The 127454-nt window shown below is 38.7% G+C and overlaps 13 protein-coding genes and 1 long non-coding RNA gene across 17 annotated transcripts; 6 read left to right on the forward strand and 8 right to left on the reverse strand.

Moving 5' to 3' along the window:
• Positions 1 to 10000: 10000 nt before the first annotated feature.
• Positions 10001 to 23808, reverse strand: LOC6039341 (putative elongator complex protein 1). The gene is made up of 4 exons (XM_038263008.1): positions 23323 to 23808; positions 20291 to 23260; positions 10207 to 10577; positions 10001 to 10137 (listed from the first exon to the last, which is right to left on the reverse strand). The coding sequence occupies exons 1-4, from the start codon at positions 23712 to 23714 to the stop codon at positions 10073 to 10075; spliced, it is 3798 nt and encodes a 1265-aa protein (XP_038118936.1). The 5' UTR covers positions 23715 to 23808; the 3' UTR covers positions 10001 to 10072.
• A 259-nt stretch (positions 23809 to 24067) lies between these two features.
• On the forward strand, positions 24068 to 24515 carry LOC119769676. The gene is made up of 3 exons (XR_005278481.1): positions 24068 to 24233; positions 24294 to 24363; positions 24426 to 24515. It is a non-coding gene; the product is annotated as an uncharacterized LOC119769676 (long non-coding RNA).
• A 243-nt stretch (positions 24516 to 24758) lies between these two features.
• On the reverse strand, positions 24759 to 26837 carry LOC119768903. Its single transcript, XM_038260688.1, has one exon. It carries the CDS (start codon positions 26835 to 26837, stop codon positions 24759 to 24761), a length of 2079 nt encoding a protein of 692 aa, XP_038116616.1.
• A 3511-nt stretch (positions 26838 to 30348) lies between these two features.
• Positions 30349 to 31916, forward strand: LOC119769899 (polyadenylate-binding protein-like). The gene is made up of 2 exons (XM_038263699.1): positions 30349 to 30559; positions 30695 to 31916. The coding sequence occupies exons 1-2, from the start codon at positions 30358 to 30360 to the stop codon at positions 31891 to 31893; spliced, it is 1401 nt and encodes a 466-aa protein (XP_038119627.1). The 5' UTR covers positions 30349 to 30357; the 3' UTR covers positions 31894 to 31916.
• Positions 31917 to 34505: 2589 nt separating this feature from the next.
• Positions 34506 to 36137, reverse strand: LOC6039311 (polyadenylate-binding protein). Its single transcript, XM_038263547.1, has 2 exons — positions 35891 to 36137; positions 34506 to 35760 (listed from the first exon to the last, which is right to left on the reverse strand). Exons 1-2 carry the CDS (start codon positions 36090 to 36092, stop codon positions 34535 to 34537), a joined length of 1428 nt encoding a protein of 475 aa, XP_038119475.1. The 5' UTR covers positions 36093 to 36137; the 3' UTR covers positions 34506 to 34534.
• A 179-nt stretch (positions 36138 to 36316) lies between these two features.
• On the forward strand, positions 36317 to 37598 carry LOC119769909 (speckle-type POZ protein-like B). Of its 2 annotated transcripts, none has more exons than XM_038263735.1 (2): positions 36317 to 36433; positions 36488 to 37598. In XM_038263735.1, exon 2 carries the CDS (start codon positions 36498 to 36500, stop codon positions 37518 to 37520), a length of 1023 nt encoding a protein of 340 aa, XP_038119663.1. In that variant the 5' UTR covers positions 36317 to 36433; positions 36488 to 36497; the 3' UTR covers positions 37521 to 37598. The 2 variants fall into 2 exon arrangements, with proteins under 2 accessions (XP_038119663.1, XP_038119664.1); XM_038263736.1 differs by having other exon boundaries at positions 36347 to 36389; positions 36464 to 37598.
• Positions 37599 to 41979: 4381 nt separating this feature from the next.
• Positions 41980 to 43268, reverse strand: LOC119768885 (TD and POZ domain-containing protein 2-like). Its single transcript, XM_038260559.1, has 2 exons — positions 43117 to 43268; positions 41980 to 43052 (listed from the first exon to the last, which is right to left on the reverse strand). Exon 2 carries the CDS (start codon positions 42224 to 42226, stop codon positions 42020 to 42022), a length of 207 nt encoding a protein of 68 aa, XP_038116487.1. The 5' UTR covers positions 42227 to 43052; positions 43117 to 43268; the 3' UTR covers positions 41980 to 42019.
• Positions 43269 to 43341: 73 nt separating this feature from the next.
• Positions 43342 to 52208, forward strand: LOC6039312 (polyadenylate-binding protein). The gene is made up of 3 exons (XM_038260558.1): positions 43342 to 43712; positions 44072 to 44929; positions 51766 to 52208. The coding sequence occupies exons 1-3, from the start codon at positions 43499 to 43501 to the stop codon at positions 52089 to 52091; spliced, it is 1398 nt and encodes a 465-aa protein (XP_038116486.1). The 5' UTR covers positions 43342 to 43498; the 3' UTR covers positions 52092 to 52208.
• LOC6039315 (mucin-5AC) lies at positions 52143 to 63909 on the reverse strand. Its single transcript, XM_001848891.2, is given in 4 exon segments — positions 52143 to 53211; positions 60547 to 62780; positions 62783 to 63272; positions 63334 to 63909. Coding segments are annotated over 4 exon segments (3861 nt in total). The 5' UTR covers positions 63651 to 63909; the 3' UTR covers positions 52143 to 52391.
• Positions 63910 to 68224: 4315 nt separating this feature from the next.
• LOC6039316 (vacuolar protein sorting-associated protein 45) lies at positions 68225 to 73938 on the reverse strand. The gene is made up of 3 exons (XM_038263300.1): positions 73685 to 73938; positions 69936 to 70134; positions 68225 to 69877 (listed from the first exon to the last, which is right to left on the reverse strand). The coding sequence occupies exons 1-3, from the start codon at positions 73775 to 73777 to the stop codon at positions 68445 to 68447; spliced, it is 1725 nt and encodes a 574-aa protein (XP_038119228.1). The 5' UTR covers positions 73778 to 73938; the 3' UTR covers positions 68225 to 68444.
• A 53-nt stretch (positions 73939 to 73991) lies between these two features.
• LOC6039313 (nuclear pore complex protein Nup58) lies at positions 73992 to 95657 on the forward strand. The gene is made up of 2 exons (XM_001848893.2): positions 73992 to 75092; positions 95052 to 95657. The coding sequence occupies exons 1-2, from the start codon at positions 74118 to 74120 to the stop codon at positions 95604 to 95606; spliced, it is 1530 nt and encodes a 509-aa protein (XP_001848945.2). The 5' UTR covers positions 73992 to 74117; the 3' UTR covers positions 95607 to 95657.
• Positions 95658 to 95718: 61 nt separating this feature from the next.
• Positions 95719 to 102603, reverse strand: LOC6039342 (metaxin-1 homolog). The gene is made up of 4 exons (XM_001848894.2): positions 102396 to 102603; positions 101913 to 102338; positions 95911 to 96360; positions 95719 to 95848 (listed from the first exon to the last, which is right to left on the reverse strand). Exons 1-4 carry the CDS (start codon positions 102462 to 102464, stop codon positions 95780 to 95782), a joined length of 1014 nt encoding a protein of 337 aa, XP_001848946.2. The 5' UTR covers positions 102465 to 102603; the 3' UTR covers positions 95719 to 95779.
• Positions 102604 to 102654: 51 nt separating this feature from the next.
• On the forward strand, positions 102655 to 104594 carry LOC6039317 (methyl-CpG-binding domain protein 3). 3 transcript variants are annotated; one of them, XM_038263302.1, is made up of 5 exons: positions 102655 to 102910; positions 103130 to 103375; positions 103655 to 103721; positions 103781 to 103921; positions 104009 to 104140. In XM_038263302.1, the coding sequence occupies exons 1-4, from the start codon at positions 102789 to 102791 to the stop codon at positions 103898 to 103900; spliced, it is 555 nt and encodes a 184-aa protein (XP_038119230.1). In that variant the 5' UTR covers positions 102655 to 102788; the 3' UTR covers positions 103901 to 103921; positions 104009 to 104140. The 3 variants fall into 3 exon arrangements, with proteins under 3 accessions (XP_038119230.1, XP_038119229.1, XP_001848947.1); XM_038263301.1 differs by lacking the exon at positions 104009 to 104140 and adding an exon at positions 104164 to 104594 and having other exon boundaries at positions 102670 to 102910; positions 103781 to 103888; XM_001848895.2 differs by lacking the exons at positions 103130 to 103375; positions 104009 to 104140 and adding an exon at positions 104164 to 104594 and having other exon boundaries at positions 102673 to 102910; positions 103781 to 103888.
• Positions 104595 to 104643: 49 nt separating this feature from the next.
• Positions 104644 to 106166, reverse strand: LOC6039318 (3-ketodihydrosphingosine reductase). The gene is made up of 3 exons (XM_001848896.2): positions 105990 to 106166; positions 105651 to 105901; positions 104644 to 105566 (listed from the first exon to the last, which is right to left on the reverse strand). The coding sequence occupies exons 2-3, from the start codon at positions 105865 to 105867 to the stop codon at positions 104782 to 104784; spliced, it is 1002 nt and encodes a 333-aa protein (XP_001848948.2). The 5' UTR covers positions 105868 to 105901; positions 105990 to 106166; the 3' UTR covers positions 104644 to 104781.
• Positions 106167 to 127454: the final 21288 nt, after the last annotated feature.

Genomic DNA, 127454 nt, shown 5'->3' on the forward strand with positions numbered 1-127454 from the left:
TTTGAAAATTTTGAAAATAATGTTTTCGAAAAGATCGAAAAAATTCACAAATGTTGTCAAAGTCAAAACCAGACTAACATTTTAAAAGGGCATAATATGGCATTTTTGCCCCTTTAGAAATGTTAGTTTTGGTTTAAAAAAATTGATAATATTTTTTTCGAAGAGATCGAAAAATTTCACGAATGTTTAATATTTTAACATTGAAAATCGGACCATTAGTTGCTGAGATATCGACATTAGAAAATGGTGTGTTGTTTGGGTGGGACTTAGAAAATATCAATTTTCCTGTTTTGGCAATATCTCAGCAACTAAAGGTCGTATCAACAAAGTTCAAAAGTGCAAAATATAGAGAATTTTCTCAGCTTTTAAAAAATACTTTTTTCAAGAGTGGGCAAACATGTGCACTAATTTAAAAAAAAAACTTCGACTATTTTCAAAAAAGTCACCTAAAAATGGATTTAACTTGAAAACGGTGCACTTTATCAAAATTTCACTAAAGTACTTTTTGATTGCAAATTTGATTCTACATCGAAAAATTAATTTGAAAAAAATTTGCGACCAATTTTCCGATTTTTTGAAAAAATCAGTACTGATTCAAAAATTCATAACTCGCTCAAAGATTTTTTTCACAACCTGGAAATTTCTGAAAAGTTTGATGTCCTCTAAAACATATCAAAAAATAAAAAAAATAAAAATAGTGTTTTTTTTTTTTGCAAATCAAGTTTTAGTGACAAAAAGTTAAATAAAAAAATCACCAAAAAATTTTTTACCGTGTATCATTTTTTTCCAGTGTAGTCCATATCCATACCTACAACTTTGCCGAAGACACCAAATCGATCAAAAAATTCCTTCAAAAGATACAGATTTTTGAATTTTCATACATCATTTTTGTATGGCCAGCTGCCAAATTTGTATGAATAATTATATGGACAAACTAATGATGCAAAATGGCTTCTTTAGGCCTACCGAAGGCATCAAAAAAGTTTCAGTCGGATTAAAAAATAAAAAAAAAATCGAATGACCGAAATCTGAGAGAACTGCTCAGATGGCTTATTTTGACACATGGACAAAGTTTCATTCAAATAAAATAATACAAAAAAAAAATCATTAAAAATATTGCTTAATTGTACAGAATTATTTTATTTTATTTTATTTTTATTTGACCTTTTATGAAATTTTCTGCCATTTTTATAACATTTACATATAACTAATCGAACGAGATTAGCTGAAATTTGATTTCAAAAAGTTTGTAAGCTTATCAACATGCAATAAAAATCTAATAACTGTTATAATTGGTACCCATCCCTAAAAGTCTAATTTTCCACAATTAACCATACATTTAGGGAAAAAATAATGTATTGCACGTGTTTGGCCGAAGGTAAAATTGATTGCATTAATATCTAAAGATTCTCCCCTTTAAGTGAACAAGAGGAAATTGCAGAATTACACACCTTCCCTAACCGATGCTTCCTCCTCTCATTCGGTAAAGTGCTTTTAACTCCCAATTCTGGCGCCACCACCAAACACCACGTGGGCGGATAACGTGCCGCCACCACCCGCCCCCACGGGAAATGCAACTGACCACAGGTTAAAGATAGATTTAAAAGCGTTATCGCAGAACAAAAAAAAACCTCCCCACAGACAAAACGGTTCAATCATAAGTGCCAAAAGCGGACGCCGGGATCGGCTCTAATGGCTTAATTTGACCGCACACCACCGTTTGCTGCTTTAGCCGAGCTCGCAATTGCGCGTTTTAAAAGAGTTAATTAAAAAGTAAGTGAACAGAGAGAGAGAGAGAAAAAAAAGATCTTGTTCAATTTCCAATGCGGTCCCCGTTTTGCCCGTGATCGGGAAAAGCCTGGGAAAAGATCGCACCTACAATATAATTAGTGCTCTTTTCAACACTTTTGGAAATCGATAAAGCAAAAAATTACAACTGCATCTCTCAGCATTATGTTTTAATTGGTTCTGTTTGTGCTGTTGCGCTCCTTAAGAGCCGGTGGCGCACAAGTGTCTACCTTGATGTGTGCGGAGTTGGCAGGTAAAGTGTAGGTATGTTGTTATTGTTTTGTTTTGCGCAAACAGAGAGTAAATTGGAAAACAACGCGATCGAGCGAAGAAAAACAGCAGCCATTTTCCCGTATCGGTTCGGTGTGGAATGTGACTGAAAATGTTTGGATTACGTTTAACTTGATAAATATATAATTTTCTCACTATTTGGTTTCCGCAGTATCTCAGCAACCAGGTCCAATCTTCAATGTTTCTTTAACGACATTTTGGGACATTTTCTGAACCTTTCAAATTTTCGAAATAGTCACTTTATCAAAATTTCTGATTCAACGTTTTGATAGCAGATTCAATTTACATTAAAAGCTGTAGTCAAAAAACTTTTTTTTAGAAGAATTCTCTTGCGTTTTTTTTCCTCTAAAACAAATCAAAACAATTAAAATAAGGATTTTGCAAATTTTTGATTTTGTTACATACACACACAAAAATATTTCCGAATGTTACATCATTTATGATGTAACACTTTTGCACGTCATTAAACATTTAAATTTAAATTCAATTTGATGTAAATTTGTAACATAGGGTAGAGGACCCAGAAATCGCCCACTTTATAGTGGGAATCCTGGAAATTTGTCGAGAAATTAGTGACAATTTATGTTTTTCGGTTCTATTTGTCGTGGAACGTTGATAAACTATTTGATTTTAAGCTTCCACAAGGTTTTTATCATAAACAAGTTTATTTTTGTTAAAATTTTGCGTTTTAATAAAGTGCTCTGAAGTGCCTATTTTCGCCCCCCTAAATCCAATTTTCGCCCACCCTTGGAACCAGTTTTCGTCCACGACAAAAATCAAGAAATCAAATGAAATTATGGCACAAAGCTAAGCAAATATGGTCTCCTATTGATGCACAACATATTCCCGAAGCTCAATTTCATTGATGTGCACATATATTGTCGGAAAATAAATTGAAGGTCATAAAACCCTAGGAGTTTTTTTTAACAGATATCCTACTAATTTTGAGGTTCTCTGTACTCTCATTAAAAATATGACTAAATCAAAATTCCTGGTAGAACTCATGTGTTCCCATTCACCCAAGATAAGGGCACATAGTTACAATTAGCTCCGAGATTAGCTCCATGTTGTTGTTGATTTTATTAGGCGAGCTTTAACCCTATGGGTCATTTGCTCCCGAATTGACTCAATAGAAAACTTTGAATACCTCTTAATAAAAATATTAAAGCACATGTGCTTTTTTGAAGGATATTGTGTAAGTGCTTTTCCATCCTCTGCTTGATTTGTTCTCCTATGTACCAGTAAACTCTTACCACATTTGAAATAGGTGTCCCAAATCTCAGCTTAGGTTAAATTTTGAACAGATGTTTATACCAAAAAACCCTAAGGGACCATCCATAAACCACGTGGACACTTTTTTGGGAATCTGTTACCTCCTCCTCCCCTCGTGGACAATTGTCCATACAAAAAAAACTTTTTTGTATCGATTGTGGACAATCGCCATACATCCCCCCTTCCTGAAGTGTCCACGTGGTTTATAGATGGTCCCTAATGAAAGAAATAAAATAAATTGATTAATTAACTTTTAAAAATAATCTAGAATGTTCCAAATATATTTTCAGGCACATTTCGCTGTGATTAGATTAGTTTTTATGGTAAACGAAAACTGGTTCTAGATAAAATCTGAAAACACAGTACTAGATTTCGCCCTGGGCGAAAATTGGATCGCATGTTTTTCATGACCCCAGAAATCGCCCACTTTATTTTATTAAAATAACCTTTGGTAAACGGTTAAAACAGGTTAATCGATAGACTTTCATGAAGTTCAGACATACAGTTAAGCAGTGAATTACTCATTTATCTTATTTTCGGACAAAATAAGTTGTTTTCCCTCATTAACATTATTACCCGCTGTAGTCGAAATTGACAAAAATATGGCGGCTGTAAGAAGGCTTTTTTTGGCGTGCTTATAAAAACGTGATAAACAATAGCAATTCATTATCAAAGTTTCAATTAGTGCTATAAATGAATGAATATTGAAACCTGCATAAGTAATTCACCCAAAAAATGATATAAGTTTGCTAAATACTGATTAAATCCAGTAAGTGGGCGAAAACTGGAGCAGGGCGAAAACTGGGTCCTCTACCCTATTATACGTAAAAACATGGTTTTACGTGTGATTCAACCGTTTACGTCGAATCTCAAGTTTACATCAACTGAGTTTACATGTGATTCATTTTTTCCGTGTCGAGTAAATTCACATCTTTTTTTCTGTGTATGTTTTTGTAATAATATCCGTGTATCTATTTTTTATGAATAGTTCTCATCAATACCTATGACCAAGGGATATCAGTTAAAAGATCTAAAATCACTCACTCATCGCCGAACGAATATTTGCCGATTGCAGCGCGCCACCATTCGCGAGTGATCACAACTCACTAGCAGCCGGTGCCTTGGGCAATCGCTTCACTTAGCGATACAAATACTTTGCGATTTTCTTTGCCCACTCCGTCTGTCGACCACGGACACTAACGAATGTGTTCAGAGAAGAGAGAATCCAAGACAATACCAGCGTTACGCTCTTTTGGCCTGCACTACCACAGTTTGCCGACAATTTGAATTTGACATTTTTGAAATAACTGTCAAATGTGTCTTTGGCGTTGACTTATCAATAAAATTGCAATATGAGCAACTCTCTACGAAATCGGCCGATTTCGACCATTTTTATTTTTTGTATTTTTTGATTTGACTCAAACTTTGTGGGGGCCTTCCCTATGACCAAATAAGCTATTTTGCGTCATTGGTTCACCCATACAATTCTCCATACAATTTTGACAGCTGTCCATACAAAAATGGTATGTAAATATTCAAACAGTTGTAACTTTTGAGTGAATTTTCTGATCAATTTGGTGTCTTCGGCAAAGTTGTAGGTACACCCAAAGGAAAAATATATCTCAAAATCTGCCACAGTGGATTTGCTGCAGAAAATGTCACATTTTATAACATTTTTTGCAGCAAGCCCGTAAATCATTTTTGCCCGCGTGTAAACATTTCAGCGATCTGCAGTTCTCACCAACACATATAATGCTGGCCCGTTCCCGAGCAACACTCCAAAGAGAAGAATATGTTGGTGCTCTTTCACTCACTTTTCATCAAGCGTCCATGGCGTGGTGGTAGCGTGTCGGATCAATAACCAAGAAGTTGGTGGTTCAATCCTCGTTCTGTAAAGGGTTTTTTTTTTGTGAAATACAACCAAAAAGCCGTCGGTAATGTCGATAATTGTTGGTAACGGGCAAAAATGTCATACCCCTATATCGCAAAAAATGCATGAGGACAGTTTTCATGCAGATTCTGATATACTTTCATGCCGCCATGCATCACAATCATGCGACCGCCGTTTGGGTGTATTGTTGAGGACTTTTGAGAAAAAAATAGGTACACGGAAAAAAAATTGCAGATTTTTTGTCAACTTTTTTTTCACCAAAACTCAATTTCCCAAAATACGTATTTTTTTATTTTCGAGATTTTTTGATATGTTTTAGGGGAAAAAAACCGCAACTTTTGAGCCGTAGAGAAACATTGTCAAAAAATCTGCCGCCAAGTTATGATTTTTTGAAAAAAATAGTAATTTTTGGAAAAAGTCGAAGTTTCGTGCAAAAACAAATATGACATCATTTTTTAATGCAAAATTGAATTTGCAATCGAAAAGTACTTTACAGATTTTTTGATAAAAAGCTCCGTTTTCAAGATATAGCCACCGAAAGTTTGATTTTAGCGAAATATTTGCAGTTTTTCGATTTTTAAAAATAGTGCAAATTTTTTTTCTCAAAAGTCCTCAACAATACCTACAACTTTGCCGAAGACACCAAATTGATCAGAAAATTCACTCAAAATTTACAGCTTTTTAATATTTACATACCATTTTTGTATGGACAGCTGCCAAAATTGTATGGAGACTTGTATGGGTGAACCAATGACGAAAAATAGCTTATTTGGTCATAGGGAAGGCCCCCACAAAGTTTGAGACAAATAAAAAAATATAAATAAAATCCATTTCCGGTTTTGGTAAAGAATTGCTCATATATTTCTGATAACATTGATTTTAAGCAGTTTCAAAAATGATCTAAACAAAGCCGATCGCCGACTATTCTGAGTCAGCTTTGAGCGATGGAGCGCAATCAACCTCTCTGGGCCACTCGCTGTACTAGCCGATTCGAGTGTGAGGGAGAGCAAAAGAGAGAGTATTCAGTAGCGGTTGGTGTGGAAGTGACAAACGGTAGGAATACATCAGAGCAGTTCCGCGTCGCGTTCGATTTCTGCTCGCGAGTGAATAAGTCTTTTTGGAGCAATCAGGACACTTGCCTACAACCTTGCCGAAGATACCAAATCGATCGAAGTTGTTTGGACTGCTGCCAAAATTGTTTGGAGACTTGTATGGGTGAACCAATAGGGGGATGGCGTCGCTATTTTTAGACCACGTTTTCCACTTTTTCGCATCGAAACCGACTACTTTATCGACTTCATTTTGCTGGGCGAGATAGGACGCCGTCTATTTTTAGACGATGACTCAGCACTTTTACACTCTTGCGCTTAAAAAAACCAGGTGGCAGCACGATGTAACGCCACGTCCCTATGACACAACATGGCTACAAAAAAATAAAAACTCACAAAATCGGTCGATTTTGGTAGAGCAATTGCTCAGAAGGATTTTAAAGTTGTGGAATCATATTTGCAATCTAAAAGTATACTTAACAACTTAAAGTTTTTGTCTTTAAAATCATTTTTTTACCTGTACAAGTCATGACCAAGCTTAACCATCTCTAAAAATGATTTTATTTAAACCTCTCCTTGTTATAATATAAGAATTAATATTATTTTGCTATGATAGCAAAGCGACAAATTGATTGAAGTTTTGAGCGTTTTTTTTTTTTTTTTTAAATAGAATCCTTTTTGCAACTCCATTACACAGAAAAAAATGATGGTAATATTTATCAGGAAATTGTGACAGATTTTGTGGCAAAAAACGATTAATTTTACCCCAGAAAATGACGAATTTTTATCAATTTTTGATGAATATTCATCAGGTTCACATTTTTATGTACACAGAAAAAAAAAAGGTTGAATTTTGGAATGTTGAAAATTTGGTTGGTTGAATATTACTCTTTTTTTGAGTGATATTAATCAAAAATTGTGTAAAAATGTAAACCTGATGAATATTCATCAGAAACTGATGAAAATTCACCAATTCCTGATGTAATATTACACATTTTTTTCGCCACAAAATCTGTCACCATTTCCTGATGAATATTACCATAATTTTTTTTCTGTGTAATATTACTCAAAAAAGAGGTAATATTCAACCTACCAAATTTTAAACATTCCAAAATTCAACTTTTTTTTCTGTGTACAGAGCAAAAAAAAAGTTGAATTTTGGAATGTTGAAAATTTAGTTGGTTGAATATTACTCATTTTTTGAGTAATGTTACTCAAAGATGTGTAAAAATGTGAAACTGATGAAAATTCACCAATTCCTGATGTAATATTACACAATTTTTTCGCCACAAAATCTGTCACCATTTCCTGATGAATATTACCATAATTTACTTTCCGGTCATTGTAGAATGTCGAAATCTGGAGCAACTTTTGAAAAGGGCACATAAGCATTTAGACAGCTGCAACCATTTTGCAATTTCCCTGGCAATATGCAACTATTTTACAAAACCCATTGTGTTAAATGGTAGCTGGGGAGAATTGCTATTCACAGAAAAAAAAGTTGAATTTTGAAATGTTGAAAATTTGGTAGGTTGAATACTGGTTGCTGAAAAGTGGTTCGCAAAACGGCCTCAATTTTGAGCTGTCAAAGTGGAACCAATTTACTGTTCGCTAGAAGTAGAGAGTATTGTTATCGATCATTTAAAAAAAAAAGTTTTCTGTTCAGAATGTTTTTTTTGGCTTTTGTGGACCTGACGATAATGTTAAGAAATCTTTACAAAGTTGAAGGCGAGATCGTAATTTTTTAAAATTATGAATTGAAATTGTTTATGGAGTCGATGCGGTTATATCCATCCAGAAGCTATCTTAATCTTGATTTGATTCACACACACACAATTATCCAGCAAAAAATATGAAAAACTAGCCAAAATGAAACACAAACAACTAAACATAAACAGCTCATTTATCAGTAAGGAAAAGTCATGCTTGTGCTTGAACAGCTTCCTAATTTGTAGATGTAAACAAAGTGGGATCATTCGGAAATCACGTTACGCATTCGCTCTATTCATCACCCAGGTTGAATATTATCTCTTTTTTGAGTAATATTACATAAAAAATGTGTAAAAATGTGAACCTGATGAATATTCATCAAAAACTGATAAAAATTCAGCATTTTCTGAGGTAAAACTAATCATTTTTTTTTTTGCCACAAAATCTGTCACCATTTCCTGATGAATTTTACCATCATTTTTTTTCTGTGTTGTTTCTCATTTAGAATTTGGAGAAAAAGTTACCTAAAACTTGAAAAATAGCTAAATAGTTCAAACTGTCAAAATGCTTATCCGCCCTTTTCTCGTGTTGATCCAGAAATGGCATACTTTTCTGCACCAAAAATAACAGAATCAAAAATTATATTTTTTTGCGATCCCGTCGTGAAACTACTTACTTTTCCTGTCATTCTTGAACGACGAAATAGCCTACTTTTCTGTACCAAAAATAACAGAATCGAATAGCAACACTTTTCAAAATAAATGCTGAAAAGTTCTACTTTTCAGCACTCAAATGGGTGCTGACAAGTTGAACTTTTCAGCACTTGTTTCGAAAAGTAACACTTTTCAACATTTTTTGATTTAAACGATTTATTGACAAAATACATGAAAATTTGACATAAAATTTCACTCAGTGTGTGTTTTTTGGAATTGCAAAAATTTTTGTAAAACTTGATTTTTTCAGCACTCTTCGTATTTATCCAACTCGGTGAACCTCGTTGGATAAATGTACGACTCGTACTGAAAAAATCCTCTTTTTGCAACTTGTTGCATAAACTACTATTTTTGCAATACCGCTGTGAAACAGTCAACTTTTCCTATCCTTCTAGAGAAACAAAACGGCCTACTTTTCCCTTATTTTTTTTTTTTTTTGTTTTGAACGATGAATTTACATTAAAGATTGATGTTATTTTGATTTGATCGAATAAATTAATCAAACAAATGTTAAAAATATGTGATTCATGTGATAATCATTTCCTTTATAATTTTATTTTTTTAATTCTATTTATATGCATTTCATAACATCCAACAGTTTGTAATTCGCGAGTGATTAAAAAAAAAACATACGCATCATGCATACTGTGTTCACAACATCAATGTGTAAGTTGCAAACATAACTTATAATTTATGACTTTATTCGACCATCCACCCGGTCGCCCCAAACAGGTGTTTTAATGTTTCGTCGAAAGAATGCAGCGCCACCGCGGGTGCGCCCATTTCGCCATCGCCTTCTCCGTCTATTCTACCTAATTTGCACTATTTTAAATTTGGCCAAGCTGGTAATGGGCAATCCATACCTCAGCCTAACCCACTCGAGTGTGGAAAATTATTAGCTTTATTGGTTCGGTGAGTTGTGTGGAGTAAAGATCTAATTTTGCAAGCAAGTTGGGCAACGGTCCGGCCGTCGTGTTGACTGTCTGTGGTGAGCTTCCTGACTAACTTTCGCTTGAACCAAGTAAACACAAGCCGTAATAGAGGCGAAGCTGACAAAACTCTCTGCAACGTTTTGTGTAACGCGTCGTGTGTGGCTTTTCGAGCGGGCGGGAAGATGATGCAAGTTATAATTATTTGGTTTGGTTGATTGGGGAAGGTTATTAGATGTTGTGTTGATTTTTAATTTAATTAAAGTCTTAATTATTGCACTTACCTTGATCCAAACCGAAGGACAATTCAATCAGTTAAGAAAGGGACGTTCTTTCAGGAATTTAAACTGCACGTTGTACACTTCACTTTAAACTTATTCGTAACTTTTGTAATTATTTCCAATAATCAACAGCTTCAAGGACTTTTTCTTACTTCAGCACTTCAAACTGCCACGATATGCTCTGAATATCTGGCTTGTACCGTTGATAAGGCTCTGTAACAAAAATAAAGAATACCAAATGAGTTCCCAAACTCCAACACCCGCTCAACTCGCATCTCTTACTTATCATCGCGTAGTGCTGCACGTTCTGCACCTGCGTCAAATCCCCCGTCAGCTGCGCCGTCGCTTCCACATCCTGACCACTGCCCGGAACGACCATCTCGGGGATCCAGATCGCGTCCAGCGAGTACCTCACCAGTCCAAACAGCGCCCCATAGTCCCGCTGAACCGCCTTTGCCTCCCCCAGTCGGTCCAGCTCGATGGCCACCTTGCACACGGACCGAATGTGGTGCTGCCGGTCGGGGCCGCAGATTCGAAGGACGAGCACGTGGAGCGCGTCCACCAGGGCAATGTCCTCGAACGGGTTGCCCTGCTTCAGACTGAGCAGCTTGCGCTCGTGCTTGCGGCGGTTCTTGCTCGAGCGGTGGGATTTGCTGGGGGAAAGAGGCGAGAAAGGGAGATTATAGATTTCAGTTTTCAGGGTGACCACTTAGATTTTTAACAAGATTTTAAACGGATTCTAACTAACTAAGAGTAAGTGATAAAACCTTCTTCGCTTCTGTCTCTTTTAAAAAATCATTAAAATAAAATTGAAAAAAAACATCCAATAGAAAAATTTCAACATTAAAAAAAAAACATAAAAAAAATAACAAAAAAAAAACAAAATGACTAAAATAATCAATATGAAAAAAAAATATCAACATTATCAAAATTATCAAAATTATCAAAATTATCAAAATTATCAAAATTATCAAAATTATCAAAATTATCAAAATTATCAAAATTATCAAAATTATCAAAATTATCAAAATTATCAAAATTATCAAAATTATCAAAATTATCAAAATTATCAAAATTATCAAAATTATCAAAATTATCAAAATTATCAAAATTATCAAAATTATCAAAATTATCAAAATTATCAAAATTATCAAAATTATCAAAATTCGCAATTTCGCAATTCGCAATTTTCAGTGTAAGAACGGGCCTTGACCGATCTTATGCACTAGGTTCCCGACGAACACGCACTGCCCTTACACCTACATCTCACCCTTGCTCTGAGTCAGTACGAGCAGCACGCTAGAACACGCTTTGAGTGTTCGTGCCAGGCATGCACACCTTCTTTTCCGGTTACGCATTTTAACTCGGCCGGGGGTGGTACATTAAGTAGGGTTTGATGTAAGTATAAGCGCCTAACCATTTATAGTGTGCCTATCAACTTTCATTAAAGCAAAAACTGTTTTATTTTTAGTTTGAATTCAAAAAACTTATTGTTATTTACGGTGTATTGTTTTCTCCTGAAATCTTCCCTATTGTTGAGTCTGTTTATCTGTTGCTATTTCTTTTGTCGCGGTGTTTTGTTACAATTGTTGGTCCTAAGCATGTTATAAAAGTTTACCAAAAATACAATAGTAATATTTGAGTTAATCCTTTAACCATTCCATGAATTGAGTAAGGGCTCAAACCTCACTTGTTTGAAAAAAAAGGTGAAGTTTGAAAATTAGACAATAGTTAATAAATAGAGATACAAAACAAGCTTAGATTATAGTAATGATAATTTATAGGACAGATAAAGAATTATTCAAATAAATAAATTCGCAATAAAATCAAAAAAGATTAGGCGAATGATAAATAGACTTGATATTACTAGTACATTAAGGAAAAGTTTATTTTAAGGAAAAAAACAAAACAAAGTTTGTTACAGCAATATCAATTGATAGAAAAGAGTAGAAAAGGTTTGAGAGATAAAAGAATCAAAAGTTAGTAAAATTAAAATCAAATGTTGGATATTAAATAGAAGAATCAGTGAAGAATTGGGAATCAGAAGAGCAAAATAAAAATAGGAGATAGGTGGTAGCTGAGAATGAAGAGAAGAGAAGCCCCGTTGTGCGATGTTTCAGGTACATCCACAGCAGTTGACTCAACATACTGCGAATCAAAACAATACCGTCTACAATCACAAATTACTTCCCTTTCCCACATTGTCGCGCCCCTTTCTTTTAGCCGTCTCGACTCTGACCCGCGGTGGTCAAAGGTTTACGATCCGTTTCCACAGGCCACCAGCTAGGTCATCATGAAAACCAAGCCAACGTGGAGGTAAGAAAATAGGACACTCGCAAGGAACCAGAGCTATACTGTTCTGATCAAGATAATTCGGATGATCTAACAGAACTACGGATGTAGTTAGTTGCGCTCCTTCCAGGATGTTCCTTACGTGGACGTCAACCGAAAAGCACGCAACAAGGTCAGTGCCATTGCATGCTCTTAGGTATCAATCCTTGGCCTGCAACTTTGCCGAAGACACCAAATCGATCAAAAAACTCCTTCAAAAGATACAGATTTTTGAATTTTCATACATCATTTTTGTATGGACAGCTGCCGAATTTGTATGGAAAATTATATGGACAAACTAATGATGCAAAATGGCTTCTTTGGGCATACCGAAGGCACCAAAAAAGTTTCAGTCGGATTAAAAAATACAAAAATTAAAATTGAAGAAAAAAGACCGATTTCGTAGAGAATTGCTCAATATGAAAAAAAAATTATAAAAATTATCAAAATTATCAAAATTTTCAAAATTATCAAAATTATCAAAATTATCAAAATTATCAAAATTATCAAAATTACGAAATGACAATTAGATTAAAACGATCAAAATGTTCAAAATTATCAAAAATGACCAAAATTACGAAATTATCAAATTGAACAAAATGATCAAAATGACAAAGATGACAAATCACCAAAATGACCAAAATTGCAAATTGATCAAAATGACAAGATTGACCAGAATGGCCAAAATGATCAAAATTATCAAAATAACAAAACTGACCAAAATGTCAAAAGGCCAAAATGATCAAAACTATCAAAATGATCAAAATGATCAAAATGAACAATATGACCAAAATGATCAAAATGACCAAACCGAACGAAATGACCCAGATGACCAAAATGACCAAAATGACTAAAATGATCAAAATGACCAAAATGAACAACATGATCAAAATGACCAAAATGACAAAAATGAACAAAATGACCAAAATGAACAACATGATCAAAATGACAAAAATGACCAAAATGAACAACAAAATGAACAAAATGACCAAAATGACCAAAGTGACCAAAATGACTAAAATGATCAAAATGACTAAAATGATCAAAATGACCAAAATGAACAAAATGACCAAAATGATCAAAATAATCAAAATGACCAAAATGACCAAAATGACCAAAATGACCAAAATGACCAAATGACCAAAATAACCAAAATGACTAAAATGACCAAAATGAACAAAATGACCAAACCGAACGAAATTATCAAAATGACCAAAATGACCCAAATGACCAAAATGACCAAAATGACCAAAATGACTAAAATGATCAAAATGACCAAAATGAACAAAATGATCAAAATGACCAAAATGAACAAAATGGTCAAAATGACCAAAATGATCAAAATTTTCAAAATGACCAAAATGACTAAAATGATCAAAATGACCTAATGACCAAAATGACCAAAATGACTAAAATGAACAAAATGATCAAAATGATCAAAATGACCAAAACGAACAAAATGGTCAAAATGGTCAAAATGAACAAAATTTTCAAAATGACCAAAATGACTAAAATGATCAAAATGACCAAAATGAACAACATGATCAAAATGACCAAAATGACCAAAATGAACAAAATGACCAAAATAATCAAAATGACCAAAATGACCAAAATGACCAAATGACCAAAATAACCAAAATGACTAAAATGACTAAAATGATCAAAATGACCAAAATGAACAAAATGGTCAAAATGACCAAATGACCAAAATAACCAAAATGACTAAAATGACCAAAATGAACAAAATGACCAAAATAACCAAAATGACTAAAATGAACAAAATGATCAAAATGATCAAAATGACCCAAACGAACAAAATGGTCAAAATGGTCAAAATGACCAAAATGAACAAAATTTTCAAAATGACCAAAATGACTAAAATGATCAAAATGACCTAATGACCAAAATGACCAAAATGACCAAAATGAACAAAATGATCAAAATGACCAAAACGAACAAAATGGTCAAAATGGTCAAAATGACCAAAATGAACAACATGATCAAAATGACCAAAATGACCAAAATGAACAAAATGATCAAAATAATCAAAATGACCAAAATGACCAAAATGACCAAAATGACCAAATGACCAAAATAACCAAAATGACCAAAATGAACAAAATGACCAAAATGACCAAAATGACTAAAATGATCAAAATGACCAAAATAAACAAAATGATCAAAATGACCAAAATGAACAAAATTTTCAAAATGACCAAAATGACTAAAATGATCAAAATGACCTAATGACAAAAATGACCAAAATGACTAAAATGAACAAAATGATCAAAATGATCAAAATGACCAAAACGAACAAAATGGTCAAAATGGTCAAAATGACCAAAATGAACAAAATTTTCAAAATGACCAAAATGACTAAAATGATCAAAATGACCAAAATGAACAACATGATCAAAATGACCAAAATGACCAAAATGAACAACAAAATTAACAAAATGACCTTATGACCAAACTGACCAAAATGACTAAAATGAACAAAATGACCAAAATGACCAAAATGATCAAAATGACCAAAATGACCAAAATGACCAAAATAACCAAAATGACCAAAATGACCAAAATGATCAAAATGACTAAAATGATCGAAATGACCAAAATGAACAACATGATCAAAATGAACAACATGACCAAAATGACCAAAATGACCAAAATAACCAAAATGACCAAAATGACCAAAATGACTAAAATGATCGAAATGACCAAAATGAACAAAATGACCAAAATGATCAAAATGACCAAACCGAACGAAATTATCAAAATGACCAAAATGACCAAAATAATCAAAACGACTAAAATGATCAAAATGACCATAATGAACAACATGATCAAAATGATCAAAATGACCAAAATGACCAAAATGACCATAATGACCGAAATGACCAAAATGACTAAAATGATTAAAATGACCGAAATGACCAAAATGACTAAAATGATTAAAATGACCAAATGAACAAAATGACCAAAATGACCGAAATGACCAAAATGACCGAAATGACCAAAATGACCGAAATGACCAAAATGACTAAAATGATTAAAATGACCAAAATGATCAAAATGACCAAACCGAACGAAATTATCAAAATGACCAAAATGACCCAAATGAGCAAAATGACCAAAATTACCAAAATGACCAAAATGACTAAAATGATCAAAATGACCAAAATGAAAAAAATGACCAAAATGACCAAAATGACCCAAATGACCAAAATGACCAAAATGATCAAAATGACTAAAATGATCAAAATGACCATAATGAACAACATGATCAAAATGATCAAAATGACCAAAATGACCAAAATGATCAAATGACCAAAATGACTAAAATGATCAAAATGACCAAATGAACAAAATGACCAAAATGACCAAAATGACCGTAATGACCAAAATGACTAAAATGATTAAAATGACCAAAATGATCAAAATGACCAAACCGAACGAAATTATCAAAATGACCAAAATGACCCAAATGAGCAAAATGACCAAAATTACCAAAATGACCAAAATGACTAAAATGATCAAAATGACCAAAATGAAAAAAATGACCAAAATGACCAAATGACCAAAATGACCAAAATGACCAAAATGACCAAAATGAACAACATGATCAAAATGATCAAAATGACCAAACCGAACGAAATTATCAAAATGACCAAAATGACCCAAATGAGCAAAATGACCAAAATGACCAAAATGACTAAAATGATCAAAATGACCAAAATGAAAAAAATGACCAAAATGACCAAAATGACCCAAATGACCAAAATGACCAAAATGACTAAAATGATCAAAATGACCAAATGAACAAAATGACCAAAATGACCAAAATGACCGAAATGACCAAAATGACTAAAATGATTAAAATGACCAAAATGATCAAAATGACCAAACCGAACGAAATTATCAAAATGACCAAAATGACCCAAATGAGCAAAATGACCAAAATTACCAAAATGACCAAAATGACTAAAATGATCAAAATGACCAAAATGAAAAAAATGACCAAAATGACCAAATGACCAAAATGACCAAAATGACCAAAATGAACAACATGATCAAAATGATCAAAATTATCAAAATGAACAAAATGGTCAAAATGATCAAAATGACTAAAATGATCAAAATGACCAAAATGAACAAAATGACCAAAATGATCAAAATAATCAAAATGACCAAAATGACCAAAATGACCAAAATGACCAAAATGACCAAATGACCAAAATAACCAAAATGACTAAAATGACCAAAATGAACAAAATGACCAAACCGAACGAAATTATCAAAATGACCAAAATGACCCAAATGACCAAAATGACCAAAATGACTAAAATGATCAAAATGACCAAAATGAACAAAATGATCAAAATGACCAAAATGAACAAAATGGTCAAAATGACCAAAATGATCAAAATTTTCAAAATGACCAAAATGACTAAAATGATCAAAATGACCTAATGACCAAAATGACCAAAATGACTAAAATGAACAAAATGATCAAAATGATCAAAATGACCAAAACGAACAAAATGGTCAAAATGGTCAAAATGACCAAAATGAACAAAATTTTCAAAATGACCAAAATGACTAAAATGATCAAAATGACCAAAATGAACAACATGATCAAAATGACCAAAATGACCAAAATGAACAAAATGACCAAAATAATCAAAATGACCAAAATGACCAAAATGACCAAATGACCAAAATAACCAAAATGACTAAAATGACTAAAATGATCAAAATGACCAAAATGAACAAAATGGTCAAAATGACCAAATGACCAAAATAACCAAAATGACTAAAATGACCAAAATGAACAAAATGACCAAAATAACCAAAATGACTAAAATGAACAAAATGACCCAAACGAACAAAATGGTCAAAATGGTCAAAATGACCAAAATGAACAAAATGTTCAAAATGACCAAAATGACTAAAATGATCAAAATGACCTAATGACCAAAATGACCAAAATGACCAAAATGAACAAAATGATCAAAATGACCAAAACGAACAAAATGGTCAAAATGGTCAAAATGACCAAAATGAACAACATGATCAAAATGACCAAAATGACCAAAATGAACAAAATGACCAAAATAATCAAAATGACCAAAATGACCAAAATGACCAAAATGACCAAATGACCAAAATAACCAAAATGACCAAAATGAACAAAATGACCAAAATGACCAAAATGACTAAAATGATCAAAATGACCAAAATAAACAAAATGATCAAAATGACCAAAATGAACAAAATTTTCAAAATGACCAAAATGACTAAAATGATCAAAATGACCTAATGACCAAAATGACCAAAATGACTAAAATGAACAAAATGATCAAAATGATCAAAATGACCAAAACGAACAAAATGGTCAAAATGGTCAAAATGACCAAAATGAACAAAATTTTCAAAATGACCAAAATGACTAAAATGATCAAAATGACCCAAACGAACAAAATGGTCAAAATGGTCAAAATGACCAAAATGAACAAAATTTTCAAAATGACCAAAATGACTAAAATGATCAAAATGACCTAATGACCAAAATGACCAAAATGACCAAAATGAACAAAATGATCAAAATGACCAAAACGAACAAAATGGTCAAAATGGTCAAAATGACCAAAATGAACAACATGATCAAAATGACCAAAATGACCAAAATGAACAAAATGACCAAAATAATCAAAATGACCAAAATGACCAAAATGACCAAAATGACCAAATGACCAAAATAACCAAAATGACCAAAATGAACAAAATGACCAAAATGACCAAAATGACTAAAATGATCAAAATGACCAAAATAAACAAAATGATCAAAATGACCAAAATGAACAAAATTTTCAAAATGACCAAAATGACTAAAATGATCAAAATGACCTAATGACCAAAATGACCAAAATGACTAAAATGAACAAAATGATCAAAATGATCAAAATGACCAAAACGAACAAAATGGTCAAAATGGTCAAAATGACCAAAATGAACAAAATTTTCAAAATGACCAAAATGACTAAAATGATCAAAATGACCAAAATGAACAACATGATCAAAATGACCAAAATGACCAAAATGAACAACAAAATTAACAAAATGACCTTATGACCAAAATGACCAAAATGACTAAAATGAACAAAATGACCAAAATGACCAAAATGATCAAAATGACCAAAATGACCAAAATGACCAAAATAACCAAAATGACCAAAATGATCAAAATGACTAAAATGATCGAAATGACCAAAATGAACAACATGATCAAAATGAACAACATGACCAAAATGACCAAAATGACCAAAATAACCAAAATGACCAAAATGACCAAAATGACTAAAATGATCGAAATGACCAAAATGACTAAAATGATTAAAATGACCAAATGAACAAAATGACCAAAATGACCAAAATGACCGAAATGACCAAAATGACCGAAATGACCAAAATGACCGAAATGACCAAAATGACTAAAATGATTAAAATGACCAAAATGATCAAAATGACCAAACCGAACGAAATTATCAAAATGACCAAAATGACCCAAATGAGCAAAATGACCAAAATTACCAAAATGACCAAAATGACTAAAATGATCAAAATGACCAAAATGAAAAAAATGACCAAAATGACCAAAATGACCCAAATGACCAAAATGACCAAAATGATCAAAATGACTAAAATGATCAAAATGACCAAAATGAAAAAAATGACCAAAATGACCAAATGACCAAAATGACCAAAATGACCAAAATGACTAAAATGATCAAAATGACCAAATGAACAAAATGACCAAAATGACCAAAATGACCGAAATGACCAAAATGACTAAAATGATTAAAATGACCAAAATGATCAAAATGACCAAACCGAACGAAATTATCAAAATGACCAAAATGACCCAAATGAGCAAAATGACCAAAATTACCAAAATGACCAAAATGACTAAAATGATCAAAATGACCAAAATGAAAAAAATGACCAAAATGACCAAATGACCAAAATGACCAAAATGACCAAAATGAACAACATGATCAAAATGATCAAAATTATCAAAATGAACAAAATGGTCAAAATGATCAAAATGACTAAAATGATCAAAATGACCAAAATGACAAAACTGACCAAAATTACAAAATTGATAAAAATTGCAGAAATGACCAAGATTACCAAAAAAGCCAAAATTTTTAATTATTTTGTTTTTCATTTATTGGATTTTTTTAATTGTTTGATGTTTTTGATTTTTTTTTTTCGTTGTCTTATTTTCGAATGTCGAGCTTGTATGACCCCTTTACTGCCGTTCTACGCATAATTGTCCCATGTCAGTTTTTGACGATTTTGACTTTATGCCATTTTTAAGTTTAGTATGATGTGTACTTTAAGAAAAACACATAAAATCTGGTACTTTGTTCGGAAACTCATCAAAAACAACACCAAGTCTGTTTGTCCCATCGTTGAACTTCTACGCATAATTGTCCCACCATGTATTTTCTTACACGGAATCATTAGTTTTACTAAGCATAATGCCTTATTCACCTGTTGTATAGCAAGAGGATCACAAAAAAGGGTGATAAACTGCTAACTGGGGCGATAAGGGACACATAGGGCGAATAGGAACCCATGGGACAATTATGCGTAGAAACACAGAAATCGGTCGAAAAATTTCAATCGCGTTTTTCTCAGTTGCACTTTTTTGAACATGGGACAATTATGCGTAGAACGGCAGTTTACTACTGTAAAGTGATTTATAACGTTTGAATCAAAGATGGTGGCCAAAATGGTAGTGATGAAATAATGGGATTGCCTCAAAAGGCCGAAACTCAAAAGGCAGAATCTCGGAAGGCCGAATTTTGTCTTTTGCTCAGAAGGCAAAACGCCTCGACAGGCCGAATATCTCGAAAGGGAGAATGATTATGGAATTCCGAATTCTGTTCATATTTTCACGATTTTCATTGATTATGATGTTTAAAGATACAGTTAACTAACAAACTAGAAACCAAAAATCACTTACCCCGACCGTCCCGAGCTGCTCGTATGCCTCGACGAGGCCACCGTCGACACGTCCGAGTACAGATCACAGTCCTCCACGTCCCGACCGTCCTCCTCGTCGTGGTGCGGTTCCGCCTTCCTCCTTTCCTTTTCCACCCTCACCGCAAGCAGGCGATCCTTGTGCTTCAAGAACTCTTCCTTTTCCGATTGAAGCTTCTGGATGAGCGTTTGCAGATATTCGTCAAGATTTGAAAGAATAACTTTGTCAACGAGGTCTCGGTCGGCTTCGAGAAGCGCCTCCTCGAAGAGGTGATCCTTCAGCAAGATTTCTACCGCTTGCCGATCATTCTTCAAGTACTCTTTAGCTAATCGCGCAGCCGCGCGATACTCGCCCGCTTCCTGCACGGCCGGAAGCAACGCTTGCACAAGTCGTCGCAGCTCGTCCTCGGCGTAGCCGGCTAGCCGGGCCAGTCGCAGGCAGCGGCCCCAATCGACGGCGTTCCGGGCGGATGCGATCGCTTGCGCGTAATCTCCGGCCTTTTCGTACATCAAGCTGGCGTCCGTCTGCTTGGCGTTCTGTCGGAGGTGGTCACCGTAGCTGGCGCAGATTCGCCGGTAGTAGGCTGCGTTGCTGCGGTAGGCGACGATCGCTTTCGGGTAGAGTCCGTGTTTGATGGTAAGTTGGAGCGCTTCCTGGAACTTGGGCTCGTCGTCCGCGTAGCGGGAGATGTTTTCGATGGCCTTCTCGAACCGTTTCAGGTGGCAATCGATGCGGAACTTGCGGTAGTCTTCGTCGAAGCGTTTGAGCTCGTTCAGGAAGGGGAGATATTCTTTGGGGTCTTTTTGGGACTTGGTTGCGACGAAGAGGACGAGTCCAAAGTCGTACATTCCGAGGGCTACGTTGTACAGGTCGTTGACTTCCACGAGGTAGAGCAGATATTTGAGGGCTTCTTCGGCGGCTCCTTCTTGGTGTTGGGATTTTTTGAGGTCCCAGATGACCTGCAGGGCTTGCTCGAGCAGTCCCTTCTTGACGTAGCAGGTGATCTTGGGCAGGATGTAAGCTTCGTTGGACTCTGCTTTGTTCATTGCTACTAGGAAGCGATCGCAGAGCTGCTCGATCTTGGTCTCAACCGAGTACCCATCGATCGCGGGAACCTCCCGGCCTGCGTAGTTACTGCCGTACATCTCCCGACACACGTCCTGGTTCTGAAGATCGCTTATGAACAGATTCAACCAGTTGACGTTGGTGATCTCCTTCAGGAAGCGATCGAGATTCTCCAAGAACAACCCCGGGTTGTGATCAACCATCAAGTTCAAGTTGATCCGCTCCTTCCTCAGGATATCAAACGCCTTGTGGTACTCCAACCCGTCCAGATGTTCCGCCACCAGGCACAGTGTCAACACCCGTGGCGTGATCGCCTCCAAGTTCCCCCGCGGAAGCTGAAACACGGTGCGGGCCGCCTTCGGCACGACCACCACCAGCTTGGAGCCGCGCTCGACGCGACGATCACCGACGATCGCGTCACCGTTCGCCACGTCCACAAACTTTAACTCGGCGATCGTGGTAAACAGCATGTAGCGTTCCGTCAGGAAGATCGAGGTTACGTCCGATGCGATCTTCACGCCGTTGGCGTACAGATTTTGACGATTTCGTAGCGAGTAGATCTTTCCGGAGGGATGAACTCGCAGCTGCTCGCAGAACTCGGGCAGTTTGGTGGACTCCTCGAGTCCGATGCCGCGTTCCAGGGTAAGCTTGAACGTCTGACCGGTCAGGAGTTCGATTAGTGCGGCGTTGCCGCTGACCGACTCGATGCAGCCGATACGATCGCCTGGCGATCCGATCTCCAGCGAGAGTTGCAGCTCGAGCTTGGTTTCGACGATCTTGAAAATCTTGACAAAGTTGGAGCCATCGGCGACGATCAACAGATCGTTTTGGAGCCACAACCAGTGCGAGAAGGTTCCGGGACCGAGTTCGAGGTCTTTTGGAAGAGTTTTTACACCAGCAAGTCGACGAACAGTCCCTTCAGTGAACTCCGGTTGGTAGAAGGTGATCTTGTTGGTAGAATCAACCACGAAAAAGCAATTGGAATCCCAGGGGCCTTCTGGATTTCGCAGAAATCCAACACCGTTGATTTGGCGATCGCTTTTCAGCGTAAAACCGCACATTGGCGGAGGGACAACGACCCCTCGGAAGTTGGTCAGCAAGACCTGCGATCCATCGATCACGGCGACCAGCGATTCGTCACTTCTCCCTTGACCTGTGGAGTGATCGACGGCAAAGTCCCAACGGGAAACCTCGTACTGGCCGTTCTCCAGCAGGACGTGCAGCGTCCGACCTTCCGAGTACTTTGCATCCCACTGAACTCCGAGGATGCGCTTGTCAAACTCCAGGTACTGCTTCACGTACCAGTGATAGTTGCCGATCGTGTAAAAATACAGGCAACTTTTGACCGAAGAAGTCTTGAAGGTACGAACGATCAGCACTTCCGAGTCGTTGCTCCAGTGAAGACCTTCAACAGCTTCTTCAGCGCGATTGAACGGCAACTCAATCTCCCGATGCTTCAACCCATTCTTCTCGAACAGCGCCACCACGTACTTGTCCTTCAAGACCTGCGGAGTCGCGATCCACAGCCCGGAAGGTCTCCACCCTAGCGCAACCTCCAATCCGCAGCACTTCTCCGAGGTAAACTGCAGCGCGCCCTCCTTGCTAAACACCTTGAACGCCCTCCCATACGGACCCAAAAACCCGACCACAAACAACTCTCCGTCCTCGCGCCAGCCGATCTTCACTCGACGATCAAGCGATCCCAAATCCACCTCCACCGGTTCATCCTTCTTCGTACGCGCTCCCTTCCCCTCCGACCCGTGAAACTGGGTCTCCTTCTTGCCCCAACCCACGCTCATAAACTCCCGATCCCCGAAAGTGTCCTCCTGCAGCGATACCTCGTTGATCGGATCGTACGCGCTGTTCATCGTGACCACGTTCAAAGTGCTGAAAAATGGAAGATCTTCAATTATTCCTACGAAATCCTCAACAACCACCAAAACTCTCACCAATCCACAAACACCACCACCTCCTGCTCCGGGCTCCACCCCATGGCCTCCAACCCCCCACCGCAAAAGGTGACCTCTTCCGGTTCCCTCCCCCCGTCCTCCCCCGCCAACTTCACCACCATAACTTCCCCGGCCGCCGTCGCCAAGCACAGCTCATCGCTCAGCGCCAAATGTTCCAGACCCACAATCTCCCCGGGAACCGACACCAACCGAGCCGCTACCGTCGAACCGGACCGATCAACCCGGAACACACCGTAATCCGACGAATCCGCGGATGCCACGTACAGAACGGCACTGTTGTTGGAATCGACCACGAAAAGCGAGGACGCGGTCAGCGGAAGGTCCGACCCGAGGGGGACACTCTGGGTGGCGAGCCGGTACAGATTCTTCATCGTGCCGACCGGGGATTGCACTCGCGGTTTTTTTGAGGAACGGAAATTTGCGAAACGAACCGCGAACGAGCGCACGTTGTTTTGGTTTTTGTTGTGAAATGAGAAACGTCAAAAGCGGTGTGAGAGTGTGTTGGTGCAGAACTGCCGTTTTACGGCGATATGATGTATACGCCATTTTGGACATTTTCAATTTTATTGTACAGTCTGATAAAGAATCTTAAAAGCTACCTCCTGACGAAAGAATTTTTCAAAAAACTGCTCTGGGGCCCATTTTATTAAGCAAACAAACAATGATGTATACGCCAATTTTACTCATCATGATGTACACGCAAATTCCAGATAACACAGATCTGTGTAAAAAAATTACACAGATTGTAGAACATGTTCTAGCTGTCAAAACTGTGTAGTTTTATAACACAGATCTGTGTAAAAAGTTACACAGATTTCCGATCAGCTTTCCTTTCAAATCTGGGTAAAAAAGGAAAAGCTAAGATGGCGTCGCTCTTGCAGCAAACTTTTGTAAGTTTTTCCTCGTGATCAAAATATTGGAAAATTATTAAAATACTTCAATGATTTTAGACTTATCAACAAACTGATCATCATATGCACCGTAAACCCATGGGGAGCAGTGCTCGTATTTGAATTCAAGGTAATGTATCTCATAAATATTTGCTTGGTAATCCTAACCTAACTCAATTTGTTTTATTCAAGTTGTCTCACACACACTGAATTCCTCCGACGTGGTGCGTTTGCGGAACCTCGGAAGTCCAGAGCCCCGGAACTCGAGCCCGCGCTAACCATTTTCCCAATTCCGGTTCCGAGCGGAAAGTTCCATAGACAGCACTAGTAAACGGACACTGTTCGGATTTTGGTCGGAAACGGAATTAAACGCGTGGCGAACTCTAAACGTTGTTTTCCTTTATTCGTTATGGTGGCAAACTGACAATTTGTTGTGGTTGTTTTGCACGCTCAAGAGATTTTACTCAAATCTTACACGGTGGTGTGGTTCCACCCAAACATCCTCCCCACCTTGAGGCAGTAGCCTCAATTCGTTGACAGTGTTCCGGAACTTTGAGTTCCACCCTGAAGTTCGACGTTGACATTCAGCTGCACGAAGAGGGACGTTAGTTGAGTTTGCAGCATTGATTCTTCTTCGAGCTTGCCAGCCACGAGCCAGCCGAGCGACGACTTCTGTGCAACAGGCAAGCCATCCCCGTCTACGATCTGTCCAGCTTGAAGCATCGGCAAGAATAATTCGACACCAAGGATGACGTCCACTTGTCCTGCTTGGTTGAAACCGGGATCGGCCAGCGGAAGACCTTCTAGTAGTTTCGTCTGCTTGAAGTTAACGCTTCGGCACAGTGTGGGGGGTGCCAGCACTTCGAGCACGTGCGCTTGCGTCTTCAGAATTACATCGTTGTTGAAACGGGACGCGATCTCCAACTGCGTCGTTCCTCGCGTAGTTCCAGCTTGCGTTCCAGCCACTCCGGTGACCGGGAATCGAGTGTTGCTCCGGTTGATCCCGAGGCGCGCCAAACAGGCTTCGCTGATCATCGATGCACCGGAGCACGAGTCGATCATTGCTCTGGCCGTGTGGAATTTGCCATGCTTACCTCGAAGCTTGATGAGGGCAGTAGGAAGAATCGTGGTCTTGGCGGGTGGACCACCAGTGGCATCAGACTTCAAACTCGAATCCTCCGGTGGTTGAGTCTCCGTGACCGGTTGCTGGACCGGAATCGTCGACTGCCGTTGAATTTGAAGTGCTGCAGTAGCTACCGGGCTATCGTCGTGTTGACAGAGAAGTGTGTGATGACGCTGTCTGCATCCATCAATTTTGCAGAATTGCTTCGAGGAACATGATCTCACCGTGTGCGATGGCTTCAAGCAGTTTAAGCACAGTTTGGATTTCTGCACTAACTCCAGTCGGTCGGCAACGCTGATCGCCTTGAATTCGCAGCACTGGAAAAGATTGTGTGCTTTGTAACACTTGAGGCAGTGTTGTGGGGTCACAACGTAGCTCTGGATGGGTTTCTCTGCGGGCTTGAGAGGCTGCTTGCTCATCTTCTTCTTAGCTGCATCTCCATCTACGGTGCATTGCCGGGAGAATGACGAGCAGGTTTCGAGGGCATCGCATCTGTCTTCCAGGAACTTGACGAAGTCCGGGAACGTGGGGTTATCCATGTTGACAACCTTTTGCGCCCAGAGCGCTCGTGTCTCGTCGTCAATCTTCTCCAGAAGAAGCTGGATCAGCCAGGAGTCTCGTGTCTGGTACTGCTCGCCAAGGGTGTCGAGCTGTCGAATTACCTCGTCTGACGTAGTGACTAGCTTTTGAAGATCGGCGAAGTTTGCGTCTGACACGATTGGCTGGTCCAAGAACTCCTTAACCAGCGCAAACACGGTGTACTTCTTCTGGTCGTAACGTTTGAGGAGTTTTTCCCACGCCAACGGGTAGTTGGCGTCCGAGATGTCGAACGAACTTATGTGGGTGCTTGCATCGCCTTCGAGGAACGACTTCAGGTATTTCAGCTTCTGCGACGGCCGCAGCGTCTCTTTGCTGTGGATGGTGCTGACGTAGAGATCCTTGAAGGAACGCCAGGCTTTGCGGTCGCCACTGAACTTAGGAATCTCGATTGGAGGAAGCCGCACGTCAATGAAAGGGTCGGGTTGTGCAGGATAGGGTTGGCCTGCCGCTTGCTGGCTGCCCTGCTGAAGCTGGTTCAGTTGGGCTGCTTGAGCCGCTTGGTTCGATAGTAGCGCTCTTTGTGTTTGCAGTAGCGCCGCCAGAGCAGATTGGATGTTATTCGCCGGCTGAACGTCCGTGACATCGCTCGCAACGGATCCTTCATCCAGTTCGACGTAAATCGACTTCGCCTCGTAGTAGCGATCCTCGAACTCCTTCCGGTAGTCGAAGACCGAGATCAGTGATTGCAGGGTTGCCTTCGGGGTTGAGTCTTCAATCTCGTCCTGGACGTCGAAGAAGTTGTTACCCAGCTGCTGGAGCCGTTCCAGGCGCTCCCTGACCTCGCAAAGTGAGGGCTCCTGCGACTTGACGCGTTTCGCGGTTTCGAGCTCGCGCTTCACTTTTTCGAAAAGCACATTCCGTTTCGCGGTGACTGCTTCCATGTTGGGTCGGATCTGCTATCCGGTTGCTCGAAGGACCATAAATGTTCGGATTTTGGTCGGAAACGGAATTAAACGCGTGGCGAACTCTAAACGTTGTTTTCCTTTATTCGTTATGGTGGCAAACTGACAATTTGTTGTGGTTGTTTTGCACGCTCAAGAGATTTTACTCAAATCTTACACGGTGGTGTGGTTCCACCCAAACAGACACTGTCAGCTTTTCCGGGCCTGGGTAGTACGCTGAGTGGTCAAATATTTAGTTTATGTTGTCTTATGTATAAAACCCAAAACAAAGATTAATAAACGATATTATATTTTTTACTTGTATTGGCCTGAAAAATCGAAATTAGATTCTGATTTTTTTAATTTTTACCCGGATTCTGTGCAAAATTTTACCCAGAATCTGTGTAATATTTTACCCAGAATCTGTGTAAAATTTTACACAGATTTGACAGACAACGGTTGTACACAGTTCTGTGTACAAGGCTTTTACACAGATTCTGTGTATTCCAGGTTTTGAGCGATCTGTGTCAAATTTTACACAGATCTGTGTTATTTGGATTTTCGGTGTATGTATACAAAGAGAATTGATAGAAGTTAAATTAAATACTGTTTGAATGTTGATAAGGGGTTTTGGGACCAAATCAAGACTGGGCAATATTTTATTACATTATTTGGATTTAATTCTTAAGGGGACGTCCATTAGGCATCGTCCATAAAGTACGTCACGTTCTGAGGGAAGAGGGGGGTTTTGAGAAAGCGTGACGTTGCGTGTTAAAAGCATAGGGAAATCGTGACAAAGGGGGGTGGAGTAAATTTTGGCTGATTTTAATGTGACGTACTTAATGGATGACACCTTATCCACATCCACGTAGACACTTTTTTGAAAATTCTAGACCCACCCACCTCCCTTGCTGACAATTGTTCATGCAAAAATGTGTTTATGGAGCATAGACAATCGCTAAGGGAGCGTTCTTTTATTACGTTACGCAAAAAAAATCGGATTTTTAGACCCCCCCTCGTAACAAAATTTCCATACAAATTTAAAAAAAATGTATGGAGCGTAACACGGCCTCCGACCCCCCTCCCCCCAACTGCGTTACGTAATAAAAGAACGCTCCTAAAACCTCCCCTTAAAGTATCCACGTGGACAATGCATTACGGGATCCACTCAGCTATCAAAATAGCTGGCACAAAAAATAAAGCCAGCTTTGATCGCTTTGATCGAGCAATGTATACATACATCATTGGGCAGGAAAAATAGTGATTTTTTATTGCTATTTTTTCGGCCAAATGATGTTTGTGGTTTAAAATCGTAGAGAATAGGAAAAAACAAGAAATTTTGTAGGGGCCACATTTTTATTGTACTTTTTAACAGTTTCTACAGAGCAGACCTCAAATTAGTCATTTTGAATTGAAAAAATGAACAAAAACAGAAAATCGTGTCTACAGCAAAATCACCTCAATGGCGTATACATCATATCGCCGTAAAACGGCAGAGAAAGTGTTGCCGGTTTGAAAGTTTGAGATCAATTTGGAGGGAGCGACCGAAAAGTACGCCCAACAAGAAAGGACTGGTTAAGAATTTTTAAATAGAAAGTGTAAATTCTTAAATTCTTAAATTCTTAAATTTTTAAATTCTTAAATTCTTAAATTCTTAAATTCTTAAATTCTTAAATTCTTAAATTCTTAAATTCTTAAATTCTTAAATTCTTAAATTCTTAAATTCTTAAATTCTTAAATTCTTAAATTCTTAAATTCTTAAATTCTTAAATTCTTAAATTCTTAAATTCTTAAATTCTTAAATTCTTAAATTCTTAAATTCTTAAATTCTTAAATTCTTAAATTCTTAAATTCTTAAATTCTTAAATTCTTAAATTCTTAAATTCTTAAATTCTTAAATTCTTAAATTCTTAAATTCTTAAATTCTTAAATTTTAAATTCTTAAATTCTTAAATTCTTAAATTCTTAAATTCTTAAATTCTTAAATTCTTAAATTCTTAAATTCTTAAATTCTTAAATTCTTAAATTCTTAAATTCTTAAATTCTTAAATTCTTAAATTCTTAAATTCTTAAATTCTTAAATTCTTAAATTCTTAAATTCTTAAATTCTTAAATTCTTAAATTCTTAAATTCTTAAATTCTTAAATTCTTAAATTCTTAAATTCTTAAATTCTTAAATTCTTAAATTCCTAAATTCTTAAATTCTTAAACTCTTAAATTCTTAAATTCTTAAATTCTAACATTCTTAAATTCCGAGCTCAAATTCTTAAATTCAAGGATTCAAAAATTCTGAAATTAACTGAATCTGCAGCGAAAGCAAACCAGAAAGGGTAAAGGAAGCCCGAATTTAGTCACAACGTTCTAGCCGGATTTTACCAGCATTGTAGCAGAAAATTTAATGTTCCACCGTTCTAGCAGGATTCTGACAGAGACAGCTCTGCTAGAATATTTCGCGACTGGGAAGAACCCCAGTCAACTCGAACCATAAAAAATGCGGAAGAGATCCGAAAAGATCCGATCCGGAAGAAAGTTGGATTCACTCAAAGTCAGAAGTATCCCTCAAAAGGGTACTTTCAATCCTCAAAAAGGATACTTTCTATCCTTTTTTAAAGTTCACCCGGCGTCACCCTTTCAGAAGGGTATGTCAAATTTAGTACATTTTCGATACCCTTTTAAAGGGTGATGACGGGTGAACTTGAAAAAAGGATACATTTAACTTTGAGTGTTGACTTGACATTTTCTGAGGGTGCGGAAAATTTTGGTTGTGCTAAATATTTACTGCCTGCAAAATCCCAGTCAAATCAATCCGAATTCTAAAATGTAATCTAATTAGAATCGTATACAAATTCCGTTTCAAACGCAACAACCGGTTCCGGGTTCGAACCGGTTGTTGCGTTTGAAACGGAATTTGTATACGATTCTAATTAGATTCCGTTTCAGAATTCGTATTGATTCCCGGTCGGAAATGGCGGGCACAATTCTGGCGTTCGTCTGGGGGCTTGCGTCAGCCATCTGGCAGAATTTTCCCTAGATTTACCCCAGATTTCTGCCATGATTTCTGGCGAATATGACACAAACCGGTCGTGCACGGTTCAACCGATTGAACCGGTTGATTTTTGTGCTAGACAGCTGGCAGAACTGTCGCCCGATTTTCGCCAGATTCATCTGGCGTTACGCAAAACATGTGTGCCAAGTGTGTCTGAACCTCGGTCTGAACTGCACGACAAACGTCCGCCAGCGCCAGACACTCAAATTTACCAGATATAATCTGGTTTCCGAGTGGGTTTGACTGGGATGCTGTTAGAATATTCCGCTCTGCTAGAACGCCGCCACTGGGCTGCAAAAACTCTTTTTCACGTACTTTCGCTTTTTCGTGTAATGTTTCGATTTGTTTCATTTCCAAGTGTTCCGCTGCAAACTTTCATCATTTTTCAAACTGCTTTTCCGCTCTTTTTTGTCCAACTGCGCAAAAGATTTAAAACTTAGCAAAAGAACTCCGGAACCGCCGACCAGCAGCAGCATGAGTTCGTCGACCGGAAGTGGCCACCGCTCGAAGGAAGCGTCCCTGTACGTGGGAAACCTGCCACCGAACGTCACCGAGGCGAAGCTGCTGGAAAAGTTCTCCAAAGTTGGTTCGGTCTGCTCGATCCGGATCTGCCGGGACAAGGCCACCCGGCGGTTCCTCGGGTACGCGTACGTCAACTTCCGCCGGAAGGAGGATGGTAAGCTGTTTGAAGTTTTTGTTATTTGATTTGATGGAATTCCCAGTACGAAAAATGTCGGCAGGGGAAACTAAATCCGCTTCGATTTCAGTTGAACCGGTTCGGGCGAGTTTTAAATTTTCTGTTACTTTTCAGCTACGCGAGCCCTTGAAACCATGAACACCCAGCTGATCGGTTGTCGTCCGATGCGAGTTATGTGGCCCGAGCGAGTGGAGGCGCAGCCCACACCAAAGCCAAAGCAGGATAAGAAGAATTCGGCACCGGCTGGTGGCTCGCAGGACAATCCTGTCGGGATTTTCCTGTCTGGACTCAATCCGGAAATTCGCGACATGGATCTTCAAAGGATTTTTGCCTCATCGGGTGCCATCGTCGAGTGTGGCGTCGGTCTGGATGATGCGGGAAACTCCAAGGGCTTTGGGTATGTGCAGTTCGAGACCGAGGAAGCGGTTGAGAAGTGCTTGGAAAGGGTCAAGAGTTGGCTGGGTTCGGCGCTGACCGTGACCAAGCTGTACGCTAACGTCCACGTGTTCAACTTTGGCTACCGACTGAACTTTGGCAGCATGCGCGAAATGTTTGGGCAGTACGGAGCGATCAGCGTGTATCGAGTGGTTAAAAAGATCGGCAAATGCAATGGCTTTGGGTATGTTACATTTAAGAAGTTGAAATCAGCTGCCTACGCAGTTGCTGAACTGAACGGAAAGGACCTCGGGGAGGGTCTGAAACTGAAGGTCGAGTCTGCTCCCTGTCCGCCATCGGAACGCTTGCAGTCATTGAAGAAGGACGAAGGAGTCAATCTGTACGTCAAGATCATGGAAGCTGCTGTCACCGATGAACGATTGCAGGAACTTTTCTCTCCCTTTGGACCGATCATCTCCGTGAAGCTGTTGAAGGGACAATCCGCCGACGGGGAACGAGCAGGGTTCGTTCTTTTTGCTTCAAGCGAGGACGCAACCAGGGCAATCGAAGAGATGCACGGTAAAGTCGTCGGAACCGGACCTCTCGAGGTAAAGCCGGCTATCGTGAGGAAGTTAAAGTCAACTCCGGCGCCGAAAAGCCCCCAGAAGACTGTTGAATCTACTGGCGATCCGAAGCAGTCTGAAGAGAAGAATCGCGCCCTCTCCGACCGGCTGTACCTGGTGGTTCGGCAGCTTAACGCGTCGATGGCCGGTTCGATTACGGCCAAACTGCTGGAGATGGACGACTTGCCCCAGCTGATGACACAACCCGTCGCGCTCAAGGCCAAGGTGGACGAAACCGTTGTGGCGTTGCTGCTGAACCGCGAGCAGCACTTGGAGCAGATTGAAAGCGCGGCGGCAGGATCGGCCGCTGCCTAGCTATCTTGAAGACTTGATTGTTACTTGCGATTTGAATAATAAATGTTGTTGAATTAGTTTTTCTTTCGTTGCGGTCAATAAAGATATATTAAAAAAATTTAAATTGCAGGCCAAGTGCGAATGATGCTGATGATACCTCTTCAGTTGACGCTCAGGCGAGGAACATCCTGGAAGGAGCGTCACTGACTACGTCCGTAGTCCTGTTAGATCATACTTGATCAAGACAGTATAGCTCTGGTTCCTTGCAAGTGTCCTATTTTCTTACCTCCACGTTGGCTTGGTTTTCTTGATGACCTAGCTGGTGGCCTGTGGAAACGGATCGTAAACCTTTGACCACCGCGGGTCAAAGTCGAGACGGCTAAAAGAAAGGGGCGCGACAATGTGGGAAAGGGAAGTAATTTGTGATTGTAGACGGTATTGTTTTGATTCGCAGTATGTTGAGTCAACTGCTGTGGATGTACCTGAAACATCGCAAAACGGGGTTTCTCTTCTTTCCCTTTCATCTACCACCTATCTTCTGTTTATTTTGTTTCACTGATTTTCTAACGCGGCTTCTGTTTACTATCCTCCATTTGATTTCGATTTTACTCATTTGATTCTCTTATTTCTCAACGCTTTTTCACTCTATTTTACCAATTGATGCTGCTGTAACATACTTTCTGTTTTCCCTTAATTTGGAAGCGATTTCAATTTTGTTTATCATGTGCCTTTTCTTTATTTATCTATTTGAATAATTTTTCATCTGCCCTATATATTGCCCTAATACAATCTAAGTTTGTTTGTTACCTCTATTTATTAACTATTGTTAATTTCTTACTTCATACATACATATCTTTCTTTTACTATTGATTCTTCAAATAGTATATTTCTTTCACTGTCCATTGTTTTCAATCTTCACCCTTTTCTTTAAAAACAAGTGAGGTTTGAGCCCTTACTCAATTTTTGGAATGATCAAATAATTAACACAAATATTACTATTGTACTTTTGGTAAACTTTTATAACATGCTTAGGACCAAAAATTGTAACAAAACACCGCGACAAAAGAAATAGCAACATATAAACACGACTCAACACTAGGAAATACTTAAGGAGAAAACAATACACAGTAAAATGCCTACATCTCACCCTTGCTCTGAGTCAGTACGAGCAGCACGCTAGAACACGCTTTGAGTGTTCGTGCCAGGCATGCACACCTTCTTTTTCGGTTACGCATTTTAACTCGGCCGGGGGTGGTACATTAAGTAGGGTTTGATGTAAGTATAAGCACAGACAAACAGACATGAAAGTCGAGGTCACTAACTTGTCCCAAAAATGTAACGGTCATTTTTCAAAAATCATACAGCATGGTTTATGCTTTCCGGATTCACCGCCAGAGGCGCCTTTGTGCTCAGCGGCCAGCGCTTGTTTTTCAAATGACAGCTTTGAGCTATCTTTCTGTTTTGTTTTGGTTTGGCAGAAAACACGTGGAGCATTTTTTCGAAAATCTTCGGATCAAATTCGTTTTTCATGTGACCTCGCGTCGGATCGATGTTTTCTTCTGCTGAATTAACAGAACCGCGAGGTGATTACGCACGGCCGCTTTCAGAATCTATTGATTCGGTGGAATATGCTACGCTTGTGGCTATGAAGATGGTAGATCCTTGAATAACCGGTGCAAAAAGGGCAAGTTCCCTTCCCCCCCTCTCCTCCTCCAGCTACACAGCCTCGTTCTTCTTGGCGCGTTTGTTGTCACGTTAAAATTAACGTGGTGGAAGATTCCACGGTGCGTAGAGTGGCCAATGCCTTGTGCAGGCGCCCAACGGAATTTTTTAGCTGCTAGGTTAGCTAGGCCATCAAAAACAGACAACTGGGGTCTTCCATCACCAACCTACCCTGAGTCATCTTATTTTATCTAGGAACAGTAGACGGAAGAAACAAACTGACCCTGGAGCCACGATTCTCCATCGGGCGTCTGAATGGGTTAATTCCGTCGAAACGGAACGTCTATTTTCTTTCTTGTACCTTCTGACATCCTAGAACCGGCGGCAGCGCCGAGTGCTTTGCCCACTTGATTACATCCTGAGCACTGCGGTGAGGGAGGGTCGTCACCGCTGTTGTCTACACAATGGAGCATATTTCGTTGAGCAAAAGACCGCATCCCCAAAAGATGGAATCGCCAACATTGCAGCCGCCTTGAGCGATCGAGTAACGGCAGGAGGATATTCCGGCGAAATGATCACATTTTTTCTCTTAGCCGGCAACGGCTCATTTTCAATGTTTTGTTTTGGTTTGCCTTTTGGTGCAATTCTGCATAGGTTGACATACACACATACGCATGCCCTAATGTCATTCAGGAAGAGGAGATTCTAGGAATCGTAGATAGGTGTCGTTAGTGAGCAAGCAAAATTCAAATTCAAATTGGTCCCACTTTTTGAACAAAAATGTGTTCTAAGTTTCATGTCTGTTTGTCTGTGATGTAGGTGTAAGGGCAGTGCGTGTTCGTCGGGAACCAAGTGCATAAGATCGGTCAAGGCCCGTTCTTACACTGAAAATTGCGAATTGCGAATTAAAAAAATTTAAATCCTTTTTTCCATTTATCAATTAACTTCAGTTTTAACATTTATTATGCGAAGCTCTCCAAAACCGTGCCCTCCAAATCCGCTAGGCAGCGGCCGATCCTGCCTGTGCGCACTCGATCTGCCCCAGATGCTGCTCGCGATTCAGCAGCAGCACCACAACGGTTTCGTCCACCTTGGCCTTGAGCGCGACGGGTTGTGTCATCAGCTGGGGCAAGTCGTCCAGCTCCAGCAGTTTGGCCGTAATCGAACCGGCCATCGACGCGTTAAGCTGCCGAACCACCAGGTACAGCCGGTCGGTCAATGCGCGCCTCTCCTTTATTGACTGGGTTTGCGCTGGAACTTTGTCGGGAGTTGGCCTCTCCTTCTTCGAGCTACCTTTCGGCTTGGAAGGTTGAACGGCAGGCGGCTTCGCGTCCTTGACGAGAGCAAACGTAACCGAAAGTGGTCCATTGCCAACGACTTTGCCGTCCATCTCAGCGATGGCACGAGTTGCGTCTTCCTTCGAGACAAACCGGACGAAACCGGCTCGTTGACCTAGTCCGTTCACTCCCGCAAACACTTTCACGGAGATAAGAGGTCCAAATGGAGAGAAAAGATCTTGCAGGCGTTCACTGCTGACCGATGCTTCCATAATCTTGATGTACAGACAGACGCCTTGGTCGTGCTTTGGTGGGCCTTCACCGTCCGAAGAAGGACGCGGCACCGACTCCAACTTGAGCTTCAAGCCTTCACCGAGGTCCTTTCCGTTTAATTCACCAATCGCAAGCGCTGCTGACTTCAGTTTCTCAAATGTCACGTATCCAAATCCGCGGGGCTTCCCGTTATGTTTGACCACGCGGTAATCGATCATGGTTCCGTACGGTTCGAACAGTGCGCGGAAGCTCTCAAAATACAGCCGATATCCAAAATTGTACACATGAATGTTTGTGTACAGCTTGGTCACGGCCAGGGTTGAGCCCACAAGCATCCAGCCCTTGACCTTTTCCAGACAGTTCTCAACCGCTTCCTCGGTCTCGAACTGCACAAAGCCGAATCCCTTGGAGTTTCCAGAATCATCCAGACCAACGCCACACTCGACAATGTTCCCCGACGGGGAAAAAATCCTTTCAAGTTCCTTTTCGCGAATGGCTGCGTTGAGACCGGTTATGAAGATTCCAACCGGATTATCCACCGGTTTGTTCACATCTCTCTTATCCTTCCTTGGCTCCGCCGGCATTCCCGGTTGCGTTGCAGTGCGCTCGGCCCACGTCACACGCATTGGTCGTCCAAAAAACAAGCGATCTTTCGTGGTTTCGAGGGCACGCGCAGCTGAAAAGATAGATTTTTAAAACTTTGACATAATTTCGCCCGAACCGGTTCAACCAGATTCGAAACAGAGTTGTGCCCGCTCCCAACGATTTCCCATGCTGGGGCAGTAAACATTTTTTTTAAATCGTACCATCCTCCGCTCGCCGGAAGCTGACGTACGCGTACCCGAGGAACCGCCGGGTGACCCTGTCCCGGCAGATCCGAACCGAGCAGACGGCACCGACCGCGGAGAACTTTTCCAGCAGCTTCGCCTCGGTGACGTTCGGCGACAGGTTGGCCACGTGCAGCGACGTTTGGTTCGAGCGGTGGCCACTTCCGGCCGGCGAAATCATCCTGGAGGTGGAATTTCGATTCCGGTTCTTCTGCTAGTCTTAGAAGTTTGGGCGCCAAAAGTGTTTTGTTGATCTTTTTGTGAAACACTCTGAAATGGAACGAACGGAAACAGGGAACAGAAACTACTTTACACACTCTCGTTGAAATCGACCCAATTTTAGGTCGAAATTTAAAACTTTGTTGTGTTTTTGGTTGACGTGTTAAAGTTTTGGCGCGCATTCTCAGCTGATGTGTCAAACAAAACAAACTGATCGTCGTTGGAGGCTGGAGGGTTGAATCCGGAACGGAATTTCACGGTATTTTTGACCATACGATTCGCACAGAAAGAGCTCAAGCTGCTGTAAGTGCCTACTAGGTATTTGCTGTAAAGAAATTTCGACGGCCATATTTTCAGATCTCGCACCATGTCCGGCAAGGTCCACACGGAAAAGATGATCACTTCCGTCAGGTCAAATCGGTACGAGTTCACGTGGGTCCTGAATGATTTCAACGCCTGGTGGGCAAAAGCCTCAGGAGAAAAAAAGTCATCGTTCAAATTTCCTTCCAACGTGGACAAAAAAGTAGTGCAATGGTGCATATTATTTTATCCTAAGCAAAGTGAAACCCACTCCGGATTGTACCTTCAAGCGGCGAATGAAACAGGCAATCTCGAGGTCGAATTCGAGCTTGCGATGGAGGACTCCAAAAGAAATACGATCCATAAATTAGTGGCGAAGGTACAAAAATGGAAAGCTGGATGGGGTTGGGATGAATTCATTAGCAATGATAAATTACTGGAAGCCATACACCAAGATGATCAGCTTTATATAGTGTGTAAAATGACCACGTATGAAGGAATCATTAACGAATCGCTTCGTGAGAACCTACCAGAACCTGTGCCGGGTAGCCTGTCCAAAGATATGGACACTCTTGTCGACGGCACGAAGTATGGCGATGTAAAGATTCTGATCGACGGACAGCGTTTCTTGGCGTACAAAGGAATCCTCTCAGCCAGGAGTGCCGTGTTTGCGGCCATGTTCGAGCATCCGATGCAGGAAAGTACGGAGAACTGCATCGCCATCAGCGACGTCGAACCGGGAGTCTTCAAGGAACTGCTGCGGTACATCTACACTGACCAGTTGACCTGCTTGGAAACGATGGCGCAGAAGCTGTACCAAGCGGCCGATAAGTACGACATCCAGACGTTGAAGAGTCTTTGCCGGTGCCACATCGTCAAGAAAATGAGCTCGGAAACGGCCGCGGACACTTTGGTGCTAGCGGACATGCACGGTGACAAAGAGATGAAGAGTCACGCGCTACGGTTCCTTGGTGGAAGCGAGGCGGGCAGGGTTACTAAATCCGCCGGCTGGAAGAGAATGGTCCGGACTCATCCGGATCTCGTTGATGAGGCGTTCGATGCACTGACGGCTCGGAAGACCGTTGGCTAAAAGCAGCTGTTACGATAGTATTTTTCTGAGATATGTCCAAAAACCGTTTAAAGTGAAATACATTGTTTGATTCAACCACGTTCTTCAGACCATATTCATTTTGAACCCTGGGCGTACAAGACTTTAAGTTCAACGCGAGGTCCCAAATGGTTTGCCGTTAAAGGTCGTCCGTAAAACCGCCCGTCTCCAGACTAGCGATCATGTATTCATAAAATAAATACCCGTAGAGTTATCTACGCGCGCATGTATTGCGTGTACGTCAGCCCGGGAGCATGTTGACAGCTCCCATACAAACTGAGCGTACCTCTTTTTGTGGGCCCAGTGGGCCTAAGATGGCGGCCTTTGATATCATCTAGCCAAACATTTGAAAATGGCGAATAGTTTAAATTAATATAGTTTTTGCCTACTTTCGGTTTAAAACGACAAAATAAGCATTCTGGAATCATTTTCTTGAAAAACTTGTTTAAGGATACGCCACGTTAAAATATCAGTCTCGAACAGTTGGAGGGAGCGTGTCGCGGAAGCCGTCACGGAAAAAAAGTTTCCCATGCAAATTTTGAGTTGCGTTTTTAATGGGCGGACTCCGACGAGGTCCACATGCCATCTGTCGGTGGATACGCGCAATTCACGAAAACTGTCATGTTAGGGGACGGCTGGTGTACGTACACAAAAAAAAGTTAGGTTAAATTTTGTACCAGCCAGCAAAACAAATGGTGTGCTAGTGTGTGTGTGATCGGGCTTAGATAACTCTATAGTGTGATAATTATAATAGAGTTATTTACGTGCGCATGTATTGCGTGTACGTACACGAAAAAAAGTGAGGTTAAATTTTGTCCGGCCAGCAAAATCAAATGGTGCGCTAGTGTGTGTACGCGAAACGTCATAAAGCTCTATAGAGTTATCTACGTGCGCATGTATTGCGTGTTTGTACACGAAGGGTTTTGAGGTTAAAATTTGTACCCGCCAGCAAAAACAAATGGTAAGCTAATGTGCGTGAGATCGGGCTTAGATAGCTCTATAGAATTATCTAAGGCCGATCTCACGCACACTAGCACACCATTTGTTTTGCTGGCTGGTACAAAATTTAACCTCAATCTTTTTCGTGCACGTACACGCAATACATGCGCACGTAGATAACTCTATAGAGCTTTATGACGTTTCGCGTACACACACTAGCGCACCATTTGATTTTGCTGGCCGGACAAAATTTAACCTCACTTTTTTTCGGCGTGCTAGTGGCGTGCTAGTGGCGTGCTAGTGTGCGTGAGATCGGGCTTAGATAACTCTATCGAGAAATTAAAAGTGAGAGTGGGTGCGTGCAACATGGAGTTAAACTCTTTGAAAAGCCTTGGTAAGCTTCACAGCAACTGCACAGAAAGTTTGACTCCATGTTGCGATTTGACAGCTCGATTACCTGTTCTCAACCCTTTTAAAATGCGTAGTTTTGCCTTTCCGTGTAATGTTGATAAAACATTATGTTTCATTTCAAAGTGTTCCCTTGAACTTGCCCAACACATATAGAGCTTAGAGTTATCTAAGTGCGCATGTATTGCGTGTACGTACACGAAAAGGATTGAGGTTAAATTTTGTACCGGCCAGCAAAACAAATGGTGTCCTAGTGTGCGTGAGATCGGCCTTAGATAACTCTATGACGTTTCGCGTACGCACACTAGCACCCCATTTGTTTTGCTGGCGGGTTCAAAATTTAACCTCAATCTTTTTCGTGTACGTACACGCAATACATGCGCACGTAGATAACTCTATACATACGCACGTAGAATGCTCTATTGACGTAGACTACGTCTTACTCGAAGGTACTGGCACAGACAAACAGACGGGACACTCGAGTGCCGGACCATCGTCCTTCAAAAACGGCTATTTCAAATGCAATTTTGTTTCGGCATCCACTCACCCGGCGCTGATGGCGCTGCTGTCGTGACAGCTCACCCGTCTTTTCTCAGTGTGTGTGATGCGTGTTTTTGTTTTTATGTTGAGCGTGAGCACGTGCGAGGCAGCAAATGAGAACACAAAAAAATATGGAATTCAGGAAATCTAACGGTGAATCACAATTCAAGATTTGCAGGAAAAGGTTGGGGCAGCCTTGGCCATAGCCCCTTGCCCCAATATTAACCCGGTAAGCCTGTTCAACTGCCTGCCGATGTCGAGGCTGCTGCTGAGGCGCCCGCTACTGCGGAGGAGTCATCTCATTCGGAGCAACCTGCTTATCCTTCGTGGACTGCTGCTCAGATTGCTGCTGCTGGTCGTCCTTTTGGCCTTTGTGCGATATTGCGCCACTCAATCTTTTTTCCACAGTTCAGTTTCTGTGGTTCTGTTTCGATATAAATTTAACGGCAGCATTTTTTGGAACCTTTGCCTTGCTTTTGTTGTTTGGCGCCGTGGACACGTTCCCCGCGGATGTTTCCAAACCTGGGGGAGGAGGAATCTTCGACAGAACTTGGAAGCAACGGGGAGGACCAGTGGTTTGATCTCTATCGTTGCGGTTGTAGTGCGTCGTTGCTGGTGCTGCCGCATGATTTGGCTCATGAGGTTCTGCCATTGGAAACGGAACTGATTCCCCGTCATCTTCGACGTTGATTTTTATTTTTTGCATTGGGTACTGACGATCAGCATCAACAAAATTATGTCGGTCAGCTGTTGATGTTTACAATCGTTAAGGCTTGATTGTCTCACGCATACACTGACATGACACATGACATTAATGGGTTTGTATTGGTATGTTTGGTATGATTTTCAAAAAATATTTGTATGGAGAGTCACGTCTGTTTGTCTGTGGTACTGGGCTGGGATGGGATAAACAAAGAGAAAAAAAACTATTGTCAAACTAAACCACTTTCAACATGGCCGCTTCTGTCAACCTAAACCAGTCCTTTCTTATGAGGAGAAAATGAGAAGTATTGTAATTTGAGTTGAAAAAAAAATAAAACAATTTTAAATCAATTCCACAAATAATTGTAAATTGCATTAACAGATTGATTAAAATATGTTCAATTCAAAGGCATTTATTTCTATCGTACACCAAATGTCGACTTATAAACATTTTCATTTTAAAAAACAATACATTTCATGAACTGACGATTCTTTTGCCCATTAAAAACTATTGTTATTTTTTTTTTTGCGCAATATTGAACAATATTAAACCTGTGCGTCCCGTGAAATCAAAATGAAGAAACAACTTCGTAAAACTGGATTTAAAAAGATTTATTAAGTTTCTGTGCATAACGGGACAACGACAGGAGCAGATTTATAGATAAGAAAAAAACTTCCCCTCCCATTTAATGACTTGCAGGCTTTTAAGATTTTTTTTTCTAATCGAATCGACACGATTTACCTATGTTCCATTCGGTTCGAAAATTATTCAGCAATTTGCTATCAAATTTACATTGTTGGCAAAATAGTTTTACTATTGAAACAATTCAATGTTTTAAAATGTTTTCAAAATGCAGAAATTTTGCAAGCAAAATGAGCCAAGCCGTGGTTGTCAAACAAGCAGGAAGGGGGTGAGGACCACTAGCGTGCCCAGGTCCTCAAGGAAGGTGGGGCAAAAATATTAGAGTTTTGAAAATTTCGTCGTTTATGGACACCCCCTGCCCAATTTTAGAACAAATTTCCGAGGATGGTGGGGCAACTGCCCCATGTTGCCCCACCCTGGGCACGCTAGTGGTGAGGACTCCAAACTTTTCGGAGCTGCCCTCACTCCCCGTCTCTCATCCCACCCGGGATGAATCGGTGAAATGCCTTTCAGAAACAAATGTTGGTCTTCGGGGGTGACGGATTGCACAGCTTTCTGAGGCTGCTCTCGCCCCCAACCCCTCTCCTTCCCCCTCATTTTGCTACCAAACATTCATTCGGTTCGCGTTTTCGTTCTTCTCTTTCCTTCCTCCATTCTATGTTCTTGTCTGAATAAGGCTTTCTATATTCAAAGATTTACCAACCCATTCAAAGTATGATTACATAGAGTTATCTAAGCCCGATCTCAAGCACACTAGCACGCCATTTGTTTTGCTGGAGGGTACAAAATTTAACCTCAATCCTTTTCGTGTACGTGCACGCAATACATGCGCACGTACTCTATGGCAGCTGCGGTTTTGTTCGCATTAGATTTGCCATCTCTTTCTAGTAAAAGTCAACTGAATCGGAATTCAATTCGAATCGTATACTGGCCTAAGAGTGTGTAAGCTCTGTCTTGTTGGAGGGTCCATCTCCCACTCACGATCTTATTCCGTTAATGTATTACTTTTAACTTTGAGTGTAGTTTTACATCTTTTCGGAAATGGCAAAAATTAATGCAAATTTGGAAAATGGTTTTGGGCAAGTTTTCAAGGGAACACAAGGAAATGAAACAAGTTTTATCAACATTGCACGGAAAAATCTACGTATTTAATAAGGTAGTCTGAAGAACGTGGTTGAATCAAACAATGTATTTCACTTTAAACGGTTTTAGGACATATTTCAGAAAAATACTATCGTAACAGCTGCTTTTAGCCAACGGTCTTCCGAGCCGTCAGTGCTTCAATTGTCTCATCCACGAGGTAGGGATGAGTACGGAACATTTTCTTCCAGCCGGCGGATTTGGTTACCTTGGCCGCCTCGCTGCCGCTGAGGAACCCGAGCGCGTGGCTCTTCATCTCTTTGTCAGCGTGCATGTCCGCTAGCACCAAAGTGTCCGCGGCCGTTTCCGAGCTCATCTTCTTGAGGATGTGGCACCGGCAAAGACTCTTCAACGTCTGGATGTCGTACTTATCGGCCGCTTGGTACAGCTACTGCGCCATCGTTTCCAAGCAGGTCAACTGGTCCGTGTAGATGTACCGCAGCAGTTCCTTGAAGACTCCCGGTTCGACGTCGCTGATGGTGATGCAGTTCTCGGTGTTTTCTTCCATAGGATGGTTAAACATGGCCGCAAACACGGCACTCCTGGCTGAGAGGATTCCTTTGTACGCCAAGAAACGCTGCCCGTCGATCAGAATCTTTACATCGCCGAACTTTGTGCCTTCAACAAGAGTGTCCATATCTTTGGACATGCTGCTTGGCATAGGTTCTGGTAGGTTCTCATGAAGCGATTCGTTAATGATTCCTTCATACTTTGTCATTTTACAAACAATACGTAGTTGATCTCCCGGTTTCACAGCTTCAAGCAACTCTTTGTTGCCAATGAATTTATTCCAACCCCATCCCTTAGTCAACTGACGTGCTTTCGACTCTGATTCCTTACAGATAGTATTTCCTTTGGAGTCTTCCATCGCAAGCTCATATTCGACCTTGAGATTGCCTATTTCATTCGCCGCCTGAAGGAACAATCCGGAATGGGTTTCACTTTGCTTAGGATAAAATATTATGCACCATTGCACTACTTTTTCGTCCACGTCGGATGGAAATTTGAATGATTTTTGTATTCCAGAGACGTTTGCCCACCAGGCGCTGAAATCATTCAGGACCCACGTGATCTCGTACTTGTTTGATTTAACTGAAGTGACAAATTTTTCCTTGTGAACCTCGACGGACATGGTGAGTGGTCTGAAATTGATTGCATATTAATTAACTTAGGTTTAAATAACCACACCAATTATTTTCCACTTACAAAACCTTGACTTTTCTGCTCAAAAAAGAAACGTCGAAAGAATCCACACCGGATTCCGGTCGGTTAGCGCGAGTTGCAGCTAAAAAAGAAACACACGAGGACTCTGACAAAAACAACGCACCAAATTTCGCGCCAAAAATTTGCATCAAAAGAAACAGAGAAAACACCGCGCAAGAGCTGTCAGTTGAAGTCTTCCCAAAATTGGGTACAAAATATCATCAGAAATATACGTAGTTATCCAAAACGTGTACCCCTTGAAAAAGTGCGCCGTCGTGTTCTGCTTTATCAGACCTTATCAGTTTGTTATCGAACCCTTTTTGTTGTAAAGTGAAAGCAGTATATTTTCGTTTCTACAGTATTTCGTACGAAAGTGACCGCAAAAATGGACCACCCCGGAACATCCGGCAGCCTGCAGGTCGGAAACGCCCACCGATCCTCCCTGTACGTCACCGGCCTCCGGCCGGAAACGGGCGAAATGGAACTGTTCGAAAAGTTCACCACCGTCGGCCCGGTCAACTCGATTCGGATGGTCCGCGAGATGATTACGTTCCGGCCGCTCGGGTCAGCCTACGTCAACTTCCAGCGCACGCAGGACGGTGGGTTTACACTCAACCCCCGGTGGTTGGTCACTTTTTCGTTTGACACTTTTTTAGTTTGTACCCCGTTGGTTGGTCAAAGTCAAACTAAAAAGTGACGAACTGTCACTTTTTACACGGCGCTCACGCACACTATCAAAAAAAAAAACGTTTGGTAGTGTGTGTGAACTCCGTGTAAAAGGGGTGTTAAACTAAAACGTGACCCCGTTCGTTTGACAACAGTTGGTGTCAAACCATCGGGGTTTGAGTGTAATAAGTTCTAATTTTGTTTGTTTTCGTTTTTCCCAGTCGAGAAGAGATTTGGTTTGAGGTGAATTTCTAGCTGCAATCCGATTGAACCTGTTCGATTTTATTTGCAGCGGCACGCGCCTTTCAAACGCTGAACGGCGATCTGATCCAGCACCACCCAATTCAAATAACGTGGCCTGAGGTGGACACCGTCACCCCCCACGTGCCCGCCGGCATCCTGGTGAAGAACCTGGACGAAACCATGGACAACCAGGCCGTTTGCGACATGTTCTCGTCGGTGGGCAACGTGCTCAGCTGCAAGGTCGCCCTCGACATTCAAGGCTGCTCCAAAGGTTACGCGTTCGTGTACTTTTACGCCACCAGTTCCGCCCACAGCGCCATCGATCGCGTCAACGGGTTGGCCGTGAACGGTGCCAGCCTCGCCGTCAGCCCCCTGTTCACGAAGCTGCACGTGCGGAACTTTGGCGATCGGCTGACGCAAACGACTCTGCAGGAGCTGTTCGCTCCGTATGGCAGCATCAAGGCGCACGGCGTAAAAAGTCGTGGCTGCGGCTTCGTCATCTACGACAGCCCGGAAGCGGCTGGCCACGCGATGGAAGCGCTCAACGGGAAGGCGCTCAGCGATGGAAAGGCGTTGCGCGTGGTTCCGGTGCCAGAGCGAGTCCTGCAACCTGCACCACGACTCGCCGAAGGCGAAGCTGTTCAAGTGTTCGTCAGAAATCTGGACGCGTCGATCGATAACCGCCACCTGGGGGAGCTGTTCGCTCCGTACGGTGACGTTCAGCGAGGGTTCATTGTCAAGGAGCAGGGCAAATCGAAGGGGTTTGGATTTGTTACGTACGCGTCCGGTGAGCAGGCTGCGCGTGCCATCGTCGAGATGAACGATCGAGAAGTAGCTGGCAAGCGGATTTTTGTGGTGCTGGCTCGTGGCAAGGAGAAGCCGAAACCGGTTTCTGAAGTGGATGCAGGTAAATCAAGAGCCGTTTTGTTGAACTGATTTTGGTAGATCCGTGGTAAATTTGCTTGGAATAATTCGTCAGCCAAAACCATAAACTTCATTGATCCTACAAAAACTGTGGTAGAAAAGTATTTACCTACTTTATATCAACTACTGTGCTGCCGTTCGACGCATAATTGTCCCATGTAATTTTTGGACGATTTTGACTTTTTAGCATTTTTAAGTTTAGTTTAACGTATATACTTTCAGAAAAAAACACTTGATGTGTTTTTTTCTGAAAGTATATACGTTAAACTAAAAACCTAGTACTTTATTCGGAAACTCATGAAAAACAACACCAAGTCTGTTTGTCAATTTCGATTATCCCAAGCGCAATTTTGCCAAGGCTTTCGGATAATCGAGTCTGGACTGTAGACGATTTTTTCAATTTTTAAATAATTGATTTGTTTTATTGATGAGTTTTGAATTTGTGATTTTGAGCTTTTCAGTGATCTGAGCTTTCCAGTTTTGAATAATAAAACTTAAAAAAATAACCTTTGATCTTTTGGATTTTTGAATTTTTAAAAATTTTAATTTTAAATTTTGTTTTTATTTTTATTTTTGATCTCCTAATTTTAGAATTTTCAAAGATTTCAAAACATCGAATTTTATTATTTTTTAATTCTTAAATTTAGAATTCTGGAATCATAGAATGATGAATTTAAGATTTTTTTTTTTAATAATTTTAGACCTAGCAAATATTTTGAATACAGTTCAGACTCAATTATCCGAAGATTCGATTTTTTTTTCTTTTTCTTGTGTTAAACATACAAATTCGAGTTCTGCGACCCCATTTTAGTCAAATTTTAATTGTTGATGCATTTCTTTTTTCAATATTCCGTCACCGCCATGTTGACCGCCAGATTGGATTGAACAATTTTAAATCACTTTACCGTAGTTTATACTTAAGGGGTTACATACGGGTGCCACGATATCTCAACACTGCCTTGACCAAATCGGCTCAAAATTTTGGTGAAGACTCATTAAACCAGTCCCGTGTGTATGACGAAGGCTGATTTTCTATAAGTGTATTTTTAAAAAAGATAAAAATATTTTTATGTTTTTGATATAAAAAATCGAAAGTTTTTGATTTTTGTGTTTTTTTTAAATGCTAAATTTCAAAATCGGGCTTCGTCATGCACACGGGATATGTCTTACGAGTCTTCACCCTAAATTTCAGCCAATTTGGTCCATCCCATCTCGAGATATCGTGGCACCCGTAAATCAACTCGGTGTTCAGAGAAAAACGCTCGCAAAGTTTGACAGTTCGCTTTCCTTATGTAATTTTTCGTCTGTAACTTACTTTAATCATAAAATATCTTCATGAAACTTTCAGAGTGATTGAAAATCATTTTTTAAGTTGATTGAATACATTTTCTGTAATGTGAAATTTTGTGATTTTCTACATGCATGTAACCCCTTAATAAAAGGTACGCACATCGGAAGGAACCGGTCAAGAAAAATTTCAAATGGGCAGCATCGGTAGCGAAAGCAAGCCAGAGAGGGTGAAGAAAAGCCCCAAGAAAACGTTCTCTCTCTCTCTTTTGTTCTGTCGTTCGTAAAGCTGTTTCTTGATCCCCTTTCTTTTGAAGAGTATACCGGCCTTAAGCTCAATAATCAAAAATTAGACACCGAAATTATTTGTTTTCGTGATTCGATTATCCGAAGTGAATTTTCCCGAGGCCTTCGGATAATCGAGTCTGGACTGTAATCCAGGGTGGTCACCTCGGGAAAAAACCGGGAATTTATTCCATCGGGAGAAAACCGGGAAAAACTCGGGAATTCGACTGAAAAACCGGGAAAATATTTTAAGTTTAGTTAAAATTCGACAAATTCCTCTTAAATGACTTAAACGTATGCTTTTCTCTATTAGAATATTATTCTCGTTATTCTAAATGAATGGTTCGGGAAAATAATGTTTGAATTTGTGTAATAGACTCAAGCTACTAGGCTTTGATTGTTTTTTTTTTTGTTGAGTATTCCTTGATATATTTCTTTGGTGAGGGGGGGAGAAGCAACTACGATTACCATTACCTACACCACCGGACCCGGTTTAAAAAACAAATGTTTGATAAGCTGCAATTTTTCCGATCAAGTTCGCGGTTCAATAGAGAATTTACTCAGGGCTATGATTTTTGAATTTTTATTTCAATAATTATTGAATTTTATAAGCACAATAAACAATTTATTTTTGTTTTATTATGTATTGCAATATCGACTTGAGTTGCATTGCAGCTAAGGAAGTTTTTGTATTTTTATTCCAAAATTGTCAAACTTACGGATTTTACCCTTCAACAATATGATTGTAAAAAGAGTCAAAATCTGCTTGATTTTTTTGTGTAGACAGTAACTTTAGGGAATAAATAACCGATAGTTCCCATAATTTCGATAATACTAAAATTTGCGTACCAAAAATCGTGGTGCAAACAGCCTTAGCTTGATGTGCGCCGTTAAAAATAAGAATACAGTTCAGACTCGATTATCCGAAAGCCTCGGAAAAAAAATAAAAAAACATAATTATTTAAATAAAAATTTACAGTTTCAACATTTGCATGTAAAAAGTGTTTTAAAATACATTCTACACTAGTTTAGTTGTTTTGCAATCATTAGTTTTCAAATAATGTAAAATTTGACGAAAACAAAAATATTAGCGAAAAAAAAAGAATAAACATCGAAAATCTTCAAAAATTCAAATGATTTTTAAATCAACCCAAACATGCTAAAAATGATTCTGAACGCAGGTGAATGAATCTAAAATTGATTTCACTTGATTCCATTAAAATTTTCATTATAATTTTGAAGTTTTTTTTTTAAATTGCCCCCTGATTTTTCGGGCCAATTTTGAAGGGGGAATACAAAAAGTTTCAATAAAATTTGCACCAGCATAAACTATTTTAAAATGATTTAGAATTATGAAATCCAAGATGGCGGCCATTTTGGGCTAAAATGAAATATTGAAAAAAATGAATTTTCAAATTTAATAGGCAGTCAACCACTCAATAGTGACTAAAATTTAGTAGCTAAACTCGAATTTGAAGTTTAAAGTAAGAAAATAAAAAAATACGAATTGTTTTTTATTGTTCAAACCTTCGGATAATCGAGACGGACTGTTAACAATTTTTACTGTAAAACATTTAATGGAATTTCAAAAATCTGTTTTCAGTAGTATTTTATAAGATGATTTTTGGCTTTTTCAGTCAAACAAATTATCAAGGACAAATTGCTATGAAACTTTGTGCTTGTGTTTTTAAATCGGATTTGAGTATTTTTGTATAATTTTAAAATGTCGGAAATATTTGGTATTTAAGATATTTTTATATAGTTATTTGGGAATCTTTCAACAGTAGAATGCCTATCAAATTGTGTTCAAATTCAGAACATTTGAAAAAATATCTTTCTTTTAAAATTTATTTTAAAATTGTTATTTAAAATTTTAGATATTTTAAAATTATAATATTTTTAGAGTTCAACTGCATAATAGTCATTTCAGTATAGTCACTTTTTTTTATTCAAACGCAAAATTTGAGTTTTTGTTAGGTTTATTTAATTCTCATCTGAAAATTTCGTAAAAAAAGATTAACTGAATTTTGACTGTTTCGGTTCTGTTGTTCAGAAAATCGCAGCAAGGTCAATTGATTTTTTTAAATTCTGTGTTACTCAAAAACTATAAACATCCAAACATGTTTTTTTTTATCTTTTTTTCAATAAATTTGGCACGGCTTATACAAAGGATGTATCGAGAATAATGTTTGAATTTGCGCGATCTGAAAGTCAAGATGAGGGGTTGAAGTACAGGCTAACTCAGAGAGGTTTTTTTTTGGACAGTTAATTTTTTTTCCAGAAATCATCTCATCAATACCTAAATCCTTGCCAAAGATACTAAATCGATCAGCAAAAAATGTTTTATGTTACCAATTGTTTAAATATATGGCACATTTTCTCTGGAAGAATTGTTCTTCTTGAATTTACAAAAGCATTTTTAAAAGAAAACTGAAGATTATTTGCATAAATGTTGTTGTCTTTTGCAAACTTTTTCTACTCACTCTCATACTTAACATTGTAAATGCTATTTCCTGCTTTCCAGTAATAATTTTTGTAATTCTTAAATTCAATACAAAACGATTTTTTATTGATTTTAAGTTAAGAAAAATGGTGGAGCATGGAGATGAAAAATCACAAGCATTATGGAAATTAAGGATTTGGACTAAAAACTGTTAAAAACGGCTACTTACTTTTTGTACTCAATTTGAAAGCTTTCTTGAGAAATAAAAATATTGAACCAAATAAATACGTTGTGTACGCGTTCAAAAAGTCTTTAAAAAATATTGTAATTTGATTTGAAACTATATGGAAAAATTCCTTCAGGCCTCGGGAGAAAACCGGGAAAAAACCGGGAAATTGAAAATCCAAAACTGGTGGTCACCCTGCTGTAATCGATAATCATTATTAAATTATTAATTAATTTTAACATGAAATTTTTGATGGCCTGCGCTTTCCAATTTTTGAAACCTGGTATTGAATTTTTAAACTTTTGAATTAACTTTGGAATTTTTAAAGATTTCAAAATTTCAAGTTTTAAAATTTTCCCAAATCAGAATTTTAGCATTCTGGAATTATAAAAGTATTAATTTTAGAGCTATGGAATTTATACGACCCCATATTGTAAAATTTTAATGGTTGATTGTCTGTTAAATAAAAAAAATGCATTTTTTTAATATTTCATCACCGCCATTTTGGCCATCTTGGATTTACAAATTCTAAATCACATGAGAGTAGTTTAGGGGTTATACTAAAAAAACGTTACTTAATCCGCCTTTAGGTGATTGGTGCCTTCCTCTCATTTATAGAGTGATTACAATCCCCTAAAGTGTCCACATAGTTTATGGACCTCCCCTATAACGTGATCGCAGCACCTAAGAGGTCATAATAAAAATAAGTGACGAGTTAAAAAAATAGACTTCCTACAGACTTTTTGTCAAGATTACACAGACACCGTCTATCAGAAAAATGGCATCCCTCTACAAGGCTTTTTTCGTGGCGATCAGACGGGACCATTTGAGGTTATGTAAATTCAGACCATTTTTTAAACTGCTTGTAATTTTAGATAGGTAAGTCAGATCTTGAAAATTCTTAATCTACAAGAAAGGCCTTCTCATATGCTTTCTAAAAATATGTAAAATGTGAGGGTTTCATGAAAAAACCACCCTTTTTACCATAATTTTAATTTAACATGAAATAGTTTTTTTAACATAACTTTTTAAATACATGATAAAACTGCATGAATTTAAATAGCAACTTAGGGGACGTTAAGACGGATCGATTAAAACCATTCCGGCCAAAATCGGTTGAGCCTGTGACAAGATATTCCAGTGACATTGATTTGGTACACATGTCTACATACAGCCAAACACACAGACATTTGCTCAGCTGGTGATTCTGAGTCGATATGTACAAATGGAGGTAGGTCTAGGAGGTCTAACTAAAAAGTTCTTTTTTCGAGTGATTTTATAGCCTTTCCTCAGTAAAGTGAGGAAGGCAAAAATGAAGGCAAGGAAAAAAATATTTTTCGTGATTTGATTATCAGAAGTTTTGATTATCTGACGTGAAAATTTACAAAGGCCTTCGAATAATCAAGTGTGGAATGTACTCGAATTTTCAAATTTTGAAATTATATTTTTTTTATTTGCAATTTTTAAGATTTGAATTTGTGATTTTTTTTAAATATTTGTATTCTTAAATTTCTAAATATGTATCAGGTTTTTTTTTCATTCTAAAATTTCAAGAATATTGACACTCAGGCGAGGAAAATCCTGGAAGGAGCGTCTCTGAATACGTTCGTTGTCCTGTTAAGGAGCTATTATACTACCGCAAACAAACAAACAAACTGGCAATTTATCGTGTTTGACAATTTGCCAAACTCGCTAACAATGCTGACGTTTGTACATACAAATCCAGGTTTGCCGTAATGTAATAGCTCCTTTAGATCATTTATGATCAGGACAGTATAGCTCTGGTTCCTGCCAAGTGTCCTTTTTTCTTACCTCCACGTTGGCTGGGTTTCGTCATCATGATGACAATGTGTAACCTAGCTGGTGGCTTGTGGAAACGGATCGTAAACCATTGACCACCGCGGGTTCAGAGTCGAGACGGCTAAAAGAAAGGGGCACGACAATGTGGGAAAGGGAAGTAATTTGTGAATGTAGACGGTATTGTTTTGATTCGCAGCATGTTGAGTCAACTGTTGTGGATGTACCTGAAACATCTCAGAACGGGGTTTCTCTTCATTTCATTTTTAGTTATCATCTATAAGAATTACGAATTTGTGAATTGATTACACTCAACCCCCGGTGGTTGGTCTCTTTTTCGTTTGACACTTTTTTAGTTTGTACCCCGTTGGTTCGTCAAAGTCAAACTAAAAAGTGACGAACTGTCACTTTTTACACGGAGCTTACGCACACTATCAAAACATACGTTTGTTAGTATTTGTGAACTCCGTGTAAAAGGGGTGTCAAACTAAAAAGTTACCCCGTTCGTTTGACAACAGTTGGTGTCATACCATCGGGGTTTGAGTGTATTTACTAATAAAATACGTTAAATTTAATTGTAATTAGTGAACAAAAAGGCCGACTTTTGAACTGAAAAGCATTAACGATTTTTTTTCTACAACTTTGTGAAGAAAATCTTTTGTCGTGGTTCCAAATTTCGTATATTCTCAATGTAATGCACAAGTTTTTTTTTCAAATGCTTAGAAAAACATAAAAAACGTTAAATTACTCAAAAGACTCAAACGCACTCAATCCTTTCCAGGCCACGAACCCATCAACACCACCACCACGGACGACACCGCCGACCTTCTCCTGAAAACCACCACCGATCCGGACGAGCTCAAGTCGTTGCTGGCCCACCAACTTTACCCGCTGGTCAAGGCGTGCGTCAACGCGCAAACCGCCGGCCGCATCACCTTCCAGATGGTGCGCCAGCACAACGCCTCCGATCTGGTGGCTTTACTGAAGGACCCCAAACGACTGCAGACCGTTGCCAAATCCGTTGCCATCGAGGGCTTCGAATCGATGAGCGGCCTTCGGCTGCAGCTGCTGCTGCTGTCCAACCCGGCCAACTCGGCCGCAGCTTGAGAGGGCAGTTCGAAGCGTTTTGGAAGAGGCAAAAACAGTCGGGGAGGTCGCTTAAATAATGTTACTTGTTATTTTTTTATTTATTGATGATTACACCTGACGAAAATTTGCGGCCAATTGGTCTTCTCTCAAGTCACAGAAAAGAATGAAAATCTCGCCGAATGTCTCTCGAAATCACGATGCGCCCACTCTCTCTCCCCCCTGAAACTAACATTTCCCAAACATATCTATACACGGATACAGGATAAGCCGAAAAGCAAAAATAGAAACGAACATTTTTGTTACAACATTTAACCCCATCTACTTTAGTCGTCGCGTTGCGGTCCGGATCGGCCTCCGGCCGGGCTGCTGGTTCCCACCGCCGGTTCCAATGCTAAACATGGGGCCGCCCGCGCCCGGCGCCCCACCTCCGTTGGCCATCGCAAACGGTCCTCCCGGAGTGGCGGCGACCGGACTGTTGAAGGCAAACGGCCCCGCAGGGGCCACCCCCTGCTGCTGCTGCTGGTTGAAGTTGAACGCCGGCGGGGGTGAGGTCGCTGCCGCGGCTGCGCCGCCAAAAATTCCACCGGACGCCGCGGGTTGCGCCGCCGGGGCACTTCCACCGAACGAGAACGGCTTCACCGTCGCCAGGTTCGGATTGCTGTTGTTGGTGGCCGCGCTGCTGCTGCCGGAGTTGAACGAGAATGCACTGTTGGTACTGCCGAACGCTGGCGGTGGCGGCCCGTTATTCTGCTGCTGCTGACTCGCCCCAAAGCTGAACGCCGAGTTGGATTGAGCTACCGGTGCCACCGGGTTCGTCGTCCCAGCGGCCGAAAACGAAAAACTGTTCGCCTTCACCGGTTGAGCTGCGGGAGCGACCGCGTTCGGGGGTCCTCCCCCGAAGGCGAATGGCTTGTTGGTGGAGGCCGCGGCGGGGGCGGCAGGTTGTGCGGTGGCTCCGCCACCAAAGGCAAATGGCGTTGGAGCGGCGGATTGTTGGGACTGGTTGTTGTTGTTGTTGTTGATGGATGCTGCGGCTGCGCCGAACATCCCGCCGGATGATGGGTTGGAGGAAGGTGCTGCTGCGCCGCCAAAGGGTGACGGAGCGGGCGTGGTTGAGGATTGGACGCCGAAGACGGAGCTGGAATAGAGAGAAGGAGGTTCAGTGAGAATTTGTTTGGAGTAAGGATGGAACCACAAGGCTGGGTAGAGATATTTCGCTCAGACCGGTTTAATTTTGAAATGTAAATAATGTTGATTGGATAAAGTTGCGCGTTTCATGACTGGGTTCAAGACTTTTAACCCTCTAATGCCCGATTTTTTTTTCGATTTTTTTATGTTTACCGTGTCTAGGAGGTCACTTTGAGCAACTTTTGTTCTACGAAAAACTTTACTTTTCTTGTTTTAAGTTTTTCTTGCTTAATCCTTTGAATTTTTTTTTTCAAAATAAATTTTAAAATATATCGTGTTTAGTTTATGTTTGTTTCTGATAGTATTTGACTTATTCTTACAACTCATATTTAATTTTTGCCTTTCTAGTTTTTTGAGTCACTTTTTAAATTTTTTGCTTGATTTTCACATTTTCTGCTACACTCACTTTCTCGTTTGACACTTTTTTAGTTTGTATTCCGTTGGGTGGTCAAAGTTAACTGTCACTTTTTACACGGAACGCACACTTACTATCAAACCAAACGCTTGATAGTTAGTTGCGAGCTCTGTGTAAAGAGGGTGTCAAACTTAAAAAGTGACCCCGTTCGTTTGACAACATTTGCTGTCAAACCATCGGGGTTTCAGTGTACAGATCGATACCATTATCATTTATTGTTTTGAAAAGTGCGAAGAGGCATAGTCTGGGACATAACAAAAATTACTGCATACTTATTTTTACAAAAAATTTAGGAAATGCTGGTGAAAGTTGACAAAATAAACCAAGTCAAACTTTCAACCCTAACCCCTTTCTAAAACTGTAATAGTTCTTCTTTCCAATGCTTTCTTAACATCAAAAATTAGTTGAAAAATTGATTTTTAATTAGAAATTGATTATTAATTACAATTACAAGCCAGAATTTAACAGTTCAATGAAAAAATGGAAAATGCCCATACGGTTGAGATGCTGTCATTAGTTTTTTTAAGGAAAGATCTGACAAAAACAAAAAAATTCAGCGTTTTTTTCTTTTCCCATCGAAAATTCACTGAAATTTTAACTATATTTTTTTAACACAAACATACTAAAAAACTTTATAAACAGTTGATTGCACTCAAATCTCCATTGAAAATTTTGAACTTTTTTGAAAAAAATATTTTTGTTGTAGTCTTTCTTTTGACTGTCAAAAAACATGTTTTAATGTAATTGGCAATCAATAAATCAAAAATGGATAAATGGGGTCGCAAAACTCGATTTTGATGCAAGAAAACGAAAGAACTTTGGATAATCGAAACTTCGGATAAACGAGTATGGATTGTATTGTGTTGTCTTAGCTATTTTTTTTCTATTTAAAAAAAACAGCCTATTTTTGACTGTCGTAATATGTTTTTGAGTTTTAACAATCGTTCCAATTTCGATTGCTTATTCAAAAGGTCCTATGCACATAAAAAATCCATGGCTCTTTGGTTGTTTTGAAAAAGTAATCTAGAAATATGAGCAGCTCATTAAAACAAGTTCTTCTTTTTTTTTGAATTTATCCATTCTATAAAAGCAAACGAGTGATAGGTAGTTGGAATATTGTGGTTTGGTTGAGAGTTTTAGCAGAATGCATTACTGTGAATACAAAGAGACGAGTTAAAAATTAGAATTAAAAGGAACAACTCGTCTCTTTGTATTCACAGTTGGAATATGTTAGTGACCTTTTTCATACTTCAAAACATAAGCAGTTCCAAAAAAAAGGAAAGAGTTTGAATTCGTAAATATTTTTGCAAGTTTTATATATTTTTTAAAAATCTTTCCTTTATTTTTATTTTTTGGAGAAAACTTTCGACCTTTTGTCCATTCGACCTTTTTGAAAATACCCAATTTTTAGTTTTTTGTTTTTCTAATGGTCTGATTTTCAATGTTAAAACATGAAACATTCGTGAAATTTCCCGATTTTTTCGAAAAAAGTATTTTGAAAATTTTTAAATCAAGACTAACATTTTAAATGGGCGTAATATTCAATGTTTGGCCCAGACCATTAGTTGCTGTTGAGATATCGACATTAGAAAAAGGTGGGTTGTTTTGGTGAGATTTAGAAAACTTCAATTTTCGTGTTTCTTTTTCTTAAAGCGACTCTATTTCAGCAACCCGAGGTACAATCTTCAATGTCTCTTTGACAATTTTATAGCAAATTTTCTGAACTTTTAAAACAAATATTTTTAGAAATTGTCACTCATGGTCACTATTTTTAAAAATTGAAAAACTGCAAATATTTCGCTAAAATCAAACTATCGGTGGCTATATCTTGAAAACGGAGCCCTTTATCAAAAAATCTGTAAAGTACTTTTCGATTGCAAATTCAATTTTGCATTAAAAAGTAATGTCAAACTTGTTGTTGCATAAAATTTCGATTTTTTTTCCAAAAATCACTATTTTTTCAAAAATTCATAACTCGGCGGCAGATTTTTTGACCATGTTTCTCTATGGCTCAAAAGTTGCGGATTTTTGTCCCCTAAAACATATCAAAAAATCTCGAAAATCAAAAAATACGTATTTTGGGAAATTCAGTTTAAGTAAAAAAAATGGTGATAAAAAAATCTGCAAATTTTTTTTTTCGTGTACCTATTTTTTTCCTCAAAAGTCCTCAACAATACCTACAACTTTGCCGAAGACACCAATTTGATCAGAAAATTCACTCAAACGTTACAGCTGTTTGAATATTTACATACCATTTTTGTATGGACAGCAGCCAAAATTGTATGGAGACTTGTATGGGTGAATCAATGACACAAAAAAGCTTATTTGGTCATAGGGAAGGCCCCCACAAAGTTTGAGTCAAATAAAAAAATACAAAAAATAAAAATGGTCAAAATCGGCCGATTTCGTAGAGACTTGCTCACCTTTAAATTTAAGTTTTAGACATGAAAATCAAAAAATCTCATAGATGTGGCGTGTATTTTTGTTTCAGTGTATTTTTTTCAGAAAGCCCATCCAATTTCCTACAAGTTTGTCTTTGACCACTTTTTGATACGATGCAACGGCTTCGAGATTCAGTTATTTTTAAATTACAAAATACAAAAATATTTAAATACCTCACGCCCTTGTCAAATGTTATTTTCGAGTACTATTGGCTCCATATACATAAAAATGGCTTATACTTTATGTCAATTGTGGAATTGCCGTTCAAGAGTCAAACGCGACACCTAGTGTTGAGTAGCAAAAGAGCGAAGAATGTCGATTGAAATTTCCGCCCTTTGAGGTTAGGTATGCGAATTCTGTTTTGTTAAATTCCAGCGTTCAAAACAACTTTTGAGCAAAAATTCGAGCTGATACTTTAGGTCTATTCCCGTACTTGCAGAATTGCAGAATTGCTGCAGCTTCTGCAGAATTCAGCAGCCAGCATAAGTCACTTTTTTGCAGCGCGTTCCCGTACTTTGCAGCTCGCTCTTTTCATCTCTCTCTTTTGCAGAAGTTCTGCAAGGAGAGAAACCGCAAAACTTTTGCCTGGGTAGGGCGTTCCAGTACTTATTCTGCAATATTGTACACAGTAGAGTGGATTTACTCAAATTGGGTATTAAAGTTTTTTTTTAATTATTTCAACATATTAAAAACTGGTTCACAAAAAAAGTAATTGAAAGAAGTTTACCTCTATAACGGGGATATTATTTTTATGCAGTACAACATTTTATTTAAAAAATCAAGGATGTATTATTTATAAAGCAACTAGAAATTAATTATGCTTAAGTAAAAATTAATATTAGAAACAACTCAATATTGCATTTTCATTAGGTAAACAATTTTACCAATGAGAGTGCCAGGTACGTTAATAAATATGATTTAAAAAAAAGACAAACAAAGGTTTTATATAGAAGGGACCAAAAACACATGTTTTAATTGCAGAATGTTTGAAATATTATTCATAATAACATAAATAAATGATGACTGGATGTCACATGAACGAACAACGGTGACGCAGCGAAATTGACAAATTTAAAAAATGAATCAAAAACTCAAAATTTTTGAAACACTTAAATTAAGAAATCTGGAAATTAGGAAATCCATGAATAAAAATATAAAAAACTATAATATTTTCAAATTGAGAAACTTTCAAAAAACATAAATCAGATATTTGAGAAATTTAAAATTGCAAATAATTATATCAGAAAAATAAAAAAAAGAATAATAAATCACATGTTCAAAGCTTAAAAATTCAAATAATAAAGTTTATACATAAAACTAAACATTTCAAAATGTTTTAAATTTCAAAAGAATCTTAATTTTAAAAATTCAAAATAAATAAATAAAGGTTGAAAAAATCGAAATAAAAAAACACAAAAGTTTGAATATTTATGAGTTCAGAACACCGAAAAAACAAAAGCTAGAGATAGAAAATTAAAGAAATTATAATTTCAAAAATAAGTAACATTAAAAAATTCTGCAAATAAAAAAATTTAAAACTCAAACATAAATAAAATAGAAACAGTCCAAATTTTCAATCTCTAGATCCTCTAAATTTAAGTTTCTAACCTAAAATATGACTCCAAAAAATGTGTGTTTTTATGATTCAAGATGGCGACGAATTTAGGAACTTTAGAATTTAATAATTTGAGAATTCAGGAATTTAAGAATTCAAGAATTTCAGAGTTTCAGAATTTTAAATTCGACAAAATTACATCAATTTTTTTTTGTTCATATAAGAATACAAATTGGTAGCACCGTTGTCTGTGGTTAAAGGTACAATTTATTATTTGCCAATTAAATTTACCTGTTATTTCTACATACATATTTAGTATATTCAAAATCAATTTAGGATCAAAGTTTATCCCTAAACAAATATTTATTTGAAATTTTTAAACTCCAAAGAAATGTGTCTTTTAAATGTTTTTAAAACAATTCGTTTTTATAGTACAATATTTTTGTTCAGGTACTAGCCGTGCTGTAATACTATGGCTTAAATAATCAAAATCAGGTAAACATAATAACACAAAAAATCGCTTTATCATTTACATGAATGAACTAAGCCTGAAATCGTTAACATAAAAAAATCGTTTTCAATAAAACCAGACATAAAAAACTACCCAAAATCATTTATTATTAAAACTAAAAATAAAATGCTTGATTTCACCCAACTTGCAAATTTTATGTAAGCGTGTACTCAACATCCATCACATCAAATTGCAGTAACTTTTCAACAAGAAAGAGAAGAGAGAGCTTGCAGAAAAGTACGGGAACGGTTTTGCTGCAACTTCTACCTCTCTCACTGCAGAAGTTCTGCCTGAGAGAAAAGTTACTTTTGTTGCAGAAAAGTACGGGAACGCTCTGCTGCCGTTTTTGTGCAGAATTACAGAATTCTGCAGTACGGGAATAGACCTTTTGTTAAATTTTGATGCTCTATCGTTTTAAAAAATATTATTTTTTCAAAATTATTTTTTTTCAAAACTATTTTTTGTGTCCTCGACTTGAATGAACGAGGTGGTGATGGTCGAGGCACAAAAACAATTATTACACATTAAAACTACATTTATTAAACAAATAACTAAACAGTACAACGAATTAAAACTAGCAGCGCCAAACGCGCTGGCTGCGCGCGATGGCGACTGGAGTTCTTTTGGTGGATGTCAAGCTCTTGTGACATCATCTGTGTGGTAGCTTCACTACCACCAGTGAGTCTAGCTGACGAGGGATGTCCATTTCTTGCGTATGCAACATCTCCCCCCTTAAATTCCTGTTCCGGCGTCACCATCTAGACGATCTGCGTTGAGACGTCGAGGGAGCCGAACAGCAGGAAATACGGTTGATGGTCGACTGCGTAGGCACGTTCGTTCTGCTTCACCGCCACTGTCCGAGTCAAACCAGTTCGCTTTTGGCAGACTCCTTCTGAACTTGGCGATCTTCCAGACATCAAACCGACTGGGTGCGATGCAGTCGACAAACAGTTTGTTTTTGTTGATCACGCGATGATCGTTTTCTGCTGCTGTGACCCTTGAACGGCGGCGGGTCATCTTCTGGACCAGAATTCCGCAGGTGGATGATAGCTGGTCGTGCGACTCGCTGTGCAGGTGCAGGTGGTTCCAACGGCCTGCCTCCTGGCGTGATGCTGCAGAGCCCTTCGTGTGCTGAACCTCGGCCTGTGTACTGCAACTGCGATAGGTGTGGAGTCGCAGTGTGTGTTTGTGTGTGTGCGCGCGCATGCTAATGTAGGACCCGTCCGTGATGACGGTCGTTGCTGAAGCTCGCGGTGCGAGCAGGTGAGGTATCCAAAGCTGATACCGATGCTGACCTGCTGATGCTGCTGCTGCCACCGGGACGTTGCTGCCGAGGAGGGATTGCGCTCCAAGTCTTCGATTGACCTCTCCAAACCAGCCCTGATGGCCCACCTTGAACTGCTCCTGTTGACAGTCGTGGCGCCATTGCTGTTTGCTGAGCTCCTTCTGGCTCCCGGTGCAGATGGTGGAGGATCGAGAATCAGCTTCTACCGGCGACTCCGTGCCGACGACAGGCAACCACAGCTGACGATACGCTGGTTCCTGTCGACGATGTCCCGGCTGGCCAGTGTTCTCCCTGCTTCCTCCCCGCGCAAGTTCCGGACGTCGGCGAAACATGCCATTCGGCAACGTCCGAAAATCCTCGTCGCCACTTTTGTGTCCTCGACTTGAATGAACGAGGTGGTGATGGTCGAGGCACAAAAACAATTATTACACATTAAAACTACATTTATTAAACAAATAACTAAACAGTACAACGAATTAAAACTAGCAGCGCCAAACGCGCTGGCTGCGCGCGATGGCGACTGGAGTTCTTTTGGTGGATGTCAAGCTCTTGTGACATCATCTGTGTGGTAGCTTCACTACCACCAGTGAGTCTAGCTGACGAGGGATGTCCATTTCTTGCGTATGCAACACTATTTTTATTGCGTTAATTTATAGAGGGCAAAAAGTTTACACTCGTACTACTTGAATTTTCTCTCAAAAGTTGTTCTAACGGCTGTAAATTCAATTTTTAGTTTGCATTCCTATGTAACCGAACAACGAAAATTTGAATCATCATTCTTCGATGCTTTGCGCCCTCTGTCGAATATTTAATGAAGTTCAAATTTGTTATCTGTACTCATCATGCCAGAAAGAACAAGCCTTTGAATGATTACATAAAGAGTAAATATTAAACACCGTATCTTTACATTAATGCCATCTATATAGGAAATTTTAAGGATATTTTACGTAGACGCCCTTGTTTCAATCATCGCATACTCCGGAAAATGCAAAAAACTGGTAAAAACACTTTTTTCGGAAGACTTTTCCGGAAAAAATAATGTAATAAAACGTTATCTCTGCTGATCAACTGACTTACCTTGCACTCGTGGCCGCCCCAGTCGTTGAACCTCCAAAGACCGACGCACTCGTTCCAAACACTCCACCACCACCCGCGGCAGACGTCGTCGTCGTTGACGCTCCAAAGGCCGGCGGCTTTGCCGCCGAAGTAGCCATTCCAAAAGTTGGCGGAGCTGCACCTGCGGCCATCGCACCAAACGACGGCGTTGCCGTTCCACTTCCTGCAGAATTACCACCGAAGGTGGGTTGGTTGCTGTTGTTGGAACCGGTCCCAAACACGTTCGCTGGTGCGGCATTCGCCGCACCTCCAAAGCTGAAGGTGGTGTTGGCGCTGGGTTGGCTCGCCGCGGGTTGTTGTGCCGCGGAAGCCGGAGTTGTGGTGGCGGCGTTGCCGCCAAACGAGAAGGCGCCTGAATTGGTGGTGGAGGATTGACCGAAGACGGGTTTAGCGCTCGCACTTCCAAACATGTTCGTGGATGAAGTCGTTGAAGTTGTGATGCTGCCGAAGGCGGGAGGCGCCGTCGTGGGCGCAGAAGTTGGCGCGATTGATGAAGTGGTGGCGTTTCCGAACCCACCGAAGGTGGGTGCAGGTGCCGCTGTGGTGGTCGTCGCTATGGATCCAAACGAAGGCGTTGTAGAGGTGCTCGTTGAGCCGAAGGCCGGTACGGTGGAGTTGCTAACGGCGCCGAACGCAGGCGGAGCCGGCGAAGACGACGATGTTCCGAACGCGAATGAGGTTGAACCTGCTGCTCCAAAGGCCGGTGGGGTAGCTGAGGACGTGATCACGGACGCCGCAGGCGTCGGAGCTGCGCCAGCAGCCGGTTTGGCCGCTCCTCCAAAAGAGAAAGCATTGGTGGCCGGCGTCGCAGACGCCGCGCTCGTAGTCACGGGCTTCGCCCCGAAGCTGAATCCGCCCGCTGGTGCGGCGGAACTTGCAGTTGAAGTCGTGGTCACCGTGCCGAAGGCCGGTGGCGCCGTAGTGGCAGGCGCCGCCGCCGCCGAACTTGCCGGAGGTTTGAACGCACTGAACCCGCTGGCGCCGAAGGCGATCGGATTCGCTTGCGTGGAAGTTGTGGTGGCAACCGCAGGTTGACTGCTGGTCGTCGTCGACGTAGTCGACGCTCCGAACGAAAATCCGGTCGATTCGGTGGTCGCGGGTTTGGCCAGCGGAGCTGGCGAGAAGCTGATCAGGTTTGGCGTTGAAGCGGGTTTGGGGGCGCTGTAGGCGGGAGGTGGGTCTGCTCCGAAGGAGAAGCCGCCGGAGGCGGCCGGTGCGGGTTTCTCGGCCGGTTTGACCTCCGGGGTAGGTTTTGGGAAGTTGAACGTGGTGTCTGCAAGTTTTGGGGTCGATGCGGATGTAGTCGTCGTCGTTGTTGAAGTTCCGAAGGAGAAGCCTGGTCCAGCTGCGCTGGATTTCGCTGGTTCCGGGGGTTTCTGCGTCGTTGTTGGTGGGTCAATCTTACCGAGGCCGGCGTCCTTGATTGGGTTGTTGATGAGGGCGGAGATTCCGGTGATTTTCGGTAGCGTTGGGGTAGGTTCTTCGGGTTTCTTCTGTTCCGTGGGTTTGGACGGGGGCGCGTCAACGGTGTCCTTTGCGGTGAACGTAGGAATTGCCTGAGGTTTGGTCACCTTCACCTCCTCTTCGTTGTCAAAGTCATCGCTGAGGCAACTCAGCAGAAGGGACAGTTTGTTCTTCTCAACGCGTTTGAGGGCCAGCTTGTCGCTGCTCACGATCGGGGTCTTTTCCTTTGGTTTGATGAAGCTGATTCGGCCGCCGAGTTCCTCGTCGTCGTCCTGCTCCGGCTCGGATTCTTCCAGCCGAATCTGCGACTCGTCGTACTTTCTATTGAAAAGCGTGATTCGGGGCTGCGTCGGTTGAGATCTAACCGGCTGAGGAATCACCCTTTGAACCACTTCCGGAACGGATCTCGTGATCTGCGGCAACGGTGCCGATTCCATCCGAGCCAACTTCGCAGGTTCAAACCGACTTTCAACGGTCGCCGCGATTGTAGCGTTGAACGCCGCGGGCGTAACCATCGCCGAGAACGACTGATCCACGTTCAGCCGGTTCGGCCGCATCTGGACCGGCTCAACCCGCTTCGGAGTGGCCATCACCAGGCTGGAACTCAGCGAGCTCAAAATATCGTTATTCTTCTGACACATGCGCTTCTTCTGCTGGTCGGCCGAACCTCGCGACGGCGGCGAAGCCGACGAAGGCAACTCCCGGGCCCGCTTCACCCCGCCACCTCCTCCTCCCCAGAATCCACCTCGCTCAGCTCCTTGCACTGCTTCTTGATCCGATCCGCGTCCAACTCCTCGTTGTTGATCCGCTTCCGGGAAATTTCCTTCAACGCGTCCAGGACGCTGCGCGTCGGTGCCGCGTCTACCTCCGCCGTCGGAGCAATCACCCGGTTCTCGGCGTCAATCTCCTCCTCCGACTGCTGCTGCCTGACCGGCTTCAACTCCGCACTCGGAATCAACAGCGATCCGGCCCTCAAGATATTGGACCGCGTGTTCGCCTGAAACACGGACTTCTCCGGCGGGGCAATCCGGACCGACGTGATGGAGTTGTTCCGTCGGGGTGAGTACTTGATTTCCGTCTTCTTCAAATGAACCACCGGAAATTGGCCCGGTTTCGTGTACAAACTGGTCATCGATTGGCTCCGGTTGAGCGACGATTGGGACTTGTCGTGGTAGCGAACCAGTCGATTGACGAGACCGCGACTCTGGGCGTCCGTGTAGACCCTGAAAAAGCAAAAAAAAAAAATCAAACCCAAAAACCAAAATCGCAACCTTCCAAACTCACTGCGCATCAATCCGGCTACCGGACGCCACCCCTCCCAACCCGCTTAGATTCCCGCTGCTCTTAAACCCCGACTTGCTGTTCAGCAGCGGTGACGTCGGCTTCCGCTTGACCCCCCCGGACACCGTAACCGTCGCCGTCGATCTCACCGGACTGCCAAACAGATTCACCCGGCCGCTCCCGTTGCCCCCCCTCTCCAGCTGCGTCGATTCCGCCATCGGACTGCTCAACATCCGGCTCAGATTCCCACTCAAGCCGGGACTCCCGCCGTCTCCTCCTCCTCCGCCGCCAAACGATGTCCATCGGCTGGAGTGATTCATGGCCACCAGCAGGGCACTAACCTCGAAATGCGGTTCACCTTGACCCCGCGAACGTTCCGGAAGTGTGTGGGGTCACCACCTGGTTGGGTGATTTTTTTTTTGTCGGTGGCACGTTGCGGACACGATCACACCACGGATTAAACTTGATTGAAACGATTTCGAACGTGAAATTCCGCAAAGCGACGAGAAGGAACCGCGAGCGAGAGCGACCACAAGCGCGACGGTTTTAATTTTTAGATTGACGTTTTGCGTTGTTTGGTCGTCGTCGTCTCGTCGCGGTTTGCGCGAGTGACGTTTGGCCGCGGTGTGGAGAGTTTTCGGCGATGATGTTTCTGAAGGGATGAACACGGTGAGAAAGGAGCCCGAGCAGAAGAATGTACCAATTTTCGAATCATTCCCCTGAGAACCTTCGAAACTCGTAAATTTTATACCCTACAAGAATGATTTCTTTTTCTTTTACCCACACGTATACCAGAGTATTTTTTTAAAACAAATTATTGGCCGTATATAGGTCAAGAAAAGCTCAACTTTTTTAACTTTTTTACAGCATATTTCCATACACGGAAACTATAATCAGAAAAGTATACTTTTCTGCAATTCTCTCCTTTGCAGAAGTTCTGCAAGAGAACAAAAAAAAAGAAGAGGTATATTTTCATTTGAAGCGAACCTGCAGAAGAGAATAAGGTGAGAGCAAAAAGAAAATACAAAAATCTGACCATAAAAAACTTTAGCACTCACAAATTCAAAATCAATAAAAATCAAATTCACAACTTTAGTTACTCACAAATTAAAAATCAATAAAAATCGAATTCAAAAATTAAAAAAAAAAACAAATATTTAATACTAAAAAAAAAACAAATTGAAAAATACGAAAAAAAAGTGAGAGCCTTATCGATAGAAGAAACTTTTGCGCTACTGTACTGTAGTAGGTTGGACTTGAGACGGCCAGATCGACGGGTTGATCTGGATCGATGACGGCCTCGTTGTCTTGCGGATTGTATGTGCGAGCGGTGTGTCCAAGCAGTTCCGAGGATGCTTCCAGATTCTTGGCACGCGGAACTGTCTTGCAGCGTCCAAGCGATTCGTGGTGTTGATCCAGATTCATGGCACACAGCGTCGTGTCGGAAGCAGTATCCAGCTGCATCGGTACGGTCGTCCCGTTGAGCGCGATGCGGATGTGCTTCTTCTTCTGCTTCAGGTCCGTTTGCACGACCTGCTTGAGGTTGGCCACACGGTGGCGCTCTTCCGTAGCGTGGTTCTTCGGTGCGCTAGACAGAGAGATGTGTGCTTCCTCCTGGGGCGACTCTATCAAGCTTGCCGACACCAGTTCCTGCGCCAACGCCGGCCATCTGGATCCTCATCCTTGGTTGGTGGCCCAGCGGACATTCCGGAAGCTCTCAACGAAGATCAAGCATTGCATCTCTCCAACGGCTGCAAGAAATCACAAAAATCTCTCCGAAGGAGGAAAAGCGGTCACAGATCATCCCACATACATCGCCTGGTTGAAGAATCATCTCGAGCCGTCATACGTCGATCGCGGACCACACCTGGCTTGGCCGCCGCGAGACGATCGGAAACGGCTACAATCGGAAACTGGTCCACCGGTGAGGCAGTTCAGTAGAAGGAAGATTGGCCGTCCGCCAAATCTCCTAAAGGGGGAGATGTAGTAGGGCATGCTAACTACCAGCACTCCCAGCACAGTTCGTTCCCGGCTTTCCATAACGTCGGACGCAATAAACAGTTCATCAGCAACAAACTGTCTTTCACTGTAGCTTAGCAACAGTTACAACATGTACATTGAAAAAAAAAAATCAAGTTATTTCTAAACCAGACCAAATAGCAACATCCCCTCGAACATCCCTCTTGTGCAAAGAAGCTTTCCGAAGATTTTTTTTTGAATTTCCAATAAAAATTTTGAGGGGTACCTAATTCATTAAACTCGACGTTTAGAAATTAAAAAATACAAAACATCTGAGCACAATCACCCTTTGTACGACCGCAAAGGAGTTAAAATATTTTTTAAATCAATTTAAAAAATATATTTCGCGATCCTTCTTGACAGAAAAGGTCCTACTTGACAGTTCGTTCCAAGGGGACCATAGTTGATCCATCGACAAAATGTTGTTTAGTCAATTTATTTATTTTTTTTACATTAAAATGATCAGAAATGGTTTTTAATCGTGTTTTTTTACCGTTGTACATAAAAATTAACGTAGGGCTTTACTGCCGCTCGAAGCTAGACCGTCCCATATGTAATTCCGTCAATTTAGAGGTAATACTGCAGTTTGGTTCAAAATCATGGCAACTATCGGAAAAACCAATAAAATTTAGTACCTACTTTGTTCTACAAAACCAGAGAAATTCCACTTTTTCGTGAAATTCTAATGCGTTTTTCTCAATAGGACTCAAAAGTGGAATTCTTTAAAGAATACAAAAAAATAAAGAAATAAAGAAATAAAGAATTCAAGTATTTACAAATTTAAGAATTTAAGGGTGCACAGCTACGAAAAAAGTTTTTGTCTTCTTATTCCAAAATGGTCAAACTTACGGACCAAATCCTACATCAACGGGATTGTAAAATTAGTCAAACTTTGTTGTAAATTACTTTGTGGACAGTACTTTAGGGGATGGATAAAAAACTATATTTGATAGTACCCGTAGTTTTGAAGATACTAAATTGTCTGTAACAAAACTTTTGGTGCAAAAACTCTGGTTGATGTGTACCGTTAAGGATTTAAGAATTCAAGAATTCCAAAATTTAAGAATTTTAAAATTTAAGAATTTTAAAATTTAAGAATTTTAATATTGAAAAATTTAAGAATTTTAATATTGAAAAATTTAAGAATTTAAGTATTTAAAAATTCAAGAATTTAAGGATTTAAGATTTTAAGAAGTTAAAAATGAAAGAATTTAAGAATTCAAGAATTTAAGAATTTAAGAATTTAAGAATTTAAGAATTTAAGAATTTAAGAATTTAAGAATTTAAGAATTTAAGAATTTAAGAATTTAAGAATTTTAAAATTTCAGAATTTTAAAATTTCAGAATTTTAAAATTTAAGAATTTTAAAATTAAAGAATTTTAAAATTAAAAAATTTAAGAATTTAAGTATTTAAAGAATTTAAGAAGTTAAAAATTAAAGAATTTAAGAATTCAAGAATTTAAGAATTTAAGAATTTAATAATTTAATAATTTAATAATTTAAGAATTTAAGAATTTAAGAATTTAAGAATTTAAGAATTTAAGAATTTAAGAATTTAAGAATTTAAGAATTTAAGAATTTAAGAATTTAAGAATTTAAGAATTTAAGAATTTAAGAATTTAAGAATTTAAGAATTTAAGAATTTAAGAATTTAAGAATTTAAGAATTTAAGAATTTAAGAATTTAAGAATTTAAGAATTTAAGAATTTAAGAATTCAAGAATTTAAGAATTTAAGAATTTAAGAATTTAAGAATTTAAGAATTTAAGAATTTAAGAATTTAAGAATTTAAGAATTTAAGAATTTAAGAATTTAAGAATTTAAGAATTTAACAATTTCAGAATTTAAGAATTTAAGAATTAAAGAATTTAAGTATTTAAAAATTCAAGAATTTAAGGATTTAAGAATTTAAGAAGTTAAGAATTTAAGAATTCAAGAATTTAAGAATGTAAGAATTTAAGAATGTAAGAATTTAAGAATTTAAGAATTTAAGAATTTATGAATTTAAGAATTTAAGAATTTAAGAATTTAAGAATTTAAGAATTTAAGAACTTAAGAATTTAAGAATTTAAGAATTTAAGAATTTAAGAATTTAAGAATTTAAGAATTTAAGAATTTAAGAATTTAAGAATTTAAGAATTTCAGAATTTAAGAATTTCAGAATTTCAGAATTTAAGAATTTAAGAATTAAAGAATTTAAAAATTGAAGAATTTAAAAATTAAAGAATTTAAGAATTCAAGAATTTAAGAATTTATGAGTTTATGAATTTAAGAATTTAAGAATTTAAAAATTTAAGAATTTAAGAATTTAAGAATTGAAGAATTTAAGTATTTAAAAATTCAAGAATTTAAGGATTTAAGAATTTAAGAAGTTAAGAATTAAAGAATTCAAGAATTCCAGAATTTAAGAATTTAAGAATTTAAGAATTTAAGAATTTAAGAATTTATGAATTTAAGAATTTAAGAATTTAAGAATTTAAGAATTTAAGAATTTAAGAATTTAAGAATTTATGAATTTAAGAATTTAAGAATTTAAGAATTTAAGAATTTAAGAATTTAAGAATTTAAGAATTTAAGAATTTAAGAATTTAAGAATTTAAGAATTTAAGAATTTAAGAATTTAGGAATTTAAGAATTTAAGATTTGAAGAATTTAAGATTTTAGGAATTTAAGAATTTAAGAGTGTAAGAACTTAAAAATTTAGGAATTTAAGAATTGAGGATTCATAGAATTTCAGAATTGAATCCCCAATTATTTTTTTTTAATTTAGGAGTTTTACGTTTATAATTTTTGAATTTTTGATATTCTTGAAAAAATTCTGATATTCCTAGGACTCATGATATGTCATCATAAAAATCAAACTAAAATATGATTGTTCTCGGTCAAGAACTTTAATTTGCATACATCTATAAAATAGGGTTAATTACATGCGTTACCATACATAGATAGTTGAATAGAATAATTTAGTATAACAGTTGCATAATGCTGTGTTTAGTTTTCATACTCTTCTAAAATGCAAAAACGAATATATCCATTGAAAGAGTCACACCACATACAATTTCAAACAAGCACACATACTCAGCCGTTATGCCGCTCTAAGCTTCCCCGTGGGGAGCGCTGTGAAACTGCTGCAGCGATCGTGAATGCTTGAACGGAATGCCGGCAGTGGCTGCCACGATCTCCTCGATGAAACTGTCCGAATTGTGGATGGTTGTGCCGCCGAGGATCACCTTGCAGCCTTCCTGGTTGTACCGATGCACGGCCAGCGCTTCCTCGTACGTGGTTCCTCCGACCACAAACACGACCACTTCTTGCGGAGGTCGACGGAATGGTAGCTCGTTGCCCATGATCGGATAGGCCGCGTCCAGTGGACGTCCCTTGATGACCTCCTCGAGGACTTCTTTGAGCACGCAGTTGTGCTGGGTGTAGACGTTTTCGACTCCTTTTAGACCTTTGATCAGGTTGCGGGTCAGCTTGACGGCGTCGGTGATCTTGACCGTGTTGAAGAGTTCCTGGCGGGCGCTGGTACTGATGTATTCCAGCATTTTAGGGACGATGTGTGCTCGACCTCCTCGATCTTGCAGTGCCTTAAGCAGTCCGGATGTGCCACAGTTGGCGTGACGTTCGTATCGCATTGAGTACAGCAGAATGAGACGAAGTGCGTTGTGAAGGTTGATCTTCTCGTCGGAAACAAGCTTCTTGACCCGCTGCAGCTGGGTCGAGTGGTCCGCACGGCAAGCTATTTCCTGCTCAAGTTCTGAAATCTCAAACAACTGCTGTTTGCCAACCTGCAGCGAAAGCTCGCTGATCAGCACCAAATGCTTGGTGACCGTGCCGGACATCTTCTTAAATTGCGGATACGTCTCGACAAAGTTCTTCATGTCGTTAATGCTCTCGATTTTCTTCTGATCTTGAGTCTTCTTCTGAAATTCGTCCATCATTACCTTAATAGTCGTGGCGATCTCGCCGAAATTCGCGTAAAGATTTCCAGCGTAAAACTCGTCTTGTTCTGAGGAGAGCACAATCTCCTTCAGATCTTTGGGAACGCCCTGCACCCCGGAGAGATCAACCCGTTGCTTGTTAATGGTCAACAGTTCGTGTACCATAGCTTGGTACGTCCACTGGTTCAACAGTGGAGTGATCGGGTCATCCCGACGGTCCAGAATCAACAACAACGGCGGCGGAGATCCGTCCTCGGGTGGTCGAAAGCTAAACAGCGCCGTTTCCTTGTTGATGGTTTCGTGGATCTTCTTTGCCAACGTTTGGGCCACACTAGAACTACCCTTGTATCGGATAGCCGGACGAAGCTTGAACGAAAGCAACATACTAATGATCCCTTGGACCGATCGCTCCAACGCGTCTGGGTTCCAAGAGAGTGCCTGCAGACACATGGGAATGTTCAACGAGAAAAGGTTCGGATTCACCGGCAAATAGTCGGCGTACACTTCCTTAACCTCGCGCACGGACTCACTTTCGTCGCTTTCCGCCAGCGACTTAATATCCGTGCGGGGAATGATGTTGCTGAAATCTAACCAAAATCCTTAACAACCTTACCGAAAATAATTCCCAAAACATTCTTCACTTACTAATATAGTACGAGCCGTACTTGGGGCTCTTGAGTTCGCTCTGCAGCCGCAGGATGTTGTCCCGGGTGGGCCGGATGAACACGATACACTTGAGGTACTTGAGCCGCTCGTTGGACCGGCCCGAGTCGATGCGCTCGAACAGATAGACCTCCTTCTGCAGCATCTCGGACTGGGCGAACGCCATCGAGACGATGCTGGTCTGTAACGGAAAATATATGGCAAATATTTTTTAAACTTATGCAATTTATTGTAAACTACCTAGTAAGTATAACTTTTTTGATTTTGAATGGATCATTGACATATGTTTTCTATTGATTTGACACAGCAAATTTTCAATAAAATTTTGCAGTTATAAAACATTTTCTTAACAAGTTTAAGAAAGTGAAAAAATAGCGTAAAGCTTGTTTTCAACTAATTATAACTTGAATTTGTTTCAATTAAATTCTTTAATTCTAAAATTCTGAACTCTGAAATTCTGAAATTTTTCAATCCTTAAATTCAAAAATTAAAAAATTCTAAAATTCAAAGATTCAAAAATTTTAAAATTCTAAAATTCTGAAATTCTAAATCTAATCTAATCTAATCGAACACAAGCGCAGCCTGTCCGAAGAAAGTATCCTGGAAGACTTTGTGGTCCAAATCAAGATTTAACAGCTCCAGCAGGGTTTGAACTTATCATCAAATGCCACTTGAATTGTAATTCTTCTAAGACTAGAAAAAAAAATATTCTAAAATTCTAAAATTTTTAAATTCAAAAATTCAAATGTTTAAAAATTCAAAAATTCAAAAATTTAAAAATTCAAAAATTAAAAAATTCCAAAATTCCAATATTGTAATATTCTAAAACTCTAAAATTTTTAAATTCTTGAATTCTTAAATTCTTAAATTCTTGAATTCTTAAATTCTTAAATTCTTAAATTCTTAAATTCTTAAATTCTTAAATTCTTAAATTCTTAAATTCTTAAATTCTTAAATTCTTAAATTCTTAAATTTTAAATTTTAAATTCTTAAATTTTAAATTTTAAATTTTAAATTCTTAAATTTTAAATTCTTAAATTCTTAAATTTTAAATTCTTAAATTCTTAAATTCTTAAATTCTTAAATTTTAAATTTTAAATTTAAATTCTTAAATTCTTAAATTCTTAAATTTAAATTCTTAAATTCTTAAATTCTTAAATTCTTAAATTTTAAATTCTTAAATTCTTAAATTCTTAAATTTAAATTTTAAATTTAAATTCTTAAATTCTTAAATTCTAAATTCTTAAATTCTTAAATTCTTAAATTCTAAATTTAAATTCTTAAATTCTTAAATTCTTAAATTTAAATTCTTAAATTCTTAAATTCTTAAATTCTTAAATTCTTAAATTTAAATTCTTAAATTCTTAAATTCTTAAATTTAAATTCTTAAATTTTAAATTCTTAAATTTAAATTCTTAAATTTTAAATTCTTAAATTTAAATTCTTAAATTTTAAATTCTTAAATTCTTAAATTCTTAAATTCTTAAATTCTTAAATTCTTAAATTCTTAAATTCTTAAATTCTTAAATTCTTAAATTTAAATTCTTAAATTCTTAAATTCTTAAATTCTTAAATTTTAAATTCTTAAATTCTTAAATTTAAATTCTTAAATTCTTAAATTCTTAAATTTTAAATTTAAATTCTTAAATTTTAAATTCTTAAATTTTAAATTCTTAAATTCTTAAATTCTTAAATTCTTAAATTCTTAAATTTTAAATTCTTAAATTTAAATTCTTAAATTCTTAAATTCTTAAATTCTTAAATTTAAATTCTTAAATTCTTAAATTCTTAAATTCTTAAATTCTTAAATTTAAATTCTTAAATTTAAATTTTAAATTCTTAAATTCTTAAATTCTTAAATTTTAAATTCTTAAATTCTTAAATTCTTAAATTCTTAAATTTTAAATTCTTAAATTTAAATTCTTAAATTTTAAATTTAAATTCTTAAATTCTTAAATTTAAATTCTTAAATTTTTTCTTAAATTTTTAAATTTTAAATTCTTAAATTCTTAAATTTTAAATTCTTAAATTCTTAAATTCTTAAATTCCTAAATTCTTAAATTCTTAAATTCTTAAATTCTAAAATTCTAAAATTCTTAAATTCTAAAATTCTAAAATTCTAAAATTCTAAAATTCTTAAATTCTAAAATTCTTAAATTCTTAAATTCTAAAATTCTAAAATTCTTAAATTCTTAAATTCTTAAATTCTTAAATTCTTAAATTCTTAAATTCTTAAATTCTTAAATTCTTAAATTCTTAAATTCTTAAATTCTTATACAGTCGACTCTCTGGTTGTCAATATCCAAGGGACCGTCGAGGAAGAGAAGCATCAGTTTACAGAACGAGGCAAAATGATGACTCGATTGAAATAAGTTTTTTCTTGCTAACCAGCTATGGGAGAGAATCATGGCAACGTCCAGCAAACAAAAACAAAGAAATGTCAAACAACCTTCAAAGCTTCGTTTCTCAAAGAAAAATGTCTATACAAGCCATGAGAAAATGAAATTATTGACAACCGGAATAGATTTTTAGAGCAAATAGAATCCAACGGGCCGTCGAGGAAGAGATCCTTCAAGCAAAAGAAAATATCGAGGAATAAAGACAATCGAAGTATGCAGTTTGAAGGGACTGAAGAATTCATCGGTACATGGAGCAATATTGATATCGAGAAGATCGACAGCCAGAGAGTCGACTGTATTCTTATATTCTTAAATTCCTAAATTCCTAAATTCTTAAATTCCTAAATTCTTAAATTCTTAAATTCTGAAATTCTGAAATTTTTAAATCTTTAAATTCTTCTCAAATTCCCTAAATTCTTAAATTTAAATTCTAGATGTCAAAAATGTCGAAATCATACATATATGTAAATCAAATGACTTTGATTCATTATTATATATCTGGAGTTTTTTTTTGAAAAGGTCCAATAAACCAAATTTTCAGTTTTTGCTTTTTGGGTGTTTTTTTAATACCCCTGACTCAAGGCGGTTTCAAAAACACCCAAAAAGCAAAAACTGGAAATTTGGTTTATTGGACCTTTTCAAAAAAACTCCAGATATTTGGTTGAAAAAACTCTTAGGTTGAAAATATTTTTCAATTTCGAAATTTTTAAATTTCGGGATATTTTTTTTTGTGCTCATAAATTTGTTTTTTTTTTACATTTATGAAAATGTATTTAAACATTTGACATTCTAAATTTGTAATTTTGATATTCTAATATTTTAATGTTTAAATTCTTGAATTTTTGAACTTCCAAATTTAAATATCTAAGAATTATCAATTTTTGAATCTTATTTGTTTTTATGAATTTCTCAAATTAAAATTTTTGATTTTTTCGCAGGAAAACTAAGGCTTTTTTTTCTTCAAAACTATTTTTTTAATGAAAATAGAAGCCTAAGCAACTGAAAACAGTTAGAAATGCATTTCCTGTGTTGAATATTATATTCAGAATGATTAGGCTTTTTAAATTATTTTTTAAATATTTGTGAAATTTCGATGTACAGTACTGCAAAAGGTTTTTCTTCGCGAACACAATTTAAAAACAAATAATTACAAAATAACTGGGCTAACTCGTTTTTATTTCTACACATTCCTTATATGCAAAATTTTTATGCAATAATTGTTATTGTATGAATTAAAAAAACATTTTTTTTTTAAACCAATAATTTTTACCACAAATCTTCAGAAATCCCACCGTGCCTTCCCTTCGGCAACATCATCATCATCGTACTTACGGTTTCCCGATCCATCATCAACATTTTCATCCCGGGGCCTGCCTCGGAGATCATCTTCTCCAGGTACAGCTGAACCGCCCGAATCACATTCATCGTGGCCACGTCCCGTCGTCGGCACCGGTTCCCCCAGATCACAAAACGGTCCACAAACACGCGTAAACTCCGGCTGTTTTCACTTTTTTCACTGCACTTTGAAAAAACTTGCGTTCCAATCTGTTTTGATTCGTTTGCTGATGACTTTGGTGAAAATCTCGAAACTGTCAAAAAGTCTCCACACAACATGACGCGATTCTGAAGGGTTGCGCATTCCGCAACAAGGGAAACGTCAAACGTGCAAAATCGGTTCGCATAGAGAACGCGTTGATTTTCGGTTTCTTCTCGCGCGCGCCTAAATTCACCGTAGATTCCGGAACAGTGACGTGAGTGTGTCAAAATGTCCAGTTTCGGGTTCGGAACGCCAACGACGAGCGCGCCAGCATTCTCGTTCGGAACGTCAACAGCAACAACGGCCGGAGGCGCCGCTCCCGCTCTCGGTTCGACTCCTGCGCCAGCTTTTGGCGGATTTGGGGCGACTCCGGCTGCGCCGGCAGCTGCCACCCCGGCTCCCGCCTTCGGATCGTTGACCGCCAAGCCGGTGGCGGCAGCTGCCCCTTCGTTTAACTTCGGCACGTCGACAACGGCCGCGACCACGACTACGGCCTCAACCGGATTTGGGCTTCCGACGGCAGCAACGGCCACTCCGGCCGCCGTCCCAACGTTGACTTTTGGCGCAGCGGCGACTTCAGCCGCTCCGACCACTTCCACCGCGCTGCCAACTCTTTCGTTGGGAGCGGCTTTCGGTGCCGGGACGGCAGCAGCCGGAGGTGGTCTGTTCGGTGCGAAATTGGCCACGGGAACCGCCCAGAACACGACCCAACTGTCCACAACGCTCACGGCGGCCCCGGCCGCAACGCAAGCCACCCCCAAACCAATCGGCCTCGGCGGTGTGGACATCAACGCGGCCGCGCCAAAGTCCGTCGAGGGAAAACCGGACAGCACCAAAGCGAAAGAGTTCCAGGTTCCGCAGGAGCTGGTGGCCACCGTCGAGCAGCTCAAGGAGCACATCAAGCGGCAGAAAACGTTCAGCTCGGACATTGCGCGGACGTCCTCGCGGAAGGTGTACAACGTGACGAACGAAATCAGCCGCCTGAACTGGAATCTGATCGACATTTCGAACAGCGTCACGACGAACCAGTCGGCGATTAAGCTGTTGAGGGCGGAAACGGGCGGGATCATCCAGCAGGCGGATATGGCCCAGCGGACGCACGACACGCCGGCGGGGCTGCAGTTCGAGAACACGATGCCGCTGCAGTACTTTATCGAGCTGATCCAGAAGTACGAGCAGGATTTGCTGAACTTGAAGCAGCAGGTGAGGGCTTGAACTTTGGTTCTTTATATGTTTTTTTTTTTATTTCTGGGGACCCAAGAAAATCTCTTTAAATTAGTCCTTTATCTCAAGTCAATATTTAGAAAAAAAAAATCATGATTTTTTTTCTTAACTTCGTGTATTTGTAAAAAAAACTTCTCATATTTGTTAGCTCAAAATATGAAAATTCATGCTCAGGATACAGATTTTAGGAAAATATTCATACCATTTTTGTGTGGACAGCTGCCAAAATTGTATGAAGAATCGAACCAAACATGCAAATGACAAATTCCGGGAAAATTTTTTGATAAAAATGGCTAAAATAAAAACCAAAATGTAAATTTGAGTAATGAAAAAAAAAAAATAATATTTATAATTCAAAACTTTTTAAACATATAACAATTCGAGAATTAAAAAAATTCAAAAATTGAGAACCTAAAATTATACAAATTTGAAAATTAAACAAATTAGAAGCTTGAAAAGTTAATAAAAAAACTGATTTTAGAATTGACAAAATTCAATAAAATTTCAGATTTTCTTTTTTTTTTTTTGTAATTTAAAAGGTAATTAAGAGTCAGCTATCCATCATCGACCCGATCGTCGAATGTCAAAATTGTCATTTTGATGCCGATGCGACCGGCCGTTGATACACACGAAGTTGGCACGAGAGAATGCCGAGCTGAACACTCAAACAGCCGGGCTACACGACTTTTTCTCTTTCTTTCTTTTCATATCTCTTTCTTGCTTGTATGGGTAAGCGCGATGACAGCAATCATTTGAATGCAGTCATGGGCCAAGTAATTGGAATTTCGGTAAAAATCAAATGAACGAGCTCGGCGCGATCGATTGGTTAGAGTCAAATGATAAACATCTGACCTTTGTTTGACTTTTTCTCATAGCTTTTGCAAATAACTGCTTCAAATTTTTCTAAAACCCCAATATCTTTTTGCAACAATCTCCAATGCTATTACTCCCTGAGATCAAAAGTTTTTTTTTAAATTGTCTATTATCAAATATATTTCTTTTGAAAATAAAAAAATCTGAAATTTACTCATAACTATTTTGTTCCGGTTAATTTTTGTTAAATTTAATTGATTATCGAAAAGTACTAAATTTGGAGCCTTACATTTCAAAAGGGCACATAACTTTTGTAAACAATAGTGTATCCCTTTCACTCAAATGACAGTTTACATCAGGCGTGAAAGGGACACACTCTTGTTTAAAAAAGTTATGTGCCCTAATGAAATGGCAAACACGATTTGTTCTCAGTTCTTCGGGCTTTCACTTTGCTACCCGGTATTTATCAAATTTAAGCTCGATTTATCAAAAACGCTGAAAAACGTACTCTTTCTGAGAAAAACGGTTTCAAATGTTTCAAGAATCACATTTGTTTTGATGCGGTTGTTTTTTTTTGTGACAGATGACAACATAAAAATACTACACTCTAAACGGGATCCCATTAAATTCTTTCGCGAGTGTTGAGTGGTGGCCTTCGGAGATGCGCTCGTAATTTGATTTTAGTCTGCATTCACAATATTCAGTCAGTTTGCTACCGCATCAAATGGAATTATGCAGGGAAAAATTGAATCAAGTATAACAAATTCAAAAATTTAATTATTCAAAATTTTCAATATTCAAAAATTAAAAAATTCTAAAACTTAATTTTAGAATTTAAAAATTTTAAAGGTTTATAAAAAATATTTAAAAAAAAATAAAAAACTTAATCAAATAAATTTGAAAAAAAATAAAAATTCAAAAAAATTTAAAAAAAATTTGAAAAAAAAAACAAAACAAAATAAATCTAAAATTAAAAAAATTAAAAAGATTGAAAATTTAAAAAAAACATACAAAATTGAAAAAAATCTAAAAATTTATTAAAAAATACTAAAATTCAAAATTTTCAAAATTTTAAGAATAAAAAAAATCAAATCTAGAAAAAATAAAAAAAAACTCATTAAAAAATAAGAGCTTGAAATAATTTATGAAATTGATGAAAATATAAATTCAGGGTGGCCACTCAAGTCGGGAAATCGGGAAAGTCGGGAAAAAGTCGGAAATTCGCCAAAATCCGCAAAAAATCGGGAAAAAGTCGGGAATTTGTGATTTTTTGTCAAAAAGTCGGGAATTCTGAGCATACTTGTTTGAAATTTTTTTTAACTTTTGAACAATTTTAAAATTGAAGTCACTCATTTCTGCTTTAGTAACTTTTTTTAAATTTAAAGTTCTTTTGACTATTTCAATATATTTGAGTATTGAAAAGCTGTTTAAGACATTCAAAATCGTAATGAATATTGGGGTCTTTGACACAGATTTTCATAATATTTTTCTATGAATCAAATGATCGCTATTATTTTTTGTTCATTGAACAAGAGGTAAAGTCAATGAAAAACTAATATAAAAATAAATCCTAATAGATTCTATTTAATTTTGTCACATAAATTGAATATTTGAAAACAGATTACAAATTGAATGTGGCAATGTTTTTTTTTTGTAAATATTATTAATTATTTAACTAAATTCATTAAGTAATTTAAAATATGTTTTTTTTCCAAATGTTACCCTTGAACTTTTTTTTGTGAGTATGTGTTAATTACCTACCATAAATAAAGCTTTATTTTCAGTTTTCAGAAAACTTAATTATCGCATACAATCCAAAATTGAAAAAAATACGTTTTTAAGACATAAAAAAAATTTGAAAATGCAAAAAAAAAAAATCAAGGAAATTTTGAGTTTTTTGCAATAAAATTGAAAAAAAATAGTCTCATCAAACATTTTGCTTAAAAAGGTGCAGTGGTAATGCTACAGGCATAACCATCATGTCGAAGAACTTCGGACACAAAAGTAAATGATTTTTTTTATAGTTTTATTATTTGCGTTTCTTGGCCACAAAATCAATCACGAAAAGGTTATTTCTTAAGATCTATTTATTTCTGCTCTTAGATCTTATGGTATTTTGACGTTGGATAACGTCTAAAGTTTTGAAACGCTTCACAGCTAATCGTAATGTCAAGATTTTCGTGCCAGTTGATTTGAAATCATTTCATCAATTCTCTTTTAAACTTTTGGCATTGAACAATGTTTTAAAAATGTTTTGAAATAATAAAAAGCCATTATCAGGACTCCAATTCATTACAAAGAGCCAGTCTGAACCATGTGTTAAAGATTTTCTTTGCGTCACAACAAATTTGAATCACATTAAACGATTTATTCCCACACATTACAATACTTTTTTCTCGTATTGACGTTTCTACGGCGTTCTCTCTGCCTTCCTACGGCATTCGCCACCTAGATTTCTTCGTTCCACGAAATCCCAAAACAAAAATCTATTTCATTTGCGTACTTAAATCACTCTCGACAGTCTACGAGGAAGGGACGACACAGCGGCAACAAAGATAGCTGAAGGCGGAGAAGCATCGCGGCGAAGGGGCAGACCGAACCTGGAAGGGTTCAACGTTGTCCGCGATAGGGAAATGTTCTGGCAAGGCTCTTGCCAGCCATCGGCGACAGCCAAGTAAATTTCAACAGCAAGCATTAAAAAGCCCTGTTTAGGGCTCAAATTGATTACGAAAGAGTTATTCTCAATCTCAATAATTTCGCAATTATCGATTTATTACCCCCAGCGATATTGCCAAAAAGTTCAAGATGGTATGTAAGAGACATAACCGAAAGACATAGGACCAAACATTTTGAATGAGTTTTTGGATTGCTAGTGAAATCTGGGATAAGATTATTGTATTTTGTTTCATAGATTTGTCGGCAAAATTGTCATAAATGTTCCCCCAAGGTGAACTTTCCATTAGGGCACTGGCAACTCCAGGTTGTGGCCACTACTGTCGAAATGGCCATTTGCAGGTTCAATATCAAAACAATGAATTTTGATACCCATATTGCCAAAACTCGTATGGTTCTGTAAAAGGCCCTCCGGGCCCCGGGGGAACCTTCTTTGAGGGCACCGGCCACTCCAGGTTTTAGCCACCACTGCCGAAATGACCATTATCATGTTCAGTATCAAAAACCATGAATTTTGACTCTTATGGTTCTGTAAATGTCCCCCCAGACCCCGGGGGAACCTGCTTAGAGATCACCGGCCACCCCAGGTTGTGGCCACTACTTTCGAAATGGCCATTTTCATGTTCAGTATCAAAAACCATGAATTTTGATACCCATATTGCCACAACTCGTATGGTTCTGTAAATGTCCCCCCAGGCCCCGGGGGAACCTGCTTTGAGATCACCGGCCACTCCAGGTTTTGGCCAACACTGTCGAAATGGCCATTTTCATGTTCAGTATCAAAAACCATGAATTTTGATACCCATATTGCCACAACTCGTATGGTTCTGTAAATGTCCCCCCAGGCCCCGGGGGAACCTGCTTTGAGATCACCGGCCACTCCAGGTTTTGGCCACCACTGTCGAAATGGCCATTTTCATGTTCAGTATCAAAAACCATAAATTTTGATACCCATATTGCCAAAACTCGTAGGGTTATGTAAAAGGCCCTTCGGGCCCCGGGGGAACCTTCTTTGAGGGCACCGGCCACTCCAGGTTTTGGCCAACACTGTCAAAATGGCCATTATCATGTTCAGTATCAAAAACCATGAATTTTGATAACCATATTGCCACTACTCCTATGGTTTTGTAAATGTCCCCCCAGACCCCGGGGGAACCTGCTTTGAGATCACCGGCCACTCCAGGTTTTGGCCACTACTGTCGAAATGGCCGTTATCATGTTCAGTATCAAAAACCATGAATTTTGATAACCATATTGCTACAACTCGTATGGTTCTGTAAATGTCCCCCGGGCCCCGGGGAACCTTCTTTGAGGGCACCGGCCCCTCCAGGTTTTGGCCACCACTGGCTTAAACGAAATCTTCGAACGGGGGGAAGCTTCCTGACTGACCCGGCTGTGCATCCCGGGGCCGTGACCAATTACACGAGCTCGTAGTAGATTCGTTGTACTAACCCATACAACAGGGCTACAACAATTTTCACACAGTCTACTAGGTTAAACGATTTTACTCCACTGCCTAAAAGTTGCCTCCGCTGGCGGTTTTGCTCGTTCCCGGATGTATCTGTAGTTGGTCGCAGTCTTTGATGGCCTTTTCATGTGACGAATTTAGATACATCAATCGAACATCCGTGGAAGGGAAACTCGACGCATCGAACCCAATCAGCGTGTACCATGAAACGGGAGTGTGTGTGTATGTGTGTGTGAACGCGCATTTGGCAATTTTCTTGAATCTGCCATCCTACGGCATTTGGTGTGTCATTCTACGGCATTCGCACACAATTTGCCCTCTTCGGTGCTGCTCTCCGATTCTCTCTCTCTCTCTAGAAAATAAAGGTAATTTTTCAGAAGAAATCCTTCTCCGGAAGAGAGAATTTGCGTTGCTAGGGCTCTCTCTCTCCCTGCTGCTGCTGCTTCACCCGTCTGCGGCTCAGATATGAGCCGACCCGACTTGTTCAGCATCTCGGTGGCAACTAAGTGGAGTGGAAAGGGTAGAACGCATTTTTATACTTCTACTTCGCTATTACTTCCCCTCTTTTTGTCACTGCGCGCGCCCTCGTACATACACACGTATTTGCTTTCGCATCGAAGGGTAAATCTGCTGATGTGGTTGTATTCATCTGGATTCGAACGAAACGGTGATTCTTGTTTTGCGTTTGGCGCATCGGCCAACAATTTGGCAACGCAGCAGGCTCAGATTTTTGAGGGGTTTTGTTAATTTGATTTGGTTAACCGCGGTGGATTTTCTTGAAATAATTCGAACTGTCAAAAATCCACCAAAGCATCTATCACATTGATCGCACAAAAATCAGTGGAGGAAAAGTATCCACCGGTAGATGCTTTGGTGGATTTTTGACAAATCGAATTATTTCAAGAAAATCCACCGCGGTTAACCAAATCAAATTAACAAAAGCCCTTTGGACTGCACGCGCTTACACTCACACACACACATATGTAATCGCTCGTAAATTTCGAGGTGATTCTGATTCCGAGGCTGGATTTAATTTCATTTCCGTTTTGCGTAACCGTGCAGCGACATCACAGAGGAGCAGCTACATTTTGATACCTTTATTGCCCCAACTCTTATGGTTCTGCAAATGTTCCTTCATCGGAACACCCCCGAGGGCTCCGGTCACTCCGGATTGCGGCCACTACAAATTTCATGTCCAGTATCAAAAACCCTGATGTTTGATACTGCCAAAATGTCATATTTCATGTCCAGTATCAAAATCCTTATTGTTTGATACCCATATTGCCCCAACTTTTATGGTTCCGCAAATGTTCCCTTATCGGAACATCCCCGGAGCCTCCGGCCACTCTAGGTTGCGGCCACTACTGCCAAAATGTCAAATTTTATGTCCAGTATCAAAATCCCTTAAGTTTGATACCCATATTGCCCCAACTCTTATGGTTCCGCAAATGTCCCCTTATCGGAACATCCCAGGGGCCTCCGGCCACTCCAGGTGGTGGCCACTATTGCCGAAATGTCAAATTTCATGTCCAGTATCAAAAACGCTAATGTTTGATACCCAAATTCCCCCAACTCTTATGGTTCCGCAAATGTCCCCCTATCGGAACACCCCCGGGGCCTCCGGCCACTTCAGGTGGTGGCCACTACTGCCAAAATGTCATATTTCATGTCCAGTATCAAAATCCAGGTGGTGGTCACTACTGCCAAGCGCTTGGTGGCGCTTGCGAGAGGAGCTGAGCTCCTCTCGCTTCGGTTGTAGACCACCGACTGAAGCCAGCCTACAGATTTCCCATGGTTTTGTAGGGAAGTAGAAAGGCTAGTTCCTGAAAACGCCACCTGGTGGCGCTTGCGAGAGGAGCTGGGCTCCTCTCGCTTCGGTGGTAGACCACCGACTGAAGCCAGCCTTCAGATTTCCCATGGTTTTGTAGGGAAGCGGGAAGGCTAGTTCCTGAAAACGCCACCTGGTGGCGCTTGCGAGAGGAGCTGAGCTCCTCTCGCTTCGGTGGTAGACCACCGACTGAAGCCTGCCTTCAAATTTCCCGTGGTTTTGTAGGGAAGAGAGAAGGCTGGCGCTCGCGAGAAGAGCTGAGCTCCTCTCGCTTCGGTGGTAGACCACCGACTAAACTAATGCTGTGGAGGGAGTGGCGTTTATATTTATATCAACCGTCGGCCGCGCTGCTTCTGTGATTTTCCCCTCTGCTTGGGGAAGGTGTTTCATTTATCGGTTTCATTTCGCTTCGCGAAATTTTGGATTGCTACCCTGTATAGAGCCCTAAGACGAAGTTCTTCGTCAAAAAAGTGGGAAAACATACAATCATATCAAACTGAATTTTAATTGAAAAAAACAAACAGTTAAATACTGACCACTAGATAAATTAGCATTGATTAAAAAATTCAATATCAAAAATTACAAAATTAAAAAGGGAACTTGGCAAAAACATTTTGTTATGAATACCTTGACATTTTTCTCCTTGGGCATGAGTAAGGACCTCGACGCCGTTAGCAATGTTGGCTTTAAAATAAAATTTCGTGATAATATCACTTCCCCCCCAGCCAACATTTTTGCCATGCGAAGCGGGCCTCGACGCTGTGTCTAGGTTTAATTCCTAGCTAGGAGCCATCAGTGTCTTAAGAGGTGGTCCCAAGGCCGAGTAGGAGTTCATGAAGCAAATTAGTCGTCTCCCACCCCTTTTAAATTGAAAAATGAACTCTGAAACCAGCGCTTACTCACAACAGAAACAGAGGCCTCTTCTAGGCATTGTAGGATAGAATAGATTTTGAAATTTATTTAAAAAAATTATTATTACGTAGCATTTTGATATGTCAAAATTTCCATAGAGTCTCGGTCAATCCATAGTGCGATGATATCGGATAAAATTCGTTAATCTGTTGAACTAACGGTTTTCGGATTATGGTTGTATCGACCATTGTTGCGAATCGAGGGTCTACTGGAGCCTTGACGATCAAATGGAGCCTAACATTTCAAAAGGGCGCATGAGTTTTGTGAACAGGAGTGTGTCTCCTTCACTCAAATGACAGTTTACATAAGGTATAATAGAGATGCACTCTTGTTTGCAAAGCTCTATGCCCTAATGAAATGAAAGGCATGAAATAGTCGTCTTAATTACTAGTGTTCAACTTATGAACTATTCATTTATGTTTATTGGTTTTTGGAAGCGGCAAGACTGGTTTAAAAACAAGATCCATTACCTTATTTGGCGTTATAATAAAACATTCGGGGATTTGAGATTAAATTTACTTTCAGACAGTTTAGTTTAGGTTGTTGATTAAAGTTAGATAGATTTTCGGCGATGAATAATTGGACTGAAATGATTAGTTGATTTGAACGAAGTGTAAAATTTCATTGGCAGATCTGTTTCTAGTTGTAATGTACGACAAGACTATTGACGGACGTGACAGGTCGGCAGTTAGTTTTCATCTTTTTTTCTCTAGTATTTTTTATTTCCTTTAAATTTTGAATACATCATAGGTTTCTTTTGTATAGATCTCCGATTAGTTACATTTTCTTATTTAATTAACTAATAATTTAATTTATTCCGGGCCTTCTTACTTTGAATCACAATTTCAGATTTTCTTTATTCAGTGTTAAACTTAGATTACCGTAACTGCTCAAATCATCCAAGTTCTTACTACTCACATCAACACTAATTTTCTTTCACCTCCTCCCGATCCCCTATATCTTCCGGTGGTGTTCATTTGGTATGCAATACTAGTTCGGCCACTACCCTTTTTTCCACAAGAAACCGGACTTGGACTGACTTGAGGCCGCGTCCCCCACCTTGCTCCGTAAAACGAAAACGAAAACGAATACCTTGACATTTTTCTAAATCCTTTAAATGAATAATAACAGCGATTAGGTTTGAATCATTCTTTGATTTAAAATGATGATGAAGTTTGAAAAAAATAGGATCGAGATTTTAAGTTCAGTTATCTTTAAGTTATCTTTAATTCTGGAAAAGTCTGAAAAAGTCGGGAATTTGAAAATGGAATTTGAGTGGTCACCCTGTAAATTTTAAAATTAAAATAAGGCTTTTTTAGAAAACGTCCTATAATCAAATGTAAACATTTGGTGTATCCCGCTTATTCCGATGGAGGTGTTAGAGGGACAGACTCAATGTTTGCATTTGTTTACTGGGCCTAATCGAAAGAAGGCGATAAATAAAAAGAAAGATTTTTTTAAATTAGAACGAAAAAAAACACCAATTTTAAAAAGAGTCTTCTAAATTTTCAACAAATTAAAATAGATAAAAAATCTAACAATTTAATAAACATAATTTTAGATTTTAGAATTTTAAAGTTTTGGTACTTTTTGATTATTTTTGAATTTCAGGAGGAGGTAGGTGTGGCTGAATGGTTACGCTGTTCGCTTTGTGAGCGGAAGGTTCTGGGTTCGATTCCCATCTGCTACTATCGAGAAATTATGGAAGGAAGGAATTCTGAACATTTTAATATGAACGAACAATTCATTAGCTCGCGGCGGCGGGGTTCGATCCCCCGTCCTTTGGATCAGCATACCGTAAACCGGGGTGACTTTGATAGGATTTCAATTTGTTTTTAGAATATTTTCCAACAGGTAAGGTTTTTCTCAAGATTTTTATTTTTAAAACATGTACTGGGGTAGGCCACATAAAGTTCATGCACTATTTTGGAAAAAAAGTTTTTTCAATAGTGTTTAGAAAAATAGTTACGTTAAAATTCTTAGTTTTGATTCCGGGGTGACTTTGATAGTCATAGTTTTTCTTGTTAAAATCATATTTAAGATGTTCAAACTTTATTTGTACGTTAAATGTATCATTACTCAAGTAGCTGACATAGTTTGTAAGAAAAAAATCATTGTTTATGTTAAGTTAACTAAGTTTATAAGCTTTTTAACAAAATACATATAAATTTCAGGTAAAATTGTTAAAAAGTCGGAATTTTGCCTGAAATTTGTTAAAACTTGTTTTGTTTATAAAATTATCGATTTATATTGCATTTTATACTGAATTTTATACTTTATATAAATTTGGAGATCTTTCTTTTATTGTGTTTCAAAAACACATATTATTTAATATTTACAAACTTATTTAACCTTCTCCTAGTGGAAAATTGTCCAAAGAATCCAAAAATGCATTCCGTTTTCCGATTAAAAATCATGTTCATTGAGAAAATCATGACACTTTCAGAAGTTTAAAATAATGACTTCCATCAACATTTTCTTAACTATAGTTAAATAACTATATAAACCTTTCAAAAATTTATGAAAAGTTCTTCTTGAGGTACTTTGAAGACTTCTCTACCACGGTCAGTATGTTTCTGAACCATTCCTTACGTATTTTAATTGTATTCTTCATTTTGCAGAAAAATCGCAAACCTATCAAAGTCACCCCGGCTATCAAAGTCACCCCGTTTTACGGTACAACAATATTAACCACCAGACCATCGAGGCTTAGTTGACTAGAAGGATTGAGAATGCTATAAGCAGAGGCGAAGCGTAGCCAAAATGTTTGCCTGTTCAAATAATCTTTTTAGTAATTATCATGTTTTTTAGCTCAATCATATTTAAAAAATATCTTTTATACATAACAAAAAAAATTAGATAATGAGTAATATTGTTGTGAGAACTGTTGATCACATGATTTTTATTAAAATAGTAACTCTTTCAAATTACAGCAATTATTATTGTTCAAGAAGTGTAAAATTGCAATGCTTTTTACATTGTAGTTTTCTATAATTAGCTTGTTTTGTAAATAAAAAAACTAAATCAAAACTTGAGGCGTAATCCAACCACAAGTTTTTCCCTGGAGTTTTCTTCAGAATGACTTCTTTTATGTTCCATTGGATTAGATAAGAGCAAAAAAACAAAAACATTATTCTCAATTCTCACTAAGCAAACATTCCGGATGTTGACCATTCCAAAACAATTAGGCCATATAGATTGTATATTACGTTTCTCTTCAAAATTTTCCTAAAAAACTAGAGGGAAAAAATTAATATCGATGAAAATTATGAAAATCTACAAAAAATAAAATAAAAAACATCTCTTTATAAAATTTTCCCAAAAAAATTTAAACGATCAAAACTCAAGAATTCAAACCAAGTACACATTATTACGACAGTTTTATTTTGATTTTTGTTTTTGGACAAACAACATGTAAAGGAAATTATTGTATGCTTGGTAGGTTAAAGATTTTGTTCTATTTTCTTCCAAATTATTTTGCAAATCTGTCGATGAACGTGCTTGCTCACTTTTAACTGAGCTATTTATTACTTTATTTCAGTTAAAAACGCAACATCACCGTTCCGTTCTACTATTTATAACAATAAAAAAAGTTTTACAAAAATATTTGAGCGAACACGTCAAATCGTCTTAGAATCATGGAACAGCCAAGCGCATTCGTATCATAGAGCTCTCAACGAAAATCTAACGCAGCACTGAAAATTCTCCCAAGCAGCCGCCAACCTGTTCGTATTTTTCCATGCACGACTTCCCATACAACGCATCCAAAAATACACAGAAAGACTCCCCTATTTGTACACGCTGGACGGTATGAAGACTTAGAAAACATAAATTTTCCTGTTTTTAAACCTTTGCATGGAAATATCTCAGCAACTAAGCTGCCGTTCTACGCATAATTGTCCCATGTCATTTTTGGACGATTTTGACTTTTTAACATTTTTAAGTTTAGTTAATCGTATACTTTAAGAAAAACACATAAAATCGGGTACTTTGTTCGGAAACTCATTGAAAACAACATCAAGTCTGTTTGTCCCATCGTTGTACTTCTACGCATAATTGTCCCACCAAGTATTTTCTTATACGGAATCATTATTTTTATGTAGCATTATGGTGTGTTTACCTGTTGTTTAGTAAGAGGATCACAAATAAGAGTGATACACTGCTAACTGGGGCAATTAGGGACACATAGGGCGAATAGGAACCCACGGGACAATTATGCGTAGAAACACAGAAATCGATCGAAAAATTTCAATCGCGTTTTTCTCAGTTGCACTTTTTCGAACATGGGACAATTATGCGTAGAACGGTGTGGGGCATAATATTGAGCAATCACTGTGAGGGCTCTACTGTCGTGTGCCAGGAGCGAGCTCTACTGCCTAATGTCACAACTGAGTGACACTCACTGTGAGAGCCAGTCTTTGGCTCTCAGCAAACGGTGGCTCTCACTCAACCGCGACGTGTGTCGGGCGAGCAAGCAATCGTCCTCTTTCGTACGACGGTGCTCGCGAGGTAAGCACACGCGCTGGGAGCTTCTCGTCTCGAGCCGGAAGCACAAATGGCGACCGTGACAGTGTTTTCTTTTTCGTTGACCATTCAGCGTAAAAGATTGTATCTTTACGAGAAGCTCCCACCTAAAAGAAAATCGTGTTGATTTAGTGTTGTGCCCAGAGAAAGCAGTGAAAATTAAGTGCCTGGAAAAAGGGGGACAGCTAATTCGTTTTCTTCAACCTCTTCCGAGGGTTTGTGTGCGCCTGTGTGCGTGTCAGGAAATCAAAGGATGCTGCGGCCGAGTACAAATTCAATTTCTGCAATTTTAAACTTGTGAGTGTGTGAGTGTGTATAAGGGTGTGTGCGTGCGTATGTGTGCGTGTTAGGGACGCTGCGGCCGAGTACAAATTCAATTTGTAACTTTAATATGTGTGTGTGTATGAGGGTGTGTGCGTGTTAGGAGATCAAGGGACGCTGTGGCCGAGTACAAATTCAATTTGTAACTTTTAATATGTGTGTGTGTGTGAGTGTTTATGAGGGTGTGTGTGTGTGTGTGCGTGTTAGGAGATCAAGGGACGCTGCGGCCGAGTACAAATTCAATTTCTGCAACTTTTAACATGTGTGTATGAGGGAGTGTGTGTGGGCGCGATTTTGTTGCGCAAGCTTGACCAAAACGATGAGCAAAATTCCGCAAACTCCAACGCTTGGGGCACGTTTAGCTTGTGCAACAAGCAGAAAACGGGTGGAATCCCGTTAACCCCAAGTGAGACGCTTGGGGCAGATCCTGCTTGTGTGGCGTTCCTCGGAGGAACGCCAACAAGTAGAAAACGGGTGGAATCCCGTAAACCCCAAGTGAGACGCTTGGGGCAGATCCTGTGTGGCGTTCCTCGGAGGAACGCCAACAAGTAGAAAACGGGTGGAATCCCGTAAACCCCAAGTGAGACGCTTGGGGCAGATCCTGTTGTGGCGTTCCTCGGAGGAACGCCAACAAGTAGAAAACGGGTGGAATCCCGCAAACCCCAAGTGAGACGCTTGGGGCAGATCCTGTGTGGCGTTCCTCGGAGGAACGCCAACAAGTAGAAAACGGGTGGAATCCCGCAAACCCCAAGTGAGACGCTTGGGGCAGATCCTCTTGTGTGGCGTTCCTCGGAGGAACGCCAACAAGTAGAAAACGGGTGGAATCCCGCAAACCCCAAGTGAGACGCTTGGGGCAGATCCTCTTGTGTGGCGTTCCTCGGAGGAACGCCAACAAGTAGAAAACGGGTGGAATCCCGCAAACCCCAAGTGAGACGCTTGGGGCAGATCCTGCTTGTGTGGCGTTCCTCGGAGGAACGCCAACAAGTAGAAAACGGGTGGAATCCCGTTAACCCCAAGTGAGACGCTTGGGGCAGATCCTACTTGTGTGGCGTTCCTCGGAGGAACGCCAACAAGTAGAAAACTGGTGGAATCCTGAAATTTCCAGGCGAATATGAAAGGATGTCCTTAAGCACAAGTGCGTTGATTTTCAATGATTCTCTGGACAGGCACATCTACCACGGAAGAGTTTGTTTAAGGGTCTTAACAAATCTTTCTTACTTTGCCACAGAAAATGTCTGGCCGGTACGTACGTGTCCGCCCCGTGGACGATGAAGACGGCGCTTCCGTCTCGTCCCGGTCGTCAGACTCGGACACTGACGATTACTTCTCGCAATTCGATGATGACGAGGACTATCAGGAAACGTCCGAAAGTGACAGAAGTGGGGCCGAAGAGGAGATCATTGCGCCGCCAGGAGTGGCAAGCGCAAGCGGAAGTGACCAAAACTCGCCCGGGGTCAACGCTGATGCTAATGGAGGAGAAGCTTTGAAGGCGGTTGGCGACAACGAACATGACCAAGGCAATCATCGCAATCCACCAACGGACCTGGAGTCCAGGATCACCCAGATGGAAAAGACGCTGGCGACCATCGCAGCCGCGTTAGACAGCCCTCGTCCAACAGAGCAACGCGTCCTCCCAGGCGCACCACTGCAACCGCCGGCAAGTCCCGTCGTGCCAGCTGACGCAGGCCGTTCGAGGGCCCCGCAGGGAGCGCCTATCAGTCTGGAACACATTCCAAAGTTTCCGGACAACGTGCCAGCCAGCAAAATGTGGGCTGAACTCTTCACATACCTCGACCAGTTCAACATGGCGCTGTCGCTGAACAATGTGGAGGAGCCAAGGAAGAAGACTGAGCTGCTGTACCTGGCGCTGGGATCACAAACCCAAGAAGTGATCAGGGCGGCGGGTCTCCGCCCGAGTAATTATGATGATCCGAATTGCTACAACATGTTTGTGACTGAAATCGAGGCTTACTTTAAGTCTATGACTGACCCTACCGCTGAACTGCTGGAATTCAGTTCCCTGAAGCAAAGACCAGGCGAGTCTACAATACAGTTTTTCTCAAGAGTGACGGCTCGTGCCCGGCTTTGTGGTCACTCTGCCGACGAGGAGAAGCGTTACGTTCGAGTGCAGCTGCTTAAAGGAATGACCAACCAGGAACTCGCTGGTCAAGCCAGGACGCTGGGTTACGCAACAGAGCTTGTACTGCAAGCGGCTACCAGGAGCGAAGCCTTCGCAGCCACGCCGACGGCTGGGCCATCTAACGCTGTTATGGAGGTCAAAGGAAGTAAGCGTCCAGGACACCGAAGCTCGGACAGATCTAGCAGTGGAAAGGGCGATCGAGGTGGAAAGGGCGATCGTGGTGGAAAGTACGAACGCGGTGGAGGGAGCGATCGAGGTCGGCCGCCCCCGGCCAAGCGATATCGCAACATGAAGTTCGAAGCAATTCCGAAGTGCTCCCGATGCGGCCGTCGTAATCACAACGGTCTGGGGTGCCCGGCAATTGGACGCAAGTGCATCAAATGTGGACAGCCGGATCACTTCGCGGTCGTCTGCCGGGAGAAGGAAATCAGCAACGTCGATGACGATGTCGACGCCAACAAAGAACAGAAAGAAGAGGTATGAATTCTTAAAATATTCATTCTTATTCGGTTGAACTGTTATCATACTTTTGTTTTGTCTTAATTTCTAATAAAATGGATAAAGTTATCCTTTGGTTTTGTTGAACTCTGGAATTGCATTTTGTTTTCCTTCCTTTCTGACAGATGGTCAACACCCTGACCATGGAAGATGTGTTGGTTGATTGCCAGATCGGCTCATCCAGACCAATCCGGTTCCTAATAGACACGGGAGCCGACGCAAACATCATCGGTGGCAAAGACTGGCTTAAGTTACAGAGCGATTCGGAAAAGGGACTGGTTGTGTTCAACGGGTTGAAGACGACGGGCTGGACAAGCTTGCGAGCGTACGCCGCCGAGAACCCCCTGAAGGTCGAATGTCGGTTCCGCGCGATTATTTCTACCTGTGACCGTGATAATAACACCCAGGCTGAAGCCGAATTTGTCGTGGTGCCAAGAGGACAGCGTTCGCTCATGGGGCGAAGCACCGCAGCTGACCTATCCTTGTTAAGAATCGCGCCAACTGTGAACGCTTGTGAATCTGCTTACTCGGAAGGTATTTTCCCGAAAATGCCAGGTGTGAAAGTCAGATTCAGTTTGGACGAGTCGGTACCGCCGGAAAGGAACGCATACTACAACGTTCCGGCGGCGTTTCGCGACGCGGCAAGATTAAGACTGCAGGAGATGGAAAACCGTGGGATCATCGAAAAGGTCACCACCGCGCCGAACTGGATAAGCGGCATGTCCGCCGTTGCTAAAGGTAACACAGCTAGTTCTTGGATTGGGCGGCCCGTCCTTCAACACCGTTCCTTTTTTTTTCTTTTATTTAAAGGGAAGGATGACTTCCGTCTTGTGGTCAACATGAAGGGCCCCAATAAGGCCATCAAGCGGGAGTATTTCCGACTTCCTCTGATCCAGGAAATGAAGTCCAAACTAAGCGGAGCTAAAGTCTTCACGAAGCTTGATCTGACCAGCGCCTTTTATCATCTCGAGTTGGCCAAGGAGTCCAGGGACCTAACCACTTTTCTGTCGGAATGTGGGATGTACAGATTCACTCGTTTGATGTTTGGCGTCAACTGCGCCCCGGAGGTTTTCCAGCGTGAAATGGTGCGGATATTCAAAGAGATTTGCAACGTAATTATCTATATCGACGATATTTTGATTTACGGCGAGAGTCTGGAGGAGCTGCACAAGACGGTTTCGGAGGTGCTTCGAGTGCTAAGGACGAACAACTTGACTCTCAACGAGGCCAAGTGCGAATTTGATAAGGTGCGTGTGAAGTTCTTGGGTCATGAGTTGGACGAAAATGGCTTTCACATTGATGAGGCCAAGATCAAGCACATCAACCAGTTCCGTCAGCCAAAACCTCATCTGAGCTCCGAAGCTTCCTTGGTCTAGCCTCGTTTGTTAGCCCTTACATTCAAAACTTCGCTGAATTGACAAGCTCGCTGTGGAAGGTCGCGACAACGAAGACCTGGAAGTGGGAAGCGGAGCAATCTGAGGCTTTTGAGGCAACGAAATCGCGCATCGCCGACTGTACGCTAGCGCTGGGCTACTTTTGCGAATCGGACAGAACCGTTCTCTACACGGACGCATCCCCGGTAGCGCTTGGGGCGGTTTTAGTGCAGGAGAATTCGGAACGAACCCCACGGATCATCAGTTTTGCATCGAAAGCGTTGACGCCAGCAGAAAAACGATACGCCCAGAATCAACGAGAAGCATTGGGCGCGGTCTGGGCGGTTGAATACTTCTCGTATTATCTGCTGGGAAGAAGTTTCACCTTGCGTACAGACGCAAAAGGTGTCGCTTTCATACTGAACAGGTCAAGGGAAGACTCGAAGCGAGCACTAACGCGTGCGGACGGCTGGGCGTTGCGTCTCAGCCCATACAGAATCACGGTCGAGTACGTCGAGGGTAAGTTTAACATCGCTGATCCGTCATCTCGATTATACGAAGGCCTAGACGATCCCTTTGACGAGTCCGCCAATCCCTGGGAAATCGCAGCAATCGAATCCAGCAACGCCGGATTTCTGACAGAAGATGCGATTAAGATCGCAACCGCACAGGATCCTACGTTGACCAAGGTGATGCGTGCTCTCGAGACCGGAGATTGGCCTAAACAGTTGCGCAGATTTCAAGCAGTCGGTGATGACCTTCACGTGAAGAATGGTTTGCTAATCAAGACAGGATGCGTCGTCATGCCGGAGTCACTGCGGAATCAAACTCTGGAAGTGGCGCACGAGGGTCATCCATCATCAGCAAAGCTGAAAAGCATTTTGCGAGCTCGCGTCTGGTGGCCAGGGATGGCAAAGGAGGCTGAGGATTGGGCCGAGTCATGTGCAACATGCGTGACCAACGGACGACCAGAAAAACCTACACCGATGGAGAGAATCGCTATTCCATCTGCCGTGTGGGACACAGTTGCCCTCGACTTCAATGGACCGTATCTGAAATTTGGAGGTATCTACATACTTCTGCTAGTCGACTACAGATCGCGGTACTTGATCGCTCGAGGTGTTAGATCGACCAGCTTCGACTGCACCAAAAAGGTCCTCGACGAGATTTTCGACAGAGAGGGGTTTCCAAAGAACATCAAGTCGGACAACGGCCCCCCCTTCAATGGCGAAGATTATAAACGTTACTGCACGGACCACGGAATCAATGCCATCTTCTCAACACCGCTGTTCCCTCAGCAAAATGGTATGGTGGAATGCTATATGAAACTCGTGAATAAGGCCATGGCCTCCGCTGTAGCTAACCAAACGAACTACATGGTTGAGCTGCAGGCCGCGATTAAAGCTCACAACTCCGCTCAGCACGCCGTGACAAAGGTTCCTCCAGAGGAGGTTATGAATGGACGCAAGATACGCCGGGGTCTACCATTGCTGGACAGCACCGTTGCGCGCAACGATGAGCTCATCGAGGAGCGAGATCAAAGAGCGAAGCAGATGGCGAAACATCGTGAGGACAACCGTAGGGGTGCCAGGGAGTGCCGCGTAATGCCTGGTGATACCGTGGTCGTCGAAAGGCAAAACCGTGCCAAAGGCGACAGTCGGTTCGATCCGACCAGATACACTGTCCACAAGCAGTCAAACGGGAACCTCGTGTTGTCGGACGAGAAAGGTAAGCTCCTTAAGCGACATGTATCGCTCACTCGGAAGGTGAAGGTCTGGCGGGATCCGAAGTCTGGTTCTAGGTTGCCAGGACCGATGCCACAGGAACCGACCGTACAGTTGCAGCCTTCTGAAACGCTAGAAGAACAGGCGGATGTCCAGACGCGCTCAAAACGAGCCACAAAAGTTCCAGCTTATCTCCAGGATTACGTCCGCCTGATCGAAATGGAATACGGGAAGTAATTATTTCGCACCAATTTCTATCCTCTTTGAATTATATTATACTTTGATTGAACTTTTCTTATATTTAACTGGTTGATCGACAGAATTCCTTCATTTTTTTTTTAAATAAATACATAAATAGCAAGCCGTGAGTTTATTTTTAAATGACGAAGGGGGATGTGGGGCATAATATTGAGCAATCACTGTGAGGGCTCTACTGTCGTGTGCCAGGAGCGAGCTCTACTGCCTAATGTCACAACTGAGTGACACTCACTGTGAGAGCCAGTCTTTGGCTCTCAGCAAACGGTGGCTCTCACTCAACCGCGACGTGTGTCGGGCGAGCAAGCAATCGTCCTCTTTCGTACGACGGTGCTCGCGAGGTAAGCACACGCGCTGGGAGCTTCTCGTCTCGAGCCGGAAGCACAAACGGCAGTAAGGGTCGCATCAACAAAGTTCAAAAAAGCAAAATATATAGAGAATTTTCTCAGCTTTTCGAAAATATTTTTTTCAAAAGTGGGCCAACATGTGCACTAATTTTAAAAAATTAAAAACTTTGGCTATTTTAAAAAAAGTCACCTAAAAATGGATTGAACTTGAAAACGGTGCACTTTATCAAAATTCACTAAAATACTTTTTGATTGCAAATTTGATTTTACATCGAAAAATGAAGTTAAAAAATTTTTGAGACCAATTTTTCGATTTTTTGAAAAAAACAGTATTGATTCAAAAATTCATAACTTGCTCAAAAAATTTTTGCACAACCTGGAAATTTCTGAAAAGTTGGCATTTGATGTCCTCTAAAACATTTATTTTTATATATTTTTTTATATATTTTTATAATATTTTTTTTGCAGATTAAGTTTTATTGACAAAAAAAATGAAATTAAAAATCTCGAAAAAAAATTTACCGTTATCATTTTTTTTCAGTGTAGTTCATATCCAAACCTACAACTTTGCCGAAGACACCAAATCGATCAAAAAATTCCTTCAAAAGATACAGATTTTTTAATTTTCATACATAATTTTTGTATGGCCAGCTGCCAAATTTGTATGGAAAATTATATGGACAAACTAATGATGCAAAATGGCTTCTTTGGGCATACCGAAGGCACCAAAAAAGTTTCAGTCTGATTAAAAAATACAAAAAAAAAATCGAATGACCGAAATCTGAGAGAACTGCTCATTATTAAAAATATAAATTAAAAAAAAAAAATCTTAAATTAGTAGGCAGTTTTCTGAGAATTCTCAAATTTTCTGTCCAGCTGAAAAAAAGTTTCTTTTTTGAGAGTTTTGATGATATCTCGAAAACTATTGGCTCGATTTACACTGTTGAAAATTTAAACTTTTGGCAAAATTTTAAAATAAAGATCCCGCGGAAAATTTCCCTTATCCCCTTAAAAAAAGCATCATTACAACGTTCCCACGTCTCTCTCCTCTCCCCCTTCCAGGTCGAACTAACCGAGAAGCACATGCACTCCCTCTCCGTGCCGCAGCACTTTACCGCCATGGACCTGAAGCGCGGCCTGCAGCAGATCCACGAGAGCTTCGTCGCGCTCGCCGGCCGGTTACACGAAACGCACCAGAAGGTCGAAGCCCAAAAGGACCAGTACATGAACCTGCGCCGCTACCTGCTGCGCGACAACACGGACGTGTTTGACGTCAAGGAGGGCGGCGCCGGATCGGCGGACCAGTCGTCCGCGCGCTTCTCCAGTGCCATCTCGACCGGACCGACTCCGTTCTCGACGCTGATGGGGGCCGGCATGAGTTTGAGTGCGGTGGCGGCTGCGGCGTCCAAGCAAACCCAGGACACTACAATGTGGCCGCGAGCTGGTCAGTCGGGTACGGGACTGGGGGTGGCTGGTCCGAGCACCGGAATGTCCGCCTTTGGATCGACGCTGATGGGCGGCGAGAGTGGCGCAAGTGGGACGACGATGTCGTTTGGAACCGGGGGAGCGTTCAACCTGCAGACGCCGCCGCTGGGGATTAAGCGGAACAAGCACTAGAAGAGGGACTGGTTTTTCAACCGAGAATATACGCCGTTTCAATACATTCAAGACTAGCCCGGGGCCCCGGGCGGAACATTTCTTTGTGCCGAAAATTGTGTCCAGCTGTAAATACTTTTGTTTACTATATATATTTTCCATACGATTCTTAAAATTCCTCTAGCTTCTCCAAGTTAATCCTCGTCGTCGTACTCCGGCTCGTCGTACTGAAAGAATCCACCTCCACCGTGGTCGTCGGAAAGCTGAAAAGAACCACCACCCTGGGTCAACTCGAATTCCCTTTCGCTCATTTAATAAAACTCACCGACAAAATCCCCGACATGAACGCGTAGCTGACCATGGCGATCGTGGCAAAGATGCCACTCACCACGTACCGCTTCTTCCGCTCGTACGGCGTGTCCTCGTCCTTTTGCGTACCGTCGTGCTGCGTTGGCTTTGCGTTCGACTCCTCCTTTGGTTTGGACGACGTGCCATTGCTAGAAGACGAAGACGTCGACGACGACGACGCCGCCGGGCTGTGGAAGCCCTCCTTGGCGAAGTAGATCGTCGTGATGCGGTCCACGTACCGGACTAGCTTCGTGCACTGCTTCAGGTGGTTCTGGAGGGCGTTGTTCGGCAGCGTTAGCTTCAACAGCACCGAAAAGTACCCGTACAGCACGGCGTCGATCTCGGACGGGGTGTCACCGAAGAGGAACTGGTTGTCGCCGAGCTTTTCCGCCACCCAGTTGATGCACTTTTTCGCGCTGAGAAGCATCTAGAAGGAGGAGGAATTTTGTCAGGTTTGGTGGGTGCAACCACGAGTTTATATGGGTGATACGACTATTGATGCCTCAAAAACGCTTGGTGATTATTGAACTCAATCCAACTTGTTAGATCGTCATTTCTCAAAAAAAAGGTGATTGACAAAAAAACATAATTTGTCTATTGAAGATCGAGGCTGTTCAGTTGTAATTTCTTGATTTATTTCGACAAATTGCGACCGACGTTAAAAAAAAGTTTCCATAACATCTTATAATTTTGAAATAGAATAATTCTGGAATTGTTTAGTTCAAAAATTCAAAATCGTAATACCTAAAAAAAAAATCGTAAATCCTTAATTTAATACATTCTAAGGCTGGTACAAATTTTATTTAAATTTTTTGTCAAAATTGGCCCGAAAAATCAGGGGCAAAAAATTTTTTTGTTTCAAAAAACTAAAAAATTTTTAACATAACAAAAGTCTTGTTTTTACATGTACTTTGAGCCTATTTAATAAAAATGTTATGTTTGTTCTTGAAATTCCAAAACAAAAATCACTTTCGTGCTGTCCCATATGCAAAATAAAGGCATGTTAGTTCCTTCTAAAAAAATGTTTCATGAATCGATTTAATGGTCAATGAAATTATTTTAATGATGACTATGATTTTAAGAACCTTTAGAACATAAAAACATCAAAAATTGTTCATATTTGTAGGAATATTTTCTTCAGTATTTATAAATTATTAAACGTAATGTTTTAAACCATGCTGTTTTTAAACAATACAATACAAAAGATACTACACACCATTATGGGTAGTATTCCGTAAAATTCTATTCCAGCTTGAATGCATTTTCGTAGTCCTGGTTCTGAAAAAGGTTCATATTCCGGTTTTGTGGATCCTCTCTCATGCTCATGCTCATGCTCATATTCCGGTTTTGTGGATCACTCAACTTCAACGGTCCATATGTTGAGACATAGTTCTTATATAATTTGCCTCTCTAGTCATTTAGTCTCGTTTATAGTACAGCTGTGAAATCTTCTATAAATTAAATACATCTGAAATTAACATAAAATAAACATTCATTTTATTTAATTTTATTAAATTTACTTGGAAATTACCAAAACAAACCTTGAAATGACAGTTTAACTTTTGGTGTATATGTTGAAGCCTACCTTGATACCTCGACTGACTTGCCTTTATTTATCGACTAATAAAGGCAAGTCAGTTCCATTATGAAGATATCACAAATTTACCTCCAAATTATAAGTTTTATGAAACAGTTTTTTGTTAGGGATATTTGTTGAACTGATATTGAAATAATTGTATAAAAATTTATCAAAAAATTGTTGATTAGAATTGTGATAAATGGTGAAACATTTTTTGAGCTTCCCACGGCGTTATCTCAGCACCCACATTTAACATATGGGACGGACTAGATTAGAGCGGCAGTGTAAGTGCAATTAGCTAAAATTGATTAAAAATGCATTTCCCTGCGTTTAAAATCATTTTTAGGATGCTTGGGTTGACTTAATCATCTTTTGATTTTTTGAAAATTTGCAATGTTTAGTATCGCAGAAAGTTTTTTAATGTTTTTTTTGTTTTCGTCAAATCTTACTTAAACAAAATAATTGCAAAACAACTGAACTAGTATGAAATGCATTTTAAATCACTTTTTGCATTCAAATGTAGAGACTATGGCTTGTTATTTAAATTTTTAACTTTTTTTTACCCCGGCGAGAGCCAAAATTTTTGAAAAATATTTGCATCTGCCTAACATTAAAAAATAAGTTGAAATTTTGACAATAATAATTTTTAATTCTCAATTTCTTAAAATTAAAAATTTTAATATTCAGAAGATTGTAAATAATATTCTGAAATTTTGAATTGTAATATAATAAAAGTTTTAGAATTCCGATTTTTTCTAAGTTCAAGAGAAAATTCTCGTATTTTTGGCAGGTTAAGGACTCGAGTCAAAAAAAAGAAAGTTTTAGGCTGGAGATATCCTAATTTTTTTAAAAAAATAAGACTACCTTTAAAAAAAAACAAAAATAATACCATTTTCACAAAAAAAAATAAAAAATTCTGATAATTTAAAAACTTGTAACTCCAGAATTTTCAAGATTCTAATTTTTGCAAACACATTGAATCAGAAATTCAAATATTTCAAACCCAATCATAACAAAAAAACGTTACTTAATCCACCTTAAGGTGGTTTGTGCCTTCCTCGCATTCATGTTGTATTTTAGGTGGTATTTACAAATTAATTTAAGAGTTTATTTTTTATTTTATTTTTTATTTTTTTTCATTTTTTTTTAAATTATTGATTTTACTTGAACAGCAATTTTCAATTCTTTTTTTTACCAACTCTTCAAAATAAAGGTGAAAAATGTCATGAGTTATATATTTCAGTGAAAAGTTCGTGTAAATCTTTGTCGAGACAAAATGATGCAGCAACATAATTAATACAGATTTTTTTTCCAGAAGAAACGCAGACACTGCGATGCGGCAACCGGGCGATACGCATGCAAGGGGGTGTGGCTGCCAATCCCCCGCGTGGTCAAAAAGTCAAAAAAGCAAAAAGACACGGCCTTTGAGGTTATGCAAAAATCACCCTTTTTTGTAGCTACAAAAAAAAATTTTCATGGCATAACTTTAAAAGTACTTCACTAAACAGAATAAAATTTAATAGGGTCTTAGGGGACCCCAAAACGAACAGAATAAGGCGGATCCGGCCAAAATCAGTACAGCCAGTTCTGAGATAATCGTGTGGAAAAAAAATCATGTCTACACACATCCCCACAGACATTTGTTCAGAATTTGATTCTGAGTCGATAGGTATACGTGAAGGCATATCTAGGAGTCGTATTTAAGAAGTTCATTTTTCGAGTGATTTTATAGCCTTGCCTCAGTGAGGTGAGGAAGGCAAAAATTTGTGTTCGGAAAACTGCCGTTCTACGCATAATTGTCCCATGTCAGTTTTGGACGATTTTGACTTTTTGACATTTTTAAGTTTAGTCTGATGTGTACTTTAAGAAAAACACATAAAATCTGGTACTTTGTTCGGAAACTCATTAAAAACAATACCAAGTCTGTTTGTCCCATCGTTAAACTTCTGGGCATAATTGTCCCATCAAGTATTTTCTAACACGGAATCATTAGTTTTACTAAGCAATGTGTCTTGTTTACCTGTTGTATAGCAAGAGAATCACAAATAAGGGCGATAAACTGCTAAGTGGGATGATTAGGGTATTTTAGAATATTTTTTCCAAGAATGCTTTTAGGAAATGTTTTCTGGCGTTCTACGCATAATTGTCCCATGTTCGAAAAAATGCAACTGAGAAAAACGCGATTGAAATTTTTCGATCGATTTCTGTGTTTCTACGCATAATTGTCCTGTGGGTTCCTATCCGTCCTATGTGTTCCTAATCGCCCCAGTTAGTAGTTTATCACTCTTATTTGTGATCCTCTTGCTAAACAACAGGTAAACACGACATAATGCTACATAAAACTAATGATTCCGTATAAGAAAATACTTGGTGGGACAATTATGCGTAGAAGTTCAACGATGGGACAAACAGACTTGATGTTGTTTTCAATGAGTTTCCGAACAAAGTACCCGACAAACTAAAAAGTCAAAATCGTCCAAAAATGACATGGGACAATTATGCGTAGAACGGCAGTGTACAAGTGTATTTGGCAATTTAAAACACTTTTTTCATTAAAATGTTAAAAACATGGGTCGTAATCTAACTTTTTAACTTTTTTTTATCTATAATTTATTAAAAATAATAAATTGTTTTTTTTTTATTTCTTGGGTTTTTATTATTTTTTGTTAGATAATAGGTAAACATATGAAACACAATAGCTTATAGGACCTTTCAGAAAAACTCTAAATATATATTATAATATTTTGTATGTATCTTAATATTTAAAAATAATGAAGTTCTAAGATACAAAAAATCGAAAATTTAAAATAATTCAGTGTATATCTGGAACTCTAAACTTTGAAATAGATTTTTTTCCGGTTGATTTTTTGTTTGAAATCCCAGGTCTGAAGATTTAAAAAAACCTTTTTTTACATTTTGATGTTTTAAATTTAAAAGTTCTGAAATAACTATTTTACCGAATCAAGTAGGTATTCCGAGCAAAATGCTTTTTATTGTTTTATTTATTGTTTTCGTCGCGCTCGGTGCTTGTTTGCAACATATTTTAAATATCCTATTATAGGACTGAAAATTTAAAACGTTTAAATAATTTTGTATTCGATATAATTATATTGAAAATCTAGAGTTGTATCATCATCAATTTTCTGGCAAAACAATAAAAAAAAACGAAATTTTTTTTTTTTTTAACATAAACCTCAAGAATAAAAATGTTTAAAACTTACAATAAATTTAATATTCAGGAATTTAGAAACCTCACAAATTTTTAAATACAAATATTAGAAAAAAATAAATCCGAAATTCTGGCTAAAAAAACTAAATTAAATTTAAAAAAAAATATCAAAAACTAAGATAATAAGATTCATAAATTATAAAATAAAAAAATCTGAAATTCTAGCACTAAAAAAATAAAATATTAATGAAAAAATATATATTTTAAATAAACAAATCACGAATTCCGATTCTAAAATTTAGAAATTCAAACAAGAAACTTGAAAATATTTATCTGAAATTAGCCGATATCCTCGTAAAAAAATCACATCTGGATAATCAAAATACGAAATTTGTTTTTTTTTTTGAAATTGTCCGTCTGAATTTGAATCTAAGACGGCGGCAAAAATGGCAACAGTTAAAAATTTTAGATGTATTCTTAATGTTTTTGAATTTTTAAATTTCAGAATTTGTTAAATTTTCAAATTGTGAATTTTATAATTTTCAAATCAAAGAAATTAATAATTTATAATATAACATTTTGTTTTAATGTTTATAACATTGAATTCTAGAATTTCCTAATTTTTTAAATTGAATTAAATGTTTAGAATGGCAGATAAGCTGTTAGTTTATTTTTATTATGCGGCAACTCATATTGAACTATTTTTCAGTTAAATTTAAGTTCCATGGAATGCATTGAATCATTCTTATTAAGTGGAGTAAAAATCTCGATTTTACGTAAGAATAATAAAAGTCTTTCGTTCAAGGTTTGGAAGTAAAAGAGACTAACTCACTTTCAAAAATAAGTAATAAGAAAAATAAATTTTAAGATAGGGGAAATATACCCATTTTAATCACTCAAAGCCGTTCGACCAATTCTCATCACTTTCGCAGTTTCCCGCTATTTAATCAACATTTTTGGATACGTCAATAATGGAAAGTTTGAGCTATTTGTTACTTTGGAACAGTCAAAAACACTTTATGAAAGCTGTAATTCATGGTCAAAGTGCTGATGGGCCGATAATAGAAATAGGCTGAGAAATGGTTTATTTCCCCTACCAAAATTTCATTCGAAATTTGTTGATTGAGGCAACCATTCTTTGACTGAGTTTAACAATCACCGTATACGCATATCACAACGATGTTTTTTGGGAGCAGTCAACAACACTGTTGCAACCACACGGTTCACTTACATCGGCCACGTCGTGCAGCTCGATCGAGTCCTCCAGGCAGAAGCCGGCCAGCGACCGGGTCAGCTCGTTCGTCTTCAGCACGTACTTCCGGGGGCAGTAAAAGTTGAACGGAATCGGGATCCGCTTGGCGTACAGCATCCGCGTCGTGTCCACGTTCTTCGGGTCGCCCCACAGGCTGTACAGGAAGTACGGGTACAGGTTCTCGAACACGTACTGAATGCAACCGTTTATCACAATGAAGTTCTGCGTTTCGAGCTGCGCGTTCGCGTCGCAGCCACGCGACTGCAGGTGTTCGACGATCTTGGTGTAGCCGGCGATCTTCCGGCCCGTGTCGGTCACCAGGTACGGCAGCATGCCGTCCGGCGAGCTGAACGGGTTCCCGTTGAAGTTGACCGTCACCTTGGCCTCGCTGAACTTGAGGTAGGCCTATAGAAGCAAAATGCTGTTCAAAACGTCAAGATACCAGATCAATAATCAACTCACCAGAACCCGGGCACAGTCGTAATCGATCGTGGGCAGGCCCCACTCGCCGCGGTACACGTACAGCTCCATTAGTTCATTGATTGGAATGCAGATTGCGGTTGGTCACTTCCGGCGCACGGCAGGTTCTTCCGACGAGCAGATCCCTACCGCAATGTTTACATCGGTTGTGCAACAACAGGCAAACCACACTTTTCGCAGTGTTCCTTTCTGCGTTGACGTTTGTCGCTGTCAAACTTGGTCAAAACTACCGCAAGCTGGCAGCACTGCTTGCTACGATACGAACTGTCAAGCTGATCAAAACAGGAAAAAAAAGTTTGTCAACAGAAGAGAAAAATTAGGGCCGCCGTATTAAATTTCGATTTCCGGATAAATTTCGGCATTTTGTGAGAGAAAATGAACGTTTCCATCGAGCGTAAACGCACGGACTGTGCGGCCCTGCCGAAAGGTTGGCAGCGGGAGGAGGTTCTCCGGAAAAGTGGACTGTCCGCGGGAAAGGTCGATGTTTACTATTACAGGTGAGCTTCGCTGAGAAAATTACTTTGAAAATACATGAAAATCGTTTTAAATTATTAAATTGGTAGTTAAATGCATTAACATAAAAATTTACTAAATTAGGGGACGTTGGGGCAAAATTTAACCATCTGGCAAAACTGGGACCATTTTACCGAACAGCAAAAAATAACCCATCCATTTTACCGAACGCTGCCCCCCCAAAACGCCAAAACATGACGCAGCCCAACCGGTAAGAAAATAGAAAGCAAACCCCAGCTGGCCCGCGTCCTCGGGGACACGATCGATCTGTCCACGTTCGACTACCAGGCGGGTCGCGTCGCGACGCACCTGATGCACAATGCCCTGAAGCGCAAGCTGGCCGGGTCCGGGTCCGGAAGTCCGACGCTTCCGCCGCCGGTTCCCATCTACAGCCAGCTGAGTTCGGGGTCGTCGGCGAGGCCGCACCAGGCGCAGCAACCGGACTACAGGTACCGGCTCGGTGGGGAGCCGGAAGTTGTTGATTTTGTTGGTTTTTGTTTCTTCCCCATTGTTTTCGTGGTTTTGTTTCGGAGCGAAATTGTCCACCCAGATTGGCCAGCCAGACTTCCGCGCGGGACGGGAAGGAAATCCAAAATGAATCGGAGGTTTTTTTTTGTCCAACTGACGTGTAAACGATAAGATTGTATCGTTTTTGCGTCACTTTTTACCGTTTTGTTGAGCGAAAGGGTTGATTTTACCGAAAGATGATAATTTTTTACCGTTTTCAGTCGCGGAATGCGCGCCGATACGTCCCTCATTCCACCGATTCGTCAGACGGCGTCCATATTTAAGCAGGTGGGTTGGAAATCTGATAGAGTTCGACTCAACATTTGATCGTTTTATATCGTTTACAGCCGGTAACGGTTGTGCGGTCCCAGGACGGCGAGGGCAAGGTTAAGCGAGATCTGCAGCACGGCACACAGGTTAAGCCCAAACAGCTGTTCTGGGAGAAGCGGTTGGAGGTAAGTCGTTGACAATGGTGTCCAGGAAGGTCGGACTTTTCGCTACCTCAATGTAAAGTGGCCTTGCGCCATGACTCAAAACGGTCTAATGTCGATCAACATTGAGGTAACGTAAACTGTGACTCGCAAACTGTCAATTATAAATAAAAGGGACCTAAGAGCAGGATAAGTCAATCGATTAACCGATGCAAAACCAGATTTGGAACCAGCGACGTCAGATTGCTCTAAGTGAAAGCGTCTATCGATAATCCCGAGCTTTTAACCCAACCCCGCAGAATCTGCGCGCCAACAACGTGTACAACGAGGAGATCGGTTCGCTCGAGCTTCCCAAGCGACTCAAATCCGTCGGTCCCGGCGTGAACGAGGCCACCGTCCTGCAGTCCCTCGCGACAGCCCTGCACCACAACACCCACCCGGTGACGGGACAAACCGCGTCCAAAACTTCACTCAACACGAACGCGGGGGTTTTTCTGAACCCGGACCAGCCGCTGATGCACGTGGCCACCGTCACCGAGGACGACATCAAGCGGCAGGAGGAGCGCGTCCAGTACGCCCGGCTGCGACTCCAGGAGGCGCTGCGGACGTAGAAACCTAAACTTCCGATGGTAAGACTAACTACATTTTATTACTCTTAAACTTCTTTTAGTGTGTAATTTTTGCTGCGTGTTTAGACGTGAGGAAATAAATTCCAACTTTTTGTACGGTAGCGAGTTGGCGGGAGTTCTTCGGATGAGATATCACGGCCTCTGAACACAACACGACCCTTTAGGCTTACATGTTTCTTTATTTATGTTTCTTGGTCATCTACTTACTATTCTAACATCAATATATCTTTAAATTTGGAATTTGATGATTGAAAATGCAATTTTGTTGTGTGTGCGATCAGTACATCTCTAGTTCTGTCCGCCCCGTTGCTCCCTATCTTTGGCGCATTTCTTGATGATCCGCTGGAAGTTCCACTGGATCAGCAGTCCCACCATGCGCAGCGGTCCCAGCAGGTAGAACTGCAGCACGCACAGTACCGGTCCCTTCCACGGTGCCATCCCGACGCACAGGATGCTCAAGATCCAGCTCTCCAGTCCCATGATCGAGAAGAACGACCCCTTCAGCGCATCGTGCACAATCCGACGGCCAACGTCCTCGGGCTTCGCCAGCCCACCAGATCCGGAAATGATCCTGGTCTCCTCGGGTTTCGACTGGTTTTCACGCTCGAACCCAGGCGTATCCGTGTCGGCAGGCAGTGCCAACGTAACCGTAACTCCGCGATTCTTAGCCTCCATGGCAATGGTTTCGGCGAGGCCTCGAAGGGCAAACTTCGACGCTGCATACGCTCCGTAACCGTAGATCCCGACCAGCGCAGCTTGGGATGCGGTTATCACGATGATGCCCTCCTTGGCGGCCTTCATCTTGGCCAGAACGTACCGAGTTGGGAAAAAGGTCGCGAAGTAGTTTACGTCCATAAGGAGCCGGGCGTCCTCGGGGGTCGTGTCTTCGACGGTTCCACAGATGGCCATTCCAGCGCAGTTGACCAGCATGAAGATCGGCTGACCGGAGGATTGTTCGATCTCCTTGAGGGCGCCTTCCACCGACTCGTAACTCTTGGCTAGATCCACCGATCGGTACTCGATGCGTTGATCCTCGCGAGTCTTGTAACCCAGCAGCTGTTCCTTGGCCTTCTCTGTAGAGAAAACATGAAATTTAGCTCTATATCGTCCGATAATGCTGATACAGTGCCAATTTAATGCAAAATTTTAGTGCTTACCCAGCAGCTTAACATTCCTGGCCACGATGGTCACGTTAGCGCCCAGCCGGACACATTCGGCCGCCGCCCAGAGGCCAATGCCGCTGGAACCGCCCGTCACCAGGACGTGGCGGCCGCGGATGTTGGTGCGCGGCTTGCGGGATACCAGGTAGAACACAAGGCCGTGCACGAAAGCGATTCCCAGCACGGTCAGGATGATTTCGGTTTGGTGCTCCATGACTAATCGATACGGTTGATGTTTGAAGAAGATGCTGGATTGAAGAAATCGGATTGATAAGGGGGATAAGAAGGAAGGTTTTTTTTTTGGGTTGGGTCAAATCGGTTTCGTGTGGTACTTACAGGTGAGGGATTGTCGTAAGGATTGTATCGGTGGGACTAGAATACCATAATAACTTGTTCACATTACATTAAGTAAACATTGAAAAATACTTTCTTAAAAAAATCTCGAAAAACAAGCTTGTACAAGTTTTTCTGCGCCGGCTTTCGAGAAAGCGCAATGACAGATAAGCCATTTGTTTTTGTTACTGTGCGTTCTGGCTGCGTACTTTACAGTAAGCTGCGTTCCACTTTCCGAACCGGTTCATATACATTGTTAGAGCGACCAAAAATGTTGACAATCTGCTTCGACTTTCAACTTTATTTTTTGTCTTTTTTTCTTTTATTTGCAGGTTGAAGCATCTCAGCGACATCATCTTAACCAGGGACGAGTCAGAAATGTTATGTTAGGATCATTCTCAATAATGCCTTCAACCTGAACAGTCTCGGTCCCAGAGACCCAACTCTCCAGCAAAACGTGCAACCCTTACGTTGATGGAAAGAAATCTGTAACGTGTTCGGAGAAGTGTCCTCCAAGAAATCAGTACTGTTGACGTGACGTTAAGCTGGTGCCAAGTGACAACGAGGTCACGAATCCTTGGACAAGAAGCTGATAGAAACGAGAATTTAAAAAGAAAAATGATCCACAAAAGTGACCGGAAGAGTTCCGCCATTGACGTAAGCAAGCAGTTGCATTAACCTCACTTTTTGGCACCCCCATCAAACGTCAAACTAGTAAAAAATTGTCAATCCAACTGGAATCCGAAACTGGACTCGCAGAAAAATCCAGAATATCCAGAATCTTTCGAAAAGTTCGCTTCATCGATTCAAAGCGCTTCATCGACGAACCGCGGCTGAACCGCTTCCCCGCTGACACCAATACAAACCCCACGGCGCGCGTGTAAACACAGCCGCCCTGCGCCAGTGTTGGTGCCATCAAAACAACACACAAGATCCGAGGGCTGGCAGCACTGGTCGATAAAAATTTTTACGATACACACACAGTGTCGTCGTCCCCGTCGTCATCGAGTCAAGTCAAGCCACCGTCGTGCTATAGTAGTAAAGTGCGAGAGACCCCCGAAAAAAAAAAGAAGTGATTTCTCGTGTCGTGTCGCGCTCAAGAACCTGGGAAAAGTCGGATTAATACGGTGCGAAACCCGGTTCCGGTGGTGTCCGCGGAGGTTGCGTCGCGAGTGGTTCCCGGGCGCGGCGGTGATCCGGTAGAAATCGGAGCAGATTGTGCAAAAAAAAGTGAGTCTCCGTTTTTTTTTAAGGTGGAACCTCTCTCCAGCTTGTGGGAGCTCGAAGGGGCGTGCTTGGGCAGGTGACGGAACGCGGGAGTGTCACCCCGAGTGAACCTGGAACGCGAGTTGGGTTTGGCAGCAGGAAGTGCGTTTCCGGAAACAGGTGTTTGGCGGTGGATTGCCCGGAGAGATTCCGGAAGGTTTGAAAAAGGTGCCCGAAAGTTTTGAAGAGGGCAAGGGGAAAGCCAACAAGAAGGTGTCTGGCAGCGACCCAGGCCACGGCCAATGTGTCATTAAGAGAGGGAAGAGAAGCGCAAGAGTGAAAAGGAAGAAAGTGGTTCCAAAAATAGTGGAAAGTGGATCTCTTCTGGGAGTGTTTTTTTTTCTGGGGTAGGGGGATCTGAGGCGGATCCCGAAGGAGAGCACGACACATCGGAGACACCTTCCAGACGGTTCCCGGATTGCGCTGCCAGTTGTCATCGGGTTGTATGTGTTTGTGTGCCAGAATCGCGGAATTCTTTAAGGTTAGTACCTCGTTCTGGGGCCTCAAGATATTTCAAGAATTTCAAGGGACTTTGAGTAGATTATTTTTAACGTCCATTGACTTGGCCTGACTTGATCTTATGCTAAACAGCCCAAGAAAAGCTGGTGAAATTTCACGGACGGACAGGTCATGGCCTTAAACATTGCAGCATCCCACACTCCACGAGATGAAAAACTCTCTCATCTATATAACACATCGAAATCTTCGAGAAAAGCTATATGTAAATAAGAGCAATAATTTTTGTTTTCGTTTTTTCGCATTCGCTTCCTTCCAAGCGACACACAGAGAGCTCACTCACTCTGAAAAATAATCAATTCACACCTTTTCTAGTGGGTGAAGCATCCTTGAAAAATTAAATAATTCATCTTTAATTTAATCATTTGAATTTTTAATGCAAAAAACAAAAACTAAAAAAATAAAATAAAAAATAACCCTATAATTTCATGTTTAAAAAAGCCCAAAAATGTCGTATTTTTGTACCCTTCCACTTGTGTTGGTGTGTCAATAGTGGGGCCCCGCGTGATGTGTCAAAGTGGTGTTTGTTTTGGTTTCACTACGACGACGACGGGCGAGCGAAGGCTGGATCTGTTATTGTTGTTGGTGGTGCTGTTCACCAACACAGTGATGCGCGGAGGGCAGTTGGCAATGTTGGGTGTTTGTGAAGGGCTTTTAGCTGAAGTATAGCATATTTTATATAGTTTTACAAGGTAATTTTTGTCTTGAGTTAATTGATTTTTTTTAATTCATTTTATAAATTGATTATGGAAATATTTGCTTGCTGCATATTGTCAAGTCCTTTGACGACATTTCGAAAAGTTCAACTTTTCAGAATTTTTTTTTGCGCTTCATACCGTTGTGAAAGTTTAATCTTTTTGCAACTAAAATGTATTGCATAATGATTTTTTTTTAAGTTTAGGCACATAAAAAAGCGTTAAAGTATGACTAAAAAAGAAAAGCAAGTTATATATTTTTGACAGATCTAAACGGTCAGAGACCACAGATCGGAAGAGAAGAAAAACTAGAAGAAAACATCGATAATCCTAATTATAATCGCTTAGGACCTTTTGAAAACTTATCTGAAGATTCTCAATTTTTTGCCTTTCAATTTTAACAGTATTACATCCGAATTTCCTTGTTTAATTGTGTAAATATAATTGTTTAATTTGTTTTTGTAAATTACGCAGGAAATCTGATTTAAATTTTATTTGCCTGGCTATTGTATTCGACTGTATTTTAGCTAAAAGCATTTTTGAAATGAAGTTTCAACTTAAGTTGTATCGTAGGTTTATTTTTTTTGCTATTCAAAACAACTGTTTTCTATTACAAAGTCAATTTCAAGCACTGATATAACTGATTGTTTAATAAATAGATTTTAATATTATCAAAACTTCTTAAGTTTGCGTTCTTTTGAAAACTAACCCGAGGATTGGATCTTTTTCATATTTCTTTTGAATAGGCCACACATAAATTCAATAAATTGGTATTTTTGAAACTATGTTTGGCATATATATTAAATAAAGATAAACGTTCTTCAAAACTGACGAATTCACTTGAAATTCAATTGGAAATGTCTCAATGTCTGATTAAGAGTTTGGTAATGTCTGTCCTTGTTTAAAATTAGCAAAAAAAAGTTTTACAGCTTTAAAGAATTAAAATTTTCATAGATAAAATATCGTAGCAATTTAGAAACATAAAAGCAAATGAGAAAAAAAATCCTAAACGAACTAATTTTTTGCCAAAAGTCTATTTATTATTGAATTTTAGGTTTAAAATTTTTGATATCTAATATTATTTTTTAGAAACAAACATTAATTGCAAATTAAAGTGGGAGGACAAAAACTTGCAACAATTTGCAGTGGCCTTACGGAAAAAAATCTCTTTGTGCCATTCCGTCGTGAAACTATTGAAAATCAGGGTTTCGCCAAAATCCGCCAAAAAACGGGAAAAAGTCGGGAATTCATGATTTTTTGTCGAAAAGTCGGAAAAAGTCGAGAATTCTAAGCATACTTGTTTGAAAATTATTTTTTAACTCTTGAATAATTATGTTATATTTTGTATATTTTTTTTTTAAATTAAATTCACTAAATTCTGCTTTAGTAACTTACATTAAATTTAAGGCTCCTTTCACAGGGTGGAATTCTGAATAAAAAAGGTGCAGGTGGTTATGTTCCACATGACCAATAAGACAAAGAACTTTGTACAAAACTCAAAAAAATCATTCTATTGTTATTTATATTTTTTAATTCTTTGCCAATTTATTTAATCCTTAATAATTAATACTAATTTAATGTCTTCAATCATTGACATCTCTGTGAAAATAAATTGCCAGAAAACGAAACTATTGCCAAAACAAGTATGGTTCGGAAAATGTATATCCACCCCCACAAAAAACGGCATCCGGAAATCATGGACCTTACAACCACTATCGAAATGGCAAATTTCATGTCCAGTCTCAAAAACGACATTGCCCCAGGTCGCATGATTCGATAAATGTCCCCGGTAGAACCTTCCCTCAGGGCAATGGCCACCCCGGGTGTGGTCAATCCGATTAAAATGGCCATTTTCATTACCAGTTTCAAAAACCATGAATTTTGATACCAATATTGCCCCAAGTCGTATGGTTCGATTAATGTCCCCGCGGTAGAACCTTCCTCAGGGCACTGGCCACTCCGGCTGTGGCCAATATCCTACCAGATTGGTCCCATCCCCATTGCCCTAAATCATTCTGGTTGTCCGGTGACCGTCCTTACAATCTTCATTAGAACAGAATTCCTCCCAATGTAGTGCACAAACTGTGTCTTTCAATGTGTGCGTGTGTGTGTGTGTGTGTGTGAGCAATAAAATTACCACCGTGGATCCGTCTTTGATGAAACCACGGAAGGCACTGAAATTTTCTGAGTCTAAGTGCTAGCTTAAATAGTTCGCATGAAATGTGGCAACAGTGGTGCAACATTCTCGCGTGACAGTTCCACGAAAGCAGGAGGCAAGGCAAAATTTGTAAAGTGCTTTCAGCCAATCAGCAGCCGGGATTTTTCCTGCATTCATTTTTTATTTTCATCTTAACTTTTGAATACTTTAACAAAGTTTTATCAACTTTGTGAGGTAGTCTACTTGCAATTTAAGACTTCCCCTTTCGTTTGGTGGATAAAGCATGCAGATTGCTTGAATTGGGTGGAAGATATAAGCGTTCAAACAATTACACAAATCGTTACACTTTCGCTTCGCTTTGGATTGACACCCGTAGACAGTGCCCTTAGGACAAAGTTCTTTGTCAAAATTCGAAAAGCTTTTTACGATTAAAAAAAATGAAAACAATGCTCAAATTGCAAACAAATTAATTCTAGAAATTTTGAGTTATTAAAAATATGTTTAAAGAATTTGTTTCTTCAAACATTTCACATAAAATTAGTGGTAAAAAATTGAATCTTATCAAACTGAATTTAAAATAAAAAAAATGGAACGGTTAAATACTGACAACCAGATGACTCAACATTTATTAAACAATTCTATATCAAAATTATAAAATTAAAATGGATTACCAAGTGAGCAGTTCTCTAGGATTTCGGTCATTCGATTTTTTTTGTATTTTTTAATCCGACTGAAACTTTTTTGGTGCCTTCGGTATGCCCAAAGAAGCCATTTTGCATCATTAGTTTTTCCATATAATTTTCCATACAAATTTGGCAGCTGGCCATACAAAAATGATGTATGAAAATTCAAAATCTGTATTTTTGAAGGAATTTTTGATCGATTTGGTGTCTTCGGCAAAGTTGTAGGTATGGATACGGACTACACTGGAAAAAAAAAATAATACACGGTAAAAAAAATTTGATGATTTTTTTATTTAACTTTTTATCACTAAAACTTGATTTGTAAAAAACACTATTTTTAATTTTTTTTATTTTTTGATATGTTTTAGGGACATAAAATGCCAACTTTTCAGAAATTTCCAGGTTGTGCAAAAAATCTTTGACCGAGTTATGATTTTTATAATCAATACTGATTTTTCAAAAAATCGAAATTTTGGTCGCAAAAATTTTTCAACTTCATTTTTTGATGTAAAATTGAATTTGCAATCAAAAAGTTTTGATAAAGTGCACTGTTTTCAAGTTATAACCATTTTTATGTAACTTTTTTCAAAATAGTCACAGTTTTTCATTTTTTAAAATTAGTGCACATGTTTGCCCACTTTTAAAAAAAATATTTTTGAAAAGCTGAGAAAATTCTCTATATTTTGCTTCTTCGGACTTTGTTGATACGACCTTTAGTTGCTGAGATATTGCAATGCAAATGTTTAAAAACAGGAAAAATTATGTTTTCTAAGTCTCACCCAAACAGCACACCATTTTTCAATGTCGATATCTCAGCAACTAATGGTCCGATTTACAATGTTGAACTATGAAACATTTGTGAAATTTTCCGATCTTTTCGAAAACAATATTTTAAAAATTTTCAAATCAAGACTGACATTTCAAAAAGGCCAAACATTCAATATTACGCCCTTTTAAAATGTTAGTCTCTATTTGAAAATTTTGAAAATATTGTTTTCGAAAAGATCGGAAAATTTCACAAATGTTTCATATTTTAACATTGAAAATCGGACCATTAGTTGCTGAGATATCGACATTGAAAAACGGTGGGCTGTTTGGGTGAGACTTAGAAAACATAAATTTTCCTGTTTTTAAACATTTGCATTGCAATATCTCAGCAACTAAAGGTCGTATCAACAAAGTCCGAAGAAGCAAAATATAGAAAATTTTCTTAGCTTTTCAAAAATATATTTTTTTAAAGTGGGCAAACATGTGCACTAATTTTAAAAAATGAAAAACTGCGACTATTTTGAAAAAAGTTACATAAAAATGGTTATAACTTGAAAACAGTGCACTTTATCAAAATTTCACTAAAGTACTTTTTGATTGCAAATTCAATTTTACATCAAAAAATTAAGTTGAAAAATTTTTGCGACCAAAATTTCGATTTTTTGAAAAAAATCAGTATTGATTATAAAAATCATAACTCGGTCAAAGATTTTTTGCACAACCTGGAAATTTCTGAAAAGTTGGCATTTTATGTCCATAAAACATATCAAAAAATAAAAAAAATTAAAAATAGTGTTTTTTTGCAAATCAAGTTTTAGTGATAATAAGTTAAATAAAAAAATCATCAATTTTTTTTACCGTGTATTATTTTTTTTCCAGTGTAGTCCGTATCCATACCTACAACTTTGCCGAAGACACCAAATCGATAAAAAAATTCCATCAAAAGATACAGATTTTTGAATTTTCATACACCATTTTTGTATGGACAGTAGCGTGGCTCACGGATATATGAAAAAGACAAAAGTGTTCAATTTCGAACGCCTCGACCGAAATTTTGTAGCATTATAACCGCAGAAGCTAGCCTGAAATTCTGAGCGCAATTTGTTAATGTTTAGTTGTTCCACTCTTAATCTGAAGTTATAAAGAAATTTCAATAAATTTAATTTATTTATTTTCAACTTTTTAACTCTTCTTCGAGAAAGTTTTCCTATGCCGTATGATTTTTTTCAGAATAGAGGTTTTCATAGGTTTTGATCTGGGAACATCGCAAAGCGCTAGGAATTAATCCCGAAAGATACAGACAAATTTTTAGAGAACGTTGAATTTTGTTTCCGTACTCCAAAAAATATCCTGTATCTTTTCGGGATCAATTACTAGCGCTTTGCGATGTTCTACAAAGTTGTTCCCCGGATCAAAAACTATAAGAAACCTGAGAATAGGAAATTTTGATTGGGTTTTGGGAAACTTTCTCTATGAAGAGGTTAAAAGTGAAAATTACCCATAGTAAATTTTTAGAAGTTCCATACTAACTTCAGGTCAATGGTGGAAGTACTAAACCTTAACCAAATACGCTCAAAATTTCAGGTTATGTTCTGGGGTCATATTGCTACAAAATTCCGGTCGAGGCGTTCGAAATTGAACACTTTTGTCTTTTTCATATATCCGTGAGCCACGCTAATGGACAGCTGCCAAATTTGTATGTGAAATTATGTGGACAAACTAATGATGCAAAATGGCTTCTTTGGGCATACCGAAGGCACCAAAAAAGTTTCAGTCGGATTAAAAAATACAAAAATTAAAATTGAAGAAAAAAGACCGATTTCGTAGAGAATTGCTCATTAAAAAGAAATAAAATTAAACCAATAGTTTATTAATTAATTTTTCTAACATTTTTCAATCGGGTTCCTTTTCAAGTGTAACGCAAATCCGCGACACTTTTGAACTCAAACACAGCCCACTGACTTTTCAGTGCATCTGTATTGTTGTTCAGAATGCAGTCAGTTGCATCCTTTCGCTATATTTACAGTTACTGATATGTGTGTGCGACCCCTTAAAATAAGCTGCGGCTGCTGCATCGATTGCACATTTCGACGATGACGCGAAAAACGATCCCCGGCAAACCGAAACACCGGTATAAGCGAGTAGTACGTACTCCTCCACGTTGACCCGAGAGTGTGGAGTACTCGCAGCTCGCGGTTGTGGCGTGCGCACACCGGTTCTTCCAAGAAGGGGACAGAAGGGGGGCGGTAGGGGGTCCATTCTGGAAAACTAGTTAGACTATTTGCCCAGCATCCGATGCAACGCCAGAATGTGTCGATGACCAAAATGTGACGATGAATTTGTGCTCTAGTGTTTCCCAACGAGGAGGAGGACACATGAGCGCATGTCCTGCCGTTTGCATTCCGGAACACGGCCATGGAGTTGGGAGAGGGAGGGGACGGGACATACGCACCACCCGATAGCGCGTAAGTTCGACACACGACGAAGGATTATCGGAACGAGCTTGTGTGTGGGTCCTGCTGGTTACGCACATACTGCGCCGGTCAGTTTTTGGACAGTACAGCAAATTGTTATTGCTGTTGGCAGTCAGTCAGTACTTGCGTACACGCAATAATGGCGCTGCAACTGTGGACGCACTTCCTGGAAATGAGGATAATTTGGGTACGTTCCAGAATTCGTTGACGTCATCTAAAAAGGGATTTGTTTCCAACTGGAATATGTCAGAGGGTTTTTTATGTTTTCTGCAAATATATATATATTTTTTTAATTGTTGTCAGTATGGACTTACATATTTGTCATTTTGTCAAAGTTCAGAATTGATTTCCATGCAAATGAAAGCAGTTACCTACATTATTTTGCACTATTCGCATATTTGTCCATGTAAAATTTCATGCTATGAGTTGGTTACAATAGGAACTTGATGTGGGAGAATTCCAGGCACACAATTTAAATGGGCCAATGTTAGTTTTGTAGACAAAAAGTTTAGCTTCCTTTGGCTTATTTACATTGTTTCGCTTGATTTTTTCGTTCATAAATGGGCCGTTAAAATTCTCCATAAATAATTTATTTTTGCAACATATTTTATATAAACTGATATTTAGTAATTCTCTCCATTTTCGCAGAATGACTTTTCTGTGTATTTTTTTTATTTCAATGAAACTTTGAAACTAAGTAATGAAACAAAATGAGCATGTGAATATTGGAAAATCTGTGTCTTGAGAAAGGATTTCCGATCGATACGATGTCTTCAGCAATGCACAGTGGGCGAAATGGAACCCAAAATAGGACTTAATTGAACGCGCCTGGTTCCCTGGTATGAATAATACTGTTTCTTACGTAAAAAAAAACGGGGAATCGATTGGTGATGGTTTCATCCACCGCACTAAACGGCAAAGGGTCCATTTTGCCCCAATTCCCCATTTTTTTAACATTTTTTCTTGAAAATCGGTCTGTATTTAGAGCGGAGGCTTAATGCGGCCTTCCAAAATGCACTTAACTTATGTGAAAATGTCCAGAAAAAATAACCACTTGCACCGCAAAAATCATCTAGGATCCATTTAACCCCAATTCCGCTATAAAAGCATTTTTGGCCGTTTTCAAATGTTAGGTGAGATTTAAAAAATCTGAAAATATTTTTATCGTAAAGATCAGACAATTTTACATAAGAATGACGATTTGCACTTGATATTTTGACACATTTATGTTGATAAAAATAAAATGTATGTGAAAGGCAGTTTATTCTGCGTTTGGGAAAATTGGCCCAAAAGTGATTCTTCAATCATTTTAGTTAGTTTAATTTCTATATCAACATGAATGTGTCAAACTTTCAAGTTCAAATCGCCATTCTTATGTAAAATTGTCTGATCTTTACGATAAAAATATTTTCAGGTTTTTTAAATCTCACCTAACATTTGAAAACGGCCAAAAATGCTTTTATAGCGGAATTGGGGTTAAATGGACCCTAGATGATTTTTGTGGTGCAAGTGGTTATTTTTAGTGGATTCCTGGGACATTTTCACATAAGTTAAGTGCATTTTGGAAGGCCGCATAAAGCCTTCGCTCTAAATACAGACCGATTTTCAAGAAAAAATGTTAAAAAATGAGGAATTGGGGCAAAATGGACCCTTTTCCGTTTCGTGCGGTGGATGAAACCATCACCAATCGATTTCCCGGATTTTTTTACATTAGAAACAGTATTATTCATACCAGGGAACCAGCCGCGTTCAATTAAGTTCGATTTTGGGTTCCATTTCGCCCACTGTGCAATGTTGTAGGTTTTTATCAGAACTTTTCAGAAAGAAATAGCCCCAAGTAACATTTTTAAACCAACTAGCCACCACCTAGTTTTATTAAGGTTTTATGATAGCATCTTGATTGCTTTATAGTTTTATTTAGGCATTCACCGCAACCAATAAGCAAGAGCTAATTGGTATGTTCTAACAAGGTTTTATGCCTCGGACATAAAACCTTGTGACAATAAAAGCTAAATGGCTTTTAATAAGGTTTTATGAAAGTTTTAAGAGAGTCTTGAAAACCAAATGGCAATTTCATGCCAAACGGTTTTATCGCATGCTTCTTTAAAACCAAGGGTGTTTTAGCTGTCAAGTGCCATTAGGCATGCAAAAAGCCTAATTTAAACCACAAGCTCCTGAAAAAGCTTTTAACGCGGCTAATTAGTAGTGCATAAATATGGCGCTAACGCGTGTTCTGATTGAATGTGATTGACCGCCTTCTTGGTAGAACAAATTTTGAACCAAGAAATTTGATTTAAATTTGACGAAAACACTCATTTATGCTGAATTTCTGATATAATTATAATGGCTTAAAAATAATTTGAAATTTTTTTTTCAAGTAACTGCAATAATAGTAGTTTATGCAACAAGTTGCAAAAAGAGGATTTTTTCAGCACGAGTCGTACATTTATCCAACGAGGTTCACCGAGTTGGATAAATACGAAGAGTGCTGAAAAAATCAAGTTTTGCAACGAGTTCCATACAACATTTTTTGCAATTCCGGAAAACACCCATTGAGTGAAATTTTATGTCAAATTTTCATGTATTTTGTCAATAAATCGTTTGAATCAAAAAAAATGTTGAAAAGTGTTACTTTTCAAAACAAGTGCTGAAAAGTTCAAAAAAGTATTCTCAGCTTTTCGAAATTGTTTTTTGCATGGGGTGCTGCTCGTTCATGAAATATATTTAAATTGCAAACAAAAAACAGAAAAAAATCACCCATACTTCTAGCCACAATGCAAATGGGCCAATGTCCAAGTGTAAACAATGAGTCTATCCTGCCCACGTCTGTTGATGTTTACATGTGGAACGAGTAGGTTAGACTCTTTATTTACACTTTGATATTGGCCCAATTACGATGTTTTGCTAGACTTGAAAACGATGCACTTTACCATAATATCACAGCAAAAAATATGATGGTAAAATCGCATGCAAAAGCATGCACATCACTTTCGTAAAAAAAGTATAGTATATACAATTTTTGTAAACAAAAAAAAAAGTTGCAACCAACGAGATTCAAACCCAGCACCAACAGTAAGGACTGGTGTCTTAGACCGCTCGGCCATCAAAACAATGAAGAAAGAAATGGATTAACGCATATATGTATGAGCTTGACCTTTCGGTCAAGTAGGTTTCTCGTCCCCTAAACATGTAACCAAAATTTAATTTAGAAATATTTTTTTTGAAAATTCATGTTTTAGTTTTTTTTTCGAGTAGCTGTTTTTCTGAAATGTCTAAGGGAGCTTTCGTTTATTACGTAACGAGGTTGGAGGAAGGAGAGGGTCGAAAGCTGTGTTACGTTTCATTATTTTTGTTACGAGAGTGAGGGGGATGAAAATCTCAATTTAAGCGTTACGTAATAAAAGAACGCTCCCTGATCAAATAACCTACAACTTATCCGATGTTTCGAATATCTGAAATTCGATTATCCGAAGCTTTGTATAGAACTTTGAACAATCAAAATGATTTTTTTTTGTTTTTTTGTTTTCTAATTTTAAAATTAAATTAAAATCCCGCCGTTTTGACCGCCATCTTGGATTTAAAAAATCTAAATCACTTCAGAGCATGTTTGGGGTCATATTCAAGCATAACAATCAAAAACAAGGCAATGAAACAAAATATAATTATTCGTGATTCGATTATCCGAAGATTTTATTATTCGAAGGGACATTTTTCCGAGACCTTTGGATAATCTAGTCTGGACTGTAATGCAAAATGGATTGTTTTGACAAAGTTTCACCCAAATAAAAAAAATACAAAATTTAAAATTTCGGAAAAATGCGAAATTTTTGATGATTGCTCTTGTGTAAATTATTTTTTCCTCATTAATTGAGATAAAGTTTGAATTAAGATGTGTGCTTCATAGGATGTAGAAATTTAGAAGAATTAAAATTTCAGTGTTTTTCTTTCAATTTCAAAAGGAAATATTTTGCATTACTCGCTGATTCACACGAACAACTGCACACAATAGCTGTTCTGAGTAATCAGGAGGAAGTCGGTCGATTCCCCTCTTCTTTGGCATTGTCCTCCCCTCTGTAGAACGGAAGTCTCACGCGAGAAACATAAAAATCCGTCTCACTTGGCTGAACTCCGTGACGACGTTGTGCGGTGAGTCACTTGACTGTTTTTGCAAGACGAACTCCCCCCCTTCTTTTTGGCGAAAGGATTTTCTTGAAGCTGGCTTCTCCGATGATCTGGCATCAGATTGCTATAAATAAATACTCGGGGCAAAGTATGGAATTAAAAATAACAGCAACAGCAATAATAATAATAAACGAGGGATTTACTATGCTTCGGACGATAAATGAATGGAGTGGCGGAAAAAAATGGTTAAATAAAACTTGTTCGTTTGAAGAGAACTGCTGCAAAAAAGAACATCGGTAGCAGAGTAGCATAAACGCCATCATAACCTCTGTACCGCCTATGGATGCGGACTTGCTTGAAGCAAGTCGGTCAACCTTTACTGACTATGTATCAATTCTATATGATATTTGAAAGCTCACTTTCTTAATCTATTTAAAAATTGATAGAAAAACAGTAGATTTTGAAAAGTTGTTAAAAACAAAAAAAATCAAATAAATGTGTCAGATGAGGGTTAAGAATTGAAGCCAAGATTCGTCGCAGTCTCTTGTGGATTGAGCCTGGCGATTTCTATCCTACTACCAAGCTCGGAGACTCTGTGAGGCGCAAGTGAATTTATAATGGAATTCTTTTGAAACACTCTTCTGGACTTGGACCAGGAAGGAAGACCAGGCTCTGTTCTAGTTGTTTCAGGCCATCGAGGTCCAAATCGGAGAGCCAATTGGGTTTGTGTTTATAGCGCCGCTGTCCTTGGACGTGACCTTGGCAGAGCCGGCCACCGTCAAAGTTCTATATACACAATTCAAGCTCGCAGTGGCTTTGATTTCCGCGTTCAATTCGGTAATGAGATTCGGTCAGGTGGGGTGTGGCACGTGGTTATCGGAGGGTTTTCAGACTTGCGGTTGTGGAGCTAAATGGGAGTGGTTTTGGGGGTCGACCCTGTCGTGACAACGCGGTGTCGAACTATTTGGTCACGCAGAGGCAAACGCTGGGATTTTTTACTGTTGTTTTTCTAACATACTTTTTATACACTATATACACTTCAGACTAAAATTGCATTTTTTTTTTGGCAATCGAAAAGTAATTTTGTGAAATTTTGGTAAATTGAAACGTGTTTAGATGAAAAATATCTTGCTTAGCACTTATTTTTTGGGCAACCTTATGACGAAAAAATAGCCATCGTTATTTTCAAACGAGCAATTATTTACCAAAATCGGAAATGGATTTTATTTATTTATTTTGATTTGGTTGAAACTTTGTGGGATCCTTCCGTATGACCAAAGAAGCCATTTTGTGTCATTGGTTCATCCATACAAATATTCGAAAATGTGTAACTTGTGATGGAATTTTCTAATCGATTTGGTGTTTTCGGCAAAGTTGTAGGTATTGATGAGGACTATTTAGAAAAGATAAAAAAATGGCGATTTTTCAATAAGTTCTTTTTCCCAAAAAAAATTTTTCTCGCATATTTTTATTTTTTTTTTCTTATTTTTTATTAGACTTAGAGGACAAAAACCCGCAACTTTTCAGCCATAGAAACGTATGGACTAACATTTTGCCACCGAGTTATGATCTTTTTTTGTTTTTCGTTGTTTTTTGTCCACTAAACCATATAAAAGAAATTGATTTAATTGGAAAAAGGGTAATTTTGAATAATAGGCATTTGTCTGTATCGTGTATCTTTCAAATAGTCCTCATTAATACCTACAATTTTGTCCAAGACACGAAACCTCTCAGAAAATTCCAAAAAACAAAAACAAAAATGACAAAAACGACAAAAATGACAAAAACGACAAAAATGACAAAAATAACAAAAATTACAAAAATTACAAAAATTACAAAAATTACAAAAATTACAAAAATTACAAAAATTACAAAAATTACAAAAATTACAAAAATTACAAAATTACAAAATTACAAAATTACAAAATTACAAAATTACAAAAATTACAAAATTACAAAATTACAAAAATTACAAAATTACAAAATTACAAAATTACAAAATTACAAAAATTACATAAATTACAAAATTACAAAATTACAAAATTACAAAAATTACAAAATTATAAAATTACAAAAATTACATAAATTACAAAAATTACAAAATTACAAAAATACAAAAACAAAAAATTACAAAATTACAAAAATTACAAAATTACAAAATTACAAAAATTACAAAATTACAAAAATTACAAAATTACAAAATGACAAAATGACAAAATGACAAAAATGACAAAAATGACAAAATGACAAAAATGACAAAATGACAAAAATGACAAAAATGACAAAATGACAAAAATGACAAAATGACAAAAATGACAAAAATGACAAAATGACAAAAATGACAAAAATGACAAAATGACAAAATGACAAAATGACAAAATGACAAAAATGACAAAAACAAAAATGACAAAAATGACAAAATGACAAAATGACAAAATGACAAAAATGACAAAATTACAAAAATGACAAAAATGACAAAATGACAAAATGACAAAATGACAAAATGACAAAATGACAAAATGACAAAAATTACAAAATTACAAAATTACAAAATTACAAAAATTACAAAAATTACAAAATTACAAAATTACAAAAATTACAAAATTACAAAATTACAAAATTACAAAAATTACAAAAATTACAAAATTACAAAAATTACAAAATTACAAAATTACAAAATTACAAAATTACAAAAATTACAAAATTACAAAATTACAAAATTACAAAATTACAAAATTACAAAATTACAAAAATTACAAAATTACAAAATTACAAAATTACAAAATTACAAAATTACAAAATTACAAAATTACAAAAATTACAAAAATTACAAAATTACAAAAATTACAAAATTACAAAATTACAAAAATTACAAAATTACAAAAATTACAAAATTACAAAATTACAAAAATTACAAAATTACAAAAATTACAAAATTACAAAAATTACAAAATTACAAAATTACAAAATTACAAAAATTACAAAAATTACAAAATTACAAAATTACAAAATTACAAAAATTACAAAATTACAAAATTACAAAATTACAAAATTACAAAAATTACAAAATTACAAAATTACAAAATTACAAAATTACAAAATTACAAAATTACAAAAATTACAAAATTACAAAATTACAAAATTACAAAAATTACAAAAATTACAAAAATTACAAAAATTACAAAAATTACAAAAATTACAAAAATTACAAAAATTACAAAAATTACAAAAATTACAAAAATTACAAAAATTACAAAAATTACAAAAATTATAAAAATTATAAAAATTATAAAAATTATAAAAATTATAAAAATTATAAAAATTATAAAAATTACAAAAATGACAAATATGACAAAAATTACAATAATTACATAAATTACAATAATTACAATATTTACATAAATGACAAAAATGACAAAAATGTGATTGTGAGCCCAACTGCCGAATAGTGATTCTGCCGAAGCAGGTCTATATCCCTTCCAGGGTGACGACTCCTGTAACTGGACTGTCCTAACAACCTAACCATTTTTTTAAATTTTAAAAAGATTTTAAATTTGATTTTATTTCAATATCGTAAATATGTATGTAATCTTACCCTTCAACTTAACAACTTCACAAAGCAAATCATATCACGTCACACATTCCGCGCACGATCGCGTTGCCGTGGACAGGAGATGACCATGGCCGTGGAACCGGCATTTCCATCCACAACTCCGAGTAAATAACACAACATTATTGGCAGGGCCTAGGTTGCCTACTTGATGATAGAGGTTCAACAAACTACCTTGCCGGTGCTCCATTTTATTGGATTCTTGTTGTGAGGGTTGAAATTCACAGTTGAAAGGAAAACTTGTTTGCTTTATTATTTAAAAAATGGTTTTGATTTCTTATGGAATTGTCTTATTTGTATTGTTTTATATCTTTTATGTTTATTACCTATTCTTCGACTTAATCAACTTGATCAAGTTTTTTTTGTGTTTGCTCTTTTTATAGTTTTATTTTTTGGGTCATTCATCTTTTTCAATTTTTAAGTTTGAATAACCCTTGAACACAAACGTAGAAGCAATTCCTCAGAATGGCACTTTCCTCGAGAGTCCAGTTGGAGTCTCTAGATAAAGAATTTACCGAAGATGTGAAGAAAATAACAACAGCAGAAATCAACCCACGGGAAATGGCATGGAAGAGAAAAAAAAATGAGCAAAAATACAATCAAAACCTCCGAGAGAGAGAGAGAGGAAAAGGAATTGACATCGCGAGTGAAGGAGACAGAGCGCGCGATGAATTAAAATTCCAAAGTTCTCGCGATTTTTTTGTTCGTTCCTTTCTGCCTGGAAGAAATAGTTTTCTACAACTCTCTCTCTCTCTCTCTCACACACACTTACTCTCTTTCCTTTGGGGGTAATCTTTCAAGCCGGCATCATCTGGTGGAATCGAGTCCGCGAATCTTACGGTGTCTAGATTACCAAGGCCGGAGAATCTATACGGGATGGATGATACTGCCTGAGTGACGTCACGAAGTTTTTTCGAACCGGTTTAATAACCCGTGGGAAGTTTGGAATGGAGAGAGAGAGCGAGAGAGAGAGAGAGCGAGTGTGTGTGTGTGGGTCATCTACTCACGCGGATTTCGGGGAATGTCACAGATTTGCGCGGTTTTGGAAACTTGTGAAGAGGTTCTTCTGGGAATCCCGCCTCATCTTGCGTTTGAAGTGATGTGTGGACCGGATGAGAGTTGGTTGAGCATCTGCCCACGATTGTCCGGAGTTTCGATTAGCAACAACCCGAGTTGATGAGTTGGCACAAAACATTGTATGCTTTTATTGCTTAATTTATCTGTTAAATTCGATTTTCAATATTTTTTCACCAGAAATTTTTTAATATTTTAACATTATTTTAGCTTGATAATGTCAATGTTGAGCAATTTGTAGTTGTTTAAAACGGTTTTAATTAGATGGAAAAAAAAAAGAATGAGTAGAAATAGTAGAAATCAATGGTCACCCACCTTTGATTGAGTGCCGGCTTTTAGAAAGGAATTCATACATCGTTTAATTCAACACTCAGAAACCGACCACAGCCGTTGGCACTCGCATTGTTGCACGTACCTTTGCTGACAACTAGAGTCTTTGCGGCGTAACCTCAGCGCGCTCACACCGAGGCGTTGTAGACTTTGCGGGACGTCAAGGTCGCCACGAAATCAACCGGGCGTAGATCCTCCCGAAATCGGTTTGATGGTGGTTGCACTGTAACAAAATTGACTTTAAAAATCTTCTGAAAATTAATCCTTTTTTTTAAACAAAAATGTTTATAGTTTTAAACTTTTAAAAATGTCCTTTTTTAGAATCTCAAGGAGGTATAAGACTATGGCAAAAAAAAAAAAATAAAAAAAAAACTTTGACATTTTGCCAGTTTGTCTGCGTTGTTTGTTCGCAGAAACGTCAGCTTGTATACATTTTGTCTTGTTTGTCATAGTCCAATACCCTCTTCAGTTGCCAAATTTCTCACCGTGTCTCCTAAATCGCTGTTTATTGGCTAATCTTTTGCGGAAACGCACGCGGCGTGGCGGCATTCTGGGAAAATCTTCCACGTAGAATAATGGGTCAGCCAGAGTTGTTGACAGACAGCATAAAGGTCATCGGGCGATGGGGTTGTTGGGTGGATGGGTGCTCAAATAAGGAAACGGACCCCCCAACCCCTTACCAGCAGAAGTTGCAATTCAGGAAAATAACAGAACACAAGAATTGAGCGTGGGCCGCGGACTCAAGAGAGTGAGAAGCTGTGTTCTCAGCTCAGAACTGGGCTCTTCAAGAACATGCCAAGAATGCTAGGAATCTCCGCAAAGTAAGGTTAGATTGGGCGATAATTTGGTGTTCTTGGAGCAATCAATGGTTCAATTAGGCTAATTACGTTCATTCTGTGCTCTGTTTTACCGTTTTAATCGATGCATTGATCTAATGTGATTATTTTTTTATGTTTCTTTCAGGTAAGCCGATTGAATCACTCTTAGATGGTTTATAAAATTTTGTATTCCACAAAACTTTACGTCACACGGGGTTTTCAGGTAATTCGACAGAAAATTGTGTTTTATTATATAGTCTTAATCTCAAATATCGACTGAACTTTTCACTGTTTGGTGATGATTGATGATTTTAATCCTAAAATGCCTCAGAGCAAGGTTGCCAGAAACCGCCGTATCTCAGAACAGTTTAGCCAGTTCATTGAATTGTTTTTTGTTTTTTTTTTTTTCAATGAGAAAGATTCCTCAAATACCTATCTAATGATAACAGGAAAGACGATCTGAGTTTCATTTCGATCAACATTTACAGTTCAGAAGGGATGTTTTGATATACCACTTCTTAAGGGGACAAGAGAAAATCTCCACGGGTTTGTGGATGGCCCATTGGATTGTGGGTCTATGAATTTAACTTTATTGCTCATAACAGTGTTGCCAGAATTGATAGTCTATCCTTAGTGAGCAAAGCTAAACGTCATTTCACATATCGCGAACACTTCAATTTGCATCCTTGATTTTTTAACATTTTCTTGAAAAAAAAAACCGTCGATTTCTCTATACAAACCTCAATATCGTGTTGAAAGTTGGTCACACAGAAATGTTGGTAACATCATTGGTTAAATAGAAATGGAAAATTCCTTTGAGAATAGTTAAGGCTGGTACAAATATTTTTAAAAGTTTTTGTCACCCCCCCCCTTCAAAATTGGCCCGAAAAATCAGGGGGCAAAAAAAATATTTTTAACAATAAACTTCAAAATTTCAATGAAAATTCAAGTGCAACCAGCTGAAATCAAATTAAAATACATTCTTCTGCGTTTAAAATCATTTTAAGCATGTTTGGGTTTATTAAAAAATCTTAAGATTTTTTGAAAATTTTCGATGCAAAACCTTTTTTTTCGATACAATTTTTGTTTTTGTCAGATCTTAGATTTTTTGAAAACTAATGATTGCAAAACAACTGAACTAGTGTAAAATGCATTTTAAAACACTTTTTTCATTTAAATGTGAAGACTATGGCTTGTTATTTAAATTTTTATATTTTTTTATTTTTTTGCCCCCCCCTTGACCTCGGCCAGGGCCGAGGGACAAAAACTTTTTTTAATATTTGCATCGGCCTAAGAACAATTAAAAAAAAGTTCAATAAATTAAATTGAAAAAATATTAAAAATTTATGAAAATTGATTTTCTGAAAAATAATTAATCGTTATGGGACATAGGGGAATATTACCAGATTTTTTCAAAGAAAAAATGTGTAATATTACCGAAAAATATGTTAATTTACAACTTATTATGTTTTATTTCACATTCCACATAAATTGACGTAAACTAACGTCGAAAAAGAGGTAATGTTCAACTACATAGAAAAAAATATGTGAATTTACTCGACACGGAAAAATTTATCTCATGTAAACTCAGTGGATGTAAACTTGAGATTCAACGTAAACGGTTGAATCACACGTAAAATAATGTTTTTACGTATAATTTGTTGCAAATTTACATCAAAATGCATTTAAATTTAAATGATTAACGACGTGCAAAAATCTTACATCATTAATGATGTAACATTCGGAAATATTTTTTTGTGTGTATACTTTTTTCAACCCTCCAACATATTTTTTTACTGTGTTGGAAGTTTTCAATTTAGTAACGTAAAATTTGTCGATCTTTTAGTAACCAATCCCAATTTTTTATATATATTTTTTTTATCTATATGCAGTAAAGGGTTGAAAGTAAAAATTTAAGTTCATATTTGTTTTACTGTTTCAAATATTTTTCAAAGTTGTTATTGTCCTTTTCCTTCTTTAGAATATTAAAAAAATCAATCATCTTAAAAAAATTAATGAAAATAGAAGTCAAATTCAACCATTTAAATTGCACTTTCTTGCATTCAAAATAAAAGTTCGCGGGTTTGGGCCCGATTATTTTTTGTTTATGTTTTGTTGAAATTTTAAAGGTAAAATTCCGCAAAAAGTTTTTTTCTGCTGAAAAAAAAAATGTTTGGACAACACTGAAATGTTTTTAAAACTAATTATTGTTAAACAACCAGGCCTGTCTTAAATGCATTTTAAACCCAAAATGTCATTCAAATGTCTCATAATTTGAAATTTTATATTTATTTTTATTTTTTGCCCATTCCACCCCAGACCGAGAAAAATTAACTTTAAAAAATGTAACTCTTTTTTTTCTGGAAATCTCCAAATTTTAAAATTCTTTAATTCTTAAATTTGAAAATTCTATGCTGAAATTCTAATAAACTTTTAGTTAAAAATTCTAAAGTGTACGATTTTCAATTTCTTTAATTTAAAGCTTTTTGAATTTTAAAATTCTTGAATCCTAGAATTTTAAATTTTCAAATTTTAAGCTACTTAAATTTTTAAATTCTAGGACTCTTAAAATGCTAAGACTCTTAAAACTCAAAAATCTCTTTAATTCTAAAATCTATTTTTTACTAATTTTTTAATTTTAAAACCTCCAAATTTTAGAGCTACGAAACACTAAAGTTCTTTTACATTTTGAAATCCACTTATTTCAGAAATATATAAAAAATATAAAATAATAGAATGTCTGAAATTTTAAAACATCTAGATTCAAATATTCAAGAATTCTCAAAAACTTTAATTTCTGAATTATAAATTGAAAAAAAAAAATCATAAAAATGTTAAAAACTTTAAGTTACTTTTTTTTAAATTGTAGATTTCAAACTTTTTTAAATTCTTGGAACTAAATTTTTTAAATTATTGAATTAATCATGAAGAAATGATCTTTCAGATATTCATCT

The sequence above is a fragment of the Culex quinquefasciatus genome, chromosome 3, assembly GCF_015732765.1.
Source record: "Culex quinquefasciatus strain JHB chromosome 3, VPISU_Cqui_1.0_pri_paternal, whole genome shotgun sequence".
Classification (NCBI taxonomy): domain Eukaryota; kingdom Metazoa; phylum Arthropoda; class Insecta; order Diptera; family Culicidae; genus Culex; species Culex quinquefasciatus.

Coding starts and splice junctions, on each gene's coding strand:
- LOC6039341 (XM_038263008.1), bottom strand. CDS start 23,714: ATGAAGAATCTGTACCGGCTCGCCACCCAGAGTGTCCCCCTCGGGTCG. Junction 10,578..20,290: donor AGCAGCTCGGGACGGTCGGG/GTAAGTGATTTT, acceptor TCTTTCCCCCAG/CAAATCCCACCGCTCGAGCA. Junction 10,138..10,206: donor GCAGCACTACGCGATGATAA/GTAAGAGATGCG, acceptor TTTTTGTTACAG/AGCCTTATCAACGGTACAAG.
- LOC119768903 (XM_038260688.1), bottom strand. CDS start 26,837: ATGGAAGCAGTCACCGCGAAACGGAATGTGCTTTTCGAAAAAGTGAAG.
- LOC119769899 (XM_038263699.1), top strand. CDS start 30,358: ATGAGTTCGTCGACCGGAAGTGGCCACCGCTCGAAGGAAGCGTCCCTG. Junction 30,560..30,694: donor CTTCCGCCGGAAGGAGGATG/GTAAGCTGTTTG, acceptor GTTACTTTTCAG/CTACGCGAGCCCTTGAAACC.
- LOC6039311 (XM_038263547.1), bottom strand. CDS start 36,092: ATGATTTCGCCGGCCGGAAGTGGCCACCGCTCGAACCAAACGTCGCTG. Junction 35,761..35,890: donor CTTCCGGCGAGCGGAGGATG/GTACGATTTAAA, acceptor CTATCTTTTCAG/CTGCGCGTGCCCTCGAAACC.
- LOC119769909 (XM_038263735.1), top strand. CDS start 36,498: ATGTCCGGCAAGGTCCACACGGAAAAGATGATCACTTCCGTCAGGTCA.
- LOC119768885 (XM_038260559.1), bottom strand. CDS start 42,226: ATGAGCTCGGAAACGGCCGCGGACACTTTGGTGCTAGCGGACATGCAC.
- LOC6039312 (XM_038260558.1), top strand. CDS start 43,499: ATGGACCACCCCGGAACATCCGGCAGCCTGCAGGTCGGAAACGCCCAC. Junction 43,713..44,071: donor CTTCCAGCGCACGCAGGACG/GTGGGTTTACAC, acceptor TTTTATTTGCAG/CGGCACGCGCCTTTCAAACG. Junction 44,930..51,765: donor GGTTTCTGAAGTGGATGCAG/GTAAATCAAGAG, acceptor AATCCTTTCCAG/GCCACGAACCCATCAACACC.
- LOC6039316 (XM_038263300.1), bottom strand. CDS start 73,777: ATGAATGTGATTCGGGCGGTTCAGCTGTACCTGGAGAAGATGATCTCC. Junction 70,135..73,684: donor TGATGATGGATCGGGAAACC/GTAAGTACGATG, acceptor TTTCCGTTACAG/ACCAGCATCGTCTCGATGGC. Junction 69,878..69,935: donor GTACGGCTCGTACTATATTA/GTAAGTGAAGAA, acceptor GATTTTGGTTAG/ATTTCAGCAACATCATTCCC.
- LOC6039313 (XM_001848893.2), top strand. CDS start 74,118: ATGTCCAGTTTCGGGTTCGGAACGCCAACGACGAGCGCGCCAGCATTC. Junction 75,093..95,051: donor TGCTGAACTTGAAGCAGCAG/GTGAGGGCTTGA, acceptor TCCCCCTTCCAG/GTCGAACTAACCGAGAAGCA.
- LOC6039342 (XM_001848894.2), bottom strand. CDS start 102,464: ATGGAGCTGTACGTGTACCGCGGCGAGTGGGGCCTGCCCACGATCGAT. Junction 96,361..101,912: donor AGCTGCACGACGTGGCCGAT/GTAAGTGAACCG, acceptor TCCTCCTTCTAG/ATGCTTCTCAGCGCGAAAAA. Junction 95,849..95,910: donor TCATGTCGGGGATTTTGTCG/GTGAGTTTTATT, acceptor GGTTCTTTTCAG/CTTTCCGACGACCACGGTGG.
- LOC6039317 (XM_038263301.1), top strand. CDS start 102,789: ATGAACGTTTCCATCGAGCGTAAACGCACGGACTGTGCGGCCCTGCCG. Junction 102,911..103,129: donor GTCGATGTTTACTATTACAG/GTGAGCTTCGCT, acceptor AACATGACGCAG/CCCAACCGGTAAGAAAATAG. Junction 103,376..103,654: donor GCGCAGCAACCGGACTACAG/GTACCGGCTCGG, acceptor TACCGTTTTCAG/TCGCGGAATGCGCGCCGATA.
- LOC6039318 (XM_001848896.2), bottom strand. CDS start 105,867: ATGGAGCACCAAACCGAAATCATCCTGACCGTGCTGGGAATCGCTTTC. Junction 105,567..105,650: donor CAGGAATGTTAAGCTGCTGG/GTAAGCACTAAA, acceptor TTTTCTCTACAG/AGAAGGCCAAGGAACAGCTG.